At 37.3% G+C, this 144,179-nt stretch overlaps 1 protein-coding gene and 1 long non-coding RNA gene across 2 annotated transcripts; both read right to left on the bottom strand.

Moving 5' to 3' along the window:
- Positions 1 to 6,790: 6,790 nt before the first annotated feature.
- LOC108497131 lies at positions 6,791 to 33,960 on the bottom strand. Its single transcript, XR_001874692.1, has 3 exons — positions 33,794 to 33,960; positions 7,718 to 7,788; positions 6,791 to 6,893 (listed from the first exon to the last, which is right to left on the bottom strand). It is a non-coding gene; the product is annotated as an uncharacterized LOC108497131 (long non-coding RNA).
- A 2,862-nt stretch (positions 33,961 to 36,822) lies between these two features.
- On the bottom strand, positions 36,823 to 109,855 carry COL21A1 (collagen type XXI alpha 1 chain). The gene is made up of 29 exons (XM_017814486.1): positions 109,749 to 109,855; positions 108,348 to 108,899; positions 103,741 to 103,909; positions 103,395 to 103,611; positions 101,354 to 101,527; positions 100,340 to 100,417; positions 97,963 to 97,971; positions 96,831 to 96,914; positions 94,515 to 94,577; positions 84,733 to 84,786; positions 83,815 to 83,868; positions 81,310 to 81,363; positions 80,408 to 80,461; positions 79,200 to 79,253; positions 79,068 to 79,121; positions 75,233 to 75,286; positions 58,216 to 58,260; positions 57,817 to 57,870; positions 52,971 to 53,024; positions 51,615 to 51,668; positions 51,055 to 51,126; positions 47,557 to 47,592; positions 46,997 to 47,041; positions 44,928 to 44,960; positions 41,176 to 41,322; positions 41,024 to 41,078; positions 40,534 to 40,734; positions 39,011 to 39,088; positions 36,823 to 38,253 (listed from the first exon to the last, which is right to left on the bottom strand). The coding sequence occupies exons 1-29, from the start codon at positions 109,834 to 109,836 to the stop codon at positions 38,066 to 38,068; spliced, it is 2,874 nt and encodes a 957-aa protein (XP_017669975.1). The 5' UTR covers positions 109,837 to 109,855; the 3' UTR covers positions 36,823 to 38,065.
- Between the last annotated feature and the right edge of the window lie 34,324 nt (positions 109,856 to 144,179).

A 144,179-nucleotide genomic window follows, 5' to 3' on the forward strand; every position in this document is an offset into this window, starting at 1 on the left:
CGTGGGCTGAGATGAAAACAGGGAGATCAACTACTAGGCTCTATCCTCGGCAAAAGAGATTCAACCTGGGGAACTTATTTTAATGTCAGATAAAATAAACATTTAGCAACTGATCCAGATACTGGAAAAAAATGTAAACATCAAAGAACAAAAAGGAAAAAAACCACCATCCTTCATCCTCTCTCAGGTTCAGCTCCCCTTCACAGGCATCTCTTCTTCCCTCAGCTGTTCTCCACGTCGCTCCTTCCCTGCAGTCCTTTCTCCTTCTTCCTTGTTCTTGCCACAGGTCCATTCAGTCCCTTAGTGCAGGTGATGGGTGGTACAGGGGATGTGGTTTAGTGCAAAGTGGTTCCTCTCTGCTAATCCCTCTTTCTTTTATTTTTTCTGTGCTCTGGCATGTTCCCTCCATGGGCTGCAATCCCTCTGGGGTGTGCCTGTTCTACTGTAGTGTAACTCCTGCTCCTCTGACCCTTCATTTCCTCGGATCCCTTTTTCTCCTCTGTCCCCCTCTCTCTCTCCTTTTGTGTCCCACAGTGGCTTTGCCCCTTTTTAAATAAATTTCCCCAATGTATCCCCACCTGAGCTGTGGGCTCCGTCGTGCCCTGTGGTAGGTACAGGTTGGGGTCTAGAGGAGCTGACTAGTATTAATCTAGGTTTTACTTAGTTATCTTCTACAATATTGAAAGCAGCAGTAAAGGAAATCATATATCCTACATGGGAAGGTTATTTATTACAGTAAAGATTAAATTAATCCTACAGTAAGGCTAACCAGGCATGTATATGTTGCATTATTTGTTTTCCTTCCCGGGGGTCCCTAGTAACCAAAAACATCAGGGAAATATTTGTTTATTGTCCCTGTCTGGCTCAAACCCACATTTTTTTAAGGGACACAATGGTCTAGGAATTTATTCTAAATCTTGCAAACAAATATAAAAACAACAGCAAATCAAATATATTGGCTGAACTAATTTCTACTGGGTGACAAAATATTTCTGCCTTGGGTATGACAGCAGTATCAAGCTCTCTGCTCTGTGGCCATCTTGTCAACTCTCTAATCCTGAAACAGGGACAAGAAAAACACCTGAAACTCCCTTTTCTGAACTTTTAAGTCCCCATATACTTCCCAGCCGTTTCTTCCAAGAACAACTCTGTTTCAGGTGGTCATGTAGGGATGGGGGAAAGTAAATTCAGCAGACACAGTGCACACCAGAAGATGACTTGAATTAGCATTGAAATGTTCAGATGAGGATTACCCAACTGCTCTGCATGACAAGGGAAAAAAAGAGTTGAAACAAACTGTTCTGTATTCACAGCTGAACTTCACATATTTCTTCTAACAGAAAACGATCAGGAGAAAAAGGAAGGGACAGCCAAAGTTGTGTTAGCTTATGTCTCAAAGCTGCCATCCTCTCAAGTCACACACGAAGGTACATTTTACACTAAGGAGCTTCTCAAGCAATTTACAATAACTGTCATTTACAGATGTAACATTATAGAAAACACCCAATTTGTTAGTGCACCTCAAACCTACGGACTTGTTCAGAGCATACTTAAAGCCAAAGGTCATCACAGAAATATTTGGGAGATTCATCTGGCATGTGAATACCTGCTACAGATGGTACAGCTCATGCTTGATTTAGAGCAGAGACTTAACTGCTGATTATTACTGTTTGCTATTTTTCACTGGAAAAAAAAAACCCCTAGATGTTAGCTACCTAAGCAGCTGGCCTGAATTAGGATTTTAACTCCAGAAGAAGAAATATAGATGAGGAGAGATCTAGATCTGGCACTAGCACAGCAGATTAGGAACAGCACTCTAATATTAATATTATTTAAAGATATAGACCATGAAGAGTTTACAGCTAAAACACACAAAAGGGAATCCAGTTTTAACCAAGCCTGTAGAAAAAATACTATTCTTTTTAATATTATCAGATTCATTAAGACTGTTATTTGGTTAAAAATCCAAATACAAATGAACTGAACTACCTTGTCATCCAAGGCTAATTACAAATCTTTAACAGAGAAGTATGAATAGCTACTATTCCCAGATAACATAATGAAGGAAATAGATTAAAAACATTTTTTCCTCTGAAAACTATGTAGAAGCAAAATAATAACAACAACAACAACAAAAGAACGAAAAAAAAAAAAGAGAGAGACTGAGAATAATAGATAGAACTAGTTTATTCCATGATCTGGAAGTTTTTTCTATTTATGCAATATGTTTCTAGAAGAACGTGTAACTTCGATTTTCTATTCCCCTCAGAGCATTGTTAAATGTAAGTGTTGCAATCATGTCTGACATATTGCAAAGCTTCATAAGATAAGAGTTTTAAAATTTATTAAAATTGACCAAGAAGAAAAGGGTGGAAACAGAAATCAAGGCTTCAAGGCTTCCATTCTTAGCTTCTGTCCCAGATGGAAAGGCAGTCAAGTGCGAAAACAAAATGTGTAAGTTTATGCCTTGATTAACTTATTATGATTCCATGGGTGTATTGGAAAAACACAGAATGCTGTCTTATTTAAAATTATAATGTGATCATAGAATTAGACATAATGTTGCAAATCATCCAGATGAAGCAGAAATAAAAGTCTATACTTGATCTTAAACCTGACATTTTTTCTTGATTTTTTGCCTAATCAAAGAGCTTAATTTTTTCTTACTTATATTTATAATTAAACAATTTTAATTTGTACCAAGTTTTCCTTCTTATTTTTCCTGACTCACTAGCAATCAGGTGCAAAGCATAGTTTAATAGAGATAAGACAAAGATGTCCTAGTGAGATGGGGATCTTGGAAGTCTTTACATCAGGAGGTGCAAACATTCACTGTGTTTCCACACTTGTGCAACCATATCTTTATATTCTTATACACAGCAGGGACTAGTTTTCCTTGAAGTATTAATTATCCCAAAAGAGAATGTAGAAAAATCAGAGCAACTCTAGCTTTCTGCAACATGTGCCAAAACATTTCTCTTTGTTGAAAATTACTATCTTTTTAAGGATCAGCTTTATACTGTGAGTTCCCACCTGACTGCAGAAAGCAGTTTCAGGATAAATAATAGGAAGAATTTTAAAATGCAATTCACTAGAAGTTTACTTTAGACAATTATTTTTTCTAAAGGGACTGTAATAACTATTTCGTAGTTTTTTCTTTGTGCAGTGCTTACTGTAGATTACACATAATAAATAGTAATAACCACTATAAGCAATAGCATAAACTGACTTTTAAGCTCGACAAGAGTCATACTGAACAAGAGCTGGTCATAACTGTATTTTTAATTACATTCACTTTTTAATTACCATTTAATCAAACAAATGTCTTTTATAGTACTGCCTACATCCTCTTAAGCAATCAGTGTAATTTTTTTTATATACAATCTTATCAAAAAGGTCACAACAAAAGTAAGCCATTAAGTTATCACAGATAAGTCTGGAAGTAATTATGTAAAGCCAAACAAATCCTGACAGATGAATTAAACAAATCAAAGTTCATTGTTAGAAGAACTAGAGCCTGACCCAGTAACCTCGTGTGTTTTTTCCTCAGATTCCATGAGAAGAGAAAAAGAAGTCCTCAGAAACCCAAGATAAGAAAGATTAGTATTAAACATGTTTATTAGCCTGGCAGTCTTTCATGACCAAGGAGACCCAGATCCCATTGTACTAAATATTGTAGAGGCACAGAACAGCAAGTATAGTGCCATTGTTAGAAAGTCACTCAACTAGTTCACCTTAAATTTATCCAAACTAGAAATCAACTGTTAAAAAAAAGACAACTTTCTAAAACTTCATTAGAATTAATAAAAAAAGTCTTTACATGGAAATTCAGAAGCAAGCCCAAAATTATTCTTGTGGGTCCCGTCTAACTCAAAATATTCTTGTGATTCTGTGATTGCTCCATTTCTTATCAGACTTGATATAACTGGGGGTTGGGTGTAGACTGAGTTGGAGGGGTGTGGGGTTTTTGCTTGCTTTTAAGACACTAGAATTTTATTTACACTTCAGAAAATGTATGTATTTAAGCAGCCCATCTTTCCTTTCTTTTTTTTTTTTCAAATTGCTTGTATTTGTAGCAGGAGAATCGTTTTATGATGCCTACCGTGTGACAAATGTGACATTTGAGGAGTCAGTTTCACTAGTTTTCACAATACCATGATCACCCTTGATCAGCGCTTATGGAAGATCAGAAGACATATACTAAAAGACTAATACAAACTCAGAGTTGCTTATTATGAGATCAAATGAAAGCTGCTATTCAAAATCTGCTGTTTAATCAAACTAGAAATTAGGAAACAAATCTTTACCTAATTTAAATCAGCAAAACATCCCTTAAAATCTGTCTGGGATGAAGGTCTGCTTTTTGTATTTTTAAACTTCCCTTTGCACAAGGTACAAACAGTAAGAATGCAGCACCTCAGTGCAGTGACTGTCTTACTAATATAAGCACAAGTTTTTTGGTAGGATTATGTTCAATTTTATCTTTTAGCTTAGAGATAATACAAGATAGATATTCCAGTCACACAGGGAACTGATAGCACCGACATGTAAGTAGTCTCTGTAGCAATTGAAATGTATTATTTCCATTGTGTGAACTCACAAATGTTCTGAAAACCCTTATGAAAAAATTGCATTGAAAAGTACTATAGGTTTTAGTTCATTGAGTTCAACAGGTTGATTCCAGGAAGTAAGTATAAAATGATGGAAGACTTTCTGTCCAAGGACATTAGATTTTAAATAGTAAAACTGACATATTCAAAATTTTGTACACCAGATGGCAATGTATTCCTAAAAATGGCTGAATTAACTGTTTCATGGAGATCATTAGATCATTGCTGCTTATTGCTGAGTACTTAACTTGTCACTGGAAATAAGACTAATCCAGAAGACATTGATCCAACTGCTCTGATGAGCAGATTCCACTTGACTTTCCACCTGATACTCTCAGCAAAGACCTTTCTAAAGGTTGAAATTTCCACTTCCTATTTTAAAGGACAATTTTTACTATTATATACTCCAATTGCTTAAGTTGAGATTTCACGTTTATATGTTGTATTGTAGGTACATTTTTATTTGAGAATTTCTCAAGCAGTCTAATGAAAAAGGATTCTCAGAACAAAAAACTGTAGTAAAAGAGCATTAGTGTTCAGCTACAAGTCAGCAAGTCTACAGGGGTTTGTCTGACAACATTCAGCCTTGTACTAAACCTTGTCATCTCTAAAAAGTTGTCAAAGAAAGGTGTCTAGCAATATTCAGTAGAAGAAGAGTTCAAGGCATATGTGAAACCCTAAAAATTTCCTTCTATGTAAAAAACTTTAAAAATCTTGAATGTATTTCTTAGGTTTTTCTTCTCAGCAGTAACACAGTTACTAGCTAAAGCACACTGGCACAAGCTTTGTGTGGTGACTGTATGTTTTACAATCCTTTAAAGAGAGGTTTAACCCTAAAAATCAAATTAAGTATTTAACAGACTACCATAACAATTAAAACTGTTTCTTACAGAAATTCCTTTCTTCATCTCCATGCATTGAATTGTCTTTACAATTGTTCTTCCTGTGGCGAAGAAAACTGAAGTGAGTCTTCAAACATAAGGATGAGAACTACATCATTCCCCACGAAGAGAAATCCAAACAAATGTTTGTTCCAGCAACCAAAATTACACTATCTCCAGATACCAACATTTCCTTTACAGTTCATGTGATCTTTGTCTTTCAGTAGAAGGGACTTAATGTGTCATCAGATACTGAGTGTGGATCCAAGCTTTTTTTCCAGAGTCTTGATCAAATCTCAGTTTTCCACAGTCATTGCTGGGAAACTCCCTGATGGTCTCTTCCAAGGGCCTCATATTAGTCAGGCAGCTGGAAGCCAGTTTTAAACTTGCTTATCACAGGATTTTCACTGTTTCCCTGAAATTACAGGTTCCTGTCTTTCACCTTCTACCAGTTCCACCCAGCAAGACCATAGCCACACTTGCCACAAATTTGTAGTTGGTCCCATATCAGAGCCCCATTCCAGGAGAAAACAGAAATTCTGCTTTTTCCTTAGGGAATCACTGCTCATCTTCTGTCTCAGGTGTCTTCTGTCTCTCCCTGATTCATAGCACATTCCATGCTTTCACTGAAGAACTGCAGGTCTTATTTGCTTCCTAATTTATACCATAAGTATGGGCTTTACTTCTGCTTCTGTTTGCTGAGGGATGCATTGCTTTCTCATAATTTCAGGTCCACCTAAACACACACCTCTTCTAAAAAGAAAGGCATATCAGCAACAAGGTAGCTTGTAAACACTGTGGGTAGCCTGGAGAACAAAACCCCAGAACAACAGGAGGAGATACTCAAAATTGGTGTTGTGCACATCTCTACATGTACTGATGTGGGGAGACACCAGCCACTGAATCAAAACCATAACATTGTGGTGGGTTGGCCTTCTCTGGATGCCAAGTACCCACTCAGCTGCTCTAACACTCCCTTTCCCAGACAGACAAGGAAAAGAGTAAGATGGAAAACAACTCACATACTGATCAACCAACCAACCCTCCTTGCTCCTCAGGAGCTTTGTGGCAGCATACAAGTCAGTCTAGGGATGCTGCAACAGATTGCATGGGTGGGATCTCAGCAGTTCTTTTTGCATGAAATAGTTCTAGGTCATGTGAAACTACAACAAATAAAGTAACAATAGAAACAATTCTGCTAAGAATTAAAAGGTACCTTTCCAAATGTATCAGGTACCTTTCAAATTTAATGATTTTGAGACTAATCTAAATCAGGATTGATCATGTCTTTAAACTCACCTTCCTTTCAGAAGTAGTCCATACCAGGAGTAAGAAACCAGGAACTATTGTTAATGTCATTATGTACCTCTCTCAAGGCATGACACATTTGTAGAAGGAGGAGCTTAGGAAAAAAACCAAGAATGCATACTTTTAAAATGAAAAGCTATGCACAAAGAAATCCACTATTTAAAATCAAAACAATCCTCCCAAGCTCCCAAGGAAATACTTACATTTTCAAAAACATGTTCATTTTCCTCCATTTTTTTGCATATATTAACCAACACAGTATTTTTTCTTACTGTTTTTCTCTCAAAATATCACTCTCTGTTATTAAAAAATTGGGCTCTGAAACTGAGCTGCATGGGATGCCATCTCAGTTTTGCTAATGCAAGTGCTCATTCCTCCCGCTTACTTTGGACAACAAACAAATAACTGGATTTCACTGATATGAAGCAATATATCTTAGAATTATTGGCATAAAAATGAATTTACAAAATAAATTTTATGCGCCTGGACAGTGGAAACTACATATTGGTTTCAGCTAATGTATACATATGTTGTCCATATGGCTACAGGTTCTAAGCCTGTCCTGAAAACTCACAAATATTTTCCAATAAATCCTCTCTGTTCTTTCTAATACAGGGATTTTTTAAATTTTTATTTAAAAGCTAAATATTTTGAAAGCATCAATTATACATATTTGAGGACTATACTGTACCCCACTGTGAGCTGTAGTTCATCTATCCTGATTCCTCTGACCACTGTGTTTTAAAGAAGATTTCTAAGCACAGTTCTAGAGCCCCTGGCACAAGCCAGGCTGTAGACAACTGTCTCATTGCTGGATATTTTGCCAACATGAAAATTGCTAGTCTCCTTTGAAGTAAAGCAGAAAACTTTTCACTGGAAATGATTTTGCACGTGAAATGTAAGTTAAATGGTACTCACTGAAGTTATTGCACTCTGACCTCTTAAGTTTGCATGAATCATGGCAGTAGGTTCAAGGGCTTGAAAAACATCTAGAAGGAAGCAAAATTCTTCATTAACTGAATTCCACAGTCCATGTGAATTCTGTAAATTCCCTTTTCTATTTCTATACTATTCTGAGTTCCCTTAGCACCTGCAAAAGAGTTCACAACACTTCCCTGAAGTGAAACCTGCAGGGAGGAAATTCACTTTGCCAAACATCACACTAAGAGAAAGAAACAGGCACCTCCAAAGAGCAATTCTGAATAGGAGCAATGCATAACCTTTTATAGTAGTGTCCCTCTTTGGCATAGGAGTCAGATTTAAACATTTTGAAGACCTTCCTTTCTTTTAGCATTCTCTATATATGGGAAGATAGAGAGACTACTCTCTGCTTTAGGGAGATGCCTACAATTTGACAACACAGAATGAGCAATATGTCTCCTCCCCAAATATATTCTAGTAATATAGACTATGTTGCACTTTCATGGCTTTAGCTGAAGATACTTTCACTGGTTAGTGGTGATATTATGAGAGTCTTTGTCAGTGGAGTGTAAAGCAATATCACACTTTCCTTTACAAATAGAGTGTTTCCTCAGGCACATTTTTTTTCTATTGAGATTTAAATAGGTGTTTAATTGAATGAAAAATGAAAGAGGAGAGCACATTATAGTGCAACCAAGTATGTCCCTATAAGAATTTAATTCTAGTCTTGAAAACCCATGTGAAAAGAGCAACCATCATCTACAGTAATATTAGTTCTTGAATATTCCTCTTAAAAAATGTGGAAGAACTGCTCCGCAAATGCAACTTCAAACACTAAACATCTTGATATAATCCAAAATTAACTCACAGTGATACAGAAAAGCAAACACTGAAGACCTATTTTTACCCTAATCATTTGGGACATTGCTGACATGAATAAGAGGATCCAGCTGCACAAAGTTTTTCCTACCTTTCAGGCACTGGTTTCTTTAGTAATATTGGGTTAGAGTTCCCTGTATCCTTATTTTGCTGCATAAGTAAAAAGTCTAAGTTCTAAGCAATCAGCAATTTCATTTAAATCACCTTATCTGGGAAAATATTTATTACCAAATAAAACATTGCTAGTAATAAAAGTATTGATCCTGCTGCTCAGGGGCATGGTTTCACAATGACATCCCTCAATGCAGCTGCTAGTTGAGAACTCTTGGCCAGAAAAAAATGACCCTGACACAGTAAATACATCATGTGGGTTAGACAACTATGTTATCTGTATTATGCACAAGTGTTTAGTGCATAATATATTAACTGTACATTGTTAAACACATAGCAATGAAAACTTGCATCTAACCATGTATGGTAAATTGGAGTTTATATTTCAGTTCATTTGCAAAGTATGGGAAGAAGAAGAGCCTACAATAAACACTTGTCCACTTTGTTAAACATCATCAACAAATGATTCAGCAGTGCAACTCCTATTTAAGGGCATGTACATGTTGTTATGTACAGTCTAATGACAGAACAAATTCAAATAAACCAGGGGCCTCTACACACTTCTTTTGTCTCCTGTCACTCTTCTCACTGGTGCCCACATACAACTGCATTGACCTACTGCTGGGAACACCTATTGTCCAGGGTGTGATTGCTTCCAAGTGCAGTAAAGCAAACAGTGTTATCACTCAGCAGAGAATACACTTTGCCCATAACAAGTATTTAAGAATCAACAAGAGGAAGTACTTTTTCACACAACACGTAATTATATTTTGGAACTCATTGCCACAGGATGTTGTTAAGGCCAAAAGCATAAATGGAGTTAAAGAAGAGATTAGACAAATTCATAGAGAAAGGGTCCACCAGTGGCTATTAAAATATGATGGTCCAGATGCTGTCTCTAGCTTAGGAAATCCCTAAGCCATTGATTGCCAAAAGCTAAGGAGAAAGGGACATATAACAGCAAGACAAAGCTCAGTGCTGGTGTGTTATTCTTGTATGGATACTTAGTAAAAAAAAATAAATAAAATAAGACATACAGTATACTCTGAATCCCACCCTACCCACAAACTTCTGATCTCAAGGTAACCAAAACTTAAAGAAATTTAACAAAGATCTCATGAAGTTCGTGGAAATAGGCAGATCAATAGAAGCGAGATTTTTTTTTTTAATGCCTCAAAGCTGCAGCATCACTTCAGCTTTTATTAAATATCTACCCAAGACAAATATGTAGGAGGTTCAACTGCATTGAAACTGTTTGCAGAACTATGTGCTACTATAATCTATAAATACTGCATAACTTATTACAATGATTGCAACCGAATGAAAGCTATAGTGAAGTATAATGAATACTTAACATTCAACACAGGGAGAAACCCTAAGAAAAACTACCCTTGAAACAATAAGAAACAAATTTGTTTACATTTGATAGTAAAAAATAACCTTTTGCATTTCCATACATTTCCAACCACATACCACAAGGTCACATCTGCACCAAATGTTCTACTCCCTCTCTTTGAACTCCTTTGAAAGGTTTCCTTGGTCTTTTTAAAGGAGTGTAAAAATGGCTTCAGACAACTAATTCATGATCTGTTTCATTTCTTGTCAAGATTTCCTTCCACATTATTAAGAGAGACTCAATATTTAGCTAAACAAAACAATCATGTTGGAAAAAAATTAATGATTCATATGAAAAAAAACACGCTGCTTGGCAAAAGGAAAGGAAATTAATAGGACACAAAGGCAATAACTGAAGTACTTCCTTATAGAAACAAGCCTGCATGAATGTCAACACTAATTCCTTATAGTCAGCACACATAATATGAATTGTATTAACTCTTTGTGTGTTGTACAGTATATATGGTAGAACACTCTAGACCAAAACATTTGAAACAGTCAGTACTGGTTCATGACTTAACCTTTTACCTAGGAAAACATCATCTTGGCATTCCTGAGAGAGCTAGAGAGTCTATAAAAGATAGAAATAAAAATCTGTCTTGTTAGAAGTTATCGCCCTTTTGGGTAAACTCTAAACTTGAACACAAAGCGTCAGTATAGGAAGACTACAATGCTTGGCTGGGAAACAAGCATGCCTGTGGGATTGCTTTCTTGGATTGACTCTGCCTCCAGTATATTTATTTCTGAATCTCAAAATTTCTAGCCAATAACGGTCCAAACCCACAATTTCATCTTTTAATATTACATCAGAAGTGTTTTAAATACTGCCCAATTTATTTTATAAATAGAAATAAATCAACAAGAGCACCCTGAAGACCAAACTTATTACAAATGGCTCAGTTCTAAAACTTTTGCTTGTAGTCGCAATGTGTTCAATAAGGTAGTTGAGTATGTTTAAGTGTGAAGGCTCAGAACACCCTGGAGAAAATGAAAAGTGGATAATTGTTTCTAACATACCATTTACATGTTGTGAGCTATTCCCAGTTGTCCACGGGGATGTCACTCATTCATTCCTTCAGACACAGAGAGGTAAGGAGTCTGGATAATAACCTGACATTCAGGGAATACTGAGCACAAAGACTTGTTTGAGATAGCAAATATTTAAATTCGTTTTACAAAGTAATGAAAATTACATCTGCAATTTGTCAATAGAAAGGAAACTCTTTTAGTGGAAATTTAATAATGAAACAATTTTAGGAAAATAACTGCTTCAGTGCCTACAGAGCTCAGTGAATGTATCACTGCCTGTGCATGAGGTAGGCAGCTCAGACAGCCGTGGTCTCGTGCCAGCATGAGCTCCCTTGCCCTTCTACACTGCAAAGCTTCCATCCCCACCCAGCTGGTTAGAAGGAAATATTTGATTAAACCTCAAGTCCATTCACTCCTTAATGTTCAGCATGGCAGTACTTAGGGGAAACCACACATCACTGAGATAAATATCTCTTAAGATACTTCCATATCATTTTACATTGATTTCAAAAGAATCTCTAGCTGAAATAAAGGTGTATTAATTTTAACTTCTCCAGCAATTGTATAATTGCCTGATGTAAGCCCATTGGAGTCTACTGGAATCTTTCCAACTGCTTTAATATGTCTGGAGATAAAATACATCAGCTGAACTGGCTAGGTAGTAACACTGGGGCAGATTGCCTGGGACTCGAGATGAGCCTGCCGTGAGTTCCCACAGCTCTTCCCCCAGACAGTTCTCCGACTAGGAAACAGCAACAGCTAAACTATGTTGCCTTTGGATAAGGCAATAAGGCTGTGACTACTGTGTGTATGCTGTGAATTGAAGGCTTCCTTATGATAAGTGTTTGAAGGATAGATGCTAATTATTTTCCAGGAGCTTAGGTTAATAGTATAGATGAAGACATAGGAAAAAACATCTAAGTCAGAATGTAAACCTGATTTACATGATTCTGTTTCTCAAGATATCTTTCTAAAATAAAGGAAAACATTTTCATTCTTTTTCAATAAAACAAATAATTCAATTAACTTTTCCTCACACAGGCATCCAGTGCCATTTGGGATATTCATTGTGGTCTTGGAAGCAGAAGAGTGTTCTTTCTTTTGGAATAAATAATGCATTTAAGATAATCTAATTCTGAATTACGAAGAACAAATATCAGAGCAAAGTTTAAGTAATCAACACTATCAGAAATAGGTAATCTCATCATAAATGCCATTAATTTAATAGAGACATTCCTGAGACACATACTGGAGGAAAACTGAAGTATTGCCATCTCTACTTTCCAGCATATTAATGCTAAACCTGAAAGAGAATTTCAGCAGAGGTGATTTCTCTCATTGCTGGGCTTACCTGGCCAAATATTAAATTTTACCCAAATAGTCACATAAAACAGCAGATCAGGTAACACCTTCAACACTTACAATATGTTTTAATTGCACCCCCAAGAAATCTTCAGTTAATTACTGAGTGCTCAGTTCAGACAAAGTCATCTAATGTACAGGTCAGGTGTGAATACGTAAATTACAAGGTGAATTCATCTTCACTAATAAGGAAAAAAATGTAGATTATGATATTTTTTAGCCTGATGGACCTCTATACAAATATTCAAGCCTCTATGTACCATCTGCATCTGTAAACTTCTTTCAAAATTTTTCCAAATAAGACTAAATGCCACTGAATTTTAAACTTCTAAAAGCTTACATCCCTTTTGTAAGGAAATGGTTATTTTAAAATATTGTAATAGTTCATTTCAACTGTGCTTGTATTCCTTTTTTTTGGTTTGTTTTGCATCCCAGAGACTGACTTTAAATAAATATTATAGACTACTCTTTGAAGCATTTATTAATTACAAGCCCAAAGCCTTGAAATCCAATTATATAAAACATTAAGCTATTAAAGGAGGGCAATGAGGATGGCGAAGGGCCTTGAGGGGAAGCTCTATGAGGAGCAGCTGAAGTTACTTGGTCTGCTCAGCCTGGAGGAGTCTGAGGGGAGACCTCAGTGTGGTCTTCAACATCCTCAAAAGGGGCAGTGGAGGGGCCAGTACCCATCTCTCCACCCACATGACTAGCGACAGAATGCAAGGAAATGGCAGGAAGCTGTGTCAAGGGAGGTTTAGGTTACACATCAGGAAAAGATTTTTCACCCAGAGGGTGGTTGGGTGCTGGAACAGGCTCCCCAGAGAAGTGGTCACAGCACCAAACCCGTCTAAGTTCAACAAGCATTTAGACAATGCTCTCAGGCACATGGTGTGACTTTTGGGGTGTCCTATGCAGGATCAGGAGTTGGACTCCATGATCCTGATGGTTCCCTTCCAACTCCACATATTCTATGATTCTACGGTAAGATATTTTCAAAGAAACACACCTGTCATCCTTTCAAACTGAAGCAGTTCTTAGTATGATAAGCTGTAATGATTCTTACAAAAGTCACTGATCAACATTAATTTTACAAAATTACTAAATAAGTATGGCATCTAGATTTGAGAAACCTTTTTTTTTTTCAGGCACCTTACAAAGCAAATTGAGATATAAAGTTTGCTTTAAAAAGGATTCTTCCCATTGTCTTCACTCTGTTTCTGAACTAAACTATGTGAAGTCAAAGAGACCCGATCTTGCAAACTGACTTAAACTGGAAGACAAGAATTAATTTCACCTATGCACACACTACCTTCACGATCCTGTATGTGTCCTTTGGACCCCCTAACATCTTCTGGCTACACTAACAGCACCCTCTAATGTATACTGGCCCCAGTTCCACAGGGCCTTGTGCCTGTTTATATACAAGCCACTCTACTTCATACTAGGTGCAACATGAACTTTTGCACAGACTACATTTTAGACTTCTGAGGTCTCTTTTTTATTCCAGGAACTGTTTTCAGGCTGAGGTGAAAACCTCCAGTGAGGTTACCCAGTAACATACACATAGGTGACAATATTGTGGAGTTCTGTGATTGCATGCCCTCCCTCAGACATAGGCCTTCAGTCAAACTGTCTTTTGGTGGTCTACATGACCTCTCTTTGAGTGAGAAACATTTTAACTTGCAAGAAGAAAGCCATGCCAAATGCTGTGCATAAGGGAACATGTTCCAATCCAAAACAGATGTTTTTTAGCATGTGTGCTACATTATCTCTAGATAATGTACGAGAGCCATGGAGAGAGTCATACTGAGAAGGTAGGTGTACAGTACATATGTTTGCCCCTGTGGGCACATAACAATTGAAGATCACAGTGTGATCCTATAGAACATCAGCTCAGTTTGCCAGGAAACTATTATATTGCAATGGATCCTTGAACCTTGTTAATTTTGCACTGTAGAATGGAAGAAAATTACTCATCTTACTCATTGCTTCATGGAAATGGGCAAAACCAGCTAGCACTTTTAGTTAAAATAAGGTTGGGGTTTTTTTTCTTCTGTGAACATATGTATCACCAGCTTCAGGTTCCAGTTACACAGATCCATTAAAACAGGATATAAAACTAGAAATAAAACTCGTACAAATCCACCAAATTCTGACTGAATCAAAGTAGGTTTTATATAAATATTTTTCCCAAACTATAAATTATTCTAAGGTTTGAACCAAATCCAGTTTCCAGAATACTTAAAGGTTGGCCCTAGCTTGATGGAATGTGACCAAGAATCACCAAAAGATTGGCAAAACCTAGGGAACCTAGCTTGAGAATAAAAGAGAAGCCGAAGCCCAGAGTGGTTCACGCTGATAAAGTGTCAGTGTATTTCACCGTCACCGAGACAGTGACTGCCCTCCCCCCAGCACTGTACTTGCTTCTTTAGCAGATTGTAACTTGTGTACATCTGAAAAACATTAATGGCAAAGGATTGATGAATGTTATCATAAAATATAATGTTTAACCAAAACAGGGTAAAAGCATTCATATGACAAAAATGGGATTTATTGCAGTTATGATTATTTTGGTTACGAATGAAAGTGCCACGTTTGGAAACACAAGAAAACACAGCACATCTGGGATCTGAGGTACTTCTCTGTACATGGCACTTTTAACAGACGTTCCAATTCCACCAGTTCCCACAACTCCTTCTGCACACGGCTCTGATTATCAGCAATGCTGCCCTGCTGCAAATCAGGTGACTGGCATATCTTTGCTGCATAACACAAGGCAGCTGGACATAGAAATCTCATTTTCTGTAGGTGTGAATTCTGTTAATGAAGTACTTGCGTTCATGACCCATTAATATCTAAACAGGTCCTGAAGACATAGTGTAGCTTTAGTAATGAACTGGGTCAGATATTGTCTAGAATATCTAGCAATTAAATGGCACCTTTTAATTATTAGATTAGAAAAAAAAAACCATAGGTAAGTACACTGATAGTAGGCTAAAAAGAGGAAAGTAAAGGTAACAGAGTAATTCCAGAGTGTAAATTTAACCAGAATCTCTTAAAGTCATGCACAAGTCATGGAAATTGCCTGTTAGGGATAGCTGGAGAAAAGTATGCATATAAGCAGAGACTCACTTTAAAACAGCCTAGTAGTCAGAAGGGCTGGTTGCCCAGAAGTCCCTCTAATTTGGAAAAGGAATGGTGTCACAGCCACCATTTTAGTGTGAGTTATTGTCATATACAGCAACATCACCTTCACCTTTCCATCATTATGTATCCTTGCACATCTTTGAAAAAAGATATGAAGTCATTTTAATGCAAGAAGAGTTGACACAGTCTCTTCAGTCTGGACAGAGATAAGAAAAGGGAGATGTTCTGAAGATCTATAAACACATGAAATATGTGGAGAAATTGAATAGAGAAGCACTACTCACTGTTTTTCTTAGTATAATAATCAGGGAGTACCTAATTTATTTACCAGGCAGAAAGTTTAAAACAAACATAGGAAGTAATTTTTCACACATAATTAAATCACATGCAAAATTAAACTGTAGAACTCATTAACACAGGATGTTGTGGAGGTCAAAAGCCCAAAAGGTTCCAAAAGGCATTAAAAAATTCTCATGGAGAATAGATCTGTCAGAGGCTACATAGCACAATAGTCCAGATGATACCCACAGTTCAGGAAGTGCTTACAACCACTGATCATCATAAATGAAGAGCTGACTCCTGGGAAATGAGCAGGTTTAGCATACTGTACTTCTATTAAATTTATATTAAGTGTCTGCTACTGGTCATTGCAAAGTACAAAATAACAAGCATGATAGACAGATGATCTCATTCAATGTGGCATTACTTCCTTATGCTTGTTATTTATATGAATGAAAAATAAATATGGAGTGATTGCCACTTTGACTTGGTAGAATCTTAAAAATAAATCAAATTGATTAAAAGACAATACAAGGTGCACAGTAATGATCAGTTCCTCCTTGGAGCACCATGACTAGAAGAGTTCCAGTTTTCCTCTTGGTTAAGAATTCAAGAGGAAAAGACTATGTTCCTTTTATGCTTCTCCAAAGAAGCATAGTTTGAAAGACCTATGTATTTCTCTAATTCCACATAATCAGCTTCCAGAAGTATCGTATGCATTTTTCACTCTAGTAGTAAGGAACTGACAAGTTTTCTTATCCTTATAGATTGCATCACCCAAATAATTTTCTTTAAAAGCAAGTTTTCTTCAAAGATCCTGATGATATTTATGCAAGTTGAAAAGAACAAAAAAAAATTGAAGAAACAGACATCGCTGCATATTGCCATTAGTACAGGGAGTGTTTCAACTGCAAAGCAGTATAGTTATAACTACATGTGCAAAGAAGACAATCTACATGAGCTTAGACCACATCAGGTTAAAATACAGTCCAAGGCTATAATAATGTGTCTTAGCAAGGAAATTTCCAGTTCTTCTTACTATGTTTAGAGAAAGAAACGCTATGTTTTAACATCAGGCAGGAAAGTAAGTTTCCATAGGCAACAGCCATAGCAACAAGTTACAAGATGCATTTTGGTAGCCAACACATATGGTAGTTCTATTAGCTTGGAGATTTCAAGAAAAATATCACTAAAGATCAGCTGCACACAGGAGCTGCTTAATTTTGTGTCAGCTACATGTACTTTTTTCCAACTCAACAAACTGTGCAAATAATTTGGCTAAAAATTAGATGGTTCCTGGCAATTTTAAGTGCTCAGAAGAACATATGTTAAGTAACTTTCTAGTTTGTTTTGCCCTCAGTGTATTTGAACAATTAAAGAAAAAGAAAAAAAAAGAGTTAAAAAAAAAGAAGATGAAAAATAGCAAGGGTTAGAATACATTGGAATACATTACAAGTAAATAATCTTCAGTATTAGCTAACAACCAATTCTGATGAGTGAGGTTATATATAAGTTCTGAGGACTTGGATGACTGTAACTGTGTTCTGAGATCACCTTTTGATTTTGATAGGCTTATGACATTGTCTTGTTCCTTCATGGTTAATTTGGAATATTCTATGACAGAGTGGAACTATGATGTAAATTCTTGCAAATCAGGTAACATTCACTTTGGTTAATAATTAGAGATATCAAAAGGAAACCAAAGCTTTTTGCTGCCATGTCACCAGCAAATAGTTATACTATTAGAACACCAGCTATTGCTTTGAACAACAGTAGCTATTAGTTTCAGAAGTAGATCTGAGTATCAACTATATTTTCATTTGATATCCTGATCTGACTTCAACAAAGCTAAAGCAGAAGGGAACTAGCTGTACAGAACTCTAAGCAACCAAAAGCATAATTGTTCAACTAGCATCAAATATGAGAATGATCTAATTGAGTTTGCATAAGCCCACAAAATACAGATGTTTGTAGCAGATCAAAAAGCTAAAGGCTGTTTTGATGCACATTTTGTACAGGAACATGTGGTGTGTATGGAACCCTTCTAGTATAATTATTATTTGCCCATGCCCTTCTTATTTTCTTCTTCTCTCTCCTCTCCCTCAAGAATAACATAGCTAGAAAATTATATTTGTGTGAAGGAACTGTGCCCTCCAATGATGCAAAAGGTCAATAAAGTGAAGCTTTCCCAATCTATCATCTCTGTTACTTCTGCCTTAATTGGTGATGAGTGGGTTTATAACATTTAACTCAGTTTTTCTGTTCCTACTCTTATCTGTTGCTCCTGAGTATCTTTTCTGTTTTGGTTTGTGGTCCATTCATGTCTGAAATGTATCCAGTATTGCAGCCTCTTCATCGAATTACAGGAATCTATAAAACATCTATAAAAATAAAATTACGGAATATGGAATATTAATAAAAACCAAAATTTCTGCCATCACATGAAATAGGAAGCACGGTCCATAACTAAAGGGTCCTAAAAATTTCTGATCTTATGGTTCAGCAGCTTGATCTAACTTCAAAGTTGGCTTTAATTTCCAGTTGGCCCTTCTTTGAGTAGAGACACCAGATTACTTCCAGAGGTCCTTTCTATTCCAAACTACTCAATGTTTTTCTGTTCTGCAAGCTAATTCTGGCTACTAGCATTCACTAGACCTCCCAAATTACATAATTATAATAACCACTTATTTGTATGCATTTTCATAATCACTATCTTGTAGAAACATACTCTAGGTTCCAATGAGCATTTTTCTCTCCATAACCACCTAAAGAAAACCATGGAAAAAGGTAAAGCGAAAAGGTAGTGCAGAGGAGTTTCCTGTCAAAGTTACAGAACAGGAAATTGAAGAACAAAATAATATGCAAGGACAAAAATGATGGGTCCTCAATGTTTTATTGAAGGCATCTCTTTGGCAGATCTTCCACTGCTTCTGTGCAAGCTGTGATCAAACGGATTCCAATAAATATAAGGATCTCCTGATGCAGACTTTTGAAAGACTGGGTCTTACATCCACTGAAAGTCAGAAAGTAAAAGAAAAAGATCTGTTGCAAGAAATATGTATTTGCCCGAAGCAGAAGAAGATCTGGAAGTGTGAAGGCTCTTGCTTATCTAGGGAATCTGAAGCAACTCCACCAGGAGAGAAGGAATGTGTCTGCTCCTCAGGCAGGAAATGCTGCTTGCTTAGTCCCAGCAGCCAAGGCCAACAGCCGATAGCTATCTTGGTGACCTGCGAGGAATCTAACCTAATTATTTAAAAAAAAAAGCCCCAAGGCCTCTGCTTCTTCTTTGTTGTGGCTTATACATTTCAAAGGGCAGTGCTTCTGGGACTCAGTGCTGAGGAAGCTGGAAGAATGATCTGCTGACTTGTGAAGTATCAGAAAGTACCACTGCAAAGGGCCCTGAGTTCACTAACAGAAAAGCTGCCGGGGCTCATCTGAATCACTACTTCACCGCATTGCTAACCCACATATGGGCTGATGGTTCCTCTGGGACTAAAAGTGAGCAGATCAGAAATCACTAGAACCAGAGGTTCACATTATATTCTCTTCAACTCTTTCGTAGGTATGAAAAGGCTAGACAATGACTGACCTCTTTTGGATAATATGACATATACACATGCTTTCAGGGATAGAAGGGCAAAATAAAAGCAGTTAGCAGAGGAAAGAGAAAATATACCCTGATTATGTGCATACCTATTCTGGTAGCACTTTGGCTTCCTTCTTTATGCTTCAAAGGGACTGCTGTGTAGACATGGTGCAACACTCAAAAAGAAAGGAAAGAAACTTTTTGGATACAGTCATCCAAAACTCTTGAAGAAATTTCAGTCACTGAGGATTACTGATTAAAGTGGCGTAAGAGTCAGAAAAAAACCCAATGGTAATTTGTCAAGTTGCTGAATATCTTACATACTAAGCTTTTCATCCAAAAGCAAGGAACCCTAGCAAAATCTGGAAGCCTTCATATTATCAAAATTACTACCTGATTAGAATAATAGAGATTTATTGGATATAGCATTAACAAAGATTTCACTTGTTCAGAAATAAAATACAGGAGGAAGATGATTTAGGTGTTACTCAGAAATACATGCATGCAGGATTTAAGGAAGAGGGAAATAGCAACCATGCTAATGATAAGGACAACAGTGATTGTCCACAGATACCTAAAACAGTAACAAGTGGACAAAAGCTTTTGTGGGGGCAACCAGTGTAAACATCCAAATTAGAAGAGCAGGTACTAATGAGAGCTCTAAAATAGAAAGGGGAAATTAACACTCCTATACTAGTTAGCTAATGATTTATTAACTTTCCCAGGCAAATCGGTTAATGACTTCTCCAGACAGCAAGGTCAACTGGGATGGAGCTGGCAATGTCTAATCACATGAACTGTCTTGCTGTCTAAAATCTGGTGCCTATATGTGCAAGCTCACCGAGAAGGTCTTTGGAGTGTTTTAACTTCTGAACTATACCTGGCAATTATATGGGAAAACATCAGTCATCATGCCAGGGAATTTTCAAGCTATTCACTGACAAAAACATTCACTGGCAGCATTTCACTTTCTAGTACAGATGTAGACAGAGAGAAGGGTTCATCTTGCCTGTTTTTAACATAACTCCAGTGTAGATGCTACCCCCAACATAGAAATCCTTAGTACTCAGGAAATGAAAACAGGCATTTTTAGAAAGGATTTAATCCAGCCTAATTTGGACATTTACATTAAAATCAGAAAAAAATCACACTCTATTTCTCTCTTCTGACAAGCTCAGATACAAAAGCCTGCAATGTTCATCTCTACATATAGTCAGACGAATTTCACACAGAGAAGAAATGATCAAAGTGCAATGAGCAATTCTTGGTAACAAAAGAGAAAGGTTGTGATATTGTTTTCCTAAAACGGGCAGAAGTGAGGCAAGTATTAGAAGGCAACTCTTGTTAGGGTGACCATGAAATTACCAGGTTATCACTCATCGTATTTATTTCAGACTATTCCTGCAATTTAGCAAAGCCATTTTGAATTGCAACCATGTTCTCTCTAACCTCTGCCAGTTGTCCCTCTTCTGAAAAAATCTTGGTTTTTTACAGTGCCAAGTATACATTACACATGAAAATTTAGGTACCTCACCAAGGGAAGAGCTGATTTGACTTCGCTGATAGGCCACCTTAAGTGCCAGCTAACACAAACATTTTTTTGACTGAAAGTCTCTGTAGAATTTTGTATCCGCCTCACCGTCCACCATACTTCCTATTTTGTTCTTGACAGTCCCATGTGGGGGAGACCAAAAGCCTATATAAACAAGCTGTATCATAAATGATGTTTCCCCTTGTCCATTGTACTACTTGCTCCCAAGAAGAATATTAAATTTCTTTGAGATATTGACAAGCAATGAGTTGCATTTTTATCAATTTACTATTCTCTCAGCAAATAGGATCCACTCAAAACTACTTTTCCTTCTATGTTAAATGCAATTTCTTTGCCTTTTGCCAGTTGTCAAGGATTCCTTGGCCTTCCATGAGTTCCCCAAGAAGAGCACAATGAATCAGAAATTGCTTCATCTTGTTCCCAAAGTAAGCTCTATAGTCTCATATCATAGAATCATAGAATCATAGAATCATAGAATCATAGAATCAGCTGGGTTGGAAGGGACCTCTGAGATCAAGTCCAACCCTTGATCCAACACCACTGTGGTTACTAGACCATGGCACTAAGTGCCACATCCAGTCTCTTCTTAAAAACCTCCAGGGATGGAGAATCCACTGCTTCGCTGGGCAGCCCATTCCAATGTCTGATTACTCTCTCTGTAAAGAAATTCTTTCTAATATCTAACCTAAACCTCCCCTGGCACAACTTGAGACCATGCCCTCTTGTCTTGCTGATAGTTGCCTGGGAAAAGAGACCAACCCCCACCTGGCTACAACCTTCTTTCAGGGAGTTGTAGAGACCGATGAGATCTCCCCTCAGCCTCCTCTTCTCCAGGCTGAACAGCCCCAGCTCCCTCAGCCTTTCCTCATAAGACCTGTGCTTGAGTCCCTTCACCAGCCTCGTTGCTCTCCTCTGGACCTGCTCCAGGATCTCAATATCCTTCCTGAACTGAGGGGCCCAGAACCGGACACAGGACTCCAGGTGTGGCCTCACCAGCACCGAGTACAGGAGAAGAATCACTTCCCTGAACCTGTTGGCCACACTGTTCCTGATCCAGGCCAGGATGCCATTGGCCTTCTTGGCCACCTGGGCACACTGCTGGCTCATGTTCAGCTTCTTGTCAATCCAAACTCCCAGGTCCCTTTCTGCCTGGCTGCTCTTCAGCCACTCTGTCCCCAGCCTGTAGTGCTGCATGGGGTTGTTGTGGCCAAGGACAAGTGCAGGACCTGGCACTTGGCCTTGTTGAACCTCATCCTGTTGGAATCAGCCCAACTCTTCAACCTATCCAGAGCCCTCCTGCCTTCCAGCTGATCGACACTCCCCCCCAGCTTAGTGTCACCTGCAAATTTGCTAATGGTACACTCAATCCCCTCATCCAGATCATCAATAAAGATATTAAACAGAACTGGGCCCTATATTGAACCCTGGGGGACACCACTAGTGACTGGCTGCCAACTGGATGCAGCCCTGTTCACCACCACTCTCTGGGCCTCGCCCTCCAGCCAGTTCCTAACCCAGCACAGAGTGCCTCTGTCCAAGCTGTGGGCTGCCAGCTTTTTCAGGAGTATGCAGTGGGAGATGGTGTCAAAGGCTTTGCTGAAGTCCAGATAGACCACATCCACAGCCTTCCCCTCATCCACCAGGCAGGTCACCAGGTCATAAAAGAAGATCAGGTTGGTCAGACAGGACCTGCCCTTCCTAAACGCATGATGGCTGGGTCTGATCCCTTGTCCATCCTGTAAGTGCTGTGTGATTGCACTTAGGATGATCTGCTCCATAACTTTGCCAGGCACTGAGGTCAGGCTGACGGGCCTGTAGTTTCCCGGGTCCTCCTTCTGGCCCTTTCTGTGGATAATATATTAATCTAAATATTCACTAACTGATCTTTTTTCCTTTCATGTCCCATATTCTTATTAACATTACTCATAGTAAGAATTTTAATAAAACATTTCGTTTAAGCCAAACTTTCTATGAGCATGTTTTCTTTTTTGTCTCTTGAGAATTTTAAGTCTATTTGAATCTTCTTTCTGATCCTACTCCTATATACTTTTCCCTCACACTTTCCCCTCCTTTTAGATCATAAAAATATGCCTTTTCCTGCTTGCAGTGGGATGTTTTCAATTTTCCAGTCATTGTAGAATATTTTATATTTCTTGTATCTTACCATATTTCCCTTTTTTCTCTACATCAGTATATTATCAGACATATCCTCAGAGCACAGAGGATACTCCTTATATTTAGAGATAAAACTGACATGCCTTAACTATATAATTTAAGGTATTTTATGCTACAAAGTTAAATACAGAAGAAATATGAAGGGTTTATTGTTAAAAGATGTTATCTGAGACAAAATGCATTTGACTTGGATGATAATATTAATACTTTATAGTATATATGGACTGCGTAACACAGAAGTCTCAAAATACACCATGGAGAAAATCTTGTTTAGTATTTTCATGCTTTTACATAACAAAGTATGGCTTGGGGAGGAAATAGAAAAAATACAAAATTTCAAACAAAACAAGACATGGCTACATGACTGCCAAAATCTAGGCAAAAAAAAAATCCATAAAAAGTAGCTACAGATTTTCTTCAGTATTTCGCAGGACAAAAATCAAAATGCAGCTACAGAAAAGTATAACAAACAGAGTGTACATTCAGTATCCTTGTCAGAATGGAAAAATTCCTCTCCCCTCCCTCCAGATCTCCTTCTAGTTTAACTTGATTGAGAACAATTAAACAGAAGGAGTCTTTAAAAAAAATAAAATAAATGACTAAAAAGGTTTGCAGGCATGATGGAGAGCTTTTGAACAGCAAGTTAGAATCTTAGCAAATGAAGGAAAAGTAAGTATAGATAAATAGCAGAAAAGGAGAAAATAAAAATATTTCAATTAAGAAAACTGTTTACATAACTAATTCAAGATGTAACCAGAGGGGAAAATATACCCAGAGTAAGACAACAAAAATATTTAATAAGAATGCAGCTAAGAATGATCATTGGAATGCAGTATGTGTGATTTTTCAAAGATTCTCAACAAGAGCCCTTGCTAAACTGAAGAAAAGAAACTATCATGCACTAAAAGAAAAAAGTCTTCTAGGAGATTAGTAATTGGTTAAAGACAGAAAGCAAGGCAACAATAAATAAAGGGACTGAGACAGCAAGAATCTGCTCTCAAGCCTTTTTTGCTGCTCCATATTTTCAGAATGTATGTGGAAAACGAACAAATAATGAGTTCAAAACTGTTGCCAAGTTCACAACTGTTACCAAGTTCACAGATGACACAGATGCACTCAGGATCATGAAATCTATGACTGGCTGAATAAGGCAATAAATAGTTTTCACTAGAAAGAGTTACCAGGCAATTAAATTGCCTGAAGATGAAAGCCATTATCCAGTAAGTGAAAGCCTAGGGGGGAAATAATTCCTAAGCACAGATACAGAAAGGTATGTCTGAATTTCTTATTACATCTCAAAGGCCTCAGTTGCTTTGAGTATATTTGTGAAAACATTAACTCAAAGCTCAGACACAGACAAAAGTCAAAGATTATCTGGAATTGCTATAATAAAAGAAGAATATACATCATAACTCAGTAAACACAATACAGAAAACATAAAACACTGCATCGTGCCATGGCATCCTGCTTTTCAGAATATCATACAACTAGGAAAAGCTCAGAAAAGCAGGCAATAAGGATGATACGGACAGACTCCTACACAAAAGACCATTAAGAAGATTAAGAACTGAAAAAGAGGTATTTCAGGAAGGATGTGATAGTGAACTACAAAATCATGAAGAGTATACAAAAGCTGAGCAGTTTAACCCACAGGTTTTAGAAAAAATACATTCAGTGAGGAACCTATATCCAGTCTGGAGAAGATCTGGAAGATGGATGAGGGAATTAAACATCTGAGTGAGAAATTGGACAGAAGTAAAACAGTCTTTGCTTTTTTCATCACAGAAATTATGCTCCATTGTCCTAAAAAAGATGAAGAAAATAGCAACTCCCTTCAGCTACTAAACCCAAGTGGTTTTCATTTAATGTAGATTCTTTTTCATAATTAAATAATAAGTAATTAGATACTTATGTATGGAATTTCTCAGTTAGTTTTTTGTGCTATGTTATTTAAAAAAAGTTTGGGGGGAAGCAGAGAGTAAGGCTTTGGGCCTTCTGACTGCCTTTTTAAATATATCCCACTTGTGTACACATAGGTATCTTATTTGTTTGATTGTAATAGGTTTATCTGCCTTCTTGGCTTCTTCCCCCCACTCCCTCACCCCCTTCTTTTGTATCTTTTTACTGAAAAAGCTTTGTTTGACTTTTCAGGAATGAAAAAACATACCAGATTGTGAAAAAAAGGGAACATAACAATTTAATATTCCTTCAGAATGGAATTGTAGGAAGAATTTTTTAGGATGGCAATTATTAACCTCAGATGGAGCTTTCTGTCTTTTATGTGTATAGTAAGTTGGGGCCTTCATTTGGGCCCAGAATCAGGACTGGAACTGGCCAAACCCACAACACATTTAATCGAATGTTTCACTCAAAAGCCTCGATGCTGAAATCTCCCTTTGCCAGCCAGTGCTGATGCAGAGAGGAGCCCAGACTCCATGCTGCCGCACTTTCTCCTTTGAAGTCCCCCAAGTATTTAGACAGCAGTGATACTGCTTCTTAAAAACAGATGTGAAGTTGATCTGGTGCCTGAAATCTAGCCCTATCTCCACCATCCATGTGAGGGAATACCAAGGAGAAGGTTTTAGCGAAAAACAGCCTTTCTGGCTTCATGACAGGGTCTGTGCCTGGCCCAGATACCTCCAACCATCTCAGGTGCCCTTGGGGGTACCATGCTCTCAGATCTCCCCACACTGCCCCAGGAGGGGGGCAGAAGCTCCCCTGCTTCACTGCATGTACTGTCAGTTCAAATTTGGGTTGTGTGGGAGGGAGTATGGAGGTAGCAGTTTTGGCCCGAAGGACTCAGTGGGCTCCAGCATGCAGGATAGTAGCAGCAGAGAATGTGCCAGGAGTTCTCTGACACCAGCAAAGTGGAGAAACTCAGCACATGGCTTATTTCTCAGCCAGGCAGGTTGCCTGGGCTGGGTTGTCCCCTGCAGAAATCCTGCCGTGACCCTTGTTCCAGGATCCCCACCACAGCCAGCTCTGCCACTCGCAATGTCCTTCAAAGCGCAGCAACCCATCTACAAGGTCTGCAGCAGCACCCATTGTGCCCAGGCACTAGGGGAAACATCCAGGAATCAAGAAGGAGTTTCAGCCCTCTTGGCTTGAAGACACTCAAGCTCCCAGCCAAAACACCACCTTAAAGACTACCTGTGAGTGCTTTCACACCTTAACTCATGCCGCTCTGTAAACTTTGCACCAGTGTGGGAGCACAACACAGTGGTCTGACTTTTAAGACAGTGCAGCTGGGTCTCTCTGGGACTTTTAAGACAGCACAGCAAGCAATGCAGCTGGGTCTCTTCAAAATCTGTTTCTGTAGGCAATGGGCATTCAGATGTCTAAACTTCTCTGGGGGTAGCAGTAGTATTTCCACCTCCCCACACAACTTCTGGGTAGGTGCCCCCCAGCCTGTACAGTTCTCTCCCTCCTACTCCTTTCAGGCATATTGAACCCTTCAGTCTCAAGCAGGAATCAAATGCTCTCACCTGTATTTTGGATGAATGTTTTCAAACATAGCCCACTTCATAGGAAAGGGAAATAACAATCATATTGGTAGGTATCAAGAGAAAATCTTCACATGTCTAACTTCAGATGTGGCTAATGGGATGGATGTTTTGCTCCCCTCCCCAGCACTGAGGGGGTTTGACAAAGCTGTTATTATACACTGTTTCACATGTACCGCTTTTGACAATATTTATACCACTAATTAGACAGCCACAAATAAATAAAGCACATACACATGTCTAGTTTGAAGCCCACGAGTACTTCTAGGTCTAATAGCCTCAATGAGTTTATTTATCTACTTGCATGTACACCTGTGGTTCACCAAATCAGTGATCCAGTGGATAAGCAATAACAAAAGTAAGGAAAGAAAGTAATTTCTGAGGCTTCATATATCTCATAGTTTAGTGACAGCCTCTCACACAAGCTGCATACAGGTATCTGCAAGCCAACCATATACCACATACATATATATGGTATTTCTTTTATATGTATACATATACACCACAGATGTGTAGAGGTATATACGTACATATATGTATATATACACCACATAAATGTGTATACATATATATACACAGACATACACACACACACACATATATACAAGCAGGTATACAGGCAGGTGAATTGAGCCTCAGGTGGGTGGACTACATGGCTTTCTGAATCTAAATGTATGTGAAAGACCTCCTGGATGCCAAGCTGAGGCCCTCCACAAAAACAAGAATTGCAAAACAGAAATTAAGACAGAAGAGAGATCAACTGATTCCACTTGTAACACAGATGTGAAAGTACAGAAATCCATCACTTAACCTGGAATTTCTCCGACAGTCTTAAGGCAAGCGGCTCCTGAAAGACACTGAAAAGCTGTGACAGAGGAAGGGGAGAAAATACCCTCGCTATTATATGTAAAAAGAAAATGAGCAGATGAGGTTGTCTGAAAACAATGTGCCCAAGTGTACAACCATGTCTTTCTTTTGATGATCTAGCACAGCAAACATGGTTGTTGATCATCAAGGATATGCTGGAACAACTCCCATAACCATAAAATAATTCCCATAAGTATATTTGCTATAAAATTAATTTCCATTTGTCACCACCCAGTGCCCAGTGCTCTAAGGGCACTTTAACAGATGACAATTATTTAAACATTTGTTTTAAACATTTAGATGGAGGAACATTTTGTTATGTATATATAAAGTTCTGCAGGATCCAAATATTTCACTGGAAATTGAAATGTCACTTCTTCCAAACACAGTATTTCTCCACTTGGCATATGGGCACAACAGATGGAGTAAATGTGAGAAATGGCTGTAATGCTGAGAAAAGGTGGTCCTCAATTTTGACGAGTTTAGAACTGACATTAAGAGTTTTCTTTTTGACTTCCTTGAAGTTAATGGCACATACCATTAATGCATACATTGCATAATCTTGCAAGGAATAAATGTTCATATCATATGCATTGACCAACAACCTGGTCTAGTGGAAGGTGTCCCTGCCCATGGCTCAAAGCCCCATCCAACCTGGCCTTGAACACTTCCAGGGATGAGGAACTTTTCTGGGCAACCTGTTCCAGTGTCTCACCACTTACATTCTATTGCACATTTTTTATTGCAATTATATTAGACTACATTATATTGCACAATATAAATTATATTGCAGAATTATATTGCATCTAGTTATATCTCTAGCCTGCTCTAACTTGTTTAATAAAAGAAACACTCAGCCTCAATTTTTAAGCAGTAAAGGAAGGGATACACAGTAAGGGGTTTAAGCTGTATTTGCTGTATGGGCAGTATTAGAAACCAGCTTCAAACAGGCAAAAAGTTTATTTGAGAATGACTATTTCTACTATCAGATTCTTCCAGCTCCGGTAACAGCCACAAAATAGAAAAAGAGCAGTGAAGATTTTCCCTGTCGGTATCTCAGAGCCCCTTCCCATGACAGAAAGATTCTCCACAACACCGGTTATTTGAGTCCTTCTGTTCAGCACATCTGTTCAGCAACTGCCACCTCCTCCCAGCAGTCCTATCTCACACAACTCAGCAACCAGAGAGAACAATCACACAGTGGTAATGGATTATGCGCACAGCTCTCAACAGCCAGGCTACAGGCTGCAGATCTGCCAGTAACTCACTTTATACCTCAAGAAAATATATATTTATACCAAGAAAATACTTGGCTTTTGCACCTCCTTTTTACAGGAGCATTGCAAGCAGGAGAGACTGAAGTAGAAGAAAGATATGGATAAAAACACACACAGACAGTGTGATACAGCTTTTAAAAAAGCAGAAATGTAATATAAAAAAAAGAAAATGAAAGTGAGATTAAAGAAAAAAGTCATTTGCAAATAGAAGGGAAAAAAACCAAAGTATCACAGTATCACGTGAAAGGAAAAAACGAATATATTGTAGGGACCCTGTGAATGGATCCCTTATACATGGATGTCAAAGTAGATAGGCTATGGATGTGACCTAGCGGTGGAGAACAGAAAGAAAGAGAGAGAAAGCCATTAAAAATCATGACATTTCTACGGATTACACTTTGGAGGAGATCACCCTACAGATATTACCTGGCCTTTAAAACATAAAAAGCAAAGAAAATCCCAACCCGAAATGAAAACTCTACTTCCTGTTTCTTAGAGTTCACACCGTAACAGTATTAACTGTATAAAATTTATAATTTCAGTGGAATTTGCCTCTCTCACTTGTAACAGTGTCCTTACTGCCTTCTACTCCGCTTAAAAGCTGAGAGTTAACTTCTTCTCTCTTTTATCACATCAATGCTTCTTCTCTAATCATACTCCCATGCTACATGTAACTAGAAGCGGAGATGAGGTGGCTTCTGTAATTTTTAATCCAGTTGACTCCAGTCAGCACGACATATATTTCTATACCAGGATCCTGGCTAGATGGCTGCACAGCACTCTCACAGATATAGAGCCTATATTGTCCCAGCTACATATATAAATAAAATACTCGTTCCACAGCCAGAAAGGTAGCTACCATTTATTAGCTGTTTACCATTTTTTTCAATTGGTTTATAAGGTCAACTAGTTTGCTAACAATTCAGGTGAAAACTAACTCTTCCACAAAGACACTTGTTGAAGGCAAACCTGTCATAACCAAAGATGCATCAAAATTCTCCACACATTGTCTTGTCACAGAGCCGTTCTTTGCTACCAAAAACTTTCAACATCCCAAAATTCTGAGTTCTGATAACCGTTTTCTAGTTTACTGCCTTCTCCCTTTCTCTGTTATAGCTGGGAACTTAGTTCAGCTGCATTACATTCAGCAGCAATGTCCCTCAGCCTGCTGGGAATTAATCAATTAATCTCTTGTCATTCTTACCATGTGCAGGTGCAGTAAGAGCTCAAGCTTGTGACAGATAGGAGCTGGAGTCTCCCCACTAGGAGTCACTAGAATGTTTACAGACATTAACCCATCCCCTTATCAAGCATAGCTCCAAGATACTTCTTGTTAGCTGATCACCATTTATACATTAAATACTGGCTTACCCTTCATCCAGCTTTTAATAAAAAATACATTAGTCAGAGCTATGCTATCAATTTCTCAACCAGTAAAACTTATTATAATGATTTACTAATGAGTTACTATCAAAGTATTACTCCAACATTTCTCAAGCTTTTGCCAGTATGCATGTAATATAAAGGAATCCTTATGGGAATGATGTTATTGTGAGGAAAAATGGTAATAATCTCCTTCTATTTTGAGCTTTATAAAATTTACCTTCTCATGGCAGACCCTGCCTGAGTTTATCCACTAAAAAGTAAGTTTTCCTACTTATTATCTACTACATCTACCTGTTAAAGGAACACTGATAGTAACTTTTAATAGCTGTTTACTTCTGCCAGTTGGTACTTTGTGGGTACCACTATTAGACACCTAAGTATGACTTCAGTGGTATGTATGCCTGTTGGCATATGGCAGGCACCTCCAAAAGACACTAGTGTGCACCAAAGGTTTGATTCATAATTTAGCAGTGATTTGTTTACAGTGAATACTAAACAGTAAATGAGTACTGAACTCTGTGTTTCTGTTAGCTTGAGTAAGAATAACTGCCCTTGAGAAAGCTGTAGGCTGCTGGATTCCTGGATGTGAGAGATGCACTGGTGCAGGGGGGAAAAAGGAAGTATAGGGGATTTTATGAATGCCTGTTCAGCCCCTTCCACAGGAAGGCAAACTAACTTAGTGTCCAGCACAGATGGCTTTGGATATTCAGTACGAGCTTTATGTGACCAGAACACACAAATCCAGGTTCTTCTTCCTAAGTTCTAGGTTTGTTCCTTTTTTTTCTAAGAAGTACTGTGAAAGGACTTACTGTGTATATAAAAAAAATCTCTTTAAACTTTCATAACACAAACACTATTAAGTGCTAGCATTTGCCTGCCAATTTCCAGAGCAGGAGTTAGATAATATCAGGATGGGACAGCTATTATGATCCCTTGAATTCTCATCCAGAACTTTGGTCTCAGCTTCTGGAGATTCCTGGTGCTCATCACTGGCACATTCATCTTGAGCTTTCACTTCTGGGAGGTCTGTCACTTTGTATCTAGACTGTATTTTCTCATAATTTTCGATAAGGACAAGGAGAAGCACAATTCATTCAATTCATATTATATTAAAATGAAGGAATAAAGTGAATGACCTTCTCCTTCATTTGCTACCCACCCTACTGTACTGCTTAAGGGTTTTCTTCAGGCTCCATCTTGGCTACATTAGAGGTAACATTCACTCCCACATCAGTAAAAGCCTTGCATACCTTGAAGAATCATGCTCCTGTTAGAAGAGAGCTTTTTTTTTCCTCCATCTCTCAGGTAGCATTATGTTTTTCAACAGTTCAATAAAATTATTGATTTGAAACACAGTTTCTAGGCATTACTAGGGTTTTTGCATTATATTAAATATGTGATTTCAGTGTGCCCCAGAGATACTATGAATTTTTTTCATGCTTCAAAAAAGGAAAATCACAAAACAAAAGACAAAACATTCTTTGAAGTTTATGAACTTCCAACATGAGAAAGACATTTTGCAGGCATTATGGACATACAAGGCTGTAAGAGCCAAATGGCTAAATTTTCTGATGAATTCTCACCTTTTTCCTTAAGTGGAAGGATACTATATACTTTTAAAAGCAGAAAATTAGGAAAAAGTGTCAGAAAATCAATACACAGCACTTAAGTAGTTCTTTAAGCCCATGGCAGACAACCAAGCTTCCAACCCGCCAATATACCTTTGGGAGAGCTGGCTGAGTGGCCAGACATCACTTCTGGAAGAACATCTTCTAATGCATCTTTTTCCAAGAAAGAAAAGCATAAAGCACAATAATACAATACACTGGAATGTCACCAGAATATTCTTTGATAGCAAAAAGCACTTTATGCAAAGGTAGGAAACACTGAGAGGTGAAAGATGCTTGTAAAGAAAAAGTCAGGAATCGCAGAGTAATGATTTCCCCATTATAAAAATGGACTTAGATTCTTTAAGATACATAGGTAATGTACACTATAAGAAAATCTTGCTTCTCAACAAAACAAATAACTCATACATTTTTTTATATTAATTCAAGTTTTAAACATTGCAGTATCACCCCAGAAGGCAATAGTTGTTAAAATACCTCTTAATCCATATTCAGCAGAGACAGTAAACCCTTTTTACTTCTCATCTATGTGTTCCCCCTACAGAAAAAAAGTTGTAGTATCTTTTCGCAGTGGTTTGATTCAATCTGTATGAACTGTAGTGACAGTTCCTCACAGTGTTCATTGCCAAGATAGTCAGAGCCATTAATAAGAAATTCCATTTGAATGCACCTTGAGTTTTCTGAGAAATGAGATTCTCTAGTTCTGAAAGATGAACAGCTAACAATTCTCAGCTCTTCCTCTAACAGGCTGACCAACTGGGTACACCTCAAGCTGACAATGACACCCTGGCTCTGAAGCAGTAGAAGGACTGTGATAGTTCAGTTCTTAAAAGACTAGATTTTCTAGACTAGACCACACAGTCTAGAATGATGGGATGCCATCCAGAGGTACCTGGACAAGCTCTAGAAGCAGGCCCTTTTAAACTCATAAGGTTTAAAAGGACCAACTGCAAGGTCCTGCACCAGTGTCAGGACAACCTCCTGCATCAGTACAGGCCAGGGGATTGACAGATTGAGAGCAGCCCTGCCAAGGACTAAGGGGTGCTAGTGGATGAGAGGCTGGACATGATCCAGCAATGTGCACTTGCAGCCCAGAAAGTCAATTGTATCCTTGGCTGCATCACAAGCAGTGTGGCCAGCAGGTCAAAGGAGGTGATTCTGTCCCCTCCACTCTCGAGTAGAGTGGAGACCCCACCTTGAGTGCTGCATCCAGCTCCGGGGTTCCCCAGCACAAGAAGGACCTGTTGGAGTGAGTCTAGAGGAGGGTGACCAAGATGATTAGTGGGATGGAGCACCTCTCCTACAAGGAAAAGCTCACAGAATTGGGATTGTTCAGCCTGGGGAAAAGAAGGCTTTGAGGTGACCTAATTGAAACCTTCCAATAACTAAAGGGACCCTGTAAGATAGAGAAAGACTAGTAACAGGACAAGGGGGAATGGTTTCAAACTGAAAGAGAGTAGGCTCAGATTAGATATTAGGATGAAATTGTTTACTGTGAGAGTGGTGAGGCACTGGCACAGGTTGACCAGAGAAATTGTGAATGCTCCATCTCTGAAAGTGTTCAAGGACAGGTTGCATGGAGCTCTGAGCAACCTGCTCTAGTGGAAGGAGATGTCCCTGCAGGAGGTTGGAACTAGATGATCTTTAAGGTCCCTTCCAACCCAAGCCATTCTATGATTCTGTGATTTTATTCTTTTACTTTCTATTTCCATTTGGATGATTATGATATCTTTCTGAGAAAGATACATACACGTACACAATATATATACATATATATATATTCACCAAATAAATCTGCACATGTGGAAACCATCTGTGACATCTGGTCTTTTACTAAATCATATATATATACACAGAGAGAGAGAGACACATCACTCCATATGTATTTACTACAAACCTCTTTAAGAAGATCATGACTCTCAGAGGTGAAAATTGCTGAGCTCCATACAGCAATAAGCTTTCATTAAGAAATCCAGTTCCCACAGTAATACTTTGCAATTCTGCATCTTTATGTCCAAGTGTATGCCTCAGTATCTGCGAGACAATAGCAATCGATGAGCATAGTAAAGTGGTAAATGTTAAACCTATTTTATGCACACAGAGATATTATGAGCTGAAGTTATATTAAAAATTTAGTGTAGTGGATCATAGTTCCTCTACTGACACCAACAGGCACTAGACCCACCAGGAAGTATATTTCTTAACTAAAAGTCACACAGCAAGATACTAATAAAAAATGTCCAGAAATTGTTTTTGCATCTTACCCTCTGCTTAAAATTAGCCCGAGATCCAGTTTTAAAGTCTATCATCAAGAGAGTAAGGAAATGTCAGTTAACAGAGTTTCTAGTAACTGTTTCTGGAAAATATCTGATAGATAGACGGTGACATGTTTCACCATGATTTTTTTTAATTCACAGCTTCTGACTGCAGATCAACATTTGCAAGAACCTTACATAGTTTGCATCAATAATAAATAAGAGGCTCTGTCCTGTGGATCATTAATCTGATAATACTCCAGTTTATACCATACTGGGTTAAGGTCTCTGAGGTGTGGAACGGGGCAGCACCCCCAGGCTGGTCTTGACTGACACCTTCTCCAGGGCTTCCCAAGGAGGCTCACAGGGGCTGGGGTATGGGGCAGGGCATCACCTCACCTTCATGAAATTTGACCTGTCCCATTCCCTGCCCCCCCCCCCCGAGTTGGTCCAAGCCAATAATTAATACAATAATCCAGTGTCTCACAATGCTTCTTGGTCAAGATCAGAGGGGTCATCTCCAAGGGGGATCTTACAGTAGGCATCTGCTACTGACCTCCGAATCAAGAGAGTAAGACCAATGGAAAAGTATTTGGATCACTTAAACAAGCTTTGGGTCACAGAACCTGGTTCTTATGGGTGACTTCAACTACCCCACACATTCATTGAAAGAACAATACAGCAGCTCATGTCACCCACCAGATTTCTGGAATGTGTAGAGGACTGCTTCTTCCTTGTACAAATGTTAGATGTGCCAACCAGGAACAAGGCACTGCTGGCCCTGCTGCTCACAAAACAAGAAAGTTTGCTTTGTAATATCTCGGTTAGGGATAGCCTTGGATGCAGCAATCATAATACCATGGAATTTGGGATCCTGTTGACCATGCTGAAGGTTAGTATTAGAACAAACATTTTAAAGTTTAGAAGAGCAAATTTCAGCTCTCTCAGAGCTAAATTGTGAAGGATATCATGGGAAGCTTCCATGAGGAAGCTAGTGAGTGCTGGGAGCCTTTCTAAACTCTCTTCCCAGAAGAACAAAAACAGTTAATCCCCTTTTAAAGGTAGGGAAGTAGCCAGAGCAAGAGACCACCTTGGCTTAACTGTGAGCTTCTGAGTCGGCTCAAAAGAGAAGCATTCCAGAGTTGGAAAAGTGGACAAAAACCTGTTGAAAACTACCAGGGCACTGCCAGGGTATGCAGAAATGCAGACAGAAAAGCAAAAGCTGAGCTCACATAGAAACTGGCCAGACATGTAAAAAAACAACAAGAAAGGGACAATTAATAGATGCAGATAGAAATTACACGTAGATGCTCAGTCAGTCATTCAGAAACAACCCTCTAATAGGACTAAAGGGGTGACAATAGCACTACTTTTAATATGAAAGCTTGATATATGTGTTAATTTCATCAAATGAAATCATACCCAAAGCTACCAATCAAACTGGCTGAAAATCAAGAGTTTTTTCTACAAGTAAGGAATTCTGCTTTTCTGTTTGTATTCACTGCAGTCAGAGGTCCTCCTGACTTTCTCTTTTTGTTTCTGGTTTTGCTTCCTCTCAGACTCACCATTCCCACCATCATACATCTTACTGAAAAATGTGTGTTTAATGTGGATTTAAATTAGCATGCAGTGTGGACAGCTCAGAAAGGTTCTACAAGTATGCTGGGATCCTGATTCCTTCCTGACTGTTATTGGTACTTTAGCTGAACAGCCGGTGTCCAACCGAGACTCTGCCCAATCCCCCCCAGAGGGAGAAGGAAGAGGGAAGGGGGGGAGAAGAAAAAAAACTTGCAAAATTAAGGCTGCTAAGAAAGGCAGTTTTATATTTACGCAGAGAAGAAAAAAAAAACTATAACCACTATACACACAGGGAAAACTAACAACAAAGACTACTTCCCCATGAAAGGTGTCTTCCTCCTCCAAAAACAGCCATCTATCCTGTGCAACCATCCCAGAGGAGAAGAGAGGGAGTTGTTTCCTTCCCGTCTCTTTATATCTGAGCTGACATAACATGGAGTACTTTATTGGTAAAATATACATCAGGTGACCTATCCTAGTCCCATTTCCCTCCCAGGGAGGGTTACAAACCCACTACACTGACCTAGCAATGTTTCACTTCCATTTCTCAAAAAATAAACAGTGTGAGATTGAAAACAACAAATTAAGAGGTTTCTAGATTATTTTTTCCACAAATTCAATCAATGGTTGCACACAGGTGCAGTCTTATATTGTGTACTGAGAATCACTTGTCTGGGGAGAAAACTTCATGCACAGCCTAATTTCTGAGGTCCATGTCAGTTGCTTTCACGAATCCTTTTGGAGGATTTTAGACTAGATTTTATGAGATGCTAATGATCACACTCCAGTATAACCAGGGCTGTGGCTTGGCTAAGCTACTCACTGCAAGCACCCTTCCGCTGGCCACAGCTCTGGGCAGGCTGCAGCCACCAGGCACAGTGCAGTTGGTTGCTCTGGCACCACAGGCATCAGGAGCCCAGCAGAAAGGTGCTGCTCCAAGAGATAATGCTTTCTCCAGAGAAAACGGAAAGACGCTGAAGAGCAAAAGCACAGCTGCCACATGGAACCACCCCTCCATGTATTACAGACATCACTCTGCTCTGCAACACAGGAGAAAGGCAACTCTTGCAATTGCTCATCAAACTACCACCAGTTCTTTACAAAATTTTATTTTACCTTGAATGTCAAGCATATTACCACTCTCTGATAGTAGGACAACAGAATAACAACCCATTAGAGAAGTCACTTATGAAGCATCAGTTAAGTTCAATACAAGATTCTGCCTTAATTTAAGAAACGGATTTTAAATTGTCATAGGAACTGTGGCTTTGCTCTTTATGTAAAAGCAAGCAATACAACTCATTAGCAAAGCTTACAATGAAAATTACACACAGCTTGTTTAAAATGAAAAAGGAAACAGCATAACAAACATTGCAGCTGGTCAGCCACCAGCTAGACCTTTCTCCTTGTAAACCTGCTTCTTCAATTTGGCAATGCAGTCCTTGAGGAGAAACAGCAAAGGGTATATAACTTAATACTCCATTACACGGAACTGTTACATTGGGGTTGTGCAAACATTTTTTAATCTTTAATTTTGTCAAATCACAGCTACTGTATCACAGCTGTATCAGTCTTTCGTTCTTTTTTTATTTTTTAATACTATTTTCATGTAAGTTGAATCACCCACATGGAACCTTTAAATCTTTAGTGGCTGACAGTACCATCTTCAATAAAACCTTGACCCTTGAACGAGTAGTTCTACCCTTGCATTTCACCTCAGTTTTAAGCACAGTTGCATGGCAAAATAGGTGATATTTCTTCCATGATTATCCAGATATTAATTTATAAGAATCTGATATAGGCTTTCACTCACAGAACATCTGGAGCTATGACATATGAAATGTACACAAGCCAGTGAAATTCACACACATATGAAGTCAAAGCCAGCCACATTCTTTCAAAATCAAATACTGTGTATGTTGGCTGCATGTGAAAAATTTCACAGTAACTTATACCTGACCAATGCCATTTAAGACCTAATCCTGCTCCCAGTGGTGTTTCCAGCAATTTTGCAAAGGACTTCAGTGGTAAAAGGAGAATTATAGGACACTTAAATACTAAATATCAAATATTATAGTTAATTCCTATTAAAACTCTTTCAAAACAGATGATATTCAACCAGTGCAACGTATAAAAAAAGTCATTGGGGTTTTGGAGTTTCTTGTCTAAAGGAATGTATAACCTTTGGGTTCGTTATTTATAATGTTTATAATATTTATAATGTCAGAGGTACTTTTGTTCCTGCTTATTGGATTATTGCTGGTCACCTTCCTGAGATTTGAAAGACCATAAAAGACAAGCACCATACCTATTCTTCTAAATTATCATATCACAAATTAATAATTTGGTCCTTTTCTAAATGGATCTCTCCCCACAATTACACTAAAACATAGTGATGGATCACAAATTCCAGGGGGTCCAACTGGTCCAGGCATTCCTGGAGTACCACGATCTCCATCTTTACCAGGCTGCCCACGCTCTCCAGGACGTCCTTCCTTACTCATACCCGGCGGACCTTCAGGACCTTAATAACACACATGCAATAAACAAATACATGACTACTGAAATAAAAACAAGAGCAAGAACAGATCCACCCCTCCACACACACCCCTGCACTTTGGTGAAGTATGCAGATAAAGAAAACATTTCCTGAAAAAGACACTCCTTGTCACAAACTGCTTATATGTTTATATACGCAACATGATACCTTACTAAGTTTTTTTTAAAAGCACACGGAAAACACTTTAAATAAAAATAGCTTTTAAAGGAAAATATAAAAATCTGCTTTAGCACACTGCTATACTTTACATAATCTGGAACCACCATCACATGAATCAGTCCCCCTATTTCTATTTGTTACTCTGGATTTGGATCAGGCCCTAATATTTGTTCCAAACCCCAACTCTGCATTTTTTATACATACATTAATATTAGGAAGAACATATTCCCTCACTAAGCAATGCTTACATGTCACATAATCATATCAGGGCTTAGTTTTTAGATAATGGTTGATTTCAGGATCTATCAAGAAACAGCAGTGTCTCAGGTACCAATCTCTATAAGACATCTTATATTAAATTATGTATTATATGACATGCATATAATATGTATATATATGTATTTATAAGGGCATGCAAGAGACAGGCATTATCCCTAAAACATATATGGCAATTAAGATATGTACAAACTACCTCAGTTTTTCCCAAATCACACAAACACTTATTTGGAAATTAATAAATTATTAGCATGCACTGAATCTGCACAGTTGAACCATCCCTCACCTGGAGGTCCTGGGGGGCCTTGGATCCCAGGAACCCCAATTCCTTGATTGCCTTTTGCACCATTTTTTCCTGGCAGTCCTGTGAATTACCAAACACAGGTATATCTTTGCACACTACTTTCATCCAATGAACTAGGAAGTCAGCATTTGATAATATTTATTGAATAAAATACCTAATATTTCAAAAGCAAATAATAGGATGTAAAACAAGCATTTTCTTGTAACCCACACAGTGTGACTGAGTTCTAAATTATCCTAATTTCTACTGAGTTTAGAGCTGATATAGCACTTGTTAAGCAGTCACTATGAGCTGAGGGAATAGATGATAGGCAATTAAAAAAATTTGCTGTCATTGCTTTCCAACCAGCAAAGACTTTAAGAAGTTGTATGAAAGAAGTGTGAGTTATTCACCATAGTCGGTGTGGAATACAAAATATATAGACAATCTTCTACAACACACAGCAGAACTAAATCTCCACCAAAGAAATACTGAGAGTGTAAAAATATGAGCTCTCTTACACTTACAACCCAGTGAATTCAGTTTCTTCATAGAGACATATACACATTTTTCCAGCTCTTATGGAATAGCCAGATCTGTTAGTGAATGCTTCAGAGGAAAACTGCACATTCTCCTATCGGAGAGGAAATTATAAAAGCACTACAGGCAAATCTTTATTACATCCCAAATGAATTTGATGTTCTAGGTCACAAGTAATGTCAAAAAGAAAGTAAATATTTACCAACCATTTGTCTGCTTACCCTTGGCACATTACTAGTTAGCTGTATTTTATACAGCTTTCCTGATTATTTTGATCCTACCAGTTACCAAATTATGGACATCACCCAGTCTCTTTCTCTAGTTCCAGACTACATATGCATACTTAATATAAAGTCTGCAAATACATCACAGAAATCAGTTGGAATGCTTGGACAGCTGAGTTACCTGAATGTATAAACCTTAGCTTGCTTAAAAAGAATGTTTAAGAAAAGCATAAAGAAAGGAGTAAAAATCCTTTTGAGATAAAAAGAACAAAAGGACAAAAACTCAGGAAATCAGGGGGAGTCTAAAAGTTGTCACATGCCAAAAATCAGTGCAGCTAGTAAGTAGCCAATGAATAAATACTGTTGCTTAAAATAGCAAAACCAAACAAGTTTGGAAGAAATGAAACTAGAAAACATGGAAATGCATTGAAATCCATGTCAAAGCATATTTGATCTAAAAAAATAATCTAAACACAGCTAGAAACACTTACATGAGACTAAGAACTCTCTAAAAAGATCAGAACAGTTTGACTACAGTAGAACTGAACACTAGCTACCTTGTTGAGTTCTTGTATTTTCTCTTCTTCTGCCATGCGTTCTTCGAAAGCAGTGAAACATCCACTCTGCACCATGTTCACAATTACACTCTGTCATAGAAGCCCAGCCATTCTCTTACTCCACCCTGCATTAACCCCATTCAAAACTAGAAGGAGAAAACCAAGTCACAAAGGCCATTTACACCATGACGTATGCACACAGTACCTCTTGTCCCACGAGCCCCAGGGCGACCTGGGATGCCCATCAGCCCTGGAATGCCATCATTCCCTGGTAAACCAGGAAACCCTCTTGGTCCTTCAGGGCCTCTTGGACCCGGTGGTCCTGGAAGTCCTGGGGGAGCACTTTGAGACTGACAATGGTTACAGCTTTGTAGTCTTCTACTCTGCAGGATGGCAGGCAACTGGGCTGAGAGAATTCAAACAAAAAATTGCTTAGAGTGTTGAAACAATAAAAGTAGTGCCCCTATACCCAAATACAAAATCAGTTTCATCTCTTTAGAGAACAAGACACATTTAGGCAATAAGATGGTAAAGTATGGAACCTGTGGTGTGGAAATGTATCCACACCTGCAAGAAAACAAGTGATAAATTGGCAATATGGAACTTGCTTTCAAGAAGGAGACTTTACAATTATCAGGAAACTTCTTTAGAACTTCAAACAGGGAAAAAAACAGTAAAGAGGCTTTCAAACTTACTTCTCAGTACATCTGAACACACCTGTCGAATAAATTCTTCTGAAAATTCTCGTGCCTGAATTGAACAGAGAACAGTTAAAACAAGAGAGATCATGCATTTCTTTGTGGTTTTTAAGGTACTCAAAATTACAAGTTTGAGGTCCTATACATACAGGTTTTCCATCTGATCCAGGTGGTCCTGGGGGTCCTCGATCTCCTGGCTGACCTCTGAGACCAGGAGGTCCAACCAAACCCTGGACACCAGATTCTCCTTTTTGTCCACTGATGCCTTGAATGCCTGGATCTCCTTTCTCACCTTTCTGGAATGAAAAATCCATGAAAAGCCAATCGTATCTTCAGCGATCATCTGGAAGCTAGGCAGCATCACAAAAACATATTCTGAGAAAATCTTTATTGATGACCTTCATAAAATTAATATAAGTTGTCACTAAATATTAACTTGATATTGATGAGACGTATTGAAGTTTTGAGATTCTTTGGTAACTGTTTCAGATACAATTACCCAATATAAGTAGAAACAAATTACCTTTTTTTAACTTTAAAGAACCATTTAACTTACAAATTACTATTTAAAAATAAGTATTCATTATTAACATATGGAAGAAAAGGCATTATTCTCTTTTTCATGAGAATTAGAATTTTTTTCACAGTTCCTTAGAAGGCTGGAAAAATTAGAGATGAAATTCTGGCATCACTGAAGTTCTTGGAAACTTACTGTAATTATCAAGCCTTTGACCCCTATGTCTGTAGTATATAAGACAAAGGAAAAAATAGTTTGATTTGAGTTAGCAATTCTTTTGTTTTGTTTTTTTTTTATCTGATTGGTAATAACTATAGTCCATTTGCTTCACTGGAAAAGGTTAAAATAATACTGGAAAATAGTTTGATATATCTTCATCAAAGCAATGGTTCTTCTATGTATGGAAACCTACTGCAACAGTTCAAGTGGAACCCTTTCCCCACTCTGGAGCCAACAAAACATCAGTACAATGTAATTTGGTATATGCCCAAGATTAAAGTCAGTATACTACATTTGCTCTCTGATGAGTTTTTTCCTTCCATTTCTGCACAGCTTCTGCATAATATTATCAGTTACCTCAAAATTTTCTTTCACTCTTTACAACTATTTTAGATAGAATTGTGGGAACAGGACTATTATATATGACAAAACTTACTGAAACATATAACAGAAGTTTAAGAAATTATGAAATACTCATGCATAGTCTTTATAGACTTACACTGAATTTTAAATTATGGTATTTATAATATTTTGTTTAATTTTCTCTATTACTCATCAAAATTCTTCAGAATAAATCAGAAAAATTCTTGGTCTAAATTAGTAACAATCCAGAATTCTCCACAAGAATTACTCCAGGGTAGCAAGCTTCAAATTCAGTACTGGATTATCTAGTTTTATGCAGAGACCTAGGCACTAAAATCAGATAGGCAGTTTATCCTCTTAAAAAAACACAGAAATGAGACAGGTATCAGTCAGGTGCCTAAAAGTACTGCTGGAAAGATGACCTGAACAGCAGTCCATACCTTCAAAAGTTATACACTAATTCAGAACTTTTTCCAAAGCTGTAATAACATTTTATTTTTTTGATATTGTCATCTTGAATGTTGTAGTAACAGATAATTGATCCTCTTATTACATCATGTAGATTCGTACTTGTTCATTTCTTACATAATTACAAATTACATAATTAAAAAGGTGGGTTTTCTCCTTTAACATGATCAGCAAGGCTCAGAGATAAACACATGGAGCATATGTAGCTGCCTGTGGCTATACTAGAATACATGTGCTGAGATCTGAAAACCATTCTGTTCTTATAGGTAGAAGTTGTTTGGGTTTTGGTTCGGGTTTTTTGTTTTGCTTTGTTTTTAATTACTTTTACAGCTATGGATGAAGTTTACATAAAAGACATCTGACTTGCAAATTGATCTATTTGAACTAAATGAGTTAGAAAGCATTAAGAAACAGTGAATATTGGGAAAATGGCATCTACTGTAGAAAAACACTAGAGGCATGAAGCCAGTATAAAAATATCAGGACAAAATGTTGGAAGCATCAGCAGAAACTCCCTGAAGAACTTGCCAAAGAGTAAATGAAACTGCAGAGGGAACATTTTCTGCAGTATATCTTGGTCTTTTAATGGTCAGCCACATCCCATGTGTGGCCTTGTTTGTTGACCCTTGCTACTGGAAAAGAAAATTTAAAAAAGGAGAAGAGCTCAATAAGTGCCGAGAATTACAGGCTGAAGAAACTTTTTATTGAGGAGTCAGAGTCTAACAAAAAACATATTTTATGAAAATAGAAAATCAACTAATTCTATAGGTTTAATAAGTAAACACAACATCATTACACCTTAACACATAGTAAGAAAATTATTAAAATGAGTTTTCTGTAGAAATATATTATTGCCATGATTTAAAATATTTAAAGAAGCTAGTTCAATAGTATACAGTTTTGGCAATGATTTAGCAAAACAATTATAAGTCAAACTGTAATTTAAGTATTTCATAGAATCACAGTAGCATGTGAAACAGTTTACATGTTAAAATGCATGCAATTATTTAATTATCAGAATTGGGCTTCCACCTAATGTATCCAGCTATTGATATGCAACAATGCTTTAATGAAAAGAGTTGAACAAAGAAATCTCTAAATAAATTTGTACTCTGATTTCACTAAACAATGAAATAAATAAAAAATAACCAACAAAATCAACATTTTAAATGCCAATTTTTAAAAAAAAATGCAACGCAAAGATTAAAAAGTTTGGCCATAAATATATATACATTAGCCAAACACAAGGGAAAAAAAAAAAAAAAAGAAAATATGGGACTTCTAAAAATATCCTGGAGAGTAACAAATGCAGCTTCTGACAAACCAAGAGCAGTCCAAGCAGCCTTCATAGAATCATAGGGCAGACTGAGTTGGAAGGGGCCTTAAAGATCATCTCGTTCCAACCCCCCTGCCATAGGCAGGAACACCTTCCACTAGACCAGGTTGCTCAGAGCTGTATGCAGCCTCGTTGTGGACACTTTCCCCTACGCCCCTCAAGTTTCAGGCTGAGCTGAGTTATTCTTGTATAGACTTAGTAGTAGAGAGAAAAAAATCTACCCTGCATTTTCTGAGTCAGTCTCAAAAAACAGAAACCTCTAAAAAAAACATACTTGTAAAGGCATTGCTAGACTCCTTTCCATTGGCTTTGAAATAAAGGCACACAAAGAAATCTCACTGGTGACAGTTAAAACACACAAGACGAAGAGCTCATCTGTGGAAATCCTTACTACAGACTTTTATAGAAGCTGAAAGTAGAGTATATCAGCAGAGCTCAAAAGGAATTAGGTAAACTCAACACTGTCATTGAATACAATGGTCTTGATCTCTAACTTATGTGCTCCAAATTTTCTGACTCCCCAAAAAAAGGGAAGGGGTACAAGAAATATCTTCTTTGTGTCTCCTGTTCCTTATTTCTATATCATGCCTTTCAATTATTGGTTACTGCTGAATAATACTATAATACTATTCTGTATTTTTATGAATGTATTTTTATTTTGCAGTGATCATAGAATCTCTAGATTCTTTTTCCTTTAAGTATTTCCTTTCCTGAACCAGTTTTTCTCATTGTTTTTATTGGTTAGTTTGTTGGCTTTTTAATTCCCTTAAAGTATATACTTGGCTTTAGTTATTTTTAAAAATATTTCATTTAATGAAATATATATTTCACTACATCTCTTTTTAACTAATATTTCTTTCTCTTCTCGATATTTCTCAATTAATTTCTCTTCTGAGAACAGAAGCAAGACTATAAACACACATTTTACAGATCATATAATTTGTAGAAACAAATGGAATCATTTTGTAATATTATATTTGTCATTCCAAAATACTTACCTCTCCTCGTTCTCCATTCAGTCCTTCTACTCCCTTTAAGAAATAACATGAAAAAAATTTAAAAAGCAGGCTGAGCCAAATTACTTGGCATCTTTTGTTTTCAATAATTAATCACAAATGGCAATTTTTAAAGATTCTATGATTGCTATTGTACAAAAAAAACCCTTGCATATAATGATGAAAAATTTATACCATGGTGAATGAACAATTCATTAATGCCTTTAATATCATATACGAAGAGGATAAGTTGCGAATATATCATACATATTAAAAACAAACATAACATAGAGACAAAATCTTATTCACTTTAGAAAAGACAAAAGAAATAAAATTTTGTGTTCTAGTAAAAGAAAACTCCCGATTCTACCTGTTTAATACTGTCTTACTATGCATAAATTAATTTTAGAGCCTTTTAAATAGAAACTCATTGGTAAGCCAGATTTTGCATGGTAGCAAATGATTTCGGAGTCACTTCTGCCAAGTGCTTCAATAGTGTTACTGACCATTAAGTTCCATGGCAAGTTGGTAGTTCACTTTTCTGATACACTCTTATGTGCAAGGGAATCTGTATTGTATCTTTAAGAAGTCTTGGAGTCTTGAGAAACCTTGGAAAGACCTAGTATTGTCTACCAGAAGATTTTTTTGGTTGCCAACCAAATCAGAAAAGCATGGGAAACAATTTTAGACTCAGTCTGCATTATTTTTTCAGCTTTCTCCAAAAAAAGAAAGCAAGAACCAGCAATTCAAGTTGCATCATTCTATGGGAAAAATGATGTTTCCTTTCACTATCGCTTTGTTTTGCCTCATGATTAAAAAAATAAATAGATGAAAAAATTGTATGTCATTTGCAAAAGGAAAACGCAGAACGTTTAATTTGTAAAATGTTAGAGTAGGACACTACATTTGTTTAAAATCAAAGACTGGTCTTTTAGTTTAAAATGTTTCTTTTAAAAAAATCTGCTCAGCTTTAATACTGAACTACTGTTAACCTTCATATGCCTGAGAGAGTTAACTAACATACAGTCTAGATCTCCTGCCCATACTCCACAGGAATCAGCTCCTTCTGGCTAGACAGGCAGCTGTATCGATGTCGTAATTCTGAAAAAAGCAACTGTGGCTTCCTTCCAAGTCTAGTTTTAAATATGTGCCTCTAACAAATACTTCTCTGTTTAGACACGACAGAGTATGCAGTTAACAAGTATTTATAAATACTAATAGTTATTTTCTGTGGTACAACAAGATAGCCAACTATGACACAATCAGAATACACTGGCCCAGAGTTAAAGAGAAACAACTGCATCTCACTGATTTGCAGCTGAAACAGGAAACATCTGTAATTTATGAGCCCAGAAGATGTCAATAACTCCCAGTAATGTCTAGAAGATAATGAACTGTATGAAAATGTAGCATGGTACACGCAAAATCTTAACATCGCATGTATTATTCTTATAACCTTTACATAAAAGCCACTTTGTGCTGTTATCTGCATTTTATATTATTTATAGCTATTTTATAAAACTATTATATAATTAAGGATTTAATTCAATAATAAAAAAATGCACTTATGGTCTGTTTCTCAAGATATAATATCCCAGAAGCACAGAAACATGTAGGCTGGAAGTGATTTCCTTGGGTTCAAGTTCCTTTGCAGAACAGACGCAACTTGATCAACCCAACACACTGCCCAGACAGATTTTGCCAAAATGTCTGTGAGCAGCCTGATCCAGTGTTTGACCACCTTCAAAGCAAAAGGCTTTTCCTCTAAAGCAAGCTGGGATTTTCTGCGTTCCAATTCACGTGCATTTCCTCTCATCCTTCTAGCATGCACAGCTGAGAAAAACGTGTCTCCATCTTCTCTCTATGTGTTGTATTTGTTATTTTAAAGACATTAAGATTGTTTAAGAGGTAATTTATATAACTATGTAATCATGTGGTACATAAATATATTTCATGTGATGCAAAGACCTATCCATGTTGATGGAAGTAGTGTTAAGAAACGAATATGAATTGTGGTCTCAAACTAGGATCTCTATGGCTCTCTTGAACTAGGATCCCTATTTTAACAGTACCTGTAAGCCTGGATTTCCTTGTCTTCCTTTTTCTCCTTTCAGTCCCTTAAGAAAAGAAGCACATTTTCTTAAAATATACATTTATCTGGTACATGTAATTAAACTATGAAAAATAACACAAAGAGTTAAACCCTAAAACGTCATCCTAACCAGGACAAATCAGTCTGAAAAGTTACTCTTCAAGAGATCAAAGCAGAAACTGTGGAAAAGAATACAATTTCTACTCTGAACATAGAGGAACCAAGTCAGGATCTGAGCAGTGACATCATACTTTTTCTTGTAGGTATTACCATGATTTCAGATAACAAGAAAGAAAATTCCACTTATTACAGTACAGTAGGTAGGCAGGTAGTATAGTAGGTAGGCCTGCTCAGGCCCTAGAAATGCAGCTGGAAATTCATACTGGGTATACTGGGCTGATTTCCATGAAGGAGAGTTACTGCTGCTATTCAAGCAAACTTTCTATGGAGCTTAATCTTAAAAAAAGTGCCTGAATTAACACCTAAAACCTGTATTAATAGCGTTGCCAGACGATTTCATTAGGAACAAAGTTGATATACCTGGATACCGCTGTCACCTTGGTTTCCTTTGTCCCCCTGTGAAATATCAGAAGAAAAGTCTCCATTTCAACATGATTCATCTCAAAGACATGTAGTCTGTGTTTAAATTTAACACATAATTACAAGACAAGCATCTAATAGTTTTTATTTATACTGAATCAAAACAAGTCACTTTATCCCCATGTACACAAAAACTGAGAAAACTCCAGAAAGCTATACTAAAAAAGGAATTTGTCATGGAGAGAACTATTAAAAAGAAAAGTGGATACTCACATACCAAGTAAAAAACTAAAAAATATGACATAATGAGGTGGAAAATCCAGCAGGATTTTATCCACTCCGTGCATGGGAGTGGAGAGGATGTAAGCAGGGAAGGAGGCAGTGTTTCTCATGCGTTACATTTCAGCTGAATGCTAACCTCAAGTATGCTTGCCTTCACCCACACAGACTAGAGTATAAATAATTTCTGTAACACTTACTATAAACACACTGCATGCAGAAGTTATACATGACAATACAAAGAAAAAGTATTTTTTGAATGGCAAACCTCCTATATTTAAATTTAATCAAAATATTTAAGGACTAAGTTCTACTTCCACCCACTCCTTTTGACTTGAAATGTTTATAGTAAATAACTGGGGGGGAATTGACAATCAGATGGTGTAAATTGTACTTAAAAGTTAGTTATCTAGGTTTATCAATATGACTGAACACCATCTAATTGACACTGGAGAGAAACAGTCAGTGCTTGAAAATTATTCATTCCAATTAACAATACAGGTATAAAACACATACTCTCAAAATGTGCCTTTCTCTCTTCATTGATTGAAAAGGAAACTTAAAGTTACGGGAGATAGCTCTTACTCTAATTCTGACCTCTTAAACCCTTGTGACTCTGTTCAAACAGACATGAATCAAAACATTGGGCCAAGAACATAGTAGCTCAGGAAACAAAGACAGTTCTTTGGGGGCTGTGCAAAACTGCATTTAGTAAAGAAAAGAATTAGAATGGAGATTTTTGGCTTTGTTTTGTCAGTTTTCTTGTAAGAGCCAAACATTTGTGCGTTTGGTTGTTTGCTGGGAAAAAAAAAATTTAGTTAAATGCTAAACAGTAGCAAAGAGGATATTTTGCCATGGCAAGTATTTTCCTGATCAAAAATCCCAGAACATAAGACATTTATGCCAGCTGTATTCGATTGTATTGTACTTGAATGTCAAATATTTGGTTGGTTTCAAGTTCTAAAATAATCTACAGCTGAAAGGCTTCACTTTTACTGTCAGATGCCCAAACCACACTTTTCTTCCTGAATAATTCAAAAGTCTGTCATACTTATGACATGTAACTCCAGTCAACTTGCATCTTCATATAAAATGAATGACTTTTGCAAAAGCTTCATCAGCTAAAATTTAGAGAAGTTTCATAATTTTAACAAAATCACCTTTCATAAAATCAGCATTATTGTCTTGGTACATGTACCTTACATAACCCTTAGATATTGAAAGTGAATATATAGTGATAATGAAACTAATAAACTCTTGTTATGACACTGACTCCAGTCACTCTTCCACTGGTCTTTTTGTGCTCTGCAAATCCCTGGTTTGAAACTGGTCAGAAGACTAACTTTTCTACGTCTTCTCTTGGAAAAATGTAACTCAGGTTCCATTATCTCATTTATGTGAGATAACCTCACCTAAATTTGGATCTCTCTCTAGCTTCCACTGACTAGGGACTTGCTTCAGATATCTAAACATAGGTATTTAAGATGCTCTGTGCAGTGCAAGGCACCTCCATATATGTGTGTACTGACATGTAAAGTACTCTAGCATACCAAAGACATTTATACATGGCTGGCATATACAATACTGAACATACAGGAAATCTGTGCTCTTCTGGAGCAGAAGCTGAAGTCTAATGGAATACTTCTGTATGGGATTTTCATAAAACTTTAATTATAACACCACTCTCTTATCTTACTGTCTCTTTATCCTTAAACTTTTCTTTCCCTATGGAAATGAAATGCCTGATTCAACTCTATTTCTGTAATGCTGTATTGGGTCTGGCTGAGACAGAGTTCATTTTCCCCATAGCAGCCCTCACAGTGCTGTGCTTTGCACTGGTGGCTAGAAAGGCGTTGATAACACACCAGTGTTTCAGCTGCTGCTGAGCAGAGCTCCCACAGCATCAAGGCTGTCTCTCCAAATCCTGCTCCTCATCTTGGGATGGGCAAGATCTTGAGAGGAGACACAAATGCAGGCTAGGTGGAGAATGGCTTGAGAGCAGCCCTGTAGAGAAGGACTTGTGGGTGTTGGTGGACGAGAAGCTTGACATGACCTGTCAATGCGCACTTCCAGCACAGAAAGCCAATTGTATCCTAGGCTGCATCAAAAGCAGTGTGGCCAGCAGGTCAAGAGAGGTGATTCTCCCCTTTTACTCCACTCTCATGAGACCCCACCTGCATCCAGTTCCAGGGCCCCCAACATAAGAAGGATGTGGACCTCCTGGATCTAGTCCAACAGAGGGCCATGAAAATGATCAGAGGGCTGAAGAAGAACCTCTCCCATGAAGACAGACAGAGAGTTGGGGTTGTTCAGTCTGGAGAAGACTCTGGGGAGACCTTAGAGCAGCCTTACAGTACCTAAAGGGGTCCTCCAAGAAAGCTGGGGAGGGGCTTTTCACAAGGGTCTGTAGTGATAGGACAGAGGGGAATGGCTTTAAACTGATAGAAGGCAGGTTTAGATTAGATATTAGGAAGAAACTCTTTACTGTGAGGGTGTTGAGGCACTGGAACAGGTTGACCAGAGAAGCTGCGGATGACCCCTCCCTACAAGTATTCAAGGCCAGGCTGGATGGGGCTTTGAGCCACCTGGTCTAGTGGATGGAAGGTGTCTCTGCCCACTACAAGAGGGCTGGAACTACATTGTCTTTGAGGTTCCTTTCAACCCAACCATTCTATGATTTATGACATAGCCAGGGCAGCTGACCCAAACTGACCAAAGGGATATTCCATATCATGTCTGCTTAGCAACAAAAGCTAAGGGAAAGGGGAAGGGGAAGACATTAATTATTATGACATTTGTTTTCCAGAGAAACCTCTATGTGTACTGAAGCCCTGCTTCCCTGGAACTGGCTGGACATCACATACCGATGGGAAGTAGAGAATAAATACTTTGTTTTACTTTGCTTCCAAACATGGCCTTCCTTTTGCTTTATTAAACTGCCTTTATCTTTACCCATGAGTTTTTTTTTCCCATCTTACTTTCTCAAGACCCTGTACTGATGAAGAGGGGAGTGACAGAGCAGCTTGGTGGGCACTTGACATCCAGCCAAGGTCAACCCACCACAAGCCTTTACATCAAGGTTTCATCCTTCAGAAGAAAATTTTCATGATGTACACATTGTTGCTTTAAATGTTTCCTATTCTCTAATAATAAGATTTTGTTTAATGATTACTTATAAGAAAAGCACTTCCAATAAAAGATGCAATTAAAAATACTCACCTTTATGCCCGGGGTACCAGGAATGCCTGGGTAGCCTGGTTCACCTGGAGCACCTGGTACTCCTAGTTCTCCCTGAGTAATACAACAGCTCTGTGTCAGTGATATGCTGTGTGCAAAAATATATATTGCATATTTTCTCAAGGCCACATGATACACTTTGGCTATGATATTTTGAAAGTTTATAACTGAAGATAATTGAAAAGCCTGGAAAATTTGTGAAGGGATGTTGAATACAGAGAAGCCACAAAAGAGGTTCCTAATTCTTAACCTCAGTTTTCCACTATCTATTTTTATTAATTGTCTTTTAATACAGTTGATGTTGATGTTTCAATATTACACAAAAAATACTATCTGAAGTAATGGCAATGTCTGAAGCTTTGAACTTAATGAGCACCTGAGTTACATTGCCTAAAATCTAGCATAAAATTAGTAAGAATAAGTAATCAAATGGATTCTGGTGCAATTTGATGTTAACTACTGTTTTACCGTGAAACAAACTGCCTTGTAAAATAGTACATAAATCCCTTCTTTAACTAGAGTACTTCCAGAATCATATTTACCTTGGCTCCTGACGATCCTGGTTTCCCCTGAATTCCCGGTTCGCCTTTATCACCCTATATAACAATTATGTAAGAGTGTGGCTGATATCATTATGCTTTGTCACATGTGCTATGACCAGCAAACATAAACACACACTGTTGAGAAACTGACTTTTAAAAACAGGCACAGGTAGCGACTGAAAGGCTAAAGTTCTATTCCCTTATGGGAAGCCTGAAGGTGTAACTTTCTTTCAGGAAAGATAAGATACTGATGACAAAACATGATCCGCCAGCCTTTGCTCACCAGTCCTGTCCCTACCTGCCTCATTTCCCTTGCCCAACCACTGCATATTTGTGCATACTGACCTCACATTTCCATCATCTTATTTAATAAAACCCTGAGAATCCTAGGATCAGTCCAAGTCAAAATATTTATTTATGTTTTCACTTTTATTGTAGCCTACGGAATTAGGCATATATTCAGCTTGAGGATTTTCATTAAAATCTAATAATTATTGACTACTTCATAATGCCCTTCAGTAAGAATGAGCTTATTAAGAATGATTCTCTAAGAACCAGTTTATACTGTGAATGAGATAAATACACAGAAAAAAGGCATTTTTCACCAAAAAAAAAATAAAGCTACTTAATTTTTAGTCATTTCATAGGTATTCAATCTTCTAGACAATAGCAAACATTGACCACTTAAAAAAATGCTACCTCCAGTATACAATTTTAAATAAAGGCACATGTACTTCTGGATATAAAATAACGTATGGATGGAAATGGATCTAAATGTAAACACATCATTTGGGAAATGGATTCTGTATTCCTAAATATTCTCTAGGACACACAATTCAGTGCTTATTAACCAAAACTCATCTTGGAATAAATTAAAAGGTTACACTAAGCAATCTGAATTTATAGTATCTATTTTAACTTCTGAGAGCATGAGTCAAATTAGTCCTTGCTGTTGCTGCAGTACAATCAATAAAGTTAAATCTGAAATAAATTTGGCTCCTTGGGTGGAAAAAACAGCACTAACATTATTTAACTCAATTAAAATATAAGTAAATGTAACGTGGGAAGAAAGTTCAGATATATACTGAGAATTATCTGATTCCCAGCATTGCAGAACATTTTCCAGGTCTGCAAAGCTGAAACAGTCTCATGACCATTCCTGCAATTGTTCCAAACATCATGGGATGACAGGCACCATTCACTGAGTTATACTAACCTCTCTTGAGAATGAAGTACCATAGAAAGTTAATACAGGAAAATCATACAGCTACTCACCAATATTCAGTACACCAAAAAGTTAGCTGCAAAATCTATAAAGCAGTCATTTATCCAAGTCACATTAACACAAACACTTACCTTAGGCCCAGGAGCTCCAGGCAGACCAAGTGAGCCTTCTGGTCCCATCAAACCCTATTTATTTATGAAAAAGGCAGAAACATCTCTGTACTAAACTAGAGGAATAATGGCTTCAGTATAGTATTTATAGTATCATTATTCTATTTCCATAAGGAAATAAACAGGAAATACAATGTCTTTCATCATTTTACTACACAAGCTATAGTTCTGATACAGTACAATGAATTATTTAGACCTTCTATGGTCTAATGAAGGGCTATGGTGCAATGAAAAAAAACCCATATAGAAAAAAAGAACAGTGCTGTCATAGAACACTCCTGAGAGAAAAAAATTCTGCAACTCAAAACATTGTCTGTAATATGTCCCTTAGCTATAACTAGGGACAAAAGTAGCACAAAAGCTTCTTGGTTTCCATGTAGTGTTTCCAAAATCAGCAATATTATATGTGGCATTTCATAATTCTCTTTCTTCTTTCTGACCATGTGTCCCTCAAAGATTGCCAGGCCTTGACTCCTTTTGCAAGCTTTGTGGAGATTTGTTGGGGGAGACACATCTTTGCATCTTCTGCAGAATCTTCAGGATTGAATTGTTCATTCAAGAACCCAATAGCTTCTGCCATTTCATATCATGACACTTCAGCACATGTACAAAGTCAGAGCATCACTATAACATTCCCTTGGACTCCTCAAATGGAATCATGTTGACAAAGGCATGCTTAGCTGTCTTTGTTCCATACATAAAATAAGAGCTAAGGGATGTCAAATCATCAAAGGGCTGGCGCTCTTAATTTCTGTTTAAAGCTAGTCTCAAGATGCATGCATCAATAAAAACAATATATTATCATTGTTTTATTTGTACTTGCATAAATACTCTGAAAGACAATATACTATAAGAGTGTACTTTAGACACAGCATAAAATAAAAGCACAGTAATACAGAAAGTCAAACAATTAAATAAGGCCTGGAAATCTAACTTGTCAGAGATTAAATTTTATCAATTAGTCCAAGTGATAATATTTTCAAAACCCATTGTTACTAATGTTATTTAATCTTCGTTTTCATATAAATCCAAATAACCACCTTCCATTTAGTATTAAATGTTAGGAACAATTCACACCCATGACATTATCTCAGACCTCTTTCAAAGGTTACATGGAATTAAAACCATGTAATTTGTTAACACAGATTACAACTAAGCTTTGCAAAAAAAAAAAAAAAAGAAAAAAATTTTTTATTTGCTAAAATTGAAAGGGTGTCTGCAAATAGAAGAGAAAATTCAGAATATCTGGAACAAGAAGTAACTCTCTGTAGCCAGGGTTTTCAGGATTTCATCAGTTTTCTGGCATTTCACCTCTGCTTTACTATTAACCACACATCAATACAGGTTAACCACCAATTAATTCAGGTTTCTTTGCTGATGTATGGTAAGAAAGTTCTGGTCACCAAAATTTTCCATCAATAAATACAGCAACTTACTCTTTAGGCCAGAGACACAGGTCTGTGAATACAAATAAACTGTATCAAGCACAAGACTAAAACTTGAGTAACTTTGCTGCCAGTGTTCCTCAGTCTTAAGACTTTTCCCGCTCAGTCAATTGCACATGAAAAATCTAATAAACTTCAATTTTTCTAAATTAACACAATATCATACATTGAATAATTTCCAGCACTTTCCTGAACTTTCCTGATGCTTGTTCTTACTTACACAGAAAATCAGTCTTCTTATCAAAGATGATGCAGCTAGTCTAGTGTAATCTATTATTTGGTAAAGAGAAGTTTACTATATCCTACTCCAGTTCTTTCATAATTTGGAATAGAATTACAAATTCTTCTCCAGATGGATTAAAGTTTCTGAGGACTGCTTACACTCATAACCTAAGAGATTGTGTATTCCCATAAACTATTTGCTTATGGACTGCATTTAACTGCATAGACTTGTAACTTTGTTACAAGACTAACAAAATATTCATTTGGTTTTGTAACCTAACCTTGATTATATTAATGCTGTCATAATTCACTTGCACAGGAGGTCTGCTTCTTCAGTTTTTCTCTTTTTATTTACATAGAAAAATAAGTTTTTATTAATTTTCATTTCACTGTAAGGTTTAATTCAGTTTGGCTCTTTGAAATCAAATTTCATATTATCTATTGACCTCCTTACTTCTGAAATAGTGCCCTCTTCATTGTGTGATCTTTTTTGCATTCCTTGAGGACTACCTTCTTTTTCCAAAAACCACTGTGAAATTACAATTTTCTCCTCCTCAGATTTCTGTTCTGTTCTCATTACTAACACATTAATCAGTAGAGAAAAGCAAGCACAAGTTTGGGGAGGTATTGTGAAAAGGGATAAAAAATGTGACTGGGGGTTTCTGGCTCCTTTCACATTGCCACCTCAGAGTAGCCCCGTGTTTCAAGTCATGTAACACACTGAGAATCTACTGTCTACCACTAGATCACTTCTAGTTGACTCCCACATCAGTCCTTGGACTACAGAAGCAGCGTATGTTCATCAAAAATGTCCCCCGCTCATTTTATCTTATACTAAATGTAAAGAATAGCTTTTTTTTATTAATGAATCAGCTACGTGTATGTATCCACACTGACATGCAAACATATACTAGAAAAGGCAAATAAGAAAATATATTTAGTATAACCAAAGGTCAAGCATACATCTGCAGGGAAGGTAGAAATAAAACCCAGTTGTCCTGGTTTCCTTTCTTGCTCTTTCATTACAAGGCCATATTTAACTTCCTTAATTAAAAAAAAAATAGGAAGACAACTACATGAAATCAGCATGCTGCAAGAAGAAAACTTTCAGATGCAATATGAGAAAAGCTTGAGAACATAATCTGGAAACTATTAAAAGAGAAGAGCATGTCCTGAATAAAAATGAAGAACAATTCAAGGATATAAAATGTATCATTGCTCCCCTATTTTCCAGAGCTGACACTATTTATATTGCGGTAAATTAATAAATTGCTGGTGTTGGCAATGTAATAGGGATAGTTATTTCTGAAGAAGAACTTGTTACTGAATAATTTTCCCAAGGTATTAATAGACCATCCACAAGCTTTCCATCTGTTTTTTCTGGAACAAACATATTCAACGTGACTAATACAAGGAAAATCCCACTATCTTTTCTGGTTGAAATTCCCTAAAGCCGTGTAACATATTCAAATATTCCATGCATCAATTTCCTATTTAATTTATCAGGTGATAAAAAATACATTAAATGACTTAACAGGAAACAGGAATAAATTATTTTCAAGTATATCAAGAACCAAATGTTATTTGGTTCTAAATAAAATTTGAAGAAAATATGGTAGGTGAATTAAATAAATATGTACACATTGCAATCCCACACGGCTTTATTACAGCTGATATCGCCTTCCCTCTAGCATTTTGTTCAACTTCGCTCAGAAAAAATGGATAAAAAATTTCCATCAATAGATAATAAAAATATTTTCACTGAACTGCTTTGTTGGCTTCCTGAGAAACTGAAGTTTCTTCTATTTGGACTGGGCACAGACAAGCCCATACATGCACAACATATAATGAATCTCAAGATAAGGCAGTAAGTAAAAAAATCAAATGATCATTCAATTATTGTCAAATATTACAACACTTACATATGCCATTCAGCTGCAAACCAAGAAGTGTTACCTATTTCTTCCCTTGATAAGTGATACTAATTCTGTAGACTGAATACAACTGCATAAAATCTCCTTTACTACCATATGGCTCAACACTCTAAGAAAAACCCCAAATTTTTAGAAGGTTAAAGCCTTTCAGTCATGTAGTGGTCCCTTGTCCATAGAGATAATAGCATCAGTCGTAATTCTCTACAGTATTTATTATAGCAGTAATAGTTTATACTGATCTGCTTGAGGTTTAATATAGGCTGAAACGTAGGTTCTTTAACTAGTTAAAAAGTTGTAGTAAACAGCATATGTATTATGCTAAACTATGTATCTCTCAGGAAACTCAGAAGCATTTTAGTCAGGAAAGAAGATAAAATGTCTCCAGCACAAAAGGCAAACAGCAAAAAGACATGTTAACAGTGAGGATGATTAGTAATGGAACTAAATAAACATGGTTTCCTCAATAGAAGAGATAATTATTTTTTAAAGGCAGCATATGGTCAACCAATGATGAAATTCCTATTAATTTAGGAAAGACCTGTAACTAGTTTTAAGCAGGTGCCCCTTTTGTTTTTAAAATTTCCATTTTTGAAGTCTATATATACTTTCACCAACTTTCAGAACAATTATTTTGCTACTGTGATTTCCAAAGGACTATAAAGAACACAGAAATCACCCTACGCAGACAGTAACAAAAACGTGGTAACCCAGACTGTCCAAGAAAAAATGAACTATTTTCAGTTTCCCTCATTGAACACAAAAATTTCTCTTTAAGCAGTTTGGAAATTCAGTGATCGCAGCTATTCTCACAGTCTGTCAAAAGAGCACTATCACAAAACCATCCTGAAATTCATCTGCAGAAATCCATTACACACTATGACAATATTTAAGTCAGAATTAACTTTCAAAATAAATTTACTGCAGTACTTTCAAAGTCAATTCAAATCTAATTAATTCAGAGGCTAAATTCAGACTAATCTATTGCTGTATTTATCAAATGTGCAGTCAAGAAATCATAAATTTTAAATTAAAATTGGTATATAATACTTGTGGAGAAATTCAGAGATTAGACTTAGTCTGATTATATTTTCCAACTTGAAAATGCAAGGTTGCTCCTGTATTTTCCATTGCTTGTTTGTTTATGACAACTAGAGAACGACAACACCAGAATTATTTGTCCATAATAACAAATTTTTGCAAACTTACAGTATCTCCTGGTGACCCTTTTGCTCCTGGTTGACCTGGTGGTCCAATTTCACCCTGTTTTTTATAGCAACAGAAGAATTCTGTAATTAAAGTATGCACATTTAACAAATTTTTTAGATATTCTTTAATTATGCAGGTTTAGTAAGCTAAGATTATTTCTCAAAGTATTATAAAATTAGTTTTGTTACTTCTGAAATATTCATGCCTTCTGAAATAGCTGAAATAAAACCTAATGATTTTTGAACATGCCACAAAGAATTTGGAGCATATCTCCATTCTTTTGTATTTGATGTCATAAATCCTCACTATGAAAACTCTCCTTAGCACAGACTGAACCCTTATTTTGGAATGAATGTATATATATGTGCAGGTTTTAACTGTGTTATGAACAATTAATACCTTTTGTCCTTTGAGTCCTTGATTTCCAGGGATACCAGGAATTCCCTGAGAAAAAAAAGAAACCTTTTAAATATATGGCATAGTTTCAGCAGAAAATATATGTCCTCATAAATTTAGCATCTGCCATATAATTTCGGTTCCAAACGTGGGCAGAAATAGAAAAGTAAAAAAAAAAACCAAACACAACCCCCCCCCAAAAAAACAACAACCCCCCTAAAACCACTAAAAAACCAACCTACATAGAAAAAAAACCCCAAAACAAAAAAACAACCACCAAAAAAACACATGAGAGAAAACAGCTTCAGCTGGAAACATGCAAACTATATAATCTGGGGTAAAAGTGAAACACTAATATTCCATTGCTCCCCATTGCTTTCGTTCCAGGAGTCCGTGTCTGCCACTGGGCAGGCTCACATGCTCCTGCTTGCCCAAAAACCTGGACTGACACAGGGAAAGAAACCACTTTACATTATCCATAAGATTTCCCACATAAGTTAAAGCAAAAGTCCTGGTCAATAGAACCATCTATATGACAAATCATATTTTGTTATCTAAAATACAGTGACTGTAAAGAGATAGCTATAGTTGTATTTGAGATACACCAGCTTCCACCTCCATAAATACTTGAAGATCTCTGCCATTCCCTCAGTATCACTGCTTATTCAGCCCTATAGCATAACTCACATTTTTTTTATTGAACATAATTCAGCATTAAAACAAAACTGTGTATGCTTCAAACTGTAGTATATATTCAGTTAGTCTATTTTTTCTCTCAGGTAAAACAATTAAAATTTGTTGGACAAACACTGTTCTTACTGGTACCATCATTAATCTGCAGCAAGAATTTGCTTTAAAGACTTTGCATTTTAATCTAACATTGAAAAGAATATGCTGCAGTGAAGACAAGAGGACTGTTCTAAACCCACCAAAACAAATGCATTTTATGGGAAAAAAATAACATGAAAGTAACAACTGATAGCTTCCTTATGGATTACATCTGTGCAAAAGATAGTTCCATTCTTTTGCAGTTTACACCCACTTCTAGTTAATAATGACCCCACCAAGCAGAAACAGGTCATTGGTCAATGGCACATGAGTTAACAATGACAACTTCAGCATTTTACAGGTCATCAAAATTCCAACGTACCTATCATTTAAAAAAGACATCAAATAACGTAATAAAAAGAACTTGAAAACAATGCCTCATTCTGAGACTTCTACTCACATTATGTAACATAACTTTTCTTATTTAACTTTTGTCCAAAACTCTCCTATAGATCTTTTGCACAAATAGAGAGACAGGAAATAGGGCTTATTTGTCACTACATTTAGGAACTTCCAGATTTGCCCATGAGTTCTCAGTATAGTTATTTAATATAACATTTAATTATTTATTTCTGTAGCTGTAAAATATAAAACCAAATTATGATATCTGTACCTGTAATACAAAACAGAATTTCATATATGCTGAAAAAAACCACCCACTAGGCAGCAACCTTCTCATCCTGAAAGGGTGTACCAAAGCTTTCCATGGTTACATCTCTATGCAATTTGGAGGGCTGAGAGAAAAGAGTTCCACATACTTATCCAACACAGCAAATGACTTACCACTACATAAGCATGCCTAGAAGAAGAAACACAATGTCCTGTTGAGCTGTGTTGATCTTTCTTGGTTAAAATAAATTGCTGGTACAAGACATTTAACTTTATATTAGTGACAAAGATAAAACTCCAAGAACAATAATTGTAAAATTAAGTCATATTTCCTTTCTTTTTCCCTCTTCTTCCCCTTCTGATGAGTCTGCACTACTGAAGTATACAGAACTTAGGCTCTTATTTCAGTGAGAGCTGGTCCAGACCCTTAAAATTCTCTTATGGTTCATTGACATTCACTCAGCTAAGAATGAATCTATCACTTATGCTGATGTAAGTGATTCCCACAGTACATGCGGTGGAGATTTTCAGTTACTCTCCACATGTCAGTTGGCACAAAAAGAGGAGAATGAAGTGGCTGATTTGGTCATAAAAAATTATATTTCCCAAAAGAATTATTTTTCTATGTAGCTTCCATGGTTCAGTAATTATAAAGACTAATTTCTATAGGATCAGCTCCCGAATGCCTAAAAAATTAAATTTGGTTCCTTCTCATGATCTATCTCAATCTATTACTTTCTTTTACATGGATAATCTCTGGTTATGCCCATTAGAATTATTTTCACTTTCTCAGAAGACAAGGTTAAAAAGTAGTTTAGATACCATGAGTTTCTTCCCTAACTTCCAGGTCAAAAGCCAAATCAAGCTTTGGAAACGTATCTTGTTCCTAAACAGAGATTTCATATGCAGTACAAATCCTCAGAATCTGTGCATTTTTTCAGTCCACCGTGAGTAATGAGGCACTTTTTTTGTTATGTTTAATAGGGTCACAGAACTAACTAGTTAGAACACTAACTAAACTGTCAAAGAAACCTTACTTTAATTATGAAAAAATGTATGTTTATTTTAAAGTATACTGCAAAGCAACCACTTTGACTCCATTTGCAAGATAAAAATGTCTTTTTTTTTTTTGAAGAGTATATTGCAACTAAAATTATTACAAACGCATGTGTTTAATCAAAACTTAATATGAAACACATTCATCATGCAATTTTTCTGCCACTAAGGGAGAAACAATGTTTGGAACTGTTACAAATGGGAAAGCTGCCACTCACTGGGAGTAACAGAATCAATGCTATGGAATAATTCATGATTCACTGGCCTACAGAAAAAAAAAGTGCCTTTGGGGATGTCCTTTGCAAAGCTATCAAGCAACATTTTGTTCATATGAAATAAGAAAAGCAGTTGTAATTCTAAATTTTCTTTTCCTTGTCTTTCCAGAAAACACATGTTAAATGGTTTGTACTTATCATATATGCAGCTATAATACCAAGAAAATGTAGCATTACATTTCTAGCCAGAATAGCTAAAAAATCAAAGCATCTACTGTGCTGTAGTGATTTCTCTCTTTATATGAGTCGCATTATCTTTATACTTCCAAATCAAGAAATTTGCTCCCCTTTTACTTTTACATCCAACTTCATGTAACACATTCAGTGTTTCTTCACATTTAAAAATTAAGTTAATCATAAGCACTGCCTTAGTTCTTTCAGCACCATGAATCTAACTTTGTCAGTTACCTTTAATTAATCCAAATGCCTTCCTCCTTTATCTGAAATTTTCCCTTAAATGGGAAGTCTTCCCTTACACCATAAAAGCCTGTAATATTATTCATTTTGTTCACCCTAATCAGCAAGTGCTATAATCACATGAAATTTAAAGCCAGCAAGAGATCTAATTCCTTGGTTTAAAATCATATCTATTCTAGAGATTCTCAGCTGCAGTTTTATCACACACTGCTGAGTTTGTGCCTAAAAACTAATGTGATCATGTATTAGTCTGGCAGCTAACCAAGATTTTTTATTTACTGAGACACTGCTGTCCTTACCCTTTATTCAGCCTCCTTTGCTTGTTTAATCATTTGTCTTCCACCCCGACTCACCCCTGTGTACCCAGAAAGAAGCCTGTCAGCTTTCTAAGCTCTGGTTACAGACCTGGGGAGGCTTCACAGGGTACCCCCAGGACCTAAAGTAACATTTGAATGCCATGTAGATAATTGAAATCATCTCTGGTGTCATTGAAGGTGCTGTGGGACAGCATATCTACCCTTTGAAAAGATGCCACTCTGCTCTAAAAACTGTGTCGTGCAGGTCAGATGCTGCAGTTGCCCTCATACCACTCCAAGGGCTCTTGGTGCCAATCCCTAGGAAACCAAGCCCCACACATCTTTATGTCTACTTGTCTGTCTCAAACTTCATGGTAGAATGAAGCTCATCTTGGTATAAAACTCAATCCATGGATGCAGTCTTTCTCAGCTGCACAGTCTTCCTCAGCTGAAGTCTCCCACAACACTAGGACTTCAGAACACCCAAAAGTATGAATTTGTTTCTATTGTGATGATGAGCTTCAATTATGATACTTATAAAATTCTGTATAAATACTCTATTTTATCCCAGCTTTAGCAATTTAAATAAATCTTCCATTCTTTTATAATATCTGGCAGACAGAATGGATTTAACTGTAAGAGGAACATGGTTTCATAATCCCTGGAAAAATTTTCTTGTAGCTTTCTTTAATCATGAGGTGTCTATTTTTGTTTTGGATTATATCAAACAGATGGATTATCTTCCATGCAGCCCCACTAAAAATCCATTAAGGAAATTGCCTGAGGCTTTATATGCGGGTCAATGAGGTGTAAGCATTTTTACTTAAGAAACAAGCTACGTTTCTCAAAATACTCCCCACCTTTTTCTAGTTAGTATCATGGATTATTTGTATCCCCATCATGTTTACCTTTATGCTTGCAAACAGCAGAAAAACCACATGCAAAAACTTTTTCCAGAACAAAACAAAACCTATTTTACTCTTAATATTAGTATGTATTAGCTTATTTGATATGATCAAATATGATGATATGATGATCACATATGATCATCATATTTTTTTCTGATAAAAAGATGACTCTTCTAGTGTATATGCATTCTCTGAATTATGTTTCAATTCAATGGTTCCTTCCACTCTGGAAAATCTGCAACTCTGCTTCTGGGAAGACACTAAAGGACATTACATGAATTATAGCAACAGAAGGAGATTCACAAACAACATCTATCTGTTCACATGTTCTCATGATCCCCTTAAACATCTGAAAAATACAACTGTTTACTTATTACTGATCCTTACTTGAAAAAGCATACTTGATGATACATGAAAGTTTTATTGGAAGCATGCAAAAAAGTAAAAGTGTAGCCAAAATTTGGATGAAAGTACAATAGTCAAAATGCTTCATAAAAGATTACAGCAAATCCTTAATAATCTTAACAGAATGAAAGACATAAACCAAATTTAGATAATGTATAAAACCTTGTACCGGGCAAAGTAGCAAAATATATGGAAAACAAATTCAATGAAGCCCCATCTGCTACTACTGAGTAGTTGGAATTAATGACAAAAAAAAAAGGCTAAATACAAAGAAGCATTCCTACAGACATAATGACTATCCACCAGACTAGTATAGCAGCTTTAAATTAAATTCAGGAAAGGAAAAAGCATTACCAAGATATCTGCAGTTATAAGACCAGAGTTTTCAAACACTTCAGCAAATCAGTTATTAGAAATAGAACACACATGCTAAACGTGGAACAGCGACCCCAATTGCATTGCCAACAACACAGACCTTGGAAAACTGCAATTTGAAAGCTGGAAATACTAACAGAAAATGAAAACTGTGTATATATTTTCACAGGCTGAATTGGTGTTACTGTTTCTCGTAAACAATCTACAATATAATGTGAGTATCAGACCTATCAAATCTGTGGATCCAAAGGTGGGCAGACAAAATCAGAGCTCCTAGCCCTGCTCCCAGCCCTGCAGGTGACATGACGATGCCTTCCTGCTGCCTATCATGCTGGCATCAGCCTTAGAGACTGTGAAACCCAACATCCAATCTGCCTAAAAAGCTTACAGACTTCTAGAAGATGACGAACTGACTCATGTTTGACACACATGTAAACACACTGATACTCAAGCAGTTACATGCCTTCAAAATGCTTTAAAATTTCTCCACTACTTAAAATATGGAGAAAAACTTATTACACCATTTGAGCACCTTTCACACACAAGAAAGGGAAGGCTGAGGACAGCAGAACCTCCTCAAAGGGCAGTGACTGCTGATCTGCTCCTTGCACCCAACACGTAACCAGCAAGTTCTGTTCACACAGGTCACACAGATGCAGAAGGACACAATTTTTGGCCATATCCCTTTCCCATAGTAAGGAACCACTCAGCTAAATTAACAGCGAGTAAGTTCAACAAATCATGTATTTTTCTTTTTTTTTTTTTTTCCATATGGTGCATACTGTGAAATTGGTCACAAGATGCAGCAAAAGAAAACAGTAAAACTGTGTTCCAAAAAGGACTGTAAAATTCCTAGAGAATTGGTCCATTGCTGGCTATTAAGTAGGATGGGCCAGCATGCATTTTTGGCTAAGGATGTTCCAAAAGCTCTGACAGACAGAATCTTGTAGTAAATAATAGATGAAAAAAAATCATTTTCTACACACTTCTATCCATTCTCAGAGAAGGAGTTCTGTGATAATTCCTTTAGTCTGAGTCTGTTTGCAGTCATTACCCGTTTAAGAAATCGCTAAGAAAAGTTGGAGCAGAGATTGGGACCACACCCTTTCAGAGCACAAAGAAAGAAAATCACACCTTGGCTCACACAGCAATCACTAAGACTAAATTTAATCACTAAAACCAATTACTAAAGCAAAAACTAATTTGCACAAAAAGAACCAAAGGTTGTGTCCTAAATGGTTTAAAAATATTAGCAGAAACATTAGTTAACCTTACAAATGGATTTAAATTCACTCTGATCGAAGATTGTTTAAGTTTTTGTTTTGTTATGAATGAGAATTATATTATACAGATTATATTATGCAGATTATATTCCGACAAAACTTTCCATAGCTTCAATTCACAGTAATTTCAATACGTAAGGATTAAAAAAATGAAAATACCCACTGTACCAAATTTTCTTACATTTTTTAGTGCTATATTTACTTGAGTACCTGAGACTTGAGCATCAGCTTCTCAGTTTCACATTTAAATCTCTTTGTGGACAGGAACTGTCTTTGCTGCTTCCTAAAGTGAGGTGAACCAACTGATCTCAGTTACAAAACTATCATATTCTTTATAGCAAAATTATTGAGTAGAAGCAATACTAATGTGGTTTCTCCAATGAAAGAATTTGTAAGGCTCACAAACAATGCAGATCTCCTTTACTGAACTTCTCTGTATTTTCTCCTAACTCTACACTACAAAGGACATGACAATCTATCTTCAACAATTGACATGACCCTGCACAAGAATAATGCAATGCTGTTGATCATGAAGGACACATGGAAGGAATATAACAAGTACTTAATTATGTTGACAGCCCAACTACCACTTGAACACAAAACTTAAAAAGAAGTCATGCTTTAAGTTCTTTGTTTATTTTTCTCCTGCACATTGTCTGGAGAAGTTCAATTCAAATTAATTTAATTAATCTACAAACCTAAACTAACCCAGTCAAAACAAAAGGGCAATTTCAAAAGAAAAAGATCCCTCCTATTTGAAACAAATATTTAATGATGGGATAGTTTCATATCAAAAAACAACCATATCAAAGAAATAGACTAAATATGTCTACTCGACTATATGAGATAAAATGAAAATTGTTCTGGATAATTATCAGAACACAGACTGTAGATTTGATGCCCGGATACAGCACTTGGAGTTCTGAAGGAGTTACAGCTAGATTGCTTCATATCACCAGCCTGACCACGTGAGGATGTAACTCAAACCTTCTGGGAGGACACAGGTAGAACAAGTCTTTTCTCTGGCTTCTTTGATGTTGAAGAAGAATGATAACTGGCTAGAAAACTGGCTACACTGTTACTACTCTGTTGAAGTTGGATCAGAGGAAGGAAAGCCAAAGATCCTTTTGGTAAACTTCCTTCTACTTGTGGTTAAGGAATTTGCCTTAAACATGTTGGGAAGCACAGAATAGAACAGCCATGTGCAAATGAAATCAACTGAAATAATAAATATTTATTGTCTGCTACAGTCCGAGTGTCTTCTTTATTCATAGCCTGCTCTTTATGTCTGGGTTTTAAGTACAGTAATCAGCTGAGGGAAGTTTCTGTTTAGTCTTCAGAGTCACTGGAAATTCCAGCACATATTTATCTAAGCTGTAAAAATGGGGCCTCTGGTGGTCTAGTGGTTAGGGTGCAGGACTCTCACCGCTGCGACCCGGGTTCGATTCCCGGCCCCCCGGGCAGATGGAGCTCGTCAGCCCTGTAAGGCAATCCATCTAAGAGAAGGTCACTCTAAACAAACCTACGTTCTGAGACCCTCACTGCCACTGTCCGAGTTTCACTCGGCCCCGGCAGATGAACCTCAGGATTAAAGGGTGGGCTCAGTTCAGCGCACGCTGTGTCTCACCTAAAAAATCCACTGCGCAGGCTCGAAGGGTCAATGACCTTTCCCAAATCTTCGCTCGCGAAGACTGGCCATTAAATGAAAATACTAATTCTTAGTGTTCCAAGTGTATTATGAAGGGAAGACAGAAGTATTTAGGGGATATGTTAAAGGTATTGAGACCTCTCTTCTTTTGATTATGTCCTAGCATGAAGATTTAGAGACACCATTCTTACAGAGAAGAGGGGACTTTCCCTAGAAACCTGAAACATCACATCTGCAGATGAGAATTTGAATATATTTAGGAATTCGTCTTTGAGTCATACTACTAAGATACAAATCACACTTTATACTACCATTATGTCAAAATGCAATGATACAAACCAGTGAGAATTGACACTGCATGTGCCTAAAAATGAAATATGAAATTGCAGTATGAGGCATTAGCCCCTATAGCATTGCCCACGACTATGTGGAATTACCAATGGTCAGTTTAAAAAGTTTAGTCTGAATTTTGCATTTATACACCATAAATGGGGGGGAAAAGTCCTACATATACTCTGCTTTTATTCATCATAAATTATTAACTTAGAGCTAAAATCTTATTGTCTTAAAAATATTCAAAGATTCAAAACATTTCTATTTTGCAGCGTATGTTGAAATAACACCAAAACATCCAGATCCATCTTGATTTTCCATAGCTTGCTTCTGAGGTCTCACACACTGAAAGACTGCAATAAGCACAGTGTGTAGTGATTTGCCACTTAGGACATGCACGTTATCAATGCATTTTGCAGTATAACATGTTCCAACAGACATGACACTTTCTGTGTGATTATTGCTGAGCAATAATCTTGAAGAAAATTCCTGTGAATTACAAACATAAGAAACAGAAAAAGGCCATTCTTATCTGTGATCTGGCAAACTATATAAAGAGAAAAAAATGTATTGCATCTCGCTTGCTTTTGACTCCTTTTAAATCCACAAATGGGATGTTTACTGGTGAAATACCTTCTCTGTTACAAAAGAACTTTTTTTTTCCCGTTTTTTGCTCTTTCTTCCCAATAAACTGAAAATGTTACTTCAATTATTTCAAATACTTTGTCATATCGTATCTTGGTTAAAAGGTTGTGCATATATAAGTAACTTGGGCCAAAATCATGCGATGATGCTGCTGCCCACGAGGGACTGTTGGGTACTTTGGTTGTCAGAAGTTCATTCAAATTCATAACTATTTCACTAAACATTTTTTTTCTGATCCCAGTAATAATCTTTTTGCTGAGAAATATACAAAATCTATTTTGTTAAAGATGTAATTTCAAATGTGTTATCTATATTACAGAAGGATTTGACAGTTCCTTGAAAACTGTGGGAGTTGAGAAGGAAACTGTAAGGCAAGAATAAGGGAGAGATATTGTTGTTTTAAGATTAATCAGTAGATGTGAAACACTGTTTACTGGAAGTATAAACAACAACTTTCCTGGCACTTAAATATACAGACACCAGCCCAATATGCATCATATACCAGGGTCAAACATTCTCTTCAAGCCCCTCCTTCAGAAAAGCCTTTCTTGGCTGCATGAGATTAGTACACTAGTTCAGGAATGCCTTAAGTATTATTATTGACATCAGGTGGATCCAAAAGAATGCAAATGAGTCCTTTTTTAAACATTACATGTCAAAGGAAGTGAATGTTAAGCACTTTAGATCTTTTAAGATCTTTAGTACTTATTCTCTTCTTAGCAGGGTGAATTAACTGATTGATTATGTGTGCACATGCGTATAGACCCACAGAGTATATTGTTATAATTCCTTAATTTAAGCCAATTCAGCAAACAATCACATTTTTAAACTGATATTTGGGAGAAAAATTTCTGATAAAGAATACAGAATCAATTTACAGTGCTGTGGATTTGTCCATTCAATTTCTCAAAAATCTCCACTTGAACAAGTCAAGTAATTTTTAAGAATGTCTTCTTTTTTTTTTGGTCCAAGCAGTAGTATGTTAACTAATATACTTGAAATGTATCTGTACATCATCTGCTCGAAGTAACTTAAAAAAATTCATAAGAAATGCTTTTGAATAAGTAAGCTGATTTTTTCCCACTTAATCAAGTTGTATAGCTATAATGCTCAAATACAACCCAAAATCTCTATAGAAAGGCCCCCACCAATATTAATAACAGGAAAACCTAGTTTCTGGTGCTCAGAAAAAAGGTAGTGATGTTTGTAAGCACATGCATATTGCAGTCTCTGCACCTGATACGAAGGCCTCCGTTTTCCTAAATGCACAAGTACGTAAATGGGCAAACATTTATATGTATTTTTGAGGAATATTATCATGAGAGATGATATCTGATAGGTAACGTACACATCCATACCACCAAGTTAATTCACTCTTAGTTTCAAACCAGATCCCTGGGTTCCATCTAAGCCAAGTTGAAAACATGACAGTTGAAGGCTGAAGCTACAGTATGAAGTGAGTATTATCATTCCCTCAGTGGAAAAAAACACAGGTGGAACATGCGTCTTACTCTACAGACAGTATAAGCTTATGTCAAAGCACTCATCTGGGAATTAAAGCTCACTTTCTGGTACAGATAACCAAGAAGTATAATACAAGCTTAAAGTCTCCATATAAAAATTTCCAATACATACTGCAAATTATTTTAATGCATAGAACAAATTAGACTCTTCAGAAGAACTTATGGTTTTGTGTATAAACAGGACTAATGCATTGGAATCAGTCATGGAATATAAATAAATAATCTCTAATTTTGTGCTTAGAAGTAGTTACTGAACTCTTTAACAGTGCTGCACCTTCAAGTGCTCACTGCAGGACAATTCTTTCAAAATCACATTGTTTTAACAGTCTTTTTAACATATAAAAGATTAACAACTTATTAAGATATATTTTAACAAATGACAAGCATCTCTTTATCGTAATACAGCTCATCAAGTCAGTAGTGAGATTTTAAATTGGTACAACACATTGGTTAAAGGTATTTCTATCGCTGTGTTTACAAACCAGTTGCAATGGGGGAGGAAGGCTGGCATCTGACTTCTATCAGCATATGAATTAGCAAGAAAAGTGCCAGGGTAGCCATAAAAAGGTCACTACAGAATACAAGCAGAAAACAGACTACTCTGAGTACCATTTATAACTATTTATAGCATATGCCATTCATGTCCATAGTAGGTTTACAACTAGAGCTCCTTCTGTATTTCCTTACAACTTCTAAGAAATTCCCTTTGTTAACTTGACATTTATAAAATAGTCTTAAAGAAATGTCAGCAAGGTACACCACCTCTTCTCTGCCTGATTTTCCAAAGCTATCAAATAGAAAATGGCATTAACTGAAAAAATAAAAAATAATTTTCCCAAGTCTCTGTAGACAAAACAAAACCAAAAAAGTTACTACAATTCTGGAAAATTAATATAATTAATGTAATTTCATACTGTGTGAGAAAAGAAATTTAGAAATTAGAAATCACAAAGAACCGTCAGAAAGTGAGATGGGTGAGAACTGTTAGCTTTACAACTTAGAAAAGCAGGCATTATTTTCCAAGTGTTAGGTCAGAGGGTCCAAGTTTCTTACAGCATTTATTCAGTCCAGACTGAATTCAATGGGAATCTTTCCATTGACTTCAATACACTTTGGATCAGCAACTATACTGTCATGTTTTATATAATTTTTGTCAACAGGGAATAATAAAGTAACTCAGATTAGCCTGTGTGAAATTCTAGAAGTCTTTATTACCTGTTCCATTACAGCACCACTTTCATATTTATCTTCTGAACAGCAATTAACTCTGCTATAAACGTAGTATGGAATTAATCTAGTTAAAATAACTTGTCAGTCAGAATGAAGATAACCCACATTGCAAATAAAGTTGGCTAAAAATACATCCACCTAAAGTGAACCTAAAAATTATACTTGACAGAAAAACCTGCATTCAGTCTAAAAAAATGTGTTTGAGCTTACAGCAACCACTGTGTAATTAATGAATGATCGATGAAAGTATTACCCAGTCAAAGCTGTCATCTCCGCTTCCTCAAGTGAGAACAAGACTAAAAACATCTGTTATAGTAGCTCCAGCACTCAGAAAGTCATCAGCAAGACTCTTCCCTGTCTATTTCAACAATTCAGAAATTAGAAGAAGGAATAAAGATATAATAATGAAAAAGCTAATTCAATTAACCAAACCTACTTGGAAAGAAATAATGATGAATGGCATATACCTACCAAAATCAGCTGTTTATATATTAAAAAAACCACCCCAGCCAAGTAACAATTTCACTTCACTCATAAATGTATTTAGAGGTAAAAGCCAGAAAAAAGAAATAAGGTATTTTTCTGAGACCCACAAGACATCATCTGCAGAGAAAATGGTAGTTCGTACATCCATTATGACTGTAATGCTGACACTTTTGAACAGCAGGCCAGCAGAGTTCAGCTTCTACTATCAAGGCATCTCAGACTAGTGGATGAACATCAGATCTGAAACTAAGAATTTTGATAAACTCACACAACCAGTTTCTTGAATCTCCTGATCTCTTTTATCTTAAAAACTGACAGGAAATAATTTCTTCTTTATATACTACTTGCAAAGAGAGTGGTCCTTTATAGGAGTGCCAAATTTAAGACAATATAAAATCAGAATGAGTATCTATGGAACATTTCCATAAATAGTAAAATCACACAACACATGATCTTTTGAGCACCAGAAATATGACAGGATCTTTTTAATCTAACAGAAGATTAAACATAGAAATACAATAATTAGACTAGCTGCATAAAAAAATAAAGTAACACTTTCAGAAAGAAATTTTTTTCATAAGGCCTATCATATAGATACATAACAGAATTTTTAGGTTTGTTTTTATCTGAACTATTTCATAACTCAGTATGTAAATGCAAATATAAAATACAAATGCTGAGTAAATGTCATCTTATTAACTGAAACTGGTACAAACCAACATAACATCAACATAAAGTGCATCAAGCAAAACATTACATGACACAGAGAGAAAATTAATAACAAAAAAAATTACTTTAATCTTCATGCCACTACATAACTACATCAGTAATCTTCTTTCTTTGGTTCCTGTTTCTATCAATCTCAGCAGGGCTTTAGATACAGAAGAATTACATTAACTTTAGGTTTGCTTTCCAAACATACAGGATACCTGGCTATACCAGTTTATTTTCAGGATTTCTGCTTTATGAATAAAAAAGCAGAAATGCAACTTCTGTTGTATCTTGTAGTGTACCTTGAATACACTTCAAAAAGAATTCTACTACCATTACCTAGCATAAAACACAGATTTTTCCAGAGAATGCATTGATCTAGATCTGGCATTCCTGATGCAGTTAGGAAAGATCAACAGACAAACTAGGAGTATAGGCATAACAGTGGGAGTCAGGTCAAAAGCTGAAAGTAGTGATACATTGCTATCACTGGCACAAATAAGGCCACATCTGAGGTCTTGTGATGTGACCTAAATATTGAGGGCAAACTCTACCATTTTAAGTGTTTGCAGCTGTATTTCTGAAAAATATGATTTCTGGAGAGTAAACATGAGCAGTTGCAAATGCTCAGACATATTACTTGTGGCAGGAGAGCATATGCTAGGCTTAGAAGAGCACTACAAATGTCCTGCCAGCTTTACCCACAAGCACTCACTTCAGAGTTCCCATCTGCATAATTGTAAACACAAGGAGCTTCCACTGAAATCAGACTCTGACAAAACTCTACCTATGTTAAAAAGGACAGTCAGGCTGAAATTAAGCTCAAATAAATCTTGATTTATTCTATACTTTAAACAGTTGGCCCCTCAAAAAAAAAAAACAGCATTTATCAAAACAGCTTGTCATCAGTAAGATAGATGACTAGCCACTAAATTATTCAAGTGACAGCATGGCCTTTTTTTGTCATCAGCAAAATGAGCTTGATTACTACCTTTACTAAATGCTATCTAAATTATTCTGTCCATACTGTCATGTTACTCTTACACAGAGTGGGTGGAACTGGGATGGCCTCGTTAACTTAAGTTCCAAATAATACTACTGAGGGAAAACAACCACATGACTTGGAATTATTTACTTAGCTTTACAACCTACTTTTTCCTGTTTACAACTTCAGGCATTAATAAGAGTAATAATATACCAGAAAGTATTCTGCCCAAAAATTAATCACACCTCTCAAAGGCTAGAGGCAATAGGAGTTCAGTGGGTGCTCCATCCTAGTCAGCTGCCCCTTAGACGCTGCCTCAAGATGCGTTCATTTCACAACCATGCTCTTCTTGCTAAAGCAAAAGGGATCATAAAATGGTTATTTCATAAGATGTCTATTTCTAAAAAGATCAGCTTAACAAATTAGGCTATGTCTAACACTAATGTGGCTGAATAGAAGAAACAGACTATCTGCATGTATGTTTGTATGGGTGGGGTATCCACACAACCTGCCGAGCTGTTCCAGGGCCACTAACCGTGCATGTGGCTGGTTAGTGATACAGTCATACAGTTTCCACAGTACAACCCAAGGCCTGTCTTGAGCTTAGGCACCCTATTTGGCTATCACAGGGAGGGCACAGCAGAATTTAATCCCTCTCTTCCACATCAGTGCCATAACTCCTAGGGTATCCCACCGGAGAAGATTACACTGAATTCCACAGAAGAGGAGTGGAGAGGAGTCGCTTACATGTTACGCATCTATTCAATTGTACACGTTATGTTCCTTAATGTACACACTGGAGGAACAACAGGAACAACAGAAGCAGTAAGTTGCACAAGACATCCCTCATAGCCCTCAACAATCCATCCCACTTTCCAACAGATGAAAGCCAATTACCCTCGAGTAGGGGCATCCATAATATCCCAAAGCTGAGAATAGCTTTTGTTTTCCACAGCCCAAACACACACTTTTATCACAAAGTTGCCACACAGAAATGCCCTTTGCTCCTCCTCCAGGCTCTAAATAGACAGGAGCACTATGTTTACACATGCAGTCTGGTGCTACACCAGAGGCTGGTGTAGCTACATCTGGTGCTACACCAGAGGCAGATGAGCAGGGATGACTCAGTGTCTTACATTTCCTACTGTTTACCTTGAGGTAATTTCATGGTCAGCGTTTAGACTTTTCTGCTCTTCAGAACCTCCACTGACTATAAATGAAGCATACAATGCAATCTGACTTGCCTTTTAGGATTGTTTAAAGCTTTTGTAGTTGCTTATATATTGGAAGTCTCCCTCTATATTACTTTGTGGTGATTTTCAAAGACTTCTTAGTAATTTTGATGTCTTAGGTCTGCCACTTCATTTCTCTTTAAAGCAAAATTATGGGACTTATGTGCTTACATTGCCGTTTAAAATGTTATATTGTGAAGTATTTATATTAATTTTAAACCAAAATATATTTCTTTAGAAGATACAGGTCATACTTAACCAATGTTATCAGATCAGAAAGAGAGGTGTTACAGTATTAAATATTTAGTTTTCCCTAGGTAAGAAATGCCTTTTCCTTTCCATTTTTTTTTTTACTAATTTAAAAAAAAAATCACAATGACCAACTAACTACTTTTTTTTTTTTTTTAAAAATTAAAAGAAACAAAACAAGGCTAGGGACAGAACTCATTTTTATCTCAACACATTTGTTATGGTGTACTAACCAAAAATATACCAAAACCCCTTCAGTTGTATTTTATGATTTTTAATTTCAGTCTTTTTTACATATGATGATACCACAGACTGTAAAAGGTTAAAACACCTCACAGTTATTTGGGGCAGAAAAAAGAGGAAAAAATAAAGCCATGGGAGAAATTATGTGTGTTTTTCACTTAAGCCAATCAAGTAGAAGAAAATATCTTGGGAATGATTTCCCAGTGCTTCACAGTCTACTCATGGAGTTTCAGAAAGCTTTTTGTGAATGTATATTAAATTTAAATTAAAGAGTTTGAGAATTTTTCAGCTGCAAGTGTTATTTCCTAGTTATCAAAACTCTCTACCAGATTTCAGTAACATATATTGCCTCTCATTATATTCAACACCACAAAATTCTATTGAATGTATAAAGCTGTATCTCCTCCTCTTAAAATTCCAAATGTAGCAGTGCTCCACCAACTGAGCTCCGTTTACTGCTATTGGCCTACAGAAGGATTACTGATGGTTTGAAGACAGCTGGCTGCCTCTCACCACTCAAAGCTCTCAGTTATTTCTACAGACATCTTGGCTCATCTGCTTCAAGCAGCCTGATGGCCTTAAAGAGAGAAACAAGGAAACAAGGAGGACAAAGCCAAGCCAAACTATCAGATATAAAGAGGAGGAAAAATGAGCTGCCCTGAGGAGCTGCCCAAATATCAGTAGAGGAACGGTCTTTGGAAATAAGCAAAACAAAAATGCAGCAGCATGTTCCCCAGCTAAGCAAGAAGAACAGACATAGAGGTAACATGGACAGTGTAACAAGATGCAAGGAAGTAAAGACCAATAAAACTGGACAAAGGAAAGGGGGAGGTAGACAGTGAAAAAAATAAACTTTAAAGTGCCATTAACAAGTATATGAAAGAAGATAGACCATGTTGTAGAAACGAGAGTTAAAATCATCCAAAATCTTTTCTTGTGTAAGTAATTATTAAAATCCATATCAACAGGAAAGAAGTCAATAATGAGATAATTTTATAACATATATACATATAAGTATATATAGCAGCAGAATAGTTAAGAATCCTTTCTTTTAAGGCATCTTTGACTTTAAGGGCTTGTTTATTTTTTTTAATAAATTCAAATCTAAAGACAAACAATAAAAGAAAATAAACAAGCACTTTTTAAAAAATGGGCATATCAACCAATTCCAATCAATATGAATGAAACATGAAGTATAACAGCCATTAACTAAAAAAACCCTCAAAACCTAAAAAACCTAATAAATCAGTACATAAGGATATGTTAGAAATTTAATCACTTACAGGTTCTCCACGATGTCCTTCTAGGCCTGGAGATCCAGGCTGTCCAACTTCTCCCTTTAAAATAAAAAAAAAAAGACAAGAAAAAAAAATTTCCTTTGCATTATAAAAATAATTATTTCAAATACTGAATTATTATTTTTAATATAAGTAAAATGTCAAACAAATACACAAAATTAAGGTTTCACCAAATAAACATCTCTTGAAAACAGTTTAAAACACACTAAGAAGTGTTGTCAATCCAATATTCCCTCATGCTGTGTCCAACAGGCAGCTGTCAAATAGTTTGCAAAAAGAGATGAGAGACAATTGTCTTTTTAATCAGAACAGCAACTTCTGGTTGAAGAAATGCATAAAAAAATAAACTGCTACTGTCTAACTCTTAGTACAACTAATAGTCTGGAAAAATATTTCAAAGCACTTAAGAATACAGCAGTATCAGAAATGATCAAATCTTTATGCCCTTAGTCAAAATATGTACGATACTATTCTGAAAATCTGAATAATAATTCCAGAAATAAAAGCACATAAAACAAATTAAAGATCAATTAAATTATTATTATCAATTAAAGATAAATTAAAGATCAATTAAAATATATAAAAAATAATCTCACAATAATTAATTTAAAATTATAAAAACAGGACTGGAAGTAACAATGGGTAGCATCTGGGTTTCAAGCCACGCTTTTTCCACATTCTTTCCTGGAATGAATATTGTAAAAAAACAGGAAAGCTCCAACAGAAGTTTCCTTCAAAGACAGCATGTTTGTTACTGCTCTGAATTTGACTATAGACCCAGAATGAAACAATGTTTTATAGCAAGCAGATGTTGAAGTCAAGTTGACAAAATATTTCAATGAAGAATACAGCTTCTATTAGCTCTATTATAAAATGAATAAAAACTAATGTCATATTTTTTTGTACAATATTTTTTTTTACAGAAAATGTCTTCCAGTTAAAATGCACACACGTTCACATAACTATTATACTGAATTCTCTGTATATTTTTTACAAGCATAAAAACAGATCAAAGTACTCTCCAAATTCATCCTTTAGCAACATAATGCTTCACTCTAAATGGCCACCAGTGACAGTTAAAATTGTATGCTAACGTTGTGTTGACTGTGACTTCTACCTGTCTGTGTTATCAAATACTGTAGAAAGAAAAAAATTAATACCTAATTTTTTTCTATGTTCTATAGTACCAGAAAAGGAATTCCTCCACCAGCTTAGCGCTGATATCTCTGTGTGCGTGTGTGCCTGTGTAGATATACAGATATAAAAGGGAGGATTCATTTGACGTAAATTCACGGAAGGTAAGTAAGCTCCTATCACAGACAACAGAAGTCTAGTCCGGACAATTAATGGAGGACTGATTCAGCTGATCAGCCAACAGAAGCTGAATTCCACTGCCCACACATAGACATTTGGTCATATTAGAGATACCCAAGGGTGTCTTGTCTAGGGTCCTACTCCCACTCCAGAAAGGTACTGGCTTTCCATAGGACTTATGTCATATTTTTCAGCTTCCTTAGGATGCTTTGGACACTAATACATTTCAAATGCACCACAGGCCTTTGAAGGACACAACTAAACTGGTACCTATGAGTCTGCATTCTTTGACTCCTCTGGCATTACCACTCAGTCCTGTGTTGACTTCAATGGCTACATAGGTAGCTAGTATGTCCATGGACACAAACTTAGCTGAGTGTTTTAAGAATGTCTGTTCAATTGCCTTTGCTTGACATATTTGCAAGAGTCAGAGATACGTTTATATTAATAAAGACAATTTGTAGGCATGTATCAATGGGATTTGAAGATGAAAATGAAATTAATGTAGGAGTACTTAAAACTAAACCAAGCAACAAATAAAGAAAAAGTCCTTTAGTATTGTAGAAATAATCTGCTCTTGGTTGCTGAAGTTAACTTAAGAAAAATGAGCAATGAGAACTTTTTTCCATAATTGAGATTTACAACTTCATTTACCAACATATTTTAGAGTGTGGTAAACGTAAGGGCAGTTAAAAAAAAAGCAGTACATATAAAACAAAGTTACTCCATTAACTTTTAGCACAGTCTCATTAGGCCTTCCAAGGAGAACAAATAAAACAGGAAATACTGAGTTTATCTACCATAAAAGCTAAATTTTATACATACTTTCTCAAGGCTGTTATTTCAGATGTTTTCTGCTAATAAATCTTTGAATTGCAGGATGCTCAGTTATACATTGAAGTTGGGCAATTTCCCGGATAACAGTGCTGTAGTGTTGCATGTAAGTCATAACTCATCCCTTTAGCTTCAAACTAAGACACTTACATATGCTATTCTATCCAAAGATGTCTAGGGACATGTAAGGGCACTAAGACCCCATTACAGTGAACAAAGGCTCAATTTAGCTACCAAATCACAAATGATGGGTGCTATTTGAGGTGCTCTCGAGCAGCCAAAGCTTCCACATTGGGCTGGCAGGTACTACCTAAAGGAGATCTACGCCCTTCTAAAATGGCACTTACAGGTCACCTTGGCTACCCAAAGAGGAGGAAATAGGACTGAAAACTTACTAGTAAAGTCACCAAAGTTATAGCAGTTAACAGTCAGCAGCTTAGTGACTTTAGAAGCTCCATTCATTATATTTACTAAGATCTTCACTCAGTTGTCACCACATAGATGTGGTAGAGCCATTGCCTGCTCCAAATAAGGATCATAAATTTTTCACCTTGAAAACATTCAAGGATGGAACAAGGTGAACAGTTGTGCAGTCTCCACTGAGGTTACCAAGACCCAGATGAGCAACTTGGTATGGATTCAGTGCTGTCCCATTTGTGAGCAGGGAGCTAGTCCAGCAGATGACTGAAATTCACCTCCAGCCTGAGAGAACAAGCCTGGGATGCTGCTGGATCCACTTTGTTGGCAGCTGCTGCCCAAATTTAGGTCTCTCATAGGTCTTGCACCACATCTCCCTGCTGCAGCAGATGTCACAGATATGCCAACTGCATCCCCAACTGCTCTAGACAAGCATGGTCACGAAATGGAAGGCTCAGATCTTCAACTAAAGCAACAGGAATTTAGACAAATGCACTTAAAAGTACACTTGTACTTTTTGACACTGAAGTAACATTACTCTGGAGCAGCCCTAAATACTTTCCTTATTACTAAGAAAAGTATTATAGGAACAACGCTGCTGTTTAAAAGCTTCTTTAAGTCAATTCAACTGAACATTTACATTGCATATTATTAAATTTTTTTCCTGTGAACCTAAAACTGATACAGCTGAAGTCCACCTTTTCACAAATCAGAAAAGCGCAAACAAGCGCTTGGCAAGAAAAACATCCAGTGAGCTCACACACTGTGATACATTACAGAAATATCAGATCCTGTAGTCTTTTTTACAGTAGACAGATACTCAATGAACTTGAAAAAGTGTTCTAAATTCAATATAAAGGGCATTGCACAGTGAAGAGAATACGAACACAAACATTCAATACTGAAAGTGCTTTCCCCTAACTTTCCTGCATCTCCCTTCAAAAGCAATTAATTATGTTCTACAGTGTATGTTTGTTTATAAATCTCATTAAGAGAGTTAGATAAACACAAAAGGATAAGGAAGACAATGTATAAAGAATCTCTAAGGATACACACTTAATAAAAGATTTGCCCCGGCTCACAAAACAACTGAAAACAATGAAATCTGCTCACTGCTGCAGTAAACTTCTGCATTTCCTAGTACCACATGTTATTTTAATTTCCAGTAATTCTCCACAGAATAAATGGGTATATTTAGATCAATAGCAATGCTACTGAAGACTTTGGCAAAATACAAATATACATTTCTACCTACCTTGAAACCAGGACTTCCCGGTAATCCATCTTTCCCATTTTTGCCAGGGTCTCCCTGTAGGAACAGTTACCAGTAATCAGTAGGTGAATTAACATGCAAAAGTTAAAGACAAATTATCTTCACAAAACTTACTGATCGGCCAGGCATTCCTGGAAACCCCGTATCACCCTTCTCTCCTTTTGAACCCTGAGAAAAACAGCAAACAAAATGTAAGTTATGCTCAATGTTTACGCTGCAAATTTAGTATACTTAACCTATAATTAATGCATTTCTAATTTTGAAAATGTACAGGAGATCTGTTTCTTTCTTAGTACAGTCAACTGCCAATTAATAACTACCTCGTTACAGAAATGTAAATATGTTTGAAAATACAGAAATGCTAACACAGACCCTCTTTCAAATTGCTTAAAACTCTAGAGCAATAAACACATGAAGAAAATATAAGGACACATGAAAATGTAACTGTTAACTCTGGATAGCCAAAATACACTCTCTGCTTTATATAAATTACAGATTAAAATATCTCTCTTCGTGGCCACTCTAAGCCTCACTCCTTTCGTGTGCTCCTTTCCTCACTCCCCTAACTCCTCTCCCTTGCTCCTGGTTTGGTTATACATACATTTCTATGTATTAAAAAGTACAGACTTCTTTGCAATTATTATGTATACCACATACATGGTGTGTTATCTCATAGATGCATTTGCAAAAAATATATGCATTTTGTGTTATGTGAAACTGAATTACACCAACCCATTAACAGGATGAGGACAGTTCTCTAAACATGCAAACATGCAGAGAGCAAGTTTGAAAATACTAAACATAAGTACATCCAGTAACAACAGTGAAATTTTTTTTTGAGTTACGACTGCAGAATTAAATTATCTGTGAATACATATTATAAAAATATAAATTATATTCCATAGGGTTCCCATGCCCCAGAGCTGGCAGCAGGGAAGGAACGTGAGAAGGAAGGAGAGCAGAGAGCTGTTGTGGACTGATCACCCCACCCTGTTCCCCATTCCCCATCCAATGAAGGATGGGAGTTGAGCCTGGGAAAAAGGCTCAACTGGGAGAGGTGTTTTAGTTTTTGTCTTTGTTTCTCACTACCCAAATCTATTTTACTTGTCATTAAATTAAATTAATTTTCCCCAAATTGACACTAACTGGCAGGTGATCTCCCTCATCTGGACCCACAAGCCTTTCCATCTTATTTTCTCTGGCCATACTGCTGAGAAGGGGGAATGAGAGAGTGGCTGGGGACATCAGGCAGCCAGTCAAGGTCACCCCATCACAGATACCAATAACATTTTGCTTTAATTTATAATTACAAGTTCACTTGCCTTTTTTCCATATATTCCTGGCTCTCCTTGATCTCCTTTAGGACCCCTTTCTCCCTAGACAAAATGTGTGTGAACAAGTTAATTTTTAAAATAGAAGTAGTTATATAAAGATACATATATGAAGTATACATGTATAACAGACTCAAAACAAAGCAGGCAGAGCTACGCATGATATAAAAAACATGCCCAAGACAGTAAACTCAAACCCTGAATTTTCCAAGCTCTCCTAGGGGGAGAAGCCCAGAATGTCCAACACTGATGGTGAGGCAATCCACAGCTTGCAGGCTTAATGCTTCTGCTTTTTATGGAAGGTACTTTGTGATTCTGGTTGCTTAAATATAGGTAGGAACCTAAGTGAAAATTCAGTTCTTTGAAAAGTGCTGCACTTTTTTGAAGACCTTATTTGAAAAGTTTAAAACACAAATTTGGAAAAACTAAGAAATATATCCAGTTGAATACTAACATAGAAGAAAAGAAGATATGGTTGATGATGATTTAGAGAACACACACATGAACTAAACTTGCTAGGATAGACTAGAAATATCCTTCAAAATGCTGTCACCCAAATTTAACAACTTAAAGAAAATAGTATAATTATATTTTTATTTTTGACACATTATTTGTGATGAAGAAGGTTCTAAGTAGTAGTAAAATCAAATTAATTAATATAAAATCCCATAGAGCAGAACAAAAATATAAAAATAGACAGTTTGATATCTATGTAATGAAGTCCCAGGGCATGTATCTTCCCTAAATTTCAGCATCATATCCATTGATTTTATGTAGGTCATCTACATAAAATACACTGATAGTATTGTATATAGACTTATTTTTCCCCTAAATTAAACCACAGAGCAACTTGAAACACAGGAATACTGTAACAAGACATATTTCATTTCAACCTTTGGTGCTGGCATCCCATGTAATCCAGGAAAACCAGGTAGTCCACTGTCACCCTAAAAGAGCAAACATATTTTAAATCCTTGTATCTGAAATAGTTGTAATGTACTATAATAACATTCATGTCCTCATGATCAACAAATAGTGGAAAGATGTCATGTACCACCATATCAACTTCATAACATTCTATGATGATTGGTGAGAGTCTGTTGATCTTCAAACAAGATTCAGTACATAAAAGAAAAAAAAAACTTAAAACAATCATTAAATTTTAGAATAAATTTTACTGTAATTTCTGAATAAATCTTATGGGGATTCAAAAGTAGCAATTTAGCTTTAACAGGATGAAAAAAAGCTTTGAAAATCTCTGTAGGAGCTGTGATAATTCTACCATCCATTCCTAATCCCTAAATAAGGAAACTCCATAAACCTGTAATGGCTTTGCTTTGACCTGTTACTGAAAATATCAAAGACCTACCGACCTTATCAAATTTCTCACCAGCTTACTCTGCATGAGTGAAGTATTAAAAAAATAAGGAATTAAGTACCTTCTCTAGAAACCAAACAAAATTAAACCAAAGTAGACTGATATAAAACAACTTTGGCACTTTGACAAATGAGTTCTTATTTCCGTGGAAGACAGAATACACTTTGGTAAAAGCAGATGGCAACTGAAAAGACAAGGCAAATCGTCAGTTCTTTTTATTGTTTTCAGAAGTGTTAGATATCAGGGATTCCAAACTTTTGTTGGTACTGAAGATATTTAACTGACAATTTGTCTGCAAGCTCCTTTGAACAATTACAACAAAAGGCTAAATTATAACTTGTCAGTACCTGACTTGAAGCAATAAAACCAAGCTTTGCTGCTTGTTTCAGGAGACCAGATTTACTTCACATGGGACAAAGAGCCAACCCCAAAATCATTTTTGGTCAATCAAAATGTTTTCTCTCTGTTAATGTCTAACTCTATATTAAACAATACATTTTGATTTGTTTGATCTATTTCAATCATAAAGAAAGAATAGTAAACTATGCTTGGGAAGCTGTTTCATGTAATATTTCAAGTTCTAAGGCAAAGGTTAACCATGACAACATATCTCAGTGCTATTTATCAAAGCCACTCATGTCTAAGAAGATATGGAGAGTTCTGTAATATATTCGCAGAAGACAGAAACACAACCACAGGAATGATAGCTTATAGGTTAATCCTATCAAAATATCTCTTAACAAATAAATACTGAAAACAGGTGGAACGGAGTTCAAAAAATCAGCAAAGCTTATAAAATAAACATTTTGTGCATCCACTGCTTCTTAATGAAAAAGATTGGAGTTTCAATTTCTACTCAGAAATGGTGACTCAATTATTGGATAAACTAAAACACTTGGAAATGGAAACAGTTTTAAATTAGTTGCTACAGAAACTTTACAAGTAATGGGATGAAATTAAGAGATGAAAATTTGGGCTGAATCTCCAGGAAAAAAATTCTAATGGCAAGACGTATTTTACAATGGAAAAGTTTCCTGAAACAGTGGTGGAAGCCCTATTTCTTGGCACATTTTAAACAAGGCTGGACTGAGCAATAGGAAATATTCTATCTGTCATAAAACTGCACTGCCAGGAGAATAGAGTTTTTCATCAGCAGTATCTTAATTTCTACACATGGCCAATACCCACTGATTGATAAGATTAACATCTAAAATCAATTAGACTGAGATGACTAAAGCACAGAAAACATAAGCACATTTTTCACCCCTAATCGTGCATTTGAGAATTCTGCTGAGCAGTGATGAATTTAAGGACTTGTTTTTAATATTGGGAACTTCAGAAAGGAATTCTAAGACCTGTTGAGAAAACAAGCATTTGTTTTACAGAAAAGGCTTTTAAGTTTTAATAAACCAAAAACCAAAATCATTTTTATCACAATCAACTTAGAACTTTTCTAAACATAGGGCAGAAATGTGGGCATGGATATTTACATATCAATGAAACTTGGCAATGCCAATGGCCAGTTTATTCTCTGTGCATACAAAAGATCCAGAGTCAAGTTTATCCAGATTATCAGAAGGGAGTTACATATAAACTTCCACATCTGTCTGTAGCTCCAAGCTACTGGCTACACCTCAGCTAGAATTTTCCACAAAAAGATTTGGTTTCAATTAGTGTTTTCTGATAAAAAGTGCCATCCAAAAATTCCTACGTAGGTCATCTGGATGCTTACTTAAAGAGATAAAGGGTGAAAAGAGTCAAAAAGAAAACCATTCTGACAGGAGTCTCTACTGTACTTCCAGGTACCCATACTTGGATACACTTTTCTAAATATATGTTATTCAGTCCAATGAATATAGACTAAAGCCTATATGACCTTTATTAAATAAAGCAGACCAGATTCAGAATTTAAATTTAGGATTCTTAATCCTTTCTTATTACCCTTCTAATAAACAATTCTCACAGAAGTTTCATGTGAAAATACTGATACTATTACTTTTGTTTGTTTGGGTTTTTTTACCTTTGCCCCATCTTGTCCTGGCTCTCCCTTGATACCTGGCAAGCCACGAGGTCCCTAAAGTGAGAAAAAAATGAAAACCAGCTCAAATACTAATTCAATCTGATATGGAACAAGACACAGAAATGTAACACAACATGACCCAGAGACCAATGTGTCAGCTGGCTGATTACAACATTTTTGTAATTGGACACAAAGGCAGAACCAAGCATGAAATGCATCCAGCATGTATGAATGTGGCACGCCATCATAACCCATGTCTCAGGAGTACAGAAACTACTTTTTGTTCTAATCAAGGACAAAAAGAATGTCACGCAGACTGTATTAGCCCAGGGATGTCCCCTTCAAATGTCCATCAGACAGCCTTCACAAATGCCATGTTGCAGGCTCACTCCTGGCCCCAGAATTCTCTCAGATGTTTAATTCGACAAACTACCAAGTCCTTTACTATCAGCCAGACTGGATCGTGCCACAAGTAAAATACAGCACTGATTTCCAACAACTGTCTCAGTAAGGACTACTAAATTTATACAACAAAGAAAGAAAATTAATTCTCCTCCATCAGACTGGACTTTATCTGAAACTTTGTTTTGGACATGTGCATTGAGGGTAATCCATCTCCATGACAAGACTTCAGATCACTGTTAGTGATTCACAGAAAAATTGAAGGAACTACTCTTTGGCTTCTGGATCAGGACAAAAACGTCTAAGCTGCAGCTGAGTCCATCTTCTACAGGCCTTACCTAGCACTGATTAAATTTGCCAGTCTAATTGTCAGCCTACCTTCAAATCATGACATCACTTGAGCCCTTTTCGAACCCCAACCTCAACTCTCAATGAAAAACAATGGATATTGAGAGAGACTTGGCAAGATTTGTCTAAGATCTAGTCTCAAAATCTAGGAATGAAACAGAAACTTACCTGAATCCCTGGAGTTCCTGGGATACCTGGAGTTCCTGCTGATCCTTGATATCCCTAAGGAAAAGAACCAAGACTTGTAACTTTTCAAAAGTCACATATACAAATTTCCAAACACCTATTTAAAAAAAAAACCAATCTTCCTGCTTACTAAAGAACTGTTGTCACAGCCCTTTCATTGTAGGTCACAAATTTTAGCAACTGCTATTACAATCATATATTTGGGATTTACACTTCAGCCTTCAAAAGCTTTCATATCTGCATCTGAAGTTTGCAGCCTCCAGACTTTAGTTAAAATCAGTTATTTTAGAATTGTTACACAAAAGCATAACAAACATATTGTTTTATTTTCAACTGGGGGAAAAAAGAAAAAAGAAATTAATCCACATATGTTGACACACTTTTTCTCTCTCAAGAAAAATAGCTGAAAAATGTCAGGAGTTTTAAAGGCTTATTCCTAGTTACAGAAACAAGCTTTAACAAATAAGGTATGTTCTAATTCATTATGCAGCTAGTTTTGTAGTATCTCTAAATAATAAAAACTTCATTCTAAATACTAAGCACTTAGCTATGAACTTGAAGGTATATTACAGGCTATGCAAATACAAAAAATTATTAGAATGACTGGGACTATGAAAAGAAATACTAAATAATTCAGAAGTTGAAAAGAGAATTTCAGGAATGCTTTACTAGAAATCAACATTGGCAGAACAAGAGAACCTCTACAAAACCCAAAATATATGTCTAAGTTTTGGTAGATTTGATTCAGTTACTACAGCAAAGATAACCAGATTTTATGCAAACTGAACAAGTGCTTTAAAGAATCCTTTAAGAGAGGCAAGTTACTGAAGAATAAGAATTTCACATAGCTCCATTAAAAATATGGCATTCCAATGGAGAAAATTAGCTACCAGGAGGGATTTTTTTGATAAAACATTCAAAATAAGAGGAGAAATTGCTCTATAAAACTCTGAGGCTATTTGGCTCAGATATTTCAACAGGCAGACAAAACTAAATGTGATAAATCCCATTAAATGGACTATCCAATTTCAAATACCCAGAATTTGATCTTGATTTGAACTGAGAGAACTAATAATCCTATTTCTAAATGAGTTTCAGTCTTAAAAACTTAGCACAAAATTTAATGGAGGGATTACCACACTGGTAAAAAGGAGCTAATAGAACCTTTTCAATTCAAGGAAGGCAACATGTATGTCTGATATCTTCTTTAAATCAGTCAGAGCTTCCTAGGAATAATAAAAAAAGCTAAAATTATTTGCTGGGTTAGATACAAGAGAGTCTTTGCTGTGCTCTCTTCCCAAAAGACATTTGAGCAGATGACCGATGAGCCAGCTGGTAATGTTTAGTATAGAAGTAAACAGAATTCTAGGTCTCTGTCATACATGGATCCTCTATCAAGCATTCCACTTCCACTGCTCAAGGCAGTTCTAACAAAATCAGCTTTAATTTTAAATGGTATAGCACTCCCAGATTGCTCATAGGCCTCCCAGATAGCTGAAATAATTCACCAAACCAAAAAATGCCTTTAAAAGTGTATCCCTTTTTTTCCTTCTAAAAAAAAAAAAAAAGGCAAAAGGTTTGTATGACTTTCTGTAGGATATAATTATATATAAATAAAACTCTATTTTATATTTTAGATCTCTGCAATGCAATTTCCCTTCTCCCTCTAACTAAGAAGGGGAAGAAGTAGAGGAGTACAATTTCCAGCTGAACTGAATTTTGAAATTCACAACATGAATAGAAGATGGCAGAAGAGTTTTCAGCTTACAAAACTGCATATTTAGCTCAGAGCTACATATTGTAATGTGATTTCAACACAAATCAAACACATTGTCAGTGTGCTCTGTTAATGGAAAGCTGGAACAGAGAAGATTCAAAAGGAAATTTGCAGAAAGTCACAAAAATGAGAATCGGTGTCTGGTAAAAATCACATAGCAATTGTCTGGACAAGGTAAAACTACCTTCTGTAAAAAGAAAACTGGATTTCATAAAAACTGAGCATGTATTTGTATCACTACTCCTTTGCAGTACGGATTATAAATCTATATGCTAAAGCCTACAAATTTTCTGCACTAAAGTCAACTCTTTAGTGCAAGAGTTCGCACTCTTTCCTAACCGCAAAGCCCTCAGTAGGAGTACCTATGTGACATACATACATATGCTGCAAGAACGGCACTGCCACAGTTGCCACTTTATGTAAAAGGGACAGAAGTAAAAATTCCTGTTACAATTGACACTGCTGAGTTCAGGACTGAAGGTTCACTTTCAAATACAGTGAAAGCACTAAATTTGCCACAAAAAATAATACTTTTTATCTGGGTTTGGTCTTCTCTCATGAACTTCTCAGAAGACACACAAATAGTGTGAGAAGTATTATAGTTAACTATGAATTTGATACACAATTTTGAATCCAGTTCCCTAACACAGGCAGCACCTGTCATTTGAGATTCTTTGGACACCCACCCAGTGGTAGAAGACAGTGGTACAAAATATTTGCCCACTGTCTTGCAGCGTGGGCAAAACAAAATACCTTGCAGCATAAAAATCCTATGCTTGCTGAGTAATACGATAATTTAGACACCCTGTGTCTTTGTACCCATTTAAAGAGTAAATGTACGTGCCCTCACTGGCAATATCAATAACTAAAATCCTGCCAGGCAACAGAAATGACAGAAAGTACTCCATGTGTTTGAATTAAGTGTTTTAACCTTTCTCTGAGAATTTTTTCTATCATCTAATGTTTTTGCCTCAGGTCCTTTCTCTTCCTTTTCTCAAGGAGCTTTTTTTCTAACATCTCTAATACCTCATTATGTCTGTACTCATGTGGCTATTGCTTTTCTTTTTCCTGCCCCTTTGGACATGTGGATCAGTCAAGTGGCCCTCTTCAGCATGTCTGTTTGGAGCCTGTGCCTTACTCCTTTCTCTGGGACTTTGTTAAGCAGTGGTGACTCAGGAGCTCAGAACAACAGTCATCTTTCTCTCCTCCCTCTGTTAAACAGCATGGTGCTGTAGAAGGACTTCTGTGGCCAACAGGTCCAGGGAAGTGATTCTTCCCCTGTACTCAGTGCTGGTGAGGCCACACCTGGAGTACTGCGTCCAGTTCTGGGCCCCTCAGTTCAGGAAGGATACTGAGGTCCTGGAGCAGGTCCAGAGAAGAGCAACAAGGCTGGTGAAGGGACTTGAGCACAAGTCCTATGAAGAGAGGCTGAGGGAGCTGGGGCTGTTCAGCCTGGAGAAGAGGAGGCTCAGGGGAGACCTCATCACTCTCTACAACTCCCTGAAAGGAGGTTGTAGCCAGGTGGGGGTTGGTCTCTTTTCCCAGGCAACTATCAGTAATACAAAAAGGCATGGTCTTAAGCTGTGCCAAGGAAGGTTTAGGTTGGATATTAGGAAGAAATTCTTTACAGAGAGGGTAATCAGACATTGGAATGGGCTGCCCAGGGAAGCGGTGGATTCTCCGTCCCTGGAGGTTTTTAAGATGAAACTGGATGTGGCACTTAGTGCCATGGTCTAGTAACCACGGTGGTAGTGGATCAAGGGTTGGACTTGATGATCTCGGAAGTCCCTTACAACCCAACTTATTCTATGATTCCATGATTTACTTCTGCAGCTCACCAGAACTGTCTCTGCAGTGAAGCCCACACTGAAGCAAAAATGAAGGGCAGATCCAGCATTAGATTGGAAAGGTAGCTAAATGAATCTTTTATCTTCCAACATAAATTTGAGGGTGATTCCTGATCAAATATTTATTATCATGTAAACATTGTTATGAGAAAAGTAAAGAAGAAAGTTTTCATTGGCTTTTATGTTGCCTTTTTTTGGGTTTGCCTTGTTTGGTCTGTTTATTATTTCTCCATTTCATTACACTTTCTTCCATTAGCTACTCCATCATCTGCCAAGGCTTTCATAACTCAGAGCCCCTACCAGTATACTTTACATGAGCATGATGTTCTCAAATACCTGAGAGGAAAAAAGATCCATCAAGATCATTAAATAAATGCCATAAATCCAGTTTAAAATTCTTGAGCTTCAGAGTGTTGGGAGATGAGATGATGTACTGAGGGAGTATAACTTCCTGCTCACTGCTTAGTTGTTCATCCTTATCATATCATCTGCCTTTGGTTACTGCTGTCTAAACTATACAGCTGTAGGCAGCACAAGTCGGCATCAGGCATCGCTCCAATTTCAAAGTGGTAGGTCTCAGGGAAGCCATTACACAACTGTATTAGAATGGAGCAATTGTATTTCCTCTAATAACAACAACATCACAGTTTTACTGAGGAATATGTACTTTTCTGGAATTGAAGGCAGCATTTTATGGATGAATTATCAACTATGTCTATGAAATTTTCCTGAGAAAAGTAGCTCCAGAGTTTAGAACAACTTAAATCCCAGGCAAATCATGCAATAGCACAGGGAATTCCATGTATACATAAAAATATTATCCATTTTTATTCCAAAAGCATTGTTGATTTGGCCTTCAGTTGGTCACCAAATATGAAACTCTAGTTAGTACAGCTGTAAAAATGTACTATATTTTTAAAAAAATATATTGGAATGATCAGAAATTACTTATTATGTGAGGTTTTGACACCTTATGAACTTTCTGTCTACATATATCAGTAAAGTCAGTCTCAACAGATTAAACTACTTATTGCTTGTAGATACTGTAAAGACAAGGCAAACAGTTCCAAACTTTCATGAATCAAACTAGATGGAATACTGGAAAATTGTCCAGATTTTCCAGCTGCATGGTTCACAGTTCAAAACTGACAAATAAGTGGGTTTTTTTTAAATTTCTTTCAGCAGACTGATAACCTATCACCTCTATTAATCACAAGTTATCGCTGCACAGACTCTGATCATTTATTTTTCCCCGTGAGTTTTTCCCCAGTACATAAAAAGTATCCTTTGGAATAAAAAATGGCTTTATGACCACACAGTCAGGCTGCTGAGCACTTTCAGGGCCAGCAATCACTCCAACTGTTTCTTCTGGATGAATAATGTCCATTAAAATAAGTTTGAGTTGAGATTCAAATACTATTTTTACCCTTCCACTTACTTACCAGTGCTTTTCTCTTGACTAAACATTTTAATAATTTCAGGTTCTGAATCACATTTTTGATTGCAAAAACTGTATTTTCACTAATTATTATGCTTCTCACTTTCAGGTTTTTTTACAGTAACTTCAACTGATCCTTTCTGTATGTATCAGAAAATAAACAGAGGTGGCAATTAAAGGGAAAAAACAACATATGAACAAAACTAATAAAAAGAACAATTAAGAAATTATTGAAAATTAATTATGTTTATGTTCACCTTCCCAAATATTACAGAAAATAATTTTACTGGGTAACGCTAGGTGAATAATTATGTTCTGGTAAGGCTGAAGGTATTAACAGGAATTGTTTTGAATTTTTCTGGACTAAAATTAACTTTACATATCAGAACAATCTAGCCAGTCCAAAACCAATAAACTAAATTTTCTTTGATGTTTTACCTAAAAAAATCACATCATCATGGCTGGGCTTCACGAACGAAGATTTGGGAAAGGCTCTATCCACATTTGTTACAAGCACACTGGTGGCTTATGAGGCCAATATGAGATAGACATGTCCGATTGCAAAAGGCACAGCAGAAGGACTCCTTAGGTGGTATATTCTGCAAGACACGATTCTTTCTGCGTTGTCTTTTCTCCTTGACAGTGATCCTACGTGCTTTCTCAAAGGCATCAGCAGCGTTATAGATGGCGTGCCTCCAGGCCTCCTGATTTGAGGCCAGAGTAGACCAGTTATGTTGATCAATATGGTTGAGGCTGAGATGTTGTTTCAGGGAGCCCTTGTATCTTCTCTTCCGGGCTCCTCTCATGCGGCAGCCGGTGGCAAGTTCACCATAAAGCAGGATCTTAGGGAGGAGGTGGTCCTTCATCCTTGAGATGTGTCCTGCCCAGCACAGCTGCGTTCTCAGTAACATGGTCTCAATACTTGTGACTGCTGCTTGTTCTAGAACAGATGTATTGATCACGTAATCTGACCAGTGGATGTTAAGGATTGTATGGAGGCAGCGTTGATGGAAGTGTTCTAGGAGTCGCAGGTGGTGGTGGTAGATGACCCATGATTCGGAACCATATAAAAGAGTAGACAGCACAATGGCTTTGTAAACACTGATCTTGGTACTTTTCTTCAAGTGTTTATTACGCCATACTCTTTTATGGAGTTTTCCAAAAGCACTGTATGCCTTTGCTAACCTGTTGTCTATCTCTCCGTCAATCTTACCATCCAAGGAGATGAGGCTACCTAGGTAATTAAACTGCTGGACTGATTTGAGCTCTGATTGGCCAATGGTGATATGGGGATGATGGAAGACTTCCTGAGGTGCAGGTTGATAGAGAATTTCTGTCTTCTTTAAGCTGACTTCCAGGCCAAAGAGCTCAGCAGCGTCTGCAAAGCAGGATGTTAAACGCTGCAGAGCTGCTTCTGTGTGGGCCACAAGGGCGGCATCATCACAATCTTTTTCAGCATGATGCTCCAAAGGGCCACTGCAGACCTCGATGATCAGGACGGTATCTACATTCGATACCGTACTGATGGAAGCCTTTTCAATCTAAGGCAACTGAAGGCCCACACTAAGACCTTAAATCAAAAAATCAGTTACATATAGTAATATAAATGCACGCCTAAAACTTTTCTCAGAGGAAGTCAACATTTTGTTGACTAGTTATAGTCAAAGAAAATGAATACCAGATAGGCAAACTGGAATAACTTTAGAGTAGAAAATAAAAATGCGTTTGGGAACAGAAAAGACTGATTTTGCAGGAAAAGTTTTTCACTCAAAAGCCACTCGATTAAAGAAGATTGACTACACAACTACCTGTAAGCCTATGGTGCTGTCTGAATTAAGAGCTTGCTTCTCAGAGTTCCCCAGGTGATACAGCTAAAAAGATTCATATGAGCACAGTTTCCTCAAACAATGAAAATCACTGACAGCACAGAAAACATACAAGTCATATTAGCAAATACATAAGTAAAACAGAAAGACAGTGAGAGGAATCTGTTTTCCTGCACAGTGTATCTAAAGGGTCTCCCACCATTCACAGCTAAAAGCTTGCCTGGAAAGCACTCAATAATCTACTGTAAGGAACAATAATGTACTGGCCAGACCTGCAGATGATCTAATAGTTTTGTAATTATGTCCTTACAAAGAACAAGTGCAAAAACTGCAGCTGATATTTCAAAAACATTACTGAGTTAATAAAATTATAGGATTTTGCTGCAAGCATTTCAAATAACATATGAACTTCAGCAAAGTGGTAAAATTTCTCCTTTAGTGGGGCTTTTTGATTCTCATTCTGAGATACTTTTGGTAATGTTTTTTAGGTTCAGAGAATGCCCATCTATGCAAATTATGACTCGCTCGCAGGAAAAAAGAAGCCGTAACTGCCAGTTTACAAAGTTACAGAAAGTCTAGAGTATCAATTTATTTCTCCTTCATCAGTCATGCTGTTACAAATTTCAGTGCCTATGGGAAAACATATAGCATTGAAGTAGAAACCTATTCATAAAAGTATGAAAGAGTCGCAACAAATTGTTTCTAGAACAATACTATTGCAGCTGACTAGATGCTTCAGAAATGAAGTCTTAGTCTATTTTTTAAAAGAGAGAAGGGAAACTGGCATTTCCCTACCGATACCCAGTGCATTCTGCCTTCGTTAAAGCTTACATGATATCACTTTGTCAGAATATCAGATTTAGCTGGATTAAAGACAGCTCTGCTATGATTATCAATACTGCAAATCTCCTTCCAGAAATCAGCATGGTCAAACAGTGATGGACACCTTCTCCCATGCAACTCCAGGTTCAAACAGTCTGTATACCTGTCTTCTGTAGGAGATCAGAACTGCTCTTCATAACCTTAAGCACCACCAACTATCAACTGAAAACTTATTCTGATTAAATCCACTTCCCCATCTTAGAATACTTTAAAACCTGTATGTTCAGGATTGTTTAGAACCAAAATGCAGTATTTTAAAGCACTGATAATTTCAATTCAGATTGTCTTTTCTAATTCTAGTTTTAAAAAACTCTGAAGGTAACAGCTATCTAAAGCTGTATAAGATCAAAGCAAAAGTATAAAAATGTTTTTATACCACAGGAAAAATAAGGATCTTTGCTTGTGGAACTACTGAAAAATTCATGTACTCAATTCTCATCTGGCCCATCATGGTCAGGTTTCAATATAATGTCTCATATTTCAAACAGGGAATTATTCAGTTTTAGAAACAATTCCATTTCTTGTTTTCAGTGCCTATTTTCCTGTCAAATTAGCTCTGCTTACAAATGGAATCATCACAATTAAATTAACCAGGTGCCATCCCTAAGAAAAGGCCAACACATAACTAAGGAACAAAACAGGATAAATGTGAACATTTTATAGGGTACAGCATGGAGTTTTTTCTTTGTAATTGGTAATACTTATTACCCTGACAAGACAATATATCCAAATAAGTATCAATCTCCACTGTTTAGGTGGCATAGAAATTAATGTATTACTAGTATGAAAAATTCTTAACAAAAATTGAATGTTAGCTGTGGGTACTGCCTTGTTAGTAGGAATAATGTGCTAAAGTACTAGAATTGATAAACAAGGGCAGATTTTGTAAAGACTTGTCAATAGTTACAGTATCATCGTTAATCTTTCCAATCTAAGCAGAGAAATTATTCTATTTTTAGAAGCAATTTTTTAAATGATCCCAATTTTTTTTTCCTTTTCCTTTATTTTTTTATATAAATAAAACAGCTTCTAATGCATAGTAAACAATATTCTTAGAAAATGAATGAGTGGTCAAGTCTCCTGGTTTTTGACCTGCCTTCTCTTAACACACCATATCACCACTGTGATGATACAGACTGCAGGCTGCTAATGAACCTGTAGTCAACACAGAAGCTTAGCTGTCAATATCTTAGAGGCTTTCTGTTAGATTCAGAGACCTAATATATATTTGAAATAAACCTTAGGCTACTTTTCCATATTTGTTTGCTTCTATTAAAACTTTATTACAACAAACAATTTTAACCTTGAAGACCAGACAAGCCATTGCCAAATCTGTCATTTTTATTTTAGGGACGTATGTTATTCATCCACTTTCTTTCAGTCTTTACCATCCTAGTATCATATTAATGGAATGACAATTTAAAAAGTAAAATCTAGGGTACGAGAAATATAAGTATTTTTATATGTTTTTATACATTTTGTGATGTATGTTTTAACACACAATGTTCAAAATTGAAAAACAGCTATATTTTTAACATTTTAATTTATATCTCCATATTTTGATGGACTACTTGACGTAGCCTACAAAGAAACTAAACATAGCAAGCTTAAACATGAGTAGCAATCCCTAAGAAAAAAACAGACAGGATTTTAGCTGCCCTTAAGTGCTTTCTAATGAACCAGTTCTTAAGGAGTAAAGACTGAAGGTGTTAAGTGCTGCAAAATTATGCAAAGACCAACAGGAGCACTCATAGCCTGTTCTCTGATTTAGAGCAGTGCCTAACTCATATTTACAATACTTAAGCTTGAAACAAAAATAATACGATTAACATATTCATAGAACTGCTACATGCAGATAGCACTTCAGTGACATTCACAGTTTCAAAGAATGAAGACAAAATCATCTAAATCTGAAAATTTGGTATCCCTGGTGCCTGTTTTTTTCTCCTGTTAATCGTACATTTACAATATATGACTAAGTTTTTAGTACTCACAGGCTTACCATCTGGACCAGGCTGACCAGGGTAACCATGATTTCCAGGCTGACCAGGGTCACCCTATGCAGAAGCAATACGTTAACACACAAAATATATGAAAGAGCACAGAGCAACCTTAACCCTACAACATTCTACAAAACAAGGCCAGATACTTGCTACTGTGGAGTAATTCCTACAGTGAAAGAGAACTGATATTGTAACCCTTCTCTGGGAGAATTCCCCCCAGGACTTGGAGAAGTGAGCCCACACAGTTACAACACAAGTTTGACCCATCATCTCAAATGCTTTCAAGCTTTTTAACATTTTAATCAACAGAAATAAAAACAATTTTCATCAAATGGATGAAATAATCTTTATTAAAATCTTGTTAATCAAGTAGTTCTACTCTGAAGAAAACTCCCATTTGCTTTGTCTGAGTCTAATTCTTAAAACAAAAGCACTGGAAAGGCAGGTGCCAGGACTAAAACCTGCTAAATAATATAAACTTCTCCCCACACACTTATGGCTGTCTAAAAAATATAAGGTTTTTTAGATTTCTTCTTAAAAGTCCTTTGCAACTATTTTTATAACCTTTTCTATGATCATGTTAAAGTAAAAGAAAAGTTGGATCCTCAGAATTCATGTTTATAGCGAGAAAGGAGGAACTTCCTATTCAATATATCCTCCTAGAGTATTGACTTTTCTGTCTATTTTACTAACAGCCTTGATGTGAGCTCAGCAAAATCCATTAAGACTTGATCTACTAAAACATTTTTCTTCTACAGGAGCGTTAAGCAGGTACTGATGTCTTCAGCCTGAACCATCAACAGATAACAAGTCAGTTATAGCTGCACAATTGTTATAAACAAGGAGGACATTAAAAGGGAAACGGGAAACTAGCTTTCAATGTGACTATGAAAAAACTTATTTTCACATATAAACCACAGAAATGTAACACTGAACTAAATGGGAAAGGATATAGAATAATGCCCCTTTAAAAATGCCTAACAGTTACTGCTTGCTAAATTAATAATAGGTTACCCAGAATTATTGTGATCCAAATTAAGAAGTCCAGGTTTGGCATTTGATCAATAATAAATCTGCTTTCAAATACACTATTTAAATGAGGAAATTTTATGCTTTAACTTGAAAAGCTTAAAATATCAGTTACTTTTTTTTAAAATTGTTTTGATTTCATTAGTTTTATTGTAGCCCATTAATATCACAAACACAGAAATAAAGTTTAAATTTATATGGTTCCAGATTTCAGTATTCAAAAGTTAAGAAATATCATAACTAAGATAACCTTTTCAATCTTAAATTGGCTTCCTTTTCACTCTTTCTGCAGCATTCTGGGTTAGGCAGCATCTTGTCACCTGTATTATTCACTTATCCCAAAAAAAATATTATACTGCAATTCTGCTGAAAGATTGCACATGAAGAAGCAGTCTAAAAAAACTGTATAGGTTACCCTAATTCTGACATTTCATACTCCTTCATACTTTACAGGAAGTAGTTTTCAATTTTTTAAAATGATAAATACTTTATTCTCTCTGTCTTATATACGCTGAAAAGAAAAAAAAGGTAAAAAACCACAAAAATTCTATTACATGAAATAATAATTATGATCTCCATATTGTGGATTCCAATTCCCTCATCAGAAATCTTTACCACTGTAACAATACACCTTTTGACTTGAGTTAGCTGCAGCATACTGTAACCTCTTATACAATGAGAACAGAGGGTTTTTTATTCACTTGCTTAATGAAAGACAAGTGGTCTGGGGTTTTCTTGTCTACACTTGCAAGCTTAGGACAGTTATTGAGAAAGGTACTACAGCAAAATACTAGGGATTTAAGTTTGCCGTGTCAGACATTTGCAACTCCAGTCTGGTTCTCATTTTAGCTCTTCAGCACTGAAGGGATGTCATCAGAACAGCTGAGGTGGAAGTCTCCCAGTAAGCATCTATTTCCTTCTTTTACAAAGAAGGAAAAAAACCCTCCCAATAAAAAGACTTTTTTTAGCAAATCATTTAATTCTCAAACAACTAACAGTGCGGCATCATCAGCTGAAGAGTAGCAAAGAAACATAATTTTGCACCCATGAACATCTTCCTTAAAAAACAGAAGATATATTTGTTTTATTAGGAGTTATGGCAGCAAAACCTGTCCTTGAGGATCCTAATCACTATATCCATGCACTAGAAAACAGAACTAGGAGAATTTGCCCCTACTTTTTCAGTCTGCCTAATTATGACTGACCAACAAAAGATCTGAAAATAAATAAAATTTAAAAAAAAAATACTGTGCTCAATAAGACAGAATAAAGACTTACTTTGGGGCCTGGAGGTCCTTGCTTTCCTGGTGGGCATATGCAGGGGGCAGGTGTTGAGCCTACATCACTAGGACCATTCATGCACTACCAAGAGTTAAACCAGCCATCAATACATATGCCAAAAGCATTCAACAAATATATCATAACATCATATGAAGCTGATTTTCCTTAGCTTGGCTTTAACTTGGTCCTGGCTTTCACTCCTTTGTTCGTCTGGAACTTCTGTTTATCTGAATATTGCCCTCCAACTAATTTTCATGCATGATTTCACTATTTTATCCAGAATAAAACCAAACAAAGTACCAATACTGTGCTGATACCTCTAACTTTGTGGGGGTTTTTTCACAAATATTTTCTCATACAGTTTGATAATTTTAAATCTTGCAACATGAAAAACTCTTCTCCTAAACCAATTTATATTAATAATTTTAAGTGTGATCAATTATCAAATATAACCCAAAATACAGGTACATCTGTACTAAATCTATATGCGGAAGTAAGACTCACTGAATTCTTTTTCAACCAGGAAGTTCTTAGAGCTATGGGAAGGCAAAAATTTAAGAATCCAAGCTACAAAAATGCAGATTTTTATTATCTAAACCACTTTCCATAACATTTTACTCATATTTTCTAAAATAACTAAGATTTTTTTTACACAGTGTTCTCTGAATGGAATTCTTTCCTAGAGTCAAATGATTGATCAAAACACAAATCCACATTTTCCTTGCAATGGTACCAATTGGAATTACAAGGAAGGTTAAGGAAACTATCTATATCAAGCCTTCAGACAAGCTCCTGGTCAGGGAGCTCCCATGAGCACCATGCAGGTAACAGCTACCTGACCGTGCGTATCCCCATCCCTTGGAAACAGTATCCAGCCCGCAAATAGGAGCAACTGAATCGAACTGAGAAAAAAAATCAGGCCACTTACTCTAATAAACATGCATTTCTTCAGAAAAATTATTTTGAATTTATCTATTGATGAGAGTTCAATTAATGGAAATCCAGCACTTTTAAGATTAGCAAATCTCTGCTCCCCTTTGAAAACAATTATTACCTAGAATAATAAGAAGCTTATATAAAGTCAAATACTACCTTAAACTGAGTTTGAGTAGTTTAGGATCGAGCCTACCTCTCCATTCTGAAACAAGAAGAAACACAGTTTAAGAGCACAGGAATAGTTGTAAAAAGCAAAATCCATTAATTTTGGATTAATAACACTATCAAAACCAATCATAACTTTAAGGCTGTAACTACCAAGGTACTGTAATTCAAATTTTTAGACTTTCTCAGACTTATGTGCAGCTGCTATCAACACATATGAAATAATTTTAGCTTATTTTGTTGTTAAGCTCAAAAGGAGCTACCAGTAGCAATATTTAAAAGCATTGACAAAATTAGAATTAATAAACCACGTCAATATTGACACAATTAATGTCTACGTTTGGGTCAAATCTCTCACCAAGAGTAACTTCCCATCAAAAAACTCCTCTGCTTATTCATTTTTGTCAGAGAATGTACCAAAATATTTCTGCAATCTCTGATTTCTGCCTGAATTCACATCTGGGAAAACACAGAGCAGCACAGCAACAAGGCTGACTGTTTCTTGCTGTCCTACATGACTGCATTAGACTTTGCTATCAATTGATTTTTTTTTTCAGTATCTGAAACATCACGGAACAATCCATCCCCAAGTATTCCAGCATAGCAAGCACAAAATTGTCTGTCTTAATGGTTTAGCAGCTACCAGTAGCTGCACCATTACAGGAATTTTCTATTGCATGTAACCACCACAGATTCTCTACACACTCTCTGGAGAGAGACAGCTTCTTATGTTCTCAATTTTCAGCATAAGGAACCTCTAGAGAAGGTCATCTTTCTCCACGGATCATAAAGGAGCTTAAAATTACTATGCAGCCAGGTATGCAGGCAGGTATCTCTAGGAAAGGGGATGAATTTGGGTTGTAATTAGTACATACAGTCTCTGCTTATTTCAGCAGCTCTGACACAACCACACCGACAGAATACAACCACAAAGTGCTTATTCTTCCTTGGAGATCATGCAACATTTTTATTTTCTGAAAAAGTCCAGAATTTCATGGGTAAAGTCCAAATTTAACTAAAAACAATAGCGAGTGAAACTAAAATGTCAAAAATCAAATTTTTGGCTTGGACTCCTGGCCAAATAGCAGAGAATCTAAGATTTGACAGACCTTTTACTTTTTTCACTTGCTTTCTTTATGCAAAATATTTTTCATTTGTTTACTTGTCATATCCTGCTTTTAATTTGTAAAGAACAAAAAGAGATGTGGTGCAGTTAACTAGCCAAATACTGTATTTTGTTCAAGACTGAAAGCTAATTTTACAAAAGCGTTCCTGAAACCGCTAGTTCTTGACCTACACAGATTTCAGAACAGCTAATAATCCAGCCACCTACTTGTTGCTTAATTGAAAGTTGTAAGCTTTTTCAAAAATAATTTTAATAAGGATGTTGACTGCAATAGACACACTGGCCCCAAATGAAAAGAAGAAAAACAGACTAGCTGGCAGCCTGTGCCAGTCTGGAAAAAAAATAAAATCTAGATGCTGAAAATTCCACAGTTCTATTGTCAAACAAGCAAAATGGTCCTGATACTAAATCAAATCACAACACAAAGAATATGGGCCTACATAGTAAGACACTGGTGGCTGATAATCTTTAGCATAGTTTGTTTTAGACACTAAACAAAGGAGAGTATTTATACATGCAGAAGGAATCTGCATGCATAAATCAATCTCTCGCTTTTATTTTGAGATGGAAACTGAATGCTTAAATCCAGCTCCAATTGTCAGACATGAACAGTTTCCAAAGCTGTTTGCATGTTTAACATTTTATTACATTATTAACTGTAAGTAAGAGGACAAAGAGAGGGTCGATGGATCCCCATACGTTTCCTAACTGTGTATATAAATTATAAAATCCTGAAGAGAATTTTATTTTGTCTTATTCACAACACACTTCTGGAAATCTTGGCAACATTTCAGATAGCAAGATATTTATCATAGACCTCAGCACAGATATTTCTGACAGGAGAAAGTGATTTAGAAATACAGGTTTTTCAGTTATGTACCAAAATTTCAGAGTCTAAATGACCTGACAAGTAGCAAAAAGTATATCAGATAAGTTAAAAAGTCGTATTTAATGAATTTTACACTATCGTGACATAGAAGTTTTATTAATATATAATGTTTAAAATCTGAAATTTTAACGAAAGATCCTGAGGTTCTTCTACACTGGTGTCAAATTTACACCATCAAATATCTAAACTAAAAAAACTTTTTAAGTGCTTTGTGAAAAATAAGGCTGAAAACAGACAAGGTTTGTGTCACTTGCTATTGCACAGGTAACAAGCATGTGTTTGCACCAGCTGAAAAAACATAGTACTATTTATTTTAAGACTTCATTAAGTCAGCTTTAAACAGCAATTTGTAAAAACAACCAAGCAGTCCTCTTCATCTATCATACTCACAAATCCTGGGATCTCACAGACTGTTTCTCTATTATTTTGCTCTGGGTCACAGTAGATTCGCAGCTTTTGTATATCAAACTATAATTCAAAACATAAAGACTCTTTAGAGCTCTGTGTGTTCGCTACAGTTAAAAGTAAATTAAAGATATAGAAACATTTTTAGTCAGGTAACTCACGCACAACCAATTAAACATACTGTAACAGAATTATTTAAAGCAAAATAATCAATCCAAGATTTTTGTTTCTAAAATAACAGAAATCACTGCCCTTAATCCTTTGCAATAAATCCAAACATACACAGCATGAACTACAGTGGCTGCCAGTATCATTGCAGAAACAAGTTACAAGTGCAGGGAAAAACAACGTTTTTCTTTTTTTACCTTAACAACCTAGGATGATGCTCCAGCACTGACTTGCCTGTACTAGATGCAGGATTAGTAATTTCTGGTGAAGCATTAGAAGCATCTCTTACGCTTAAAAGAATTTCATTTAGAGTTCAGCATACAAATTAAATCTTTAAAAAGCTACCAATAAAAACACTGGCATCAGAAAAACAAAAGTTCGTGCCATTCTGCTTTGCTGCTATATTCCAAAAACATAAAACCTCTGTCAGTTTTTCTAGCATAAACTATCGTGATTGCAAAGTGAGGAGAAAGAAACTTCATCAAAATTTCGTTTTCTCCCTCTTTTACGAGCATAACCCATATATTGATGGAAGGAAAGCACAGAGGAAATTCCCTGCTTTCAGACACTGTTTCTCCAATTCAGGCAACCACGTTGGATCAGTTTTGCCCTTGAAATCAGTGAGACCATTAAGCACCCATCACACAGGATACATCAGTTGTGCTGAATCCTCATGGCCATTTTTGTTCTCTCTTTAAGTAGTATGATTTTGTATAATAAATTTCAGTCTACTGTAAATTAGAAGAGTAAGCTCAAGGAAACAGAAGACGCCAATGTAATATTAATCTACAGTAGAATTACTGGATTATTGTAGTTTTAGCATATGCTTACCTGTACTGTTTCCTCCTTTCCAGAATACTTTCCTATTTGGGTTAGGCCACTGATGTAAATACCTAAAACGGGATGTAATGGCTTAGTTTCAATTTCTTGGCCATCTATAAACAAAGTTACAGAGTCTTCTGTTACTAAAAGACGAATTTGATGCCAGCCTTCATCAAACAAAATCTAAGGAAAACAAAGAAAACAGAATTATTTTAAACAAAATGTCTCCAATTTAAATAACAATAAAACTGCATTTGAATACTTAAACTACTGTTGGTGGTTGAGATGATCAGTGTTACAGGTTTTACATACAAATAGTAGTAAACTGTATAGGCAAAAAAGTATTGCCAAGTAGTACTGTAATTGAGATGACAATTAGTAATAATAAATCCCTATTTCAAAATTATTTTATAACTCACATAGATCTCTTTAGTCTGTGATCTTGAACATGTCCAAACCTGTATTTGCTCAAAATATGCAGCCTGAAGCCTTTTTTTTCAGCAGTGGTATAATGACTCAAACCCTTCAGATCACAAACCATGGTGAAAACAAACTGGCAATTGAAAGTTTTTCGACTTAATCTCTCATGAAAAAAAGATGACATGGCAGAAAGGATCACAATACTGCAATGAATAAACCAGACATTACTGTACAAAACCTCAGGTTTCTAAAGCTTGAAAATCAAACAAATTACATAACTCTACAAGTAATAGAAAGCGAGAGATACCTTTAAAGCATTTATCTCACGGAGCTTAGAAATAAAATTCAACATGGGAAGGAACATCTTCTTCCTGAGCCTATCTATTAATTTCAAAAACAATCTAGTTCTTTAACCTAGCCTAGCCTAGATGCTAAATTGCACAGAGATTAATCCCACACTAAATTGGTATTAATAAGAATAAACTGAAATACGCATCTTTCATTAAGTAATACATCTTTGTTATCTTTTTTAGACATATAGAGAGATTAAGTTTATTTGACTTAATAGTAATACACCCTATAAAAGTACCTCTGTTTCTATTTATTTTCTTACATAGATTGTAAATAAATAAAAACAATGGCTCTCATTACAAGATAAAACAAACAACAGATCAGAATATATAATCTTTCCATCTTCCAGTTAAAGAGATAAATTATCATAAAGGTTTATTAAATAAAAAGGTTAATTAAGAGCATATTGACATTTATATCGTGCTTAGAGACATACAGCTCTAAGAAAGCCATGAATTCATTGTTTTCCATAATAGCAGTGCAAGCACAGAGAAACACTAAAGAAAAAAATCAGAAAAGTTGTATTTTCATGGTGAAGTTCATGGATACCTGGGACTGAAAGAATGCGACTGATTTGTCACTGTAGCTCCCAGAAACATTTAAATATTAATTTTTTGACTGACTTGAAACTGAATTTTTTAACAATTTCCAGTAAGTTAAGTTTAACACAGCTTCTTAAAAAATAATAAAATTTATTTCCCTTACTAATAATTATAATAAAGTAGAGGAAATTTGAAAGAAAAAAGCAAAAATTCTCCATCCAATAACAGAAGAATGAAATACCTCTCCCTAGGAAAAGCTTAGTAATTAAGACCTATTCCTTGGATAGGAGTCCTTCCTTCACAGAGGATTTAATTTGAAATTCCTTCAGTCTGACTTAGAGTAGGGATTCAAATGTAGGCCCTCGCTTCCCAGGAAAGTTGAACCCATTCGGTCATGAAGCACTCCAGTGGTAAATCCTTCCCACTCTTTGTCTGCTGAATCTCTGTTCACTTAAATAACACTCCCCGTGGCAGGAATGGTGATCTCTGGGCTGCATATATTCCTATACTGCTATAAATGCACGAGTAGAGACATTCAGTCTCTATCCCTCTGTCTCATCTGCAACCAAGACAATCTTTCTTACAAGATTTGAATATTTCACTGGAAATTATTGGAGACTGAAAGAAAACCTTCAGATTACACTAGAAAACAATACAACTGGTTTGGACAAATGGGGAATAATGGAATAATGTGTATTTAAATAAGTACTCCAGCATGAAGATAACATACTCCTTACCTTTACATGAGGTGCAGCAAAAGTAAGAACTTGGGTGCCATTTATTAAACTTGTTGTAGTGAATGATAGTGTTTTCTCTTCTCCGTTAATAGTGACTGATATCTGTGGTCTCTTATCCAGACTCAGAATTCTCCACAAATCCCATGTCTTTTTTACTTTAAATCTCTGAGTGGAAACGAACACATAAGATGGAGGAAGACCTTCTGGAAACACGTTCCTAAGTAAGGGAGAAGAGGGGAAAAAAAAAACCAGTACTTTAATATTCATATAAATCTTAAAATAACTCTCACTTAAAGTAAAAAAAAAAAATTACTAAGTATAGAAGTGTATTTATAAATTTCAATACCTTGTCAATTCTGAGAGGTCAACACGTGGTGTTACTTCATAAGCTTTTGCATTAGTTGTTGGTATTTGAATTCTCTTTTTAACCTTTTTCTTCACACCTAATCCTACAAGAATGTCAAATCCTTTTTCATCTCGAGCTGCCACTGGAATTCTTGTTGGACAAACAGATTCTGTAAAGTAATAAATGCAAGGATAGTTCAAAATACGATTTAAAACTTTCAAAAAGTAAGCTTCAACCTAACTAATTTTTTGTATCTGCCTTTCAAGAAATAAACAGAGAACTGTCAGTTAAGCACAACATGAGAGAAGTCATACACAGAATTCTCAGGGACTTGAAGCAAGAATACTAAGATGTATTTTACTGCAATTACATTCACATACTATTTTGAATTGTCACTAACTGTAGTTCATTGGTATTACAATATCTGGCTAATAAAAATATTGAATTTAATTTCTAAAATTATATGGTTTCAAAATGCTATAAAATTATAGATGTTGATTTCCACAGTGCACTAATAATTTGGATTCAGCATTCCCCCCAACTATAAAATCAGTTTGAAAATGGACAAAGGTAAAATTATCTACAACTGTTTTTTTCATCTTCTTTAACACGAAATAGACTCTGAGCTATTTTGTCTGTTACACTGAAATCTGCTGGAAGCTATTCTCACTGGACAAACAATGCGTGATATATTTTCTGTGGAAATTTAAGTTAACTGCATGTTATCTCTGGTTAATTCTCTTTACACAAAAACGTTACTAGGCAGTGGACCTAAGTTGTCAGAAAAAAAAAAAAAGAAAATATGATAGGAGAGTGAAATTTAATGCTACAGCATACGTTGTATTAGAATTATAAACTGATGAAAAAATTTTAGTTTTATTAAAATTATGCTAAACTAGTTATAATAAATACATTTTCTTTATTCATTTCCCATTGTTTCTTCAGAAAAGCATTAGTTCATAGACAGGGAAGAGGTTAGGAATACATTCCAAAGAAAGGCTGGAGAGTTCTGTCATCTCTATGTGGACCAGCTATGGGCTAGAAAAGTCATGTCCCTGTGCCAGGGAATTATTAACTCAAAGGTCTAGACTGGCTCGTTTTTATAATATGAGCAATGCTTCATGACTTCCCTTTCCAACTAATCCAAGGGCACTCAGAAGATACCCCATTCTGGTGGGTGAGGCACGATATATAAACTCTAAGAAAATTCAGCTAATTGCCTGCACAAACTATCTATGGGTGGGAAAAGACAATCTGCTCTAAGAAGACGTGTCACAGGTACTTGGGGCAGCAGCAAGAAGCCACTTAAACTCTCCTTAGTTTTCTTTTCCTCCCAACAGCAAAATGACACCTGACTCCCAAATTAAAAATATGTTATCTCTCTGTTCTACAAGAAAGAATTGCAAGAAGTCTTCCTACATTTTGGAAATGAATGCTTCCAAAAGAAAAATGGAAATATAAAGTCCAACACACTTTTCCCTCTTGCTCTTCTCAAAATACAGATGCAGTATTTAAGTCAATATACTTATGATATTAAGTAAGAGTAATAACACTACTTTTTTTCAGGTTTCTTCAACTGCGCATTGTTATCATGGAAATATTTCTAAACATTTACTTCAAAGCTGAATAACGGTCATATCAGATTACAGATAATCATATACATATACATTGAGAAGAAAATGAACACAAGTGTCTCTTACCAGTTACAGTACTAGAAATAGGTGTAAAATCAAAAACTAAATCAGAAATAGGATAACTTCATGTGAGAGGGCCATTATTACAGACCAATGACAAAGTAACTGTTCCAAACAAACACAAAACAAGTAAAGCATGTGTAAAATTACACATTGAGAAAATATTCTTTCTTTCTGATGGCATATTGAAGAATTACACAAAAAATTCCCAGTCAGGTAGACATTTTTGGGTCTTCTGGACCATTTTCTGACAGGGCTATATTGATAACTAACTAAGCCATTATACAGGATGCAGAAATCAATGTCAAAATTAAGAACTGTCTTCCATGGAAAACGGGGTCGTATTTCTAGTCCACAGCACCAGCCACATTAACTCTTGAGCCTATTCTGAAATTTTGTTGCCTCTTAGTATTTTTACAATTTTCATATGCTTTATTTTCCTTGCTAAAGCATGAAATAACTTTTTGATGTTAACTCACAGTATCTACCACAAAGGAACTTTTCTCTGCATCCTCCAGACATACTTTCTGAGGTCTGCATTGTTTTCTTTTAAATGCACTCCTGACACACAGTCTTTTTTCTTTTTTTGCTATAGAATATTGACACTACAGGAACATTCAACTTTCAGAATAAATATTAAATATTCCTTAAATATTTGGGCATGTTTAGCAAGTCTTTTCACCCTACAGGTACCCTAAAACAAACACTAGAGGTAAAAGGCACACTCCCAGCAAAATCCACAAGCCCATTCCTAACAGCAATACTTGCTACAAGAACCAGCAAACCTCAGCCTCCTTTGTCCAGAAAGGAGATATTGTCCCTGTAGTCTTACACCTATGTTCATATGATGATGAATTTTAAAATGCCATACAGTAAAAGCTAGCTTTTTTTTAGACATTTAAACAAAGACCACGAAGAGAGTATTGCAAAATTTTCAGATAGCTTCACGTGGTTGATTGCAGACAAATCATTGCTGCTTGGCCCTCATGGAACTTCCTCTCCCACAGTCAAAGTGAATCGTAACAACATGATAATCAGTAAATAAATAAATGAATAAAATCATTCACAACTCAGTATAAAATTTACAGTTTACTAGTCTTGCAGTTCACTTGCTAAAGACACTGTGGTTAGAAATGAAGCTGCCAAGTATGAGAGAGGCATCTCAGTGCTAATGTGAGGGAAGAGCATGACGTCAGGGGAAGAAGCAAAGGGTCACTTCAAGTGAAACAGTAAGTACATGTCTGTACAAGTAGCCAACGTTCACAGATTACTGTGAAATACTGCAGTTGAATTTTAAAGGATACTAGTTAACTTAATTCTGAAATTTGATTAAATATAATGTCACTTCTAAACTTTATTTAAAGAAAGTATTGTGTTTATTTAGGGGAATTTCTCTCTGCATGAAGCTCTAATAAAGAATTTAGCTGCACTTAGCTAATTTTTGGACTGATCACCTTATTACATCAGCCACAAGGAATTATTATGATTTCATTTGATGTATCAAGAAATAAACACTAATATCCTCAACAAAAGTATCACCATATTTTTTCAATGAAGTCCATACTCAAAGTGAGAGCAAACAAAAATATTTTCTCTTACTAAGTGCGGAAATATGGTAGAACTGAAATAGAACTTGCATCAATTCTTGATAATAAAATGTACAAAATAACACGATATAGTAGAGTCTGAGTGATACATTTTAGAAGCAATTTGCTATCTTTTATATATATATATGGGAAAGCCATTGTTTCACAAAAGTAACAGAAAACTCAATGCAATAATGCTGCTAGTATTCTAAAGCTAAAAAGGCACTTTACCATGTTCCTCTTGCCTAATTCTTATATAAAATCCTTCTAAGAATGATCATAACAGTTTGGTACAACTCCATGCGTCTGCTTCACCTGGAATGCTGTGTGCAGGTCTGGGGCCCCCTATACAAGAAGGATGTGGACCTGCTGGAGCAAGTCCAGAGGAGGCCGTGAAGATAATCAGGGGGTTGGAACATCTCTTCTATAAAGACAGGCTGAGAGAGTTGGGGTTGCTCAGCCTGGAGAACAGAAGGCTGAAGAGAAGGGAGATCTTAGAGCAGCCTTCCAGCACCTAAGAGGGCTTACAAGAAAGCTGCAGAGTGACTTTTCACAGGGCCTGAAGTCACAGGACAAAGGGAAATGGCTTCAAAATGCGAAGTAGTAGGATTAGATTAGATATTAGGAAAAAAGTCTTTACTGTCAGGGTGGTAACACACTAGAACAGGCTACCCAGAGAAGCTATGGATGCCCCATCCCCGAAAGGATTCAAGGCCAGGTTGGATGGGGCTTGGAGCTATCTGGTTTAGTGGAAGATGTCCCTGTCCATGGCAAGGTGGTTGGAGCAAGATGATCTTTAAGGTTGCTTCCAACCCAAACCATTCTGTGATTCTATGATTTTTGCCAAGAGTCTTTCTTCTGGGTTTTTCAATACATACTAGAAGAAGTATGTATTCAGAAGAACTCCTGTTTGTAATGGCAGGCTATTCTCTCACCTGTCAAGAAGAAATGCTAGATTGTGCATGAGTAGCAGTTGCAATTGGAAAAACAACAAAGTAAACCCTATATTCTCAGCAGCATAAGAATTGCTCAACTGTTTTAGTGTTTCTAAACTTCAGCAATGAAAAAAAAAATTAGGCTTAGCGCAAAAGGATACATATTGAAATTAAACACATACTGGGTTAAAACATCATATCTTTCCCAAATATACCTCTTTGCATGACAGGGAAAACCACTCCAAAACTTTGGGGAGTGATTTTGATTTTGAAGCCAAAATGAAAAAAAGATCAGAGTAAAGATTATCAAGTCCTTTAGGTTTCATTAATCATATATTCTGCTTGTGAAATTAAGAAATATGTAGACAGAACAACATTTTACAAGCACTTACCTTCACAGAGTTTCTGTTTTATAACTTCTTTAATTCTTGATATTGCAATATAATCTTCAACATAAAATACGTAAGTTGATGAAGGTTTGTTGGCAATAGCTTTAAGTTCATCCTCTTCAATTTCTGAGCCAACACCAATAGCAAACAAAGTGATTTTATTTTTCCTTGCTTCTGTTGCTACATCTTTGACTTCATCTTGGGACTTTCCATCAGTGAGAACAACCGCTATTTTTGTTAAAAATCTTGAAGATTTTGCAAAAAGATGGTCATAAGCAAACTGAATAGCTCTTCCTGTTCTTGTATTTCCTCCCAGATAGTGTATGGACTCCATTTCCCTGATGAGATTCTCAGTGGATTCATGAGTTCCAAGGGGAATTTCAAGTACAGGGTAATCACTGTACTGGACAACTCCAACCTGAATAAACTTTGGCCCTATGTCAAAATTTCTTGTAATATTGACAAGCCAACTTTTGATTATTTCAAAGTTGTCTGGGCCAACACTGTAAGAGCCATCTAAGATAAAAACTAAATCCGCTGGAGCAGTTCTGCAACCTAAAAAATGATAAAAATCAAATTAATATTTTAATGAACACTTTCACTTTCTTCTTCCAGAGTAAATGTTTTTACTATTAATTGCTGTTTGTATTAGGATTTATATTGACAAATACATTCCATTTGAAAAAAGAAATCAGAGGAGTTTATTGTTTGTGTAAGCCACACAGATCTAACCTGGTATCTGAAAGTCTAGAGACAAAAAGGAATTTTATGGAGTTTGAAAATTGCTAATATGGAGTCGTGAAAATTGCTGCATTGAGAGCAAAACTAGAGGAAAAAGACCTATCCTGAAAGTATCATGGCCAGAGGAAATTAATTCTTCCACATTCCTTTTATTCAGTCACTTTATCTTTCAAAAAACTACCTTGCTTTAATGTTTTCTTTTCTATAAACCAGATTTAGAGAACAAAACATGATTTGATGGGGGTTGAGATGCTAATTTTGGAGAATATGCAAGGAGGTCTGTCCCAGAACTGAGGTTATCTCAGCTTCCATTCATGGAATCTTTATTTTTCCTTATTCAGTTTTTCACATAACATTAAGATATTCAGAACATGACTTCTGAAGAAATGAAAATACAAATACTCAAGACATAACTTTAAATCAAGGTTGGAGCTTTACAGTTCCATCTGCCCCCTTGAGCACTTCCAAGACACAAAGGAGAAATAAAGATATTCCCCTCCTAAAGGAGAGATAAGATATTTAAGCTGTTTCTCACATATTATAGGATTTTCACTAGGAAAATTATACTGGAAGAAAATCACCATCAACATCAAAAATGGATACTAAAAATTCAAAGTATTCTTTGAAGTGGCAGTTATCTGAAACGCAAAAATTAAGACCTACTTGCTCTTGTTTCCCCAACTTCAGCTGAGATGTAATCATGAAGTAGCAGAACTAACAGCATCTGAAAAAACGTTACGATCTGTGCCATGTGTATTTTATTCTCAAGGTCCTGAGATAAAACTAGATGGAAAAAATGAAAAGAAAATACAGTGTTATGGTATTACAAAACATATCCAAGCTTCTCTAGTTTAAAAACTGTGCATGAAGAACAACTCTGAATCGAATCTGCAAGCCCAGATGTGGCCACCCTGCAATGAATCAGTAGGTTCATTCACAATTAGGTTATATTCCCAGCCATACTTGTCCAAACACTATCCCACTCTGTAGTCATTCTCAAAAGACTTGACAGCCTGATTCAAAATGTGGCAAGTGTTTATGTATGAGGTACTGGTGGGGAGGTGTTACTTCAGTCTCAACCCACGCACCTGGCCACTTCACAAAGTCTGGTACAATTCCCCCTCTCTACCACAGGACTGAGACTGTCACCAGGAGTCAGGGTCTCAGTAAGCCCCAGCCCTTCCCCAGCAGAGCCAAGCGCTGCAGACTGTGTACTGGACATCTAAGGTTATATAAATTATATACATCTTCAACTTTTGATTTTTTCCCTCTGTTTATGTCTCCTTTGTTATGAGGGTTTATGAACTATAGCCCCCTGTGAGGTAAACATGCAATTTTGGTCTCATATTGCTGTTATAAATACTATTTGACAAATTTACTTAAATTAAGCTATGTTTATTCATTATGTTTACTGCAAGAAAAAAAATCATAATGCTAAAAGATACATTTTGAAGTACTGTATTAGAGGTCCATTAAGTTTAAGACTCTGAAAAAAAGTATACCAAATCTCTTCTGTATTCTCTCTTCTCATACTTCAATGCAAAATGAAATTTTCAGGGTCAATATATGTCAGTGCCCTTCGGTGTCACTAATGAGTTTTACATCTAGCCAGAAGAGGAATATTTAGTTTTCTGACTAGATGTAAAAAGACTTTGCTTTGTCAGTTACGTTAAATCTATTACACGTAAGTTTACCACTAACTTTCTTGCCATTTTTTTCAGCCCATTTCCTAGAATTGAAATGCTTTCTTTACATAAGGTCAAGACTCCTTGTCTTTTCATATTTTTTCTTCTAGTCATAAACCTTTACTTATGCCGACAACAAAATGACCTAGACATCCACTTAAAAATATAAATTAAAATATTTATTACACAATGAAATTAGAAGTCCCTCTATCAGGCAGGGGGGTGGGGTGGGAAGAAGAAGAGGAGGGATGAAAATGTGTGTATTTGTCCGTTTTATGTTGCTGATCTTCACTTTTGAACTCTTGAGGGTAGACAAGGTGTCCACCGCATGACCAGTAATCAGATATTGGCAGATGTTCTGAAACCTCTGTAGTGCTGGAAAGACTGGTCTCCAAAAATACACCAAAACACAAATTAGCATGCCTACTGCAAATGCCTCTTCTTAGGAGAAGAAATAGATAAATGGAAATAAGAAACCATTTTCATTTCCAAGATTAGTTAAAGGAGTAAACTGAAGAGAATGCCACTTAATCACTATAACATACTGAGCAACCATCAATCAGCCAGTAAGTTGTTACCTGCAACAAAATTCTACAGCAATTAAACATAAAACTTTTTCTCTGAAGATGTATCTACCTGACATGATTTTTAGGAAAATGATACGAGAAAAAAAGGATTACATAGTTGTGGGGCCAAGTTGTGGGGGCAAATAGAGAGGTAGTAATTTCAATGTCAGGTTCATTCATGGTAGATTCATTATCTGTGTTTGTCAAATAGAAGATATGCCACAAATCAGTGAGTTGATTTACTCAGGCATTTCAAGAAAAACATTCGCTTTTTCCACTGTTTATATAGCACTCATTCTATCTAGAAAAAAAAAATCTCCACAAACAACCTCAAAAAATGCAAAAAAGTCAATTTCCAGGAAATGCTACTCCTACCTGAGGACCCCTGGTGGTCTAGTGGTTAGGATGCAGCACTCTCACCGCTGCGGCCTGGCTTCGATTCCCAGTCAGGGAACTCCTCTGGGCAGATGGAGCTCCTCAGCCCTGTAAGGCCATCCATCTAAGAGAAGGTCACTCTAAACAAACCTACAACCTGAGGACCTCACTGCCACTGTCCAAGCTTGCTCGGCCCCGGCAGATGAACCTCAGGATTAAAGGGTGGGCTCAGTTCAGCGCACGCTGGGTCTCACCTAAAAAATCCACTGCGCAGGCTCGAAGGGTTAATGACCTTTCCCAAATCTTTGTTCGCAAAGACTGGCCATGATGATGCTACTCCTACCTAATAAAATCACCCGAAGTTAATAATGCAAAAACATTGTTATTCTGTTATTAATCTCTCCTTCGGGTTACAGGTAATTGCAAGGCAACCCCATACTTTATTCATACTACCTTGCGTCAAAATGGGTGAAAAACCAGATGAAGCATTTTGGGGTCTGTGGGATAGGACATAAGATGCACTGTTCCAATGATGCTACACAAATACTGAGATATCATCTTCACTCAAACAGATTAAGTGGCAGTTAATCAATTTACATTGATTATTTCAGACTTAATGGTTTGTATGATTGATTATTTTAAAATCCCTTTCAGCCTTTTCCACGGCAAGTGTTTACTGAAGGGTAAAACACACCTCTCATGAGGCCAGATTGATCAATACCAAGAAGAACATATGACAATAAATCTATGGGGGAATTTGAATAGCAGGTAACTGAAGGACAACTGCACGCTTTTAGAATATCAGAAAAATTTCAGCCCATAACTGAAAAAAATAAGACAGATTTCTGTACAGAGAGCACAATGCTGACCGTAACAAACTATAAAATCCTAATGATTTCTCCCACCAACAACTCAAAAGAAAAAAAAATTATAAGGAATAATTTTGAAAAAGAAGACTGAGCAAAATATCACAACAGTACATTAACTAATTTTTGCTGTTTGTCACCTCTGTGATTGTCTAAATGATTATTTGTGTAACACCCACAGAATTTATGTAAAAGAAAAATAAAAACCAAGCAACTTAGTGACTTCATTGCCATCAGCCTTCACTAAAAGGAGTACAGGGACAGTTACCATTAATATTGCAACTTCTTTTTTTAAAATTAAAACAGTATAATAAATTTTAAAAATTATTTTAACAACATGCTGCCTGCAACACAGAACTGGTTTGTGCTCTATCATGAGCACAGACACTTTGGGTCAGGTGAGGACACTGGAATCCTGCTCACTGGCATTGCTATCCCTTTCACCAACCCTGCAGAAACCATTAATGCCTTCCTTAAACTGCACCAGCCCCTCTCATCTCTGCTCATCCTTCAGCAAGAACCTACCCACTGGTACCTTCAGGGATGAGCCTCTCACAGGAATGATAGAAGCTACAGAAAAGAGGCAGATACTCAGAGCTGGTTCAGTGGCAAAGGGAAAGCAGGGGGCTGCAAGGAAGCCCTGTCCCTCTGAGGAAGGAGCTGCTCCACAGAAACACTGATACTTCACTGTGGGAGAGGTACATGTGAAAATAGCATCTACTGACTGTCCTACAGTAGAGAAAGCATCATGAATGCTACAGCAGCCATCAGTGTCTTTAATGCTGAAAGACATTAAAGTCATGAAACTATGACATCACAGCAAGATTTCTTTTGGTGAAAACTGTGCTCCAACTTATATTTCTTAAAAAGAATCAGTAAAATAATTGGCAAAACAAGCTTATCTGATTCACAGAACCAAACTGTATTCCCTCAACAGATCATTTTTTCCATCTATTTGTGAGAATCCTTCTGTATTTTATTTACAACAAAGCCTGTAGTTGGGAAATTCATTTTAAATATAAAGCCAAATAACTATTTAGTAGTCCAAAATGGACTTACTAATAGAACCCAAAATTTAAAGGATAAACCCAAAACTTAAGCAACCAGTCAACGAGGATTCCAGGAACTATCCACTGTTCACTTCACTTGAAAGAAAATAGTAATATAGCACTGCACTTTTAACAGTCCAAAGGGATGCCAAACCAACAGCTCCAGAGACCAAACTTCTGTTTCTTGTCACACAGTAATTACTGAACAGGCAACAGAAGTGTACTTGATATTACTTACAGGGAATACTTGCCCAAGTGTCTTATTTCCACCATGGAGAGGCCACCACTAATATCAGCCCAGGACTTCTCCACTGACATTGCCAAAAGCCAAAATTCATCACTGCTGATCATGTCCCTACTATTTCCAGTTTTTTTAAGAGAAACAGAGAAGAATGTTGTCTCTATGGTGGTCCATGGAAGTGCTCACTGCTTTATCCTCTGCCCTTGAGAGCTCTGCTGGCTGCTACAAGAAATCAGGGTCCTTGTGCCAACCTTTTGTTGCTGGAGCTGTAGGAGTTGGGTCAGATTGTGCAGGGAAGGCGCTTGCTCCTTATTTCCTCTGCATCTGCAAACAATAGCCATGACGTAAAACAGTCTATCTCAGACAGAGGGATATCAATTTATGTAAAGGCCTCTGCTGATGCCTTAAGGTCCATCTGTTTTGGTTTTTTTTGACTTTTCTAATTTTTATAAGCTTTATAAGTAGTTATATAGTAGAAGTAGATTTAGAAGCAGCAGCCCTTATTCCTTTACCCTTAGCATAGTAACTACACACATCCCCCAACCCTATCACCCCATTCCATGCTCCCTATATCAATTCTACCCCCGAATTCCAGTAGAAATGTTTAGTCTCTCTTTAAGATTAGGCTCTTCTGTCTGAGGACATCTAATCCTGGCCTGAACCGCAAAAGTACAGTCAAGAACTGGGTGAATATATGCCCCTTGTACTCTGAAGAAGATGATGATTGATGAAAAGAGGGTCTTGAAAAGCCCCTAGCCCCAATTCCCCAGGAGCGGACTGAGGGTGGATCAGGGCAAAAGCCACAGGGTGGAAACATCTGGGATTGGACAGACGATATTATAAATTGTGACATCTGTACAGAGGGACATGCGCACGTCTTGTAATCTTTATGCCTAGGCACAAATTAAAAACCCTTTCCTCAGCTCCAAAGCTAATTTGCCTCGGAGTTTTCTTCTCCCCGAATTTTCCTTAGGCAGCACTACTCTGAGACCCTGAAATGAGAGGCTGTAAAGTACACCCTATATTTTTGAGCGATTTTCATCAAGACTCAGGCAAGTTGCTGTGCATGTCAGAGTATACAAAAGGTAAAATCCTAGCAATGCTACTAAGCATCAGGTCCTTGAGCCATGACCAACATACTAGTAGTGTAAGACACTGTTCTCCACCAAAGCAGAGTTGGCAAAGTACTATTTCTGTCTTCACCAACGGCAGGAAAGATAGTAGAGTATAACCTGTCTGCATCAGCCCATGCCCTGTGAGTGCATGGTCAGAGACAGCTGACAGCCTCCCCAATGCACATTCAGTTTTTCTCACAGGTAGGAGTAAAACTCGGTGAAGTTTGGAAATTGTGGTTCATCAACTCACCCCCATGCTGTGTCATTTTAGGTAGCTTTAACCAACTGCACAGTTCCTACACCTTATTTCCTGTTTTCTTCTGGGTGCTGCAATTTTGCTGTGCAGCAGTGTTTGCACCAACAGAGCCACTGAACGCTGCTGACTGGGAAGGACATTGAATTTAGGTTTCCTATACAGTGGACATGTGATACAGCCATTACTGAAATCAATAGACTCTACTCAATTCCTGAATGAATTCAAGAATGTCAGCCTGTTACAGATGGCAAAGGCGTGCAATTCCCAGAACAGCTTTGCTACACAGAAGTGCACAGAGGTTCAAACTATAGTATTTCCTGTATGTATGCACAGAAAAATAATTTCACATCCAATTGAAGTTTTCAGTAGGAAATTTAGGTGCTAAGCAGGTTAGGGAGTATTTCCACTTTGCATTTATGACACCTAAAAGCAGCACCTTCTGTAACTCAAAGATCAGTTTACTGATGCAGTCTTTCCGTAGCCCTTTTTTCAGTGACAAGATAAATATATCATTTTACTCTTCCCAGGAATACTCTCTGAGGAAAGTTTCCATTTAGAGCAATTTGAAATTTTACAGAATCAAAAATTTTTGTTCTTCAGTGCAGTTTTGTCACTATTCAAACTGGGGAATGGAGAGACACACATTTCTTTTCTCTGAGAGCCCTGGTTTCTCTGCTGCATGAAGATTTCTTACTAAGAACTACATTGAAGAACTACACTGAAAGGAGGAGTTCCTTCTTTCGCTTCTTCCCATTGCTAGTTACTGCCTAAGAAAGTAACAAATAATATGATTTTAACCTTTCAAGCATTCTGAGAAAATAACCAGACTAAAGGTTATATATATATATATATTATCTAGCCTTCCAAGTATAAATTAACACTTCTCTCATATTGCATCACTGCATAAACATCTCATAATTCAACTAGAGATATTAGGTTTGGCCTACAAAGGGACAAATACTAAGACATTACAACAATAATGACTGAAAGGACATACAAGAGATTCTTTGCATTTCCAAAAATTATGCAATACTACAGAAACTGTAAAGCAAGAGAAAAGTAACCCTGAAAATTCTGATAAATATGCATTAAATAATGCGGAAAAGTAATGCAATATTACATCACCTTCTTTTTATATTTGCTCTCAGTTTTCAAAATTAATGGGGTTTACAAATAAAATGTTAGGGCAATTTACATTTAACTATTTATTCCTAACTCTACCTTATTCTACCAGTCTTAAGCATTTGAAAAGTCTATGAGGTTATTCTAAGTCAGTTTCTTTTACCAAGTAATTCATTTGAACCTGTATTTATTTCAACTTGGATTTCAGTCCATTCTGCATTTTTTCCATATCTTGTTCCTCTTCATTTGTTTTTTTGGTGGGCACAACTAATGAGATTATTATACTTGCTGACATTTAAAAGGGTAATAATAGCATTTCCTGGGAAGGGTGAGGCTGTGAAGACATCATTAATTTAGGCTCAATTTGCACATACATATAAGTACATAAATGCAAGATTGAATATAAATAGATAAAATCTCCTACAGTAACGAGTACATCAGTATCCCATCTACTATTTCTTTCTATTTTTATGTTGGAACAAACTCTTTTGGCATAATCAGCAGTATAATTACATTCATAACAAGAGTGTTCTACAACATTAAACATATGACTACAGTTTTTATTAAGAGGGGTCAAGAAAGAAAACCATATGTTTAAGTTAAACATATTATGAGTTTTCTTTCAGCTTTAATAGTAAGTACTAGTGCAGCAATGATGAAAAGTAGCTGTAAAATGGTTTCCTTCTGGTTAAGTAATAACTGCATTAAGTCCATATAAGAATACATGGCAATACAAGTACATATGTAGAGTACAGTTTGATATATTTTATTTCCTAACCCTGAGATCAAGCAGAAAGAATTTACTGGATTCTCTTAAAAAGAAAAGGCTAATGGGGGTTTTGCTTGGCCTGTCCACCCCATTTCCTCCACCTTTGCTATTGTTCTTTTTACAACAGTAGCAAGGGTAAGAGGCATAGTTTTGTTTGCCCTCTCTCTATAAATCTAAAAGCCTACCTGACAGACAGACTAAAGAACAGAGATCTCCAAACAGAGCTGGAGAAACACGTGAAAAAGTGAGGACAAATGTAGGCAGAGACCCCTTGCAGCTGAGTGAGTATATCAAGTCCACAGCTGCAGCAATGGGAGCTGTGCAGGGCTGATGGCAAAGCAATCTAGGTTAGCTGAAAGTCAGTGTCCAAGTGCCTGCAGAATGTGGATGAATACTGGAAACCTAAGAGAAACACTAGCATCACAACTTGTCCACATTTTCAGAAATCAATCTCACCTGCCTCTACACAGACCTCTGTGGTCCCTCAAGTTATATACTAGCATGGTCTATTCCTGCTGCTCAAACATTATTTTGCATTTCCCCCTCAAAACTCAGTAAAGGCACTAAAACTACTTCAAGACTATTTTTGATATTTCATTCATTTTGCCGCAGTCAAAATTTAAACATTTCATTAAAAATAGTTGACTTAACAGTCAAAAAGAGCATTGCTGAAACTACTGATAATGCAAACCACTTCAATCTTCACTCCAGAAGACATTTTAGGGATAGATAATAAAAAAATCCAATGGGCCAGTACTTTAAATGCAACTATTCTTCAACATGATTGGAATTTCCATGATTAGAGGTATTCAATATAAACAAAATAAACTCACAGGAATTAATACTACATGGTAAGACTACACTCCATATTTATAGCTTTAATATATATATATACTGCATAAAGTATTATGCAGATTATATAAAGGAGCAGAGAGGATTAAAGAATTTACCATCTTTTCAGCAGATTTTGGAAAGAACGCTTTTATCAACTGTATAAAGACTTTACACCAACTTCAATGCTGCACATTGAAGACTAAACCAAGCAGCTGATATATATCATAACCCAAGCAAAAAGACATTATATTTATTAAAGCAAATAATTCTCTTAACTGGGATGGACTGACCATTTATTTTTCATATGATTGAGTAAACCACACAAACTCACAGATTCCCCCAGTCTACAGCAGAGAACATCTGTATTCATGCTCCAATATCTGAAGTCACAAAAGACTTGTATTTTTAAATCCAATTTATTCTGGCACTTTATATTTTGTTGGATTTATTCCCACTCCAAGAGAATGCTGTGCCAGGAGCCAGCAATTAGTTACTATGAGTTAAAGAAAAAGGAGGCTTACCACAGCATTTGAGCTACTGGACTGACACACAACTGACTGGAAAACAATATAAGATGGGCAACTTATGTAAGTAACCACACTTGGCATCTCAGAGTTCTGGCTGCAACAAATTAATTTGAAGTCTCCCTGGAAACCGTGATTTCATCCTGTCTACAAAAAGCCTGTGCTGTTATTTCTCTCTTTATCAAGCATCTTGAATTCCACAGAAATTTCTCTCCTTGGACAGACCCAAGAAAAACAAACCAGCTAATCATTAGGATAAAATCTGACACTGAAATTGTACAGTTGAAATTGACCTTGCATGCGATAATAGGATTCCACATAAGAAATGTTTCAACCTACTCCTACAGGAAATCCAAAAGGTCCAATCTGGAGCATGCACATGTACAAATAACTACGTTACCAAACAGAAAAACATAAAACAATTTAATAAAAATTACTACCTGGTACAATAATTTGGGAGAGCATTTTGTCTGCACTAAGGAATGTAGTGTTCAATTGGGCCAGTGCCTTCTGTTGAGGCACACATAACTGGAAATTATATAAAATAATTATATATAATTACACATAATTATATATCATTTAGCAATGAAACCACCATAGAAATTGGCTCAAGTCTGAGAGAAAGGTACAACAATCTCTAACAAGTGTTGATAAAAAGAGGCATGAAGGCAACACAAAAATGGATTCAATCCAAATAAGAAATTCTAATGCAATTAAAAGACTACTTTAGGATTATGTCTAGTTGACAAAAGATACACGGAATTACTCATCCAATTGCTGTGGTCTCAAAGTTCTCAGAAAGGCAAAACAGCCGAGGACTCAAAAATATTGGCAGTGCTACCAGATTCAGCTAGGTCCTGATATGTCAGACACATTTCTGCCAATAGCTCCTCTGTGGCAGTTTGAGCCACAATAGAAATCTAAAATCCAATTTCCAGGCTTCCCCCACCCCTTCCCACAATTTATCCCAACACCGAAGAGAAAAACGAACGGTGACTGGCCCTCCAGGGAACACTGCCCTGGCACCCAATCACCTCTGGGCCCCTCGGCTCTCAGGGGAGCCAACCTCAACCCATGACATCCTCACGCACTTCTTTCTTTTCCCCTTACATTTATTTTCTTTCCATCTTTTTATTTTTGTTCTCCACTTTTAAGAAAGGGAAGGTAGGGTTGGCTTAGCTGTTATTTGCAATGTGATGACTACAACATTTACCTTGAAAACAAGAGAGACGAAGTAAGAAATACTCAATAGGTGATTTAAAGTAAGTTTGCTATGTGAAGGAAAGAAGTCTATGGGCTTCATTTGCATCCTTCAAGTAAGGACCAGCATCATAAATAGAAATTATATTTTTCTGTCTCCCTATCTTTTTCTTCTATTCCTTTCACCTGTTTATCCCTCAAACAGATTTGCATTCCAGCACCAAGCACATTAGTGTTATTCATGTGTCTTTTTCCACAAATTATACTTAATGCTACTATTAGTTTTAATTTAAGTACTGTCAAATGCTGGAAAGGATAAGAATGATGCCATGGGGGCCTGCTTTGCTCAAAGGTTTCAAAACTTTATTTGAAAGCTTGGTTTTTTGCAATTCTTTAACTGTCCTCTTTTTCCCTCACTCCAGAAACATTCAATAAAAGGTAAATCAGATTAAGCTCTTTTTTCCAATAGCAATCTGTAGTCACAGAAAAAGCTGATTAAACTATCTGTTCAAGCTTCAAAATTTGATGTTATTGTTTTACACAGTAGAATGAATGGATGTTAATTCCATTTAACTTAGTACAACAGCCTTCAGACTACACAGAAAGGTATAATGAAGTAAACTGACCTCTAAACCATTTGATTATATGTTAGCATTTTAACAACAATATATAAATTCACTGACATCAAATGAAGAAGAATCATAGAACAAACAGATAAAAAGGATTTTTAGGTTTTCCAATTCTGTGTTCTTTAAATGATAGGATTCTTTTTACTTAGTCTTGCTTTAACTGAAAATATTGAAAAGTCATTCAAAAGAGGCTGTGATGGCTGAAGGAATGGAAATAGTAGAAATTCTAGAGGAATTTAGGACCTGGGCTAGTGAAAACTTTGAAAGAATTCCAGTTGTATTCAGGGGAGTTAAATCAAACCCTTAAGATTTTAAACAGTTTTTTGAGGGAAGAAAAAAGAAATTTAGTACATTCATGCTTGAAGGGGAAAACATAAACATTTACTGTTTCAAGCATATCCAAAATGTGGTACTTTGAGAAATACTCACAGTTCCAGACATAGTATGATCCCAAGCAAAAATTAAAACAATGCACAATTTCCATGCCCAGTTGCTTTGCCCCTGCAAGAAAGATATTCCAGCAAGTATTCCTGATCACTTTCTTTACACTGTGACGACTCTTACAGCCCAGTCTATGAAGACAATTATTTTTATTACATTTATAAAGTATAAAGCACCTTCCTGGTCCTAACCATATAGTTTTCATTCAGTCCACAAAACAACTAAGGACATGGTAGCTGAAGAGTTGAGCAACTAATGAATGGACAAATCACACCAAGAAGGTTTTGCACTATCCAACCCATGTCTCTGGGTTGGATATTTCTCTGCTTTCAGCATTGTTTCACACAGATAAACAGCATTATGAAAAAATACTAAGTAAGCCAGAAGATCAAACTTCTCCCTGGGTGTTGTAAATCACTTTCTGACATAGGAAAAACACCAGTATTTTCCAGTGTCCCCAGCACGCATCTCAACAGGGAGCTGGGTTTTTTTTAATTTTGGTATGCTTGTTATTGTAAGATCCCAGATTAATTCCCTATTTCTACTCAAAAGCCTTGTAATTCTGTGGTGTGTCGATCCCAGCTAGCGGCCAAGAGCCCAACAAAGCCACACTATCGCTCCTCACCTCAGCTGGAACTGGGAGAGAAAATATACCAAAGGGCTCATGGTTTGAGATAAGGGTAGGGAGAGATCACTCACCTGTTACTGTCACAAGCAAAACGGACTCAACTTGGGGAAAAACTAAATTTATTAACATCCAAATCAGAGTAGGATCATGAGAAATAAAAGCAAATCTTAAAAACACCCTCACCACACCCCTCCCTTCTTCCCAGGCTCAACTTTACTCCCAAATTCTCTACCTCCTTCCTCCAGAGGCACAGGGGGATGGGGAATAGGAATTACAGTCAGTTCATCACACGTTGTCTCTATCGCTCCTTCCTCCTTAGCGGGGGAAGACTCTCATGCTCCAGTAAGGGGTCCCTCCCTTGGGAGACAGTGTTCCACAAACTTCTCCAACATGAGTCCTTCCCACAGGCTGCAGTTCTTAATGAAATTCTCCACTGTGGGTCCTCAGTGGGGTCACAAGTCCTGCCAGTAAACCTGCTCCAGAGTGGGCTCCCCTCTCCATGGGGCCACAGGTCCTGCTAGCAGTCTGCTCCAGTGTGGGCTTCCTACAGGAACACAGGCTTCTTCGGGCATCTGCCTGCTCCAGAGGGGTCCTCAAGGGGCTGCAGGTGGATCTCCACTCCACTGTGGACCTCCATGGGCTGCAGGGGCACAGCTGCCTCACCATGGCCTTGACCACAGGCTGCAAAGGAATCTCTGCTCCAGCACCTGGAGCACCTCTGCCCTCCTCATTTCTCACTGGCCCTGATGTCTGCAGAGCTATTCCTCTCACATATTCTCACTGCTCTCTCTGGATGCAGCTGCCATTCACTCTTCTTCACTACATTATCCCAAAGGTGCTACCACCATCACTGATGGGCTCAGCTTCAGCCAACAGTAGATCTGTCTGGGAGCCGGCTGGTATTGGCTCTGTCGAACATAGCGGAATCTTCTCAGAGAAGCCACTGCTGTAACCCTCCCAATACCAAAACCTGGCCACATAAAGCTAATACAACTTCACACATCCAAACATGGATGCTTTATTTTGTCCCAGCCCTTGAGCAACAGTGTATATTGAGGTGACTATGGAATAGTGACACCAAAAAAACCAACATCTCTGAAGTAACCTACATCGAATAAACTGATGACAATGATTATTCTGAATGATCTAGGAAGCACTGCTGTTGTAGATATCCCTCAGTGCCTGCTAATAAACCTGTTTCTGATTATTTAAAGAATCACCACCAATGAAGTAATTTAGCTCCTTGCAGGGACCGGAGGAAGAGGGGAAGGAGGTCAGGAGCATTGCTACAGGTCACTGAGAGAGAACCTAGAGCTCAGATGTCTGAAGGATTCTGCAGGACTCCTGGGTCCTGACGATGCAGAAACTGCATACAGTCCTGGCCAGTACCGCTCTGGGGTTGTGGGAGTCTAAGTGGGAGACAGGAATAAAACCAATGTCTCTTCCTCTCTCCCCCAATCTCAGCCTCTCTACCTAAATGAAGAGAAAGTGCCCTTTTATTCCATGTAATTCTTTAAAATTTAGTGGTGCTTTTTCCCTTTTCACAACTAACTAGCTCTTCTCTTTCATTGTTTAGGGGTCAATGTTAACATGTTAAAAATATTCCCCACATCTTTGTGTGCTTGAATTTTCAGATGTAATACTTTTTAGTTGGATACATCACTCTGTATCATAACTGCCTAGATATCACATTCCTGTTTTATGACGACCCTTGATGATGCTGGGGGGTGATTCTCCCACTACTAAGCTAGCAGAAACGTAAGTACCATCTCATCTCTCCCCATGAAGAAGTCCCTGAACCCTGTAATACTACTTTAACCTTTTACCTCCTCTATCTTTGCTTTTTCTTTTATCTCTCTCCAGACAGTCTGGGCTACTAGCCACTTGTTTCATTTAATCTTCAGATATTCATTAATCAGGTTTTAATAGTGCAACTCCAAATCTCCAGAGCACTGTGAGAACTACATTCAAGACTGAGAGTTATTTGGTTTTATAACAATTCCAACAGGCAGGGACATCCAAGTTTGTTATGCACTTGGAAATTCTTAGAAATCTCAGTGTTCAAAACTGCAGAAAATTATCCCTCAGCCATTGCAGACAATTCCTCACAAGCTGGCACCATAAGGATGGAGTGGGGGTGGAAGGCACCATCCTGTTCCATCTTGCTAGGTTACTCATGGCAAGAAGGTGAATTCCTTCCTCCCACTCTATGACTATGAAGAAATCTTCTGCATATGGGTCAGAGAGTTATCTGGCCCCAAGGGATGAGATTTGCTAGTATACTCAGCAGTGACCCCGAACAGTCATAAGTACTCATCATCACACACCCTCTTAGGTTTGTACAAGGGAACCAGAACAAATAAGGCTCCCTCTTTTGAGCAATAATTAAATATTATTTACCATAGACTACTCTGACAGATTATGTATTTTACAGTATTACAACCCATACAGTAAACAGCCAAAGACATGGTTTAGCAGTGAACATGGTGACGGTGCTGGATTGACAACTGGAGTTCATGGTCACAGAATCACAGATTATGCCAAGTTGGAAGGAACCTACAAGGATCATTCAATCCATCTACTAGCCCTGCACAGAACCACCTCCAACAGTCCCACCATGTGCCTGCAAGCGTAGTCCAAATGCCTCTTGAACTCTCTCAGGCTTGGTGCTGTGACCATTTCCCTTGGGAGCCTGCTCCAGCACACAACCACTCTCTAGGTGAAGTACCTTTTCCTAATATCCAATCTAAACCTCCCTTGACACAACTCAGGTAATTCCCTCAGGTCCTGTCACTAGTCACCACAGAGAAGAGATCAGTCTGCCTCTCCTCTTCCCTTTACAAGTTGTAACTGCAATGAGGTCTCCCCTCAGTCTTCTCTTCCCCAGGCTGAATAGACCAAGTGACCTCAGCCACTCCTCATACAGCTTCCCCTCAAGGCCCTCCAGAGCAGAGCAGGACAATCCCCTCTCTGGACTGGCTGGAGATGCTTTGCCTGATGCCCCTCAGGACATGTTTGGCCCTTCTGACTGCCAGGGCACTCCTCACTCATATTCAACTTGCTATCGACCAGGATCCCCCAGATCCCTTTCCATGCCACTGCTTTTCCAACCTTAACAATTTTATGATTCTATTCTGCCTCTTTCATGCCATTCCACTTGCAACTTTTCTGTTCAAGAAAACAGTGCAAACAGTTCTGCTCTTTGCTCTTTTGACATGAAAGGGCCTAGAGTTTCAAGAGTGTCACATTTCTGAATCAGCTAGCTTGACTTAAATTAGCAACAGGTGCATTAAATGGCCATTAGAGGTTAGAGCAGTTTAGGCAACATCTTTTCTTTCAAAAGCTCCAATTAATTTTTCCAGAGTAGTTCCCATATCTCAAAACATACAAGATATGTGTAACTTATTTTCCATAGAGTCCATTAAGAAATGTCTACTGTTACCAATATAAGTTGCAAAAGAACGAATAAAACAACATGGGACACTTATTAGGACCTATGACAAGCTGCTTACACTCTATATTAATGGTATCGGACAGGCCTGAACGAAGTACAGGTCATGCTTTCTTGAATAAACAAGTGTACAGCTCACCTTTCAGAGGAATACCACAAAATTAAAAAAGCAGATTTTATATTATCATAAGTTTTATTAAAAGTTTTTTTTCAAAAAGTGAAAGGAATACAATATGCTATTATTTGTGCCAGAAATTTGACATTTCTGAAGATGCCAGATGCATTTTCAGACATATTCCAGAGTTATTTAACTTGAGATGAGCTTTTTTTTTTTTAAATGTCAAACTGGTACTCTTAGAAAATGTCAAATTAGTGCTCTTAGAAAAACAGGTAGATTTCAGGTTTGTTTAAAAAGATGAATTTATATACAAGAGGGAATTCTAATCTATTCTGTGTTCCCAATAACACAAAATCTTGAGTATCACTTACAGTGTTTCAGAGCAAATGCTTAGTGTTTCCTGGGTTTATTTTGGCACTAGAATGACTTTGTATTCTGGCACTTGAATGACTTTCAGAATGACTGTATAAGGGTCATCTCTTTCAAAAAAAAGTCTCCTTGGAAGAACCTCTGGGGTATAGTATCAACAGTCAAAGATGGTGTGTAAAACTTAAACTATAAAAAATTGGTCCACTGACTCAAATGGATTTTCTTCCCTCTGAGCATTATTCCAAGATATGTGATTAGATTCTCAGTTCTTATTTGGGCTATATAATTGATCAGAATTCGCAATCAATTTAGCTATAGTTTAGCCATAACAACTAGCAACGATAACATAATCCATAAGCATTGCCTTATATCTTAGATCTTTAAAATCAAATGCTGTCCTGTGTGTTTTAGAATTAACTTGTTAAAGATGAACTCTATCTATGCACATTTTCAGGAAAGAAAAGCTATTTCCTGTGTATTCAAACAAGAAAATAGGTTAATGATTTAAAGTGATTATATATTTACTTCAGGTATCAACAATCAGTGCTTAAGTTCTATTTTGGCATTAGTGTAGCAGTTTTCAGGATGAAATCATCATATAACAGAATTTTCACCGCACTTTGATTTCTGAGCAAGATTTCATTGCCTGCAGTTGTCCAACTTTTCAAAGGCATCCTCTAAGTAACTCTGCAGGAGAAGACATATATCACCCAGATCTATTTAAAAATCAGACAGAGTGACCCATGAAACAAACACAAAATTGCACGTGGTCAAGTGTAGAAGAGAGAACCAGGTTTTCTGCAAATGAAAGGCGCTGTACTGGACAGCTCCAGGATGCTTTTGTTGAATGCCTTTTACTTGCTACTCTCAGGTACCATCAAACCATGAACTACTAATAACCCATGGTGAGTACTTAGCATAAGTAGGTATACTTATACCTATATAGAGAAGTAATTCTTCTTTGCTAGAAAAACCTCATCTGAGGGCAGATTAGAAGAGAAAATAAGAGATAAAATAAATGGAATGCTCTTACTCTTCAGGAAATAAAAATTAAGCTTTACTCTCGGTACTGCTGGGCTTCCTTGAAGACAACTATGTGCTTCTGAAAATTAGGTGCAGCTGTCCTCTCTTTTGAGCTCCTTAACAAAATCCTCTGCACTCTGGCTTCCCTCCCCTTTTTGGCAAAATTGTCAATCTTCATTTCAGCCCAGTCATGCCATGGCCATGTGGGCCTCTCTGCACAGCAAATGGACTTAATTACAGGAGCATACAATTAAGATTCCTTTCTCCTCATTGAAAATTCACCAGGGAATAACAAACATAAACCTCCATTGTCCAGGACCTTTAAAAAGAATTTGTTGTTATTCCTATTCAGCAAATCTTCTTCTCCTTCCCTACCCCTTATTCCTTTCCATGGTAGTAAAACAGCAAAAAACACCTTTATCATTTTATCTTCTAGTATACTGCAAGGGTATATTTTTTACAATTTAATATACTGCTAGCATGTAGCTACATTTTATCATCAGTAATTTCTCATGGCTTGTGTCATTCTACATAGGACCTGAAAGATTCTCAGTTTTATTTTTCAGGGATAGGAAAAAATGCCTCCAGGTCTCTTAATTGCCTTTATTTCTCCATTTTCTTTTTCTCTCAACTTCCAGACAGAGCTATTCAAAAAGCCATTTAATTTATTTGGTTGGGTTTTTTAGGCTTGCCATTTGATACTCACTTCCTCTGCAAGTGACACCTTCTGAAAGACAAAGAGGACTTCTTTTCAGTAGGTAAGAATTTCAGTTTTCTTCTAGTAAGCAAGATAATTAGGTGTTTTGCCTCTGAAAATTCCCCTCCACATATTAACACCTTTTATTATTGCATTTCCACATAATCTTTCCTTTGTTTTAAGTTGCTATGAAGGGCTGCACTCTAGCTCCAAGGTTCTTGGCTGTACTTTCCCACATTGTTCTACCTCATGACTTGACATTGAACCTCATGGTATATCTCAGCAGGTCTCTCACCCAGTTCTGTTCCCTCCTAACAGAAACGTCATAAGCAGGCAGATACCATTCCACTTGGGGAAAGAAGGCACACAGCTCCTTACCAAGACTCTGACATTAAGTTTGGCTCATATTCTGCCAACAGTGACCTACTTTACCCCTTACAGTCCTGTGCTATCAGGGCCAAGATTTTAAGAGCTGGAGACTCTCATATCCAGCTCCCATTGGCAATCAAACCTCTGATAAAACGTAAGTTCAACATTATGTAACTTTCCCATGGGTTTTTGTCTTGGGCATAAAGTTTAACCTCAGAGCCACTTCAACAGAGTGCTTTTTTGTTTTGAAACTTTTCCCACAGTTGAGAAATAAATGAATTCACAAAGCTAACAGTTCTGCATGGTCCATTCCTGCCTCTACCATCTTCAAGTCATGTTCTGCATAATTCACCCACCCTTTAGGTCACTGCACGTCCACCCCCTCTTCTCCACATAGGACACTGCAGCAATGCTTACAGTATCTGTTTTCTCCTCTGCCTTTTTATTTAACTGGAAGTATTATTCTATCTTCTCTATGTGCAATGAGGAAAGGGGAAACAGTAGAAAACCAAGGTCATATCCCAAGTGCAAGTAAGGAGGAACATACTGATCAGGTCAAGGAGAGCTGCAATTAAAGAGATAGTTATTTAAACAGCCTCGCTTAGATCTCTCTCTAAGGGAGTCTGTCTGGGATGCAGCTCCCAGAGAGACACTCAGGAGATGCCAGGTGGTTAAAAGACTAAGAAAAAGAAATTACTACATTTGGGGACATTGAAGGCCGTAGGTACTTTACACAGTTCTGCACACTTTGTGAGCAAGGGTTATACCACAAGATATTAAACTGAGCTCAATAATCTGGTATTTTATAAACTGTACTGTTTGTATCAACAATTGTATCACATAGTTGTATCACTATGCAAAGTTATCTTGACCTCTCCACATGTGATACTGCAAGCTCTTGTGGCATTACGAAGATCATAAGGGGTGAGGATTGGCATTACCTACTGAGACCAAAGGAAGCACAAGTACTCTTGACAACAAAGACTTCCCAAGTGTCTGCTAAGGGCTGAGCCTAGATATACTCTTGCTGTTATACCAACTGCAGCACTCTTCACTTACGTGTCTTCAAATCACCCTAATTAGGCTCATTTTTATATGCCGAAACAGTTTTGACTGAAAAAAAACTTTTGGAAATCATTAACTCTACTTAATGAAGAAAGTACAGATTGTTATATTTTGGAAAGTACAAGCTGGCATGCTTTAAAAATTGTTGGCTTAATTTCAAAGTAGAGCTCTGGGGTTTTGGTTTTTTTCCACTTTCTGTTGATGTAGGATACAAATCAGTTCAGGCAAGTTAGAACATGTTTTATCATCACCATGGCTCGGAAAATTTACACAGAAAAAAGGGAGAAAAATACACAAAAAAATAGCTCTGGGTAGAGTAAGTGTCTTTAAAATATACAAAAATGCTCTGACCTAATCAAATGGCAGTGTTAATGTACACTACAACCACAGAAGTTGGGACACTCTTCATTCCGACAACTCAATTTCTCCCTTTCAAAGACAGCTTGAAAAAAAGACACTTTTCTAGCATGTTCCACAGATAAAATCTTTTTAAAATATCCTACAAGTTTTGTCACACAGCACATATAGAGCTGTGAATATGCCATGTCAAGACAGACACATTTAGAGCCCTCCAGATAATGTTCTCAATACAAAAGCATACAAAAATGATCACTTTTTCATTCAACATCTTTTAGACCCACATACAGACCTGCACACTTGTAAATAAGTAGCCCACTTCTACCAGTAGATTTTACCTATGCCAAAAAAGATGGGGAGGGCAGAGCTACATCCCAAACTGCTGATTAGCACCTCGTATTTATACAGTACTTCTGACACCATCTCCAAGGACAGAGATGAGTGTGCATGAGGCAGACTTGCTATACCTCTCTGCCATACATCTCCCATGTCACTCAGGACTCCACAAGAAGCAAAACTTGCTCTTTATGATTACTAGCACTGTCCTCACCTCTGCATAGTCCCCTTACCCATCTTCATACCTCCCTTTACCACCTTCCCAACAGCCAGAACAAGCAACACTGAGATCCCCAGCCCTTTCCCCAAAGTCTGGGAGGTATTGGCAGGGGCCAATGAAGAGGGAAAGAAAAAATGTTACCTTGAGAAAAAATGTATGGCTGCAGAGGTGACAAGAGGCACCCCACAACATGGGACAGTGCAGAAGATAATGAGAAGAACTGGTCTGGATGGAAAGTGTGAGGGAATAAGAGACCCTGCTGCCACAAAGCTCAGCCAAACCCTCCCTGTCCTAAAAATACCCTGAGCCCTCTTCATGCCTCTGTCCCTTTGTCAGCTGCCAGAAGACCCCCCATCCCTAGTCCCACAGCCAGAGGGCCCTTGCAGTCACTTCCCAATCCCTCCTGCCCCAGAGGACCTGTGATTGATCTCAGTGCCTTTTTGTCTTCCCCTCTGCAATCTCCATAACTGTCTCATTTTGCCACATCAGTATTTCTTTCTGTCATTGCTAAGAAGCCTCCAGCCTCTCTTTGTTATTAGTTCAAACCAGAGCTTCAGAGCAAGCTACTAGAATTAATCACAGAGAGAAAAATCTTGGAATACAAAAATCTGAATATGAAGAGGCCTTAAAGTATAAATATTCAAGGTGGAAAAGTAGATTTCCTATGTGTTAATGCAGTAGTCTTAACAGGCTTACTTTGAACTGACCAAAAATTCAACAAAAAATGTAAATCTCACTGGCATGAATAATAGTTTTATTTTTCACCACATCGAGTTTAAGCAAACTTCCCTGCAATTTTTGCATGTTCTTAGTTATGGAGAATGGGTCTCATTCCAGTGCCTGTGTGTTTTACTTAGAGCAGCTATTAACTTCTCACTTCTTAAAGCCTATTTTACTACAGCATGAAACACACTGATAAAAAGATTGATTACTCAATCCAACATTGAAATTGTATATAAAATTCCAAAAGGTTGACATGTATTTACTTTGTACTCTTCTTTCCACTCATAGTATTATCCAGTATGATCAACACTACTCATCTCCCTGGTTTCTATCTGCTGTTAATCATGAATAGTGTGCCTGACATCTACCCTCGAAGGGTAAATCAATCAGTGCTGCTTTAAAACAATGCCTGTGCAGATTAATGGTAACTTGGAAAAGTTTCTTTTGTAAGTCTCACAGTACCCCAGTACCACATAAACTAGAGAGAAGGGAAAAGTGTCTCAAGCCATTTTGTCTATGCCCCTACAGGTCTAAGTTTTCTTCTACCATATATTGCATTTTTCTGCAGCCAATCCAGTTCTAAATGATGCAACACAGAAGCCTTGCAGGGCTCAGCCTATTTTTATGGGCAAAAACAGGGAGGAAATGTCAAGCCTTGATTACTGAGGGGAAGGGGGGGAGTGGTATTTACCAAAGCAATATATATTACCATGGTGCAGCAACCTCCTAACAATTTTCTGCTTATCCCTAAATTTAACTCTGAACTAGTAGTATTGGCTATTTACAAGTAGACCTGCCTGATGGAGCCATCTCCAATCCAAAGATCTGAGCTTGGTTGCCATGGGTGGTCAAAGAGGTGCAATGGATTCTCCAGGCAGAGGATGCACAGCAGCCATCAAACCCTACACCCCGATATGCTCCAGCCAAGGATGTGCTGCAGAAGGACAGGGTGCTGAAGCACATGTGTCTCTATCACTAAAAATTCCAGTTCTATAGGTTACGTCATTTTGTGTAACTGGGGAAGATAAACTCTCCAACAGCCTCCTTGTGACCATCACCCTGGCACAAATGGCAAAGTTGGCCTTCCACTCCTTTCTGCTCACCCTTCCTAAAGCCCACATCTTCAGATACTTCAGGTACCCACTACTGTGCTAATGGGCAGATTTTGCACGTTTTCAACACACAATTTGGATCAACAGAGCTTTGAAATGTGTCAAGGGCCTCACGGCACTAACAAGCCTTTAACCGGTCCCTTCCAACAGCCCAGGAACCCATGTCAGCCCTCTGGGGCTGTCATCCTCTGCCCCAGCTCCCCAAAGCCCAGCCCTGCCTGCCATGGGCCCCATAGAGCCAGGCCCCACTACAGGCCCATGTCGCAGCCTGGCCTCAGCCCATCCCCAGGGAGGTGCCTGATGTGCAGGGCTGGGGCTGCCCTGGTGCCCTCAAACACTCTGCTCCCAGCTGGGGCAGTGGGACAGGCCAGGTCCATCCCTGCCACCCCTCCATGGGGAGCCCCTGATGCTGTGCCCTGACAAAATTTGTCCTTTCTGATGATTCAGAGAAACTCTGACATGGTCCAGTGCAACAAATCAACATCATAAAAACCAAAAGCAAGACATTTGCAAGGCACATCTTGATCTCTTCAAGCACTCTAGCCTGCTACACCACTGTGGGTGTGATGGGAGGCAGCTGAGACTAGCTCAGTTGGTTAGAGCACAGTGCTAACAATGCTAAAGGCAAGAACGGTTTGATCCCCATAAGGGCCATTCAGTTAAGAATTGGACTTGATGATCCCTGTGGGTCTCTTCCAACTTGGAATATTCTGTGAGAAGGAAAAAGCAGAAGATGCCCCAGGAATAGCACATCTTCAGCAGGTTTACTGGGCTCAGCTCATGTCGTGCCAGGTCAAAAAAGAGAAAAAAGGTGGAAACAAAGACATGTTAATAATACAGATGACTAAGAGCACTGAAAAAGCATCTCTTTTCATAAAAAGACACCAGAAAGATTGAGCCAGCTTTATTCAATGCCTCTCTAAAATAGCAAGAGCAGAACACAGGGACACCAATTACTAACAAATAGAGACAACCTAGAAATAGAGGTTAGGCCTTGTCTGTTCCCAGTCTTATAGAACAGGGATGTTCAAAAACCTTAAGTCATCCTTTTTGGGACTGAGAAGTTAATTTCACAAGTAGTTGCGGGAAGTAAAGAATGTGGTAAAACATGTAAATTGATAATAACAATACAAAGAATAACACAATAAAAGAATAAAAATTGAGCAAAGCAGCAAAAAGCTCTAGGTAATGGAGATAAGGGAAGAAAACCACAAAGTCTCATTTCAGTCAACTATTTCTGGAATTAGTTGGGCTGATAATTGGACCAGGCAAACCCTTATTAAATGCAGTAGGACAAATTACGCATTTCAAAGTATGTTTAAGAACTGAATTATATTCCGAGTAATTTCCAAGATGATGATCACAGTCAAGATACAGATAAATTAAACCAAAGCATTCTGACTCATGGACTCCCTGAGAAACACTTGTATTACCGAGGATCTGAAGGAAACAACATAATACAATTTGCATAACTGTACTTCAAAACTAAGCTCAAATCTCCTAAAATTTACACATAAGCCAATTTACCAGTTGTGATGGTGCCAAACCAAGATGTGATATTCTTGAACAGATCATCTGTGACTGTTCTTAGACTTTAATGGCAAATGCAGTTTGAGCAGAAAGAAGAATCACAAAATCTAGTATAAAAGTTTGGCATGTGAGTGAATTACTATAAATGGATTACTGAGCCATGTTTACCTTACAAAGCTGGTTCTTCGATATGCATGATCATCATCAAGAGTGCGAGTTCACAGGCTGGCCTCCTGGTAGCCTCTGCCACCCATGGAGCCTTTAAGGGACCTGAAGAGGTCATTTAATGTCTCTGACAACAGGAAGCCATGATCACCTTTGTCATTAGGATTTCCAGTAAGTGATTGTTTGGACAATCAATGCTCAATTACCTGTACAGTTACACAGGACTTACTACTGATTTAACCCAATGTGTCCCAATGTGTCCTGCAGCAGCTCAGCATGCTGGTTCTTGTTATGTCTCCACTGGATGTGGAGAAGAGTTTGCTTCCCACCACTCTGCAGCAACCAATTACAAGCTCAAGATTGTTATCACATCTCTCATCAGTCTTTGCTTCCCTAGACTGCAACATTCCAGTTCTTTCACTGTCTTCCTATAGGTTATGTTCTCTAGATCTCTGAACACCTTTGCTACTCATCTCCTAACTGGTACGACTCTGATGGAACCTTGGTGTCCAGAATCCTAGGTAGTACTGATACCTGACACAGACCCTAAAGTCACAACTACCAGGAAGTGCAACACTCCTGTTATGGATCCCCGAATATATTTGTCTTGATTTTGCACATCTTTAACATGCTGGATCCTATCAAAGTCTTCACGCTGAAAACTAAATTTCCTAAGGAAACTGCTTAACACAGTTCCTAAAATAAATATTTTATGCTCATCCTTTAGTTCAGTATTATGCATTTGAATAAATATTTGAGTGACATTGTATAATAAGCACTCCCACAATAAATAAGGTTTGAGGAACACTTCCAAGTTTACTAATTGTAACAGACTCACAAGGCTTTCTCAGGTGCCTGAAAGCTGGAACATTTTCAGAATCAACCAGTGGACTGGTTTTCCAGCATGTGAAGTTCTCAAACCAGAGACCAGATCCTTTCAGCACACTAAGTAGCATGTACAGCTAAGCCTTACACAACTGAAAAGCAGTAATCAGAAATGGCTCACAATTTCTCTTTCCAGGTACAGAAGCAAGTATAATTGCAGTTATTACAAACCCTTCTACTTTACCGATTATTCTAAAGTCTGTACTCTCTTGCCACAAACTACTGAAGAAGTTGACCCGCAAAGCCATTAACTTTGTGCAAGACCAACGTGATGAAAGAATAAAGCAGGTTTCTATACAGCACAGAAGGACATAGCGAGATATAAATGATTTCATCTCGTGCCAATAAACTAAGCAAGGATATCATGCTAGTCCAACCTGCTGCACGCACTGCAGTCAAGTTACAAAAAAACTCCTCATCAGTGACACAGTCCAAGGTCAGCTCCCTGCTGAGAAGGCACAAGTTTCGTTATCTCAGCCCCGCGGCTCTCCGGCGCCCACGGTCCCCACGCCCGGCTACCGCGGGGGCAGCCCGGCTGCGGGGAGGTGGCAGAGGCCGCCCCGAGGGCTGCACCTGCCCGTGCCCCTCCCCGGCTGCCCCTCCAGCTGCCCCGCGGGCAAGGGGAGCCCCGCAGGGATGCAGCCCCCCGGGGAGCCCTCCTGCCCCCGGGAGCCCCGCTGACCTGCCGGCGGCCACACGTCGCCCCTCCGTCGGCCGCGGTGCCGCACCTGCCGCAAGCTCCCCTCGCTGCTCTGGTGCGGTTCTGTCTCACGCCCGCCCAGCCACGGCCGCGCCGGCCCCGCACCGCCCGCAGGAGCCGCCCCGCAGCAGCACCGCCCCCTCCGGTCCCGCGCCCTGGCACAGCCCTGCCTGGGCTCCGGCCAGCGCAGGACGTGTCTGGGTTCGCAGCTTGGCTGCTCCCCGCCGCACCTCCTGTGCACCCCTGCCCCCGAAGTGCCGCCCCCGCCGTCCCGCACGGTCCCCGGTAAGGGGTCTAATAGGCTTTCCCTGGTCTGTGAGACAATGCCGACCGCCGGCTGCATCGGGGATTAGCAAACTGTTGGACGCAAGAGGGAAAGGCCAGTAGTTTGAAATAGCTTGGTGATGATGTCCCTTTCATTTCAGAAGTGCTTGGTTTTGTGAGCTTAATGCAAGATTTGGTACTACTTGGCCATGTCCCTCAGCGCTCCTGTTGCACATGTGGTTTTACCCTTTATTAAGTGAACCTGTCCCACAAACCTCCAGTAATCAATCACACATCCCTTTCCTCTGTGTCTGCAGTACCATCACCCATACCAGAGCTCAGAAGCAGAAGCTCTGTTACCGTCCGTTCAAAACTACTGCCTCCCTTCACCACACACCTTTGGACAACACATGCTGCAAGGTGTTGCAACCGAGGGATCCAGATCTAATCCTGCAGCTGCAAAGACAATGCCAACATGGATATCTTGAATAAATTCCTACCCATCATCCAGCACTTCTTTTCCAGGTGAAGGGGAAAAATGTCTTTTGTGAGTCCTGGCTTCAGTGACTGTTGTGTTCAGGAGTCAGACTGGTGGGAACACTTTGGGAATTGGATGACCAGACAATGAGCACATGACTTTCATATGTGGAGAGGTGTTACTAAAGACAGGAGCTGGTGTCCCTCATCAGTTTCACACAAACTTCAGGAACCTCCCCTCTTGAGAGAGGTGTGGCAAGCCTGCCTGGCACAGGTGAAGCAGTATATAAAACCTCTGGGGCCATTCCCTAACTATTGCTTATTCACAGGTTGTACCTAGATGATGTTCCTCATGTCTCCCCCTACACCTCCATGAAGGTTTAGGGAGAATCTTGGAGCTGTGTCACATGGCCCTGTCCTCTTGTGAAAGAATGCATATGGAGAAAACCATTCATTAAATAAATGCCTGCCTACAATGGGTCTGAGCCTGATAGGGTAGGAAGGGGAGTGCAGCTTCCCTAGTTCTCTGTCAATAAGACACCTACGTTAGGAAACAGTGTGGGTTATGGATGCCAGCAGTCCCAAGCAGAGGCTCCTTGCTCTCATACTCAAGGTCCTTACCCCCTCTGCCACTGCCATTTTCAGGATTTGAGGCCAGCTTGTTTTCTTGATACTAAATGTGCTTCTCCAAGACATTTTGGGCTATTTGCACTGTGGGCACAGCAGTACCCACGACCCTTTCATCTATTTTGTGATCAGGGTGCACATTACTAAGAGACCTGATATACCCTCTTTCCATAGCTCTTTCCCGCTTGCCTTATACCCAGGCCTGCCTACAAGTTTGTGTTTGCATAGTTCATTCAGCCAGGAGACAAATCTGGGTTCAAGCGTAGCCCTGATATGCTTTAACATGTTGTCTCTTTTGATGATTGCTGAACAGCTGCAGATTTTTGTGAATGAATAAGGCAGTGTCTGTGTTGCCTACTCACACACAAAATTCAGGCAAACACCTCCACACTTCACAGAAAGAACTATCAACTTCCAGTTAAGTGCAAATAAGACAAATTTTAAAAGTCAACCCTGCTGTTGTCTGCCTACTCAAACACAGCAAAGGATCAAAAGAGGCTTTTCATTCTAAATTGTATCCCAGAAAGGCACTATTTGGGCACATCTGAAAGGAGTATCTTTGATAGTGATTCCTTGTTTGCCATCCTCACTCTGACCACATTTGGAAAAGTGAGCACTCAGCAATAAACCAATGTATATCTCAGTTTATGATGATGCAGTTTGATTGCTGTCAGTGAATTCATTCATATGTATGTGTGTGTATATATAACGCTAAGGGTACACAAGTGTATTGTCTGTATATTTTTTTCCAGTTTAGAAGAAGAGCCTCTAAAAGAGAGATATTTAAGGGATTCTATAAATGAATTTTCATAGAGTAGACAATACCTATTTTGGCTTAAAAACTTCATGAAAAAAACTAATAACTTTTAACTATACTACAGACAGAGTACATAATAGCAAATGCCAACTCTAAGAGGGTTTAACTCTAACAGAATCAATGTTTTTCGAAGTGTAGCATCTCTAGCTCATTGTTTATATGAAGAGAATATTTATATTGACATCAGTTTCCCACCATTTGTGTCCAGTGCAACTCCTTAAGCATTAATCATTTATAAGCTTTGACTATGTTCTGATTAACAAATCTATGTCCTGGGAATCAATTTAGAAATGCTATATGTATAAACTTTGCCTTCAGCTGCATCTACAATTAAGTCTGAAAAACTGCAGTAGTAATGCAGCGATCTCAATTGCAACTAGCTGTCATATGACTTAAATCTACCAGTGATCACCCAGGCTTCACTGAAAATTCTTTTCTTTAACTTACACAAAAAATGGGATAGAAGGGTCAGTATTTTCAGCCCATAGGCTGGTCATGTTAGGAGATGATGCACAAAGTGGATGTGAACACAGCCCCAAGTAGATTGTTGTGTTGCCATTACGTTTATTCATCCATTAAGATTTTCCTATCATTAAATTATTAAAATGGTGAATTTTTAGCTGATTACATATCAATGACATTTTATATTGTTTCCTAATGATGAGTCTGAAGAGGGGGAAAACCCCATTCATATGTAAAACATAAATTGATGTGGTGCCCAGTGGGGCCATGCAAAAATGAAATTTAATGAAAATGCAAACTAAAGTCTAAGGACAAATTGCATCCAAATTAGTCATTTTGAGGTCTCTGCTACATTCCTGTCTAGCTTCAGGCAATTAAAAATTGTGTCATCTTTGTCCCACGCTTAATGCCTTTCTTTGTCTCATGATTCTGTGGTTTCAAATTAAGTTTCTGGTTATTCTAGAAACAAGTTGCATTGGCCAAGGCTATGTAGATACAAATTGCTTCCTTGTGGAAACTCTTAGACATTACACTAAGATAAATCTATATTACCTAAATATATTGAAGATTCAAGTTTTACTGCCTGAGATTAAGTACTTTTCAAAACCTATTCTTCTTTGTCTATTGTCCTGATGAAATAGAAATCACATTCTGTAGCCCTTGTTTTTCCTTGCTCAAGAAAAATTTTAATTTTTCCATTTTTTCCCCAGTGAAGTTTTAAGGGATAGGATAGATAGTATCATAGCTGTGCTGCATTAACTGAAAAGTTTGGAAAACATAAAATGTACATTAATAAACAGTTCATTATTACATAGGCTTGCTTCTGTAATGATTTGCACACTAGTAGCTTTACGTGGTATGCACATTGATGTGTATATTAGTGTTTGCATGGCATAGTCCTGAAGATATCAGTCTTGGAGGTAATGACTCATCATTGGAGAAATCATATGAAGATCAATTCTCCCAAGCCCCAGTTAATCATCCACAATTTCCTCTTCTTCCCTCACAAAGGCAACAGAGGGCCCTCTCCCATGTCCTTGAGTGATCGACAAATGGAGCAGATGAAACAGAAAGGTACAAAAGATTGGGCATGAAACAGCATCTTTTAAATTCATATACTGTTCTGAAAGGGGGACCCCTGATGGTCTAGTGGTTAGGATGCAGGACTCTCATCGCTGCGGCCCGGGTTCGATTCCCAGTCAGGGTAAAAGTCCCCCGGGCAGATGGAGCTCATCAGCCCTGTAAGGCCATCCATCTAAGAGAAGGTCACTCTAAACAAACCTACGTTCTGAGGACCTCACTGCCACTGTCCAAGCTTGCTCGGCCCTCTAAACAAACCTACGTTCTGAGGACCTCACTGCCACTGTCCAAGCTTGCTCGGCCCCGGCAGGTGAACCTTAGGATTAAAGGGTGGGCTCAGTTCAGCGCACGCTGTGCCTCACATAAAAAAATCCACTGCGCAGGCTCAAAGGGTAAAAGACCTTTCCCAAATCTTCACTTGCGAAGACTGGCCAAACTTAAACTGTTCTGAATAATGGTTAAAAAACCCCACATACTTAGATTATTACCAATTAATAGTTTTCAGGTCATATAATTTGATTTACAAGTTGACTTACATCAACTTCTGTATTTGTTACTAGTGATCTCATGCAAAATATCTATCATACTATCTATCTATCATGATGCTAATAATGCCAAGGTTGCAGGTTCATAAACCAGTATAGGCTATTTGCTTAAGAGTTGGACTTGAGGATGCTTGTGGGTCCCTTCCAACTCAGAATACTCTGTGATTCAAGATTAAGAGTATTTTTTGCTAGCTTCAAACATCATTTCTACTTTTCAGGTTTGTCTGGCCTGAAGTTTCAGTGAAATTCTGTGCCTATGATTATTTTTATCCATCCCTACAATCAGCCAGTAAATACTAGGAAGCCAACCAGGAACCAGTAATCTCAGAGATAAGTGTTGATGCTGAACCAGCTCAATTTACACCTGTGTATGATAGATAATTCTCATGGGATCAACCCCATTCTGGTGAATACCAATACTTCTTTACACCTCAGCAGATACCCAATACATAAAGTGTACTCACACTTCTGATAATCATATGCTTGCCTGTGAATGCCAAATTTAGTAAGAGTTTTGGCTGTCTTTAGGACACCAGGATCACACCTCACACCTTAATGAGGGTGCATTCTAGACAACTTCAAACTGTGTAAGTGCCGTGAATGAGTGTTTTAAGGTTGCTTAAGGAATCACCGGCAAAGGTATCAGCAAAAACAGGTTTAATATAAAAGTGACGGCACAACCGAGTTCTTAGATCACAGTGTGACCTGGAAAGGAGGAGTGGGGAGATGCAGGGAGGGTTGCATAACCACAGTAGGAAAACATAATAAATACGGGACGTGTAGTAGTCACATCACTTAGAATTTATGCTATGGAAAACTAGCACTGCAAGACATTTACTTAATTATGCTGTCAGCAACCATATCACATTCTTAAACCATCTCTGCAAGAGCAGGTTTTATTTTAAGGGACAGAAATTCAACAACCTTATGGCAAACCAATGTTTCTGTATTTTCCATCAATTTTCCAGTAAACGTACTTTGGTTTACCATATTGGCATAGTCAAGATTCTGAACTGAATTCTTCATTATCATGGTGAGAGCGGGGACTGGGGTCTGATAAAAGAGAAACTAGAGCTAATGTGTGAGAATAAACAACTGAAAAGTAGTAGTTGGAGCCCAGGATTTGCAAAACAGAAGCTTCCACAATCTCTGTCATTTAAGCTATTGCTTTAAAAAAATATGATTGAAGAGTTGTATTTCCATGCTTTAAGTGACAGCTCTTCATGCCTAAATGATGATAATGTAGGTACTCTGAGCAACCGATACAAACACTTAAGTTGGGTGTCCACTTTAGGAATGCTGTCTCTTTACATAAACACTGAGGAGAGGCTTCTCCAAGGACATTTAGACTAGGTTTTTATACTTTATTAACAATACAATCTGTAATGAAGTTACATAATGTGAATAGCCCTCATGGAGAAAATAGGTCTTTAAAAAATGGGGTTGTACATTTGATTTTCGGTAACTGTAGTCATTAACCCAGAAGATAAGTACTTAAAATGCACAAAAACTTTCAAACTTGGAAAATAATAATTCCTTTGCTTCACTGTGTAGTGCTATGTTAGTTCAGTAGGCTCTTCTACACTTTTAGACCTTATTTTTAGACCTTAAACTGAAAGAGGGCAGGTTTAGACTAGGTATTTGAAGAAATACTTCACTGTGAGGGTGGTGAGCCACTGAAACGGGTTGCCCAGAGAAGTTGTGGATGTCCCATACCTGGAACTGTTCAAGGCCAGGTTGGATGGGGCTTTGAGCAACTTGGTCTAGTGGAAGGTGTCCCTTCCCTTAAAAGGGGGGTTGGAACTAGATGAGCTTTCAGGTCTAACTCAAATCATTCTATGATTTTCAGAGTACCACACAGAGCATAACTTAAGATACAGAAACTGTTCCCGCGTATATCGTTTTTGTTTAGTCTGGTTGTACAGAAAGTTCTCCCAGATAAAGTCACTCTGATTTGACATGAGAAAAAAAGAAGAACAAATGTAGGATTACTCACAGATAGGAGACTGCACGTAGCAGATTCCAGTACTTGAGCGCACTGTGTGGGAACTTATTGATTCAACAGCTGTCCTGTAACTCGGGCCCTTTGCAAACCACACCATGAGCTATTTTGTTCTCTTGTGAATTAATATAATCTATATTGATTAGCTCTGGACTAAATTTAGATGTGCTGTAGGCAAAAATTGTTTAAAATATATTTGCACTGGCTAACACTCCAGATTTTTACTGTGATGAGATCATTAATTTAAAGCAGCTTGATCATATGCAGCTCCCGAAATCTGATTTTGACCTTGTAAGTTATATAAGAATCACTCTAGGAAGTGCCTCTATGGAGAAGTATTTCATTTTAGCAGTGGTGTCACTGGTTTTGCTTTGGATATAAGGGGAATAAGAAGAAAATTCTGTCCTGCCTCAAAATGTTGCCCTGCCATTCACAACTTCTGCACAAAAAAAGAAACAAAAAAGTAAGTTAGGTAAGCCTAGGATTTCTGGTCTAGCACATTCAAGAAGAATTGAAGCAATAAACAGCCTTTAGGTAGTACCACATGTAAGGAGTGTGTTTAAATATTAGCTCCTTTTTACTCTTAAGTAGTAGATGATTTTAGAATGGAAAGGCTGTAACTTAAGTAATTGCCTAACTTGCTGTTTTTACTGCCAGCAGAAGACAGGATGCAAAGGAAGGCAGCTAGCTGATTGGGCAATTCCTATAAGAGTCTGTTCAAGAGATGGACTCTGAAGCCTGAGGGAAAAATCATTTTGTAAATGCCTCTTGGTGAAGAAAGAGAACAGAGTGCTTAAATAATCATCAAGAGTAGCAAACAATGAACAGAAGCTGCATGGAAACTTCATGCATGCAATTTTTTTTTCAGAGGCAAAACACAAGTAATTGTCAATGTAATCAGAAAATACTGAAGGACTTCAAGGTGCAGAAATATCACAAAAATGTTACTGGCCAGATGAATAAGAAAATACCTTTCTTAACTGGCTCCAACACATGTGGTATAGGTGCAGTAGACTTCAGAGGCATCAGGTGGTAAAACAGTCTATGCTGAGGATTGCCGCCTTACAGGAAAAGAAATTCTGGGGTTGCTGGAGGGCTGGAAGCAGTTTCTGGAAGGAAGTGGTCAACCCCAGAGATTCTGGATCTCCTGTAGCACTTCTCTACAGACACCATGGCTCAGAAGAGGCAGAGCTGTTGGACTGGTTACTGACCTGCACAGAAGAAGCAGTGCTCAGGTGGTAAGGTTGAAGAAATTATGCTTAATACTAATCCACTGCAGACAAGAAGAGAAGTGCAGCTTACTTTGTGTGCTTTATTTCACATTAAAGTGTTCTGTGCTGTTATAGTATTAACACTTCTAATCAAGGTGTTTTGGTAAGGGATTTGAACCAACTCATGGGAATCCCCCGAACTCGAACAGAGTAAGGTGGTTTCTGGATAATACTTGAGTTCTCAGTGTCAGTATGAAGAAGTGTGACCACCTGAAGCAATAGCCTTGCATGCAGAGTGACAAGGAGGACATTCTCTCGTTACTCTCATTCTGAGCAAGGGCTCATAATAGAAAGATAATAAATCATCCTGAAAGTACATCTGTAAGACTAATAAACACTCTTTGAAACTGGGACTGCTGTTTTGCAGAACTTAGAGTCAAGCTGGATGAAGGACTGAGCTCCAAGGAAAATGAATGACCAGAAAAAAGTGCAGCTAAAGAAAAGGCATCATGGGGAGAGTGTACAACAGGGCTGGTGGTTCAGAGCTTCTTAGAAAGACAGAACTCAAAAGCAGTGGAGCAGCACAAGAGTCAAAGAAATCTGGGAACCAATCCCACAGGACTGTCCATAGAAAACAGTGAAAAGAAATGAATAGAGCAATTACTTTGTACCTTGTGTCCTCCAAATGTAATGAAGAGCTGGGCACACATGATGAGGAGCAGCAGTAAAGCGTAGTTTATGGAATATTGCTGGGATGAAGCAGCCCCACTCCCACTGGATTTCCTAGCATATCACATAGTAGTTAAAAAGAAATTCAATTTCATGTTAGAGGATGGCTTGAAGCAATGATCACCATGATCTTCCACACTTGTATCAGACATCTGATAGAGACATGAAGGGACATAAAGATTTCTCTTTACAAAAGTCTTCATTGACAAAAAGGCCAAGATCATTCACCTTATTATACAAGAGAAAAAAGGTAAGGAACAGAATATATTCAGAGTTTTAACTCATTGGATACATGGTTATCCTTCAAGTTGAATTATCATTCAGAGATAGAAGGGGGACATAACAGCTGTTATGATAACCTGTGGATTGCTTCAGTGGTGCAGAATTCCATTTAGACTCTAATGCATGAGGGACATTTCAGATGTTTGTGAAGAGTATAATCCAAGTTTCGAGGATCAAAAAAACGTCCCCACATCCTTAAATGACTTCATCTGTTCCCATAAAAGATGGGTGGAACATCTGGTAGAAATGGAAAGTACTCCAAAACTTTTTAAGAGCCAGGGTTTAAATTTGTGAGAAAAAATGCTCATTTACAAAGGATCACACAATTTTCCTGGGACAAAGAGTCAGTGATGGTGGGCTGGAACCTTGTGTCCGAAAACATGGAGAGTAAAATAATGGAAAGTTCCTACATTTGTGAGGAGGGCACGGTGACTTCTAGAGCAGCTTTGTACATTTTTTTTTACAAAGAAGAAAATCCAAGCTACTCTTCTGGACTGAGAAATAGTCAAAAGATTAATCCTGAAGAAGAGAATGACTTCTAAATTACGCTGTGCCTGGCTCATCCCAACTATTTGGCATTTACCTGTGATGAGTCAAAGTTGGGGTTTTTTAGCTTTGTTCTTTAAAAAAAAAAATATTAATGGTTAAGTTCTACATGCACAGAACAAAAATTGTCAAAACCCCAAAATTAGAGAACTACAAAAGTTCATTTATTTGATTCCTATGGTGATCCTCTATTTTTGCCATAAATTTACTTACTGGATACAGAACTCGCAGATGCATAGAGCAGAGAATCTTGAGTGACTCCAAGGATGTTCGTGAATTCACAAGCTGCCTAAACATACATTCAAATTACACCACCGTGTTGGAAAAGTGAAAAGTGTTTAGTTATTCAGATTCAGCTACAGACCTAGTGAGAATAACCATCCCTACCTGGGGATGACTTCTAAGAATGACACTTTGTAAAGTGGATTTTCAGCAGCATCAGAGAAGGCTGTCAGCTAACCAAGTCATATGTGGTGCCTGAGCAGCTTTACTCTGCCTCCTCTAAAGAAAAGTCCACAAAGCAAGTGGAAACAGTTGAACAATTTTAAGATAGATCCCATCAATCTGAGTCCAACTACAGGCTAAACCAATAATCAAGTGCAGAACCTGACGGGGCAGATGACTGTGGCTGC

The sequence above is a fragment of the Lepidothrix coronata genome, unplaced genomic scaffold (genome assembly GCF_001604755.1).
Source record: "Lepidothrix coronata isolate B3197 unplaced genomic scaffold, Lepidothrix_coronata-1.0 Scaffold45, whole genome shotgun sequence".
Lineage (NCBI taxonomy): Eukaryota > Metazoa > Chordata > Aves > Passeriformes > Pipridae > Lepidothrix > Lepidothrix coronata.

Coding starts and splice junctions, on each gene's coding strand:
- COL21A1 (XM_017814486.1), bottom strand. CDS start 109,836: ATGGCACAGATCGTAACGTTTTTTCAGATGCTGTTAGTTCTGCTACTT. Junction 84,787..94,514: donor CTGGTCCAGATGGTAAGCCT/GTGAGTACTAAA, acceptor TCTTTTCCTTAG/GGATATCAAGGATCAGCAGG. Junction 58,261..75,232: donor AAGGACATCGTGGAGAACCT/GTAAGTGATTAA, acceptor TTTTTTTCTCAG/GGAATTCCTGGTATCCCTGG.